The following is a 144,179-nucleotide window of genomic DNA, read 5'->3' as shown; positions in this document are numbered from 1 at the left end:
TCAGAGGTTAGGTTTGTCGAATATGACTATAGCATCAGGTCAACATGGTTTGACCGGCGAGATATGGCTAATGCACCGATCGGCAGGAAATTTGGTCACCAGGATAGCTCTATGGCGCCGACTCAGCGGGATAGTGAAACACAGTGTCATTGACTAATTTTTGTGGATTTTTGGGAGATTTTGAGTTTCTGTTCTGGTTTTTTTATGCTAGGGGGCTACTACACTAACTAGTTCACCTACACAATGACAAAAACTTGAAGAAAAATCACTTTTTGCAAGCCAAAATGCAAAATTTCTTGGAGGGTGAGTTCTAGAACAAAAAACAACTTTGAAATCCAGCAAGACTCATCATTTTTGTTGTTTTTTAATGTGTTTGGACATCACACACTCCTTAGCAATCTCACAAACTAAGATCCTATCAACTCAAAACACTAAAAAGCATCAAAAACAAGCTTCAAATGCTCCAAAATGACTTTCCAAAAAAAAAATGACAGCTTTCCTAACTTTTCTATCCAAACTCTCACTTCTTCACTCTTTCCTCTCCTACAACTCCACTAACAAAGCTCCAAGTTAAGCTTGAAGCCTTGTGCAATGGGTAGATAACGAAGGAAGACAAGTGCAATGCAAAAGTATGCCTTCATTCCCCGATAGCACCAAAAATGTGTGGGCCACGGCGGTGACTCACATGTCGTGGGGATGTTGAAGAGATGCAGATGGAGCCTCCACTCCAAGCTACTCCTCCACTCCAAGCTACTCCTTGTGAGAGCAATGCAAGGCACGAGCCATCCCCGCAAGTGTCATTCAAGCGGCCTCCATATTATTGCGATGTGTTTCCATGCGAGAAAGAGGGAAGGGGGAGAGGGGAGAAGAGAGGAGAGAAGGGAGGGAGAAGGAGAAGGGAAAAGGAGAGTGAAGGGGGATGGAGTGGCAAACATAAGGGCACTACAATGGAAACAAGAGAGCACCCAAAACACTCTCTTGGAAGAGAAGAGCGAGCTTGTATTCAAACTTGTGCAAACAACAATGAAGACCAAAGTCAACCATTTGGCCTTTTATACAAGTCACCTTTTGAAGGGAGGGCCAACTCTTTTCCTTTTAGTACTCTCCTTCTCTTTACAACCAAAGGCTCTTGGGCCCGTAGGGTGCCAAGGCATACTGCTATTCTTTCCATCTCTCCCTACTAGTGGAAATAGCGCTTGTGTTAACCATATTAGAGCACTTGGGACAAACCTGGAATTAGGAGGTGCGGTTCCCAAATAGCGCTTGTGTTAGCCTCGCGCCTCCAAGGATTAGGTGATTTACAGCTCAAACTCCCTCAGCGACCTCACCCCTTAAGTCATTTGTGGTTCAAGCCCCATGCATAAGGCTTAAAACCTAGAGTGGTGAGGCTTAACTTCCACGAGACACTTAACAATAGCTTGCAGCCTCGAACATACAATCGAACCTATAACTTGGCGGTTGGAACATAGCACCTGCAATCATTGCCTACAATCGTCGTTGGATGCAGGATATTTGGGGATCAAACTCCTTGAGTTTGAGCTATACTCCTTGGCTATTTCCATTGATGTAGACCTGAAATGTGCATGTTGTCTATAGTCTTTGGTCTTGGGGTGTTAGCTGGAACCTACAATCTGTGCATGTTGCTTGGAATCTTGGCCTTGGGATATTTGGGGACCAAACTCCCTGAGTTTGAGCTATACTCCTTCCATGTGCACATTGCCTGCAATCACTGGCCTTGGGGTATTTGGGGGTCAAACTCCTTGAACTTGTCCGTTGAAGTAGATCATGAAGCCTAATCACCTCTAATCATTGATTACCCTACATTCAGCGACTGTACTCTGTGGATGTTAACATTGTGCCTCTCTATGCCAATGATTCCAAGGGGTACATTCATCTTTGTTTCATGGGGTGGTTGAGGCTTTGCTCTGAGTGGGCAATCCATGCACACATGCCCAACTCCACAATCTCTGCACACAGGTTGGAAAGTGCTTGGGCTACCTTTGTGAGGGCACTCAGCAATCCAATGGTTTTCTCCTCATCCAAAACACTTGATGGGTGCTCGATATGTGGTTGGTTTTGCTTGATTGGGATATGATGGAATGAGTCCTTCCACACCATCTATGTAGTACATGGGGTATTCTGTGTCATACTCATATTGTGGTTCCAATTCTTTAGGTTGGAGTTGTTGCACTGGAACTATTGGAGCAAGATTGGGGGCTAGAGGATATTGAGGAGGATTGGGATTTCTCAATAGTTGAGGCACTTGTATCCTCACAGGGATGGGATTGAGCGGTGGAACATTGAGTGAACAATGATACTAAGAATCCTTCCAAGGAGGAGTGACCTGCCCCAAAAGTCATAGAATATGGGGACTTCCCTAGGCATTTCAAGGCTTACACGATGTAGGACCACAAGATACTCCCTAGACATTTCAAGGCTTAACAGTATAGGACCACAAGATACTCGTAGAGCAAGTTAAACGGTAAGCTAAACAAGCAAAGAGACCAGTACAGTTATGATGGTCTAACTAAGGTCAAGGAAGTGGACCTTGCTAATGAAGGCGAAGACCCTAAGCTAGTCTACATAGCCAATGACCTGACCCCCAAGCAAGAATAGGCCTTGCTTGCCTTGTTGCATGAGCTTCAAGATAGTTTTGCCTAGAAATATACGAACATGAAGGGCATGCCGCTAGAAGTCGTATAGCATACCATCCCTATGATGGAAGATATTAGATGGTGACCCTATTCGATGAACCCAAAGTATGTGATGATCGTCCGAGAAGAGATACAGAAGCAGATAGTGCAGTATTCATTTACAATATTGATCATATAGATTAAGTGTCCCCCATTGTCATAGTGCTGAAAAAGAATGGTAGGGTTAGAGTAAGCGTTGATCTCAAGAAACATAACACCATGGCTCACATAGACCATTACGCACTATCCTTTATCTAGCATGTCCTAGAGAGAGATAGGCAAAGAGGCTTATAGCTTCTTAGATGGGTTCTTTAGATATACCCAGGTGTCTATAGCACCATAGGATCAGCATAAAACTGCATTTACCATGGAATCTATGCATCAAGGTAATGCTCTTTGGACTCACTAACGCTCCCACGACATTCCAAAGGTTCATGATGATTACAGCTTTCAAATAATACCTGAGAGATTTTCCAGAGGTTTTTCTAGATGACTTGTGCGTCCATTCCAAATGGGATGATTATCTCAAGTATTTGAGACTCGTATTTGAGAGATGCTGTCTCTACCAATCCTCCCTCAACCCCTTGAATTGCCAATGTTGGGTGAAACATAGCGTTATACTTGGTCACATAGTGTCCAAGAATGAAATTTCCACGAATTATAATAAGATTAAACTTATCTTGGAATTATCCCCCACCACTAATGCGAAAGATGTACAAAGGTTCATAGGGCACATGGGCTATTATTGTAGATTTATTTACAAACATGCCAAGATTGCCCGCCCTTCGTACAAACTACTGATCATATTTCATTGGATGAAAGAATGCCAACTATCCTATGAGACCCTTAAGCTAGGCAACCTCGATTCCGCAAGCACCCAATTGAGACATAATCTTCCATGTCCATATTGATGCTTCGAAATTTGCGATAGGGTGCATGTTGGCCCAACCAAGTGAATTCAACTTGGACTATCTGATATACTTTGCAAATCACCAACTAAATGATGTCAAGATGAATTATACTACGGCTGAACGTGAAGGACTTGCCATGGTGTATGCAGTCAAAAAGTTGACATTACTTGTTAGCCAACAAGTATGTCTTCTTTGTGGATCACCAAGCTCTCCTTAGGTTCTTGTGGGTCTGTCCCCTTTTTAGGAATAGGTTCTTGTGCATCTACCATGTTCATTACTAATATTGAGGCCGAGGTTAAGGCTAAGTTTGATGGGGGCTACTTCGAAAATTAGCGAGCCTCACCTTTTTCTTTGGATGGAAAAAGTGGAGGTGGGGGTTGGGGGGGGGGGGAGGGAGAAAGGGGAAGGTGGAGATGGAGGGGGGAGCTTGACAAAAGAAGTGGTGGTAGAGGGGATGGAGATGGAGGAGGTGGAGGTGATGGATGATAGAAGTGATGGTGGAGGGGGGAAGTTGTACAAAAAAAGTGGTGGTGGAGGGGGGAGATTGACAGAAAATTTGGTAGTGGAGGGGAGGGAGAAGGTGGAGGAGATAGGGAAGGAGCTAGCCGGAAAAAGTGGTGGTGGATGGAAGGTGGAGGACGGAAATAGAGGTAGACAGAAAATATGGAGGCTTGACGGAACTTGGAGATGGAGGACAGATGGAAGTGGCTTGGAAAGTGAGGGGGGGGGTGCTTTTGTAGGATGTGTTGGTTTAAATTTTTGTGATTAGTATACTAATGTGCTTATGTAAGTCAACATTGTTTAGGATGTAAATCTCATCCTTTTGCACCAATTGCATTTTTTAAATCATTTGCCTTGAGGGATGTGCTTGAATGTTTTTTGAAGGGGGTTCTTTTTCAAACATGCAAACACGTGCTCTACTTTCGCTTCAGGTGCTAACCTCCCAAGTAGTGGCACCAAAATGTTATCTCTGTCTCTCCCAAGTCCAAGTTCCAAGGGTGTTGGTCACCTACAATCATGTCGTTGCTCGTCGTAGCATAGGTGTTCACAAGTGTAGCATAGGTCCTCAGGTCATATTTCGGTGAGAGGTGTAGACTGAAGTGTGGAAAGCCAATCTCATGCACGTGTGGGTGAGAAAGAGCACTTGATCACAACGATAGATGGAGGCTCTCATCTCCACAAAAGTCCAAGGGTTTACAAGGGGGTTGCATGGCTCAGAAGGGTGATAGCGTTCAGAGAGCTATCTAGGAGCTCCAAGGTTCAAAGAGGGTTTCAAGATTTAGGAGGAGTCTAGGGGTGAGGAGTGGAGAGCTAGTCTCCTTCGTGACTTTGAGGGGTAAGGGTCGAGGAGGAGGGACAAGGGAGGAGGAAGGAGGAGGGACAAGGGAGGAGGAGGAGAAGGGAGGAGGAAGGGGGGAGAAGGAGGAGAAGGAGGAGGAGGAGTCTCCTTCATGACTTTGAGGGGTAAGGGGCAAGGAGGAGGGACAAGGGAGGAGGAGGAGGAGGAGGAGGTGTGAGTAAAGGAGGGAGGAGGAAGAAGGGAGGAGGAGGAGGAAGGGAGGAGGAAGGGAGGAGGAAGAGGAGGAGGAGGGAGTAGAGGAGGGAGGAGGAGGAAGGGAGGAGAGGAAGGAGTAGGAGGAGGGAGGAGAGGAAGGAGGAGAAGGAGGAAGGAGGATGAAGGAGTACAAGGGTAAGGAGTAATGGCATGTGAGAACATGATACTGTAAGGAAGCATGGATGCAATGGAGATCAATCATATGAACACAATAGTGAGCTTGAACAGTGAACCCCAAAGAGTGGGAGCTTCATTCCATTGAGAGAGATTTATACATGTTGTTCTCTACACAATCCATAGGTAACTCCAGGGTGGGTTTTTGTAGCAATACAGCACTAACTGAATGCAAAGATACACTTGGATTAACATAAAAGTCTTGAGACCAATCAGGGGGCTTCAATATTGGGCCCTTACTCATGGCCTCCTTAAGTTGCTGAAAAGACTCTTGTTGCTCCACACCCATTGGAAAGAAACTCCTTTTCTTGTCAACAAGTTCATGGGATGCACTATCTCTGTGAAATCATCACAAAAGCGTTGCACGAAACACTGGAATCTTCACCATGATGAAACACAAAAAGGAAACACCAAGATCCAACTAATATCCCAACCAAGATCCAAATAAGATCCCACAGAGCCTTAGTATACCAAGACCGACTTATTATGCATAACCACTTGTTGAAAACCCTCCACAACCTCTTCTGTAGGGGACCTCTTGGACAAGAGTCCCTCACTTTTTGGGGGAACCTCTTGGGTCTCTACACAAAGTGGGGGAACCTCATGAGTCGCTACACAAAGTGGGGGAACCTCTTGAGTCCCTACACAATGTTGGGGGACCTTATGAGTCCCTCCACAAAGTGGGGGGACCTCGAAAAGTGTAGGCTTTTGGTCTTTCTCTCTCTCGTTTTAGTATTTCTCTCTCTAGATCTTGATTTTGCAAATATGATTGGATCTTTTCTCGAGAGGATTTTGGCTATCCTCATCCTTTAAGATTCCTCATACCATCTTTCACACTCAAGATATTACGAGTGAAGTTTTGCCGCTATTCTACACACACAATGATCTCATCGTCATTTCCCTAGACTGCACTTCTGGTCCGTCTTGCCACCACAGGGTTAACAACTACTCTCTCACCTCCTCCCTTTTCATGGCTTACCCTTGCCTCTCCTTGTGAGCTATATCCCCTTTACCTTTGCTCCATCCGCTCCCCCTTACCTCTCCTTGCACAACAGCTCTTTCAGCCCCCCTCACCTTTGCTCCACTCCGGCACTACTGCTTCCTCAACCCCTCACTTATACTCACAATCTCCTCGTCATGGGATACTCTGCCCTCTCACCTTCACTCCACCTCCCCCGCCCCCTTCCTCAAGATTGCTCCCTCAACCCCTCACCTACCTTCACCATCCTTTCCTTGTGGCTGCTCTCTCAACCCCCCTTTACCTCCCCCTCCGCTCTTCTTATGGTTGGTCCCTTGGCCCCTCACCACTCCTCCTAGAGTTTCTCTCTCAAGCCCCCACCTTTACTTTCCCTCTCCTTGTAGTTGCTCCCCCTTTCTCCTGTCCTCACTCACCCAGTCTGCCACTTTGTCCACACTCCCCCCCCACCAACCCTCCCTTGAAGATTCTCTCTTAGACCCCCTACCTTTGCTCACCACCCCTTCTTGTAGCTACTTTCTCACTACATCTCGCCTTTACTCCACCTCCACCTCCCCCTCCCCTCCCTTCGAGAGACGACTGCTAACTCCCCCTCACCTCCCCTTTCCTCGTGGCTACTTCCTCACCTCCCCACTCCTCACGTGTGCTCCCTCAACCCCTCCCCTCTGCTCACCACACCTCATGGGTACTCCCTCAACCCCTCTCCTCTACTCACCACTCCTCCTGCGACTGCCAATCAACTGTCCCACCATCGAAACCTTGCCTCCACGCTCCTTATGGACTACCACCTCTCACCTTCATTCCACCTCCCCCTCCCCTCTCCTCATAGGGCTTCTCTATCAACCTCCAAGGTCATACTAACAGTGTAGCCTCAGAAGTAACAACAGGCTCCCCTCCCCCATGCATTCATCTACTAGCTCTACATCACCTATTTTCCATAGCCATGCCTCTTGGCCATCTTCTTCTCTTCTTGTGTGAAAGGTAGATTATGGAGTGTTGGGCAAGGCACATGGAGGGAGCACCACATGGCACCGCCCTTTGAGTTGCATGTGGCACCTCATAAACAAATATAAAAGATAGATATAAAAGTCCAGTCCAACAAAGACACGCACAATGCACAACCACTAAAATGCAAAATTAGGGGGAGGCATAGATTCTTTCAATCCTTTATAAATTTTAGCAGCCCTCTAACTCTGCTTAAATTCCTTCTTTAATGCAATATGGCTATCTTACTGACTATTCCCACTCCTACTACACTTTGTCCAAAAGTGAGTTGAGAAAATGACAAAGAGACAAAGAGAGAGAGAGAGGAGCATCCAAGTCTTCTTTCATTGTCTATTAGAGTCTTTATTTCAACAACCTAGCATCCTATATTTTTCTTAGATAACACTTTCAACTCCAAAACCAACTTTTGAGCTATTGCTTGGAGTAGAGTGGCATTACTCAAAAGATCGACACACCAAGGTTTTGGACATCTTTTGAAGTCTCAAGAGTTGCACAAATGCTTGATCCTAGGTCCAAGACATTGTTTGATGTCTTAGAAGTTGAAGTAGAGTGGCAATACTCCAAAGATCTACACAGTGGGGTTTCAGCCCTTGATCCTGTGTCTAAGACATTGCTTAACGTCTCAAGAGTTGTGCAAAGCAATTCCAAGGCAACGTGAAGCCACACCTATTCCTAGTATAATATGTTGAGCATGCAAACTGATACTCTGAATTCTTAGTAATTTCTTACCCACTGCCAGGGTGTTGAGAGCTGCTTGGTGAAACCACCTTTAGAATTTTCTTTGTCATCAGGGCACTCGGGACTCGAATCATGGAGATAACGTTAACTAGTTGTCAGGCAAGGCAATACCCAAGGGGAGCACATATATCGACCATGCGGTACAAATAGAAGCCAAGATCGTACTTGTAGGAAGCAAAATCAAAGGCCTCCTTGCCGATAGATTGGAACAACCTCGACATGAAGGATGGTGTGTCACTCTTTACAGAGGCCACAACATTAAGGGAGATTCCTTCACCGAGTGAGGGCTTACGGCTAGGCTGAAAAGAGCTCAATCTATTGTGAACATTTACAACTAGAGGGTACGTTAAAAAGCTGAAAGTGGCGCCCTGGCTCTACCTTGCAAGCAGAAGGGCTTGAACGCGGGTCACCACCTTGATAACCACTGTGGCTGCAACGACTTCTGCCAAAACCTTAACTTAAATCAAATGCTCACACCAACCGGCAGCAGCTCCTGACGCAGTCTAGTGATTGGCTGTCAAGGAATCCTACAACCTCGCATTGGCCTTCGATTGGTGTTGCTGAGGGTGACTAGAGCTTGGGTTTTGGTGGACTCCTTTCCCTTCAAACGTGTTGAAGACAGAGCTTGGGTTTTGCTGGACTCAAACGTGAGACTCTTCAACGAATGGGTTCATTCCACATGGTCGTAGGACACCACGTGTTGGAAGGTGGGCCGAAAACATACTTGTGAGTAGTTAGCCTACTTAGTCATAGTGTTCACCTATGGCGTTGAAACACATGTTATCATGTCAGCTTCACCCTGCACCAGCTCCTCCATATCTTCTTCCTCTCCTCTATTTGGATGCAGGAGTACTTCTTCAGCACTTCCATTTTCTGTCTCATATCACAGCCTGCAGTATAGCTGCCGAGTTCCATCCACAAATTATTGGGCTAAACGCACTCGTGGAGCCCAGGATTCTCCGCTAGGAGTCCAGGATTGCCCTCTCTCGAGCGGGAAAATGCCAACACAGTATGACTTTGCTGAAATTATGAGCGATGGTAGTAGACTCCGTGATGATAAGGGGATAGCTGGTAATGCTTCCAGCCCAGTTCAATACACTGCCAAACGTTTGAAAATGGAATACAGTCCGGACCAGGCGTCGGCAAGGCTTGGAAAAGCACGAGTAGAACTAGAAATGTTGGATAGGGCGTGTATTCATCCGGATTCTGCAACATATGCCTCTCTCTTAGAATTGTGTGGGAATACGAAGGCACTCTCGGATGGAAGGCGGGTCCATAATCACATACGCAAAAGTGGTCACGACGGAAATACGTTTCTAGGGAACCTCTTGGTCAGCATGTATGGCAAATGTGGTAGCCCAGATGATGCAAGAAGGGTGTTTGATGACATGCATGACCGTGATGTGGTGTCTTGGAATGCCATGATTGCAGCGTACTCTCAGAATGAACGGTGTGGAGAAGCTCTCGAATTATTTTGGCAAATGAAGCATGAATGGCCAAGGATGAATAAAGTAACCTTTCTCTCTATTCTTAGCGTGTTGTCCAATCCTGCAAATCTAGGGCAGGGCCGGCTTTTGCATTCTAGAATTATCAAGAGTGGATTTGATTCTGATGTTGTCGTAGGGACTGCCCTTGTCAGCATGTATGGCAAGTGTGACTGTGTGGAAGATGCACAAAGAGTTTTTGACGACCTGAATAACAAGAATGCGGTAACTTGGAATGCGCTGATAACTGTCTATACCCAGCAAAACCGCGGTGAGGAAGCTCTTCAGAGGTTTAGGGAAATGCAGGAACAAGGAGTGAAACCTACTAAGATCACATTCATCAGTATTCTTTGTGCCTGCACGGGTGGAGCAGCTCTAGCGCAGGGTAAAGAGATCCATGCCAGCATCATTGATGCTGGATATGGGGGAGATGTTCATGTTGCGACTGCTCTTGTCACAATGTTTGGAAAATGTGGAAGTTTGGATGATGCTCAGAAGGTGTTTGATGAGACACATCAACGGAATGTGGTATTGTGGAACGCTATGATTGCAGCTACTGCTGAACTTGGGAGTTGGAAGGGGGTCTCCCTGCTGTATAAGCAAATGATAAGGGCTGGGATGTTACCAGACAAAGTTACATTTATCAACATCCTGAATGCCTGTTGTAGTCCGGCACATCTGAAAGAGGGTAAAGAGATTCACACCATTGTTGCTGATGCTGGATATCAGACGGATGTTTATGTGGGGACTGCCCTAATCACTATGTATGGCAAATGTGGAAGTCTGAATGATGCGCGGAGGGTTTTCAATGAATTGCAGCAACGAAATATTGTCTCATGGAATGCCATGATCACAGCAAATGCCCAGCTTGGAGAAGGCAATGAGGCGATGAAAGTCTTTGAACAACTGCAGCAAGAAGGGATTAGACCAGACAAAGTTACCCTGGTCACAATGCTTGGTGCATCTTTAAATCTGACTTTAGAACACGGAAGGATGATCCATGCTTGCATTGTTGACATTGGGTTGCAGTCAGATGTTATTTTGAGGACAGCTCTCATCAACATGTATGGAAAATGCGGTTCCTTGGACGATGCCAGGACAGTATTTGAAGCAATGCGCAAGCAGGACATTATCTTATGGACTGCCATCATTGCAGCCTATGCCCAGCATGGGCATGGCAAGGAAGCTCTCCAACTATACCCCCAGATGCAGCAGGAAGGGGTGAAGCCAAACAAGATGACCTTTCTTACAGTTCTCAGAGCCTGTGTCCATGCAGGATGTGTGGATGAAGGCTGTCGTTACTTTATCTCCATGATTGATGACCATGACATCCTGCCTTCTTCAGAACATTATGGTTGTATGGTTGATCTTTTTGGGCGGGCTGGATTACTTGACAAGGCAGAAGAGTTTATGAACAAAATGCCCCTCGAACATAATGCGATGGTGTGGAAGATTTTGCTCAGTGCTTGCAGAATGCATGGTGATATTGAGAGAGGACAGCGGGCTGCTAAACGTGCAATTGAGCTGGATCCACATCTCACGTCACCGTATGTACTGCTCGCTAACATGTATGCAATCAAGTGAGTGATTTTACAAAGGCAATAAAATTACTCTTGAAAAAGTAGTGAATGATGACTAAAGGTATCCAACAGGCTGCATGAATTGTTTAGATGGAATGTGCTGCACCACAAACAAAGGGACAATCAAGCAGATGAAAGATGCAGCACTTCAGTAGAGCTTGGTCACAATAGTTTGTATGTGCTGCCCATTGCGTTTGGGATTGACGGCTATCAACAGTCCTCGAGAGATGGCCATTCCAAAGAAGGGGCTGCTTGTCTGCTCTGAGCGTCACATTGCATGTCATCATGGCCTGTTCATTCTGTGCATATGGTGCACTTTACTGGTCACCATCATCATCTGCCTGCACAGAGTTGATCCAAACCCATAAAATTGCCGTGAGGGCATTGGCCCGATCAGGAGATAAACATCCAGATTCCAAAGGACAGGAGAAAAGAAGACATTGCTGCTTGGTTCATAGAGAAAGTAATGAGGCACAATGAACAAATCTTTATTCAAGAGTGGTTACATATATAGGCAACTGCCTCCATGTTGTTAGATCCCAGATCCACAATCATCTCCATGATTATCTCAATCAGTCACCCCCTATGATTACTCACACATCACACCAACCTGACATACCTAACTGCCAAGTCACTAGAACCTTCTAGCACACCTATACTCACACACTCCTTGCATAGGACTCCAAGCCCATAGGCATACACACACACACATCAATTTGCCCCTTCAGCGTACATACAGGTTGATCTTTTCCTCATCTTCTTCCCCAATGGAATTGAAAGGATCTCTTTATAGGTTTATGGAACTAATGGGCAGGCAAAGGACATATTCCTGTGTAATGGGCAAGAAGACTAGATCTCTCTCTTACTAAAACTGTGCCCGTGCTAACTAACGGGTGCGGAAGCATGGAATGCTAACTTTAACGAGAGACATCTTTTTTTAAGCTTTCAATATCTTTTTCATGGATGATTTTTTCATGTTACTTTCGTTAAGAAGTGAAACTTATATTGGCATCGATATGCCCTTTTTTTAAAAACAAACTTGAAACATTTGCCAAGATTTGAAACTTTTATGCAAAATCTTAAAAGTTTTGCTAGGATTTACATATTTTACTTAGAAATTCAAAAGAAAATACATTAAACTATACTATGTTTTGTCAATATGATAAAACTTCAAAAAATTAGCTTGATGAAATTTCACCAAGATTTTATATTAATATAAAAGTATAGCTTCAATAAAAACTTCCATGGTCTTTTTGAAGGGTTTCATTCATGTGCTTGACTAAAAGAAATTCCTCTTAATAATATGGACTTCCAGGTTTTTGCATCATGGTTGCACTCATGGTTATGCTAACTACTAAATCTTTATTCTTTATATTTGGGCCTGGCAATCACTAGACAACCTCTATCATACAGCTATTGCTTCCCGCAATTAAGGGGGCTAGGCTGTTTCATCTGGTCCCACCGAGAGGATGCATCTGGGACTTAATGGGGAAGACTGCGGCAATTGCACCATGGAAGGATCGGGTATGGAGGGGCTATGCTGACTGCATGGTTTTGACATCTGTTGAGGCAACTGTTGAGGAATGGCTGCTGGCTGATAAAGCTGATGGGGCTGCTTGACTAGGTACTGTTGCTAATAGAGGAACTGCTGCTGCTGCTGTGGAGGCTGCTCCTGGAATGCTTTAGGGAATGGCTCCTTCTATAAGCTGCTCCTCATAACCCTAACCGATCCAGTCTTTAAGGACAGCCAACTTGGCACATAAGCTGTTACAGACTGTCAACCAGCCTGTAGCTGCCCTCCCCTAGACCGGCTGTTCTTGGGTCTACAAAATGCTGTGGCAGGCCCGTATGGGTCCTATGAGTAGCCACTATTGCTGAGGACGACCGATGTGGCAGGTCTGCCCGTTGCGGAACAGTCCCAGAGCAGACTTGTTGCTCTTGGAGTCTGTATGGAGTCCACACTGCCCTGGATGAGGTCTGGGCCCTCTTGGTTTGCTTTCCCTGCCCTGTGGCTATGTCACATGGGCTTGTCTGCTGCTGTCGGCCCCATGGCTCTATCCACATGGGCTGACTGCTGCTGACTGCCAAGTAGGACCGTCTCAAAGACTTGTTGTAGATAGACCACCTACTAAATGTCTGTGGGTCAGTTTGGGCACAATCTGAAACACCCGAAACTTCCCTAAACTCTAACCCTTAGCACCTGTGACTTCCCATCAAAATCTTGGAGTGAAATGGTACGGTCTTGCCAATTGACTATTGCTGGTGATCGCAGAGCAAGCTGTGGTGCACCTAAGATGATGTCGGTGGGGCCTAACAGGGTAGCAATAAAGGTGCACTTCTCTGCCATCCCATTGATGCAGAACTCGATATCTTGTGCTATTGCTCAGGTACTGGTTGGTTGCTATTCCCAAAGGCATTGCGAAGTATAAGCACCATTGTGTACTGGCAGTAGGAAGGTTGAGCTAGGCAAACACTGTTGCATCAAGAAAACCCTTCGAGCTACCACCATAAAGAAGGATAGTAACCTTATGTCTTGCTACCTATCTATAACACATCAGAACCTTGTGGACTGGTTCCCCTGGAGGGTCTCCCTTCTGCTGAGATTCTACTACCTGTGAGATTGCGAAGATCGCTTGCTCGCATTTGCACATTTCTTTTGCTTCTTGGGATTGTTGGCAGGGCTCCACCTGTATGGAAGTCACCTCATCCTCGAGGCCAGGTTTAGAAGGTGTTTCGTTGCTCATGGTTGACTTGCTGAAGCGTGTGGTAACCATGGACCCTGATCTCCTCTTCACACTCTTTGGAAACAAATTCTGAAGATCTGATACCACACCTCTCTCTTACTAATTGTGCCCGTGCGCTAACTATAGGGTGTGGAAGAGAGTGGAGTGCTAACTTTGAAGAGAAAGAGAGGGTGATTGTGTACATGCATGGGAGCCATCACGTCATGGTTGCACTCATGGTTAGGCCAACTGCGTGAACTAACGAGGGGGCGCATCGCGCACACAAGTGCGCGCATTTCCCCCTCGTGGAACGCCCCTGGAAGCTGCACAGAGCTGTATGGCAGTCCTCACTACCCTTAATAAGGTCTGGACCCCTTTTGGTCTGCTTTCCCTGCCCCCCTAGCTATGTCCATGTGGGCTTGTCTATTGGCCCCGTGGCTCTTGCCACAAGGGCTGACTACTACTGACTAGCAGCAGCTAGGCAATCTGACTCCTTGTAACAGTTGGGGAGTTGTCCCCTTGGGAGTTCGTTAAGTAAATAGTGAGAGATGTCATTGGGAGCACAATTTAGGTGTAGTGCTCCTCCTTTGTATCTAGACCTATGTAGTGTCTTTAAACTGGTGCATTCACCCTTTATCTAGGGATAGAACTCTCTTCCCTCTCTCCCTTTTTCCTTTCCTTTCCTTTCCTTCCCCGTCTCTGAGCTAGCAGGCAATGGCTTTGTTTGACTTTGGGATTCAGATCCAAAATGCGTCACTTGGTATGGACAGAGGGCTGTCATGGCAGCATCCTCGACATCCTCATCCACCCTCTCCCTAGAGTGTAGGAAGCGATTCTCTCCCTTCATGATCGAGCAGTGGTGGGAGGCATTGTTGGCCTTCCCTACGCGATGATAGTTTTGAGATTCGGTCTAGGCAAGTCGAGCCCTGGAAGGCGACACGACATTTAGGACATCACCATCTATGCTTCCTACTCCAGCTTATCTTCTTGGATGCCACTCAGGTCCTAGCGGAGGACAGCCCAATTTACCTTGAACCTAACTTGGTTTTTTTCATCCCTTAGTACCATGGTTTCACAGTGAATGACATTGAGACAACACATCATGTATGGAGGTCTCTCATTATGCTATGCCTCCTAGGCCTACCTAAGGAATACAAACCCATCTTGTCTTTTATTGGGGCCTATTCCAGCATATGGTACTCTAGACATTGACCACAATAGTCTTGGTACTCTCAAATGGCAGAGTCCACTGAGTTGTAGATGACCCCGATATCCTACCAAGGGAGATAGCGTCAAGGGTTTAGGTCTACTAGGGGAGTGCCTACATTGTAGACAAATAGCCACCTAGCCAAGCTTGCCCATGGTTTGCAAGTTGTCAGTCCTCTCACCCCAGGTTCCTTGCAGACCATTAGCATGAGGGAAGGAGGGGGGAAGACCCGACCCCCCCCCCCCCCCCCAATCAGAGAGCCACCTCCAGACCATCGACATGAGGGCAAGACCTAAACCCCCTAGCCAAAAGCCACCCACAAACCGATGGGTCGCCCTTCAGGACTAGATTGGACACAAGAAAGTCGATATGTCTCCTTCAAATCCTTGTTGCACGGTAGGTAGCAAGCGAGGAGGGAACAACTAGAGGCCTCTCCATAGGGATTGCATTTGGAGGTGCCCCATCTCAAGCGTCTAGTTTCCCTAGAGAGGGAGTAGCTCTTTAGTTTTTCTCTAAAGGTGGTATAGAGAGCAGGTACCATTGGCACAGGCTTAGAAAGCTGTAGGGCCAACGCTAGATATACCTTCCTCTTTCGTGCATCCCTCCCTGACTTCGCTTGTGCTCATGCCCCTGCCACATTCACCCCCCTCTCTGCCTGACCTTTTGCCTTCCCCTGCTCTCCATGTCCTCGATTGCTTACTCTTCCCCCCTCCCCTCCTACCAAAAAAAAGGCCTACCTCCCCACCCTCTCAGCCCTCTTACCCATCTAAGTTGGCATAGGCCTTGTCCAAATCAGTACAAACATCACCAAAGTTTGACTCTAATCTTATGGATATGCTTGCCTATCAAGGGAAGGTCCTGCATAAGCATGCTATTCCAAGTGTAATCATTTGCCATAGAGACATTAAAAATATTTCCAAAAGGTCATACTCCTTCCAAATACAAACCATGTTCCTCCTTTCCAATTATTGTGGGATTTAATACTTGCATCCTGAATATGCACAATCATAGAATCTAAAATACTGATAGACAGCCAGTACATAACTTTTCTGGCTCTCTCATGCCATCCTTTAAATGCCTGCATTTCCTGTTGATTGGGAACATTAGGAAGAACTGATTCTTCTTCATTTCCTGTAATGAACTCCCAATAGCCTTTTCCCATAAGGAAATTTGTCATTCTAAACTTCCATGCTTGGAAGTTGTTCTTGTCAAGCTTTTCAGTGACAATCTGTGAAAGAGAATCAGACGCCATTACAGAACACTGCAAAATATTCTATCACTATAAAAAACACAGCTTCTACCTCACAAGGGCAAATCTGCAAAACTGACGAAAGTGGTATTTGACCACACAGTCACTTCCTAGTGACGATTTTGCATGAACAGGCAATAAGGATGATTCTGTAACTCCCAATATCTCTGCGCACAGGCATACGATGCAATTTCTGTGGTAACTTTTCACCGACTCACAGAGCAGTGGTCGCACAGCAAAAACAGGGCCTTTTTCTCAGTGCTTGCAGAGAACTTCCACCTCCAAAACGGACCCCGAAATGCCCTCGAATCAAAAAAATAAAGTCACCCAGGGCTTTGTCCTGTCCTGCAGCATACATTGCCCTCTCGCCATACCACGAAGGGCGTCTCAATCTGAGACAATGCACTCTTGCACTTTCCGGCTGTGCTACCTGCAAAGACTTGCTCCCAAACTCGAACAAGGAAAGCAACACTTACTAGGACACCGCGAACTTGGTTTGCTTTCTTGAGCTCCTTACCACGAACTAGGCTCTGATACCATGTGAAGATAGTGGGAGAGAAGGAAGGAGTCTCACTTGCGGCTTTCTCACATACACAATGGGAGAATACACACAAAGGTGGAGGCTGAAAACAGTTTTCCTCTTCTTAGTTGTGAAAGCCAAAAGAACTCTAGTACAAAGAAATAGAAGAACCCTATATGTGGGTCTCAAACCAAACTCAGCTAACTAAGGTGGCATACTAACTGAGCCACGAACTAGAGTACATAAGGATAGCTATCATCCAGCTATTATTCATGGGCGGTGTACCAACCGCATCTGCAGCTAACAAGTCGGTGACATAAATGCACAACGGTCACCCTGGCATATCACGAGTGGAGCTCGATATCTCAACATGCTATGGATGAGAGTGTGTCCATTACTAGGGATGAGTATAGAAGATGGCCAATTTGAGGTGGAATATGAGTTAGGGTCCAACACAAGAAAATATGTGTCCAACCATGAAAATGATATGTGAATAGTAAATTTTTTTGCAAGAATATGAATCGTACTCACACTAAGAATTCTGAGAAAGTATCTTATCATTAGACACACACATGGTAGAAACCACTAATGTATATTTCTTTACACTTGTATGATGCATAGCCAAAAAACAAGGAAATCAGCATGCCCAACCATGAAAATGATTTCTAACCACATCAAAGGCTTTAAGTACATGAATCTTACTCACATTAAGGCCTTTGTAAAGTACCATACTCATCGGACACACACACATGGTAGAATCTCGACGATGCATATTTTTTTACACTTATGCATGTTGCATGTTAAAAAACAAGGAAATATGCATGCGCAATCATGCAAATGATATATGGCATACATCAAACTTTGTGAATAATTAAAGCCTATGAAAAATATCATAGCCATCCAACAAGCACACATATGGTAGAATCCCACCAATGGCTATTTCTTCACAGGTATGTATGATGCATGGTCAAAAACAAGAAAATACGCATGAGAAATCATGCAATGATATCTGATGCACGCCAAAATTTGTGAGAACATGAATCTCACATTAAAGACTCTACATAGTATCATACCTATCTACACACGCATTCGTAGAAGCCCACCAATGCATACTTTTTACACTTATGGATGATGCATGATCCAAAATAAGGAAATATGCATGCCCCACCATGCAAATGGAATCCAAACCACATTAAAGTAACATAGGGGAATAGAAGGTAATATGGAAGAGGAGGAGGAGGCAAATTACCTCTTCCTTGCATTGTTTATTACTTGTGAGCTTCCTCTTCTCTTCCTCTTTTCTTTGCTTGCTTGCTAGCTAGCTAACTTCCACTTCTTTTCACATTCCTTACTTGTTTCAATAGACTAAATTGCACCTTGCCTATTTTTATAGCCTACTCTTTTGTAGCCTATCCTTCTCCATTCTTTAGATAAGGTACTCTAGTAAATTTTTCATGTTTATTTATATTTCTTTGATTACTTTTTGCACTAGTTGAGAATCTAATTGATAATGTGTCTTATATTTTAATTTTGTGAATTTGTAGTTATGAAATCTCGTAAGTCCTCAAGAGTCTTCACTGAGCTATGAGGGTGAGAAATTGGGCTTTGGCCATGAGAAGGGCTTCTTGTAGGATACTATCATATATATTATAGTCTCCTTCTTAATGGTAGTGCATATATCTACATTGTCAAATCTCCCATTTTTAAGGAGATTTTTGTTTTATATTTCCTTTGAAAGGGGGTTTGGTATTAGCTTATACAATTATGTGAGAGCATTATTATGTATCCATCTTTGAGGGGCTTTTTGTAATACATGATGGCTTATACTTTTATATACATGTATATATTGTAGCATCCTATTTGGGTGTACTCCATATCATTATTTTGATGACTTATAGTGGGGTAGAATGGGGCTTTTGCCCCATAATTTTTATGTATTATGCATAGTGTCAGTATATATTATATGTATATAAATTTTTTATATTATGCATAGTGTCAATATTTGATGCAAGAATGGATAAGAAGGAGAGATAGTGAATCCCTATCTACTCTCTAGTGAGAATGATTGGATAAAGGATCCATTTACTTGTTTGAGCATAGTCACAGCATTTGCCTGTGAAAGGGCTGAAATTAAATTGTACTAGAGACAGGTGAGGTCCCATGTAATTATATCAAAAGGAGAGTGGCCTCCCTTCTTCAATTGTTGGAGGAGCACCAAGAGCTTGGATTCAAAGGTGAAGTGTCTAATGTGGACTCTAGTGCTAGCCACCTCATGTGATCCATAACCTCCTAAGATATTAAAAAAAGGATTTATGGAGTTAGGGCATTAAATTTTTATAGCAATTTTAGTTGAAACCATTTTTAAGAGCCCACTCTAAAACAATTTGATTGACTTTAATAGTCCACGCAATACCTTAAACTCTAAGCTAGTACATGGAATCCATAACTTAAGCATCTTATTTTCTTTGAAATTTATGATAGAGCAATCCCTTTTTACATTTAGTTTCAAAATGGCTACAGTCAATCATGCTTTCGACCAGCTAGTTGACACTTAGGAGAAGGAGGTGGAAAAAGAGGAAGCACCAATAGAAGAAGATCAAATAGATGAGGTTCCCATGAAATCATATGGTAGAGTAGAGTAGTTAGTTTTTTTTTTAACTTCTACAATTTATTTTGTGAATATGGATGCTTTGAATAGGGATTTTAGAGACATGACTTGGACCCCAATAGTTTCAAAAAATGAAGCATTGAGTTCAGTTAATTGTTTTCCATTCCTTTTCTATTCTTTCTTTATTATTAAAACAATAGTAATACTTATGTGCCTTATGCAAATAGGATGTACCATGCGATTTTGATGAGTGTGCAAGAGTCGATCCTACTATATGCAACAACTACGGGCGATGATGATGTGTTAGGTCAGCTTGATGACATGGCACGTCACATGTACTACATGGATGGACCTATGAAGGATGATGTGGCAAGTAGGGCCTTGCATGGAATGATGTAGAACTAGGTGAGTTGATGATGTGTCAGTTTACATGAAAGGATAATGTGAGGTGGCACATAGGGCCTTGCATGGAATGATGTGGTAATAACCATCTAGATGACATGTATTTTTGATGATGTTTCAACATGTATAAGATGGCATATGACATGTCCCTAATGAGGTGGAAAATGACACGTGCTTCATGATGTGTCAATTTTTGAGGTGGTAATATAAGGTGGCAGCCATGTTAACCATGTAAGATGATATAGCATGTCAATGAGGTTGCCATTAGTAATTTGGTATGATCAAATGGAAATGTGAAGTGTCATGAAGGTTGCCTATTGATGATGTGGTAATTCACGCCACTTGTGTCAACCTAGATGGACAACTTATGTCAACCTAGATGTGTCACACCTGATGATGTGTCACTTGTGTCAACCTAGATGAGGAACTTGCCCCACCCAAAAGTTACCACCAGCCTTGATGATCCCCTAAACTTGTCCTTCCAAGCCCAGTACCAAGCTTGTATAGCCTTGGTATGTGGCTAATGTGGCCTTTTTTCCTTTTATGGTGCATTTTTGACATGGGAAGGCAAAGTTGACCCATCCTTGATCAAAATTTGCCTTTTTTTATATGGCTTCATCACATATAAAGGATTGATATCCTTATGAATTTGTTTATGTTTGGAGATGCTAACAGATTAATATATTTATTTTCATTATTTTAAGTAGATCACGTAGATCTAATGCTGGATTATAGATTTAACACTTGGGCCACATAACCTTATGTGTATACAAACTCCGTATCAAATAAAATGTCTATAATTAATCATTTTATTGCTCTTCATTAGGCATTTAATAAAAGTAAACTTTTTTATAACCCTTAGAGCACTACAATGAGGGAGTTTCTGTCTCATTCCCTATTCTGCTTCCCCTTTCTTTTCCCATCCCTGGGTTTTCCTGTAGACATGGAGGTTGCCTTTCTCTCCCATCAAATACGGTTGTGGATATTTTGGGGAGCTAGTGAGACACTCATGAGGTGTTTCTAGGCCTTCTTGATGCTTTCTACCATCTTCTTTGCCTAGTTGAGCTTCTGTTAGTGATGCCATTTGTTCCGCTTGCTCAACAGGTTTATTTGAGGCTGTTGCCTTTCCTTATTTGTGTCACTTGGTTTGAGCACGGTGCATTATTAGTAGCTTGCTTCCTTGACTAGTGCAAGTAGGAGGACCAAATGACTGACTCGAAGATTTTTTTGGCTCACATTGGAGAAAGCATCATCATTGCTAGAGCTTTTGGAGAAGCATGGCAGGGCAACTAGCATCAAATAGCTAGAGCTGACATGTTTTTGGTCTTTATTTTTTTGTTGCGAGGGTAGGGATTGAGTTACTCTCCACCTTAAGGTTTATTTACAACGTTGGCATACAATGGTTTTTTCAAAGGTTTGGTATCAACCTATATCTCTCCCCCTCTTTGATCTTTTGGTTGTGCATGGAGGATTGGCCTGCCCTCTCCCCCTACTATAAGATTAGGTTTTTTTGAATGGGTTAAGTTACATTTCAATGTTAAAGTATATTTTTTTCTAAATTTTTAACATTTAAAATTCAATTTCTATTAAAAAGTAATCCAAAACCAAGGTAATCCTTACACTATATGAGGTGTCTTTTTATAAATTAATACTGAACAACTAAAAAAGGAGAGGAACATGACTAAATATGTCCCTAAAACATAAACTAGCACAATGTAACAGTAGAGAGAGTTCTTATGAGGGCCATAAATATATCTAGCTCAAACCAATGCAAACATATGCTTCTGAAGAAGGACAAGACCCAAGATCACCAACCCAGATGTTAACACCAAAATGACCATGGCTGGTGGTCCTGGACAGTGACAATGATGAGCAAAATAATGCAACATGCCAAAGAGATATGCTTCAGAACTTAAGGACCCTAGACTCAAGAGAACTAGAGGCAAAGCCATCGACTATGCAAGGGAGTCAAATAGCTTGATGCCCAAGCCAACAAGTAGCTAACAACGGAGGGAACAATACAACTTGTATGGCCACATGTCTCAACGTTCACCATGTCAGCCGATGCATGCAACTTCTTGCATACAATGGATCTAGGGAATCTGGAGAAGGTTAAGTATGGCACAATAGCGTATAATGAAAAGCCTTTACAGATCTACCTCAGTAGATCAAGAATGCAAGAAGCTTTCTCATTCCCAAAGGCACGAGAAGAATATCTAATGAAACATTTGGATGCAAGATTCATTGAGATTCAGGATTGGTTCCCACCTAACACAAAGTCACAAAGCAAGGGAATATGCCATGAGATGACCCCAATATGCAAAGAGGCACCAAGTTTCTAGCTGAAATTTTCAATCATACAGGAGTCAGAAAAAATAACATGTCAGTAAAAACTCTTACACTCCTTGGTAGTGAAAAATTACAAGATTGGGATCAACTCATATCCTTGGTGAGCTGTTAACATATTATGTATCCATTACCCATAATGGCAAAAGCTACATTGCCCATCTATCGACCCTTATAATTGGCTTTGTAATACAGCAAGAGGAAAACTCTACACCCCTCTCAACACATGAAATAGAAGACATCGAAACATTGATATTATCTCTAGAATGGGACCTAGAGCCCCCATCAACTCTCAATATGGATGACATGGATAAACAACCATCCGAGCAAACTCCAAAGAATGACAATGTGGATCTCTGCCAATGAATTCTGCAACTCAGTTGAAAATTTCTACTGCAACAAATTGACTCAAAGGAAGAAATCAAAGAGGGAGCCTCGCCACACAATGACTTTACAAGTGAGCCAGATAGTGTACCTGTTCAAGAATCACAACTCAACAATGTTCACGACTCCATAGTTCTAGGGCCACAGCCCCACATCATCTCTAGTGACCCTCTAAATAGGCTACCATTAGGAGAAAGATCAAGATTCCACATGGCACATGGGAGGCAACTATATTATCAATAAAAACAAGGCTATTGCACATTCTAGATCATACATCATCACAATCAGCAATTGCAACAATGGTCAGAATTATTTGCTAGCATGGCATCAGATAAGCAACAATGAGAAATAGAAAGACAGATGATCCCATTGCTCCAAACCAAGCTGCAAAGTGCCAAGACTAAAATTCATAAGCTCAAGGAAATCATAGCAGAGCAAATGCAACAATAGCTCTTTGTACAAGATTCTCTAGTAGAAAGTAGGAAGGATGCTTCACTAGCTATAATTTTTCTCCAAGAAAAACACCTACAGCTATCTGATGTCTTGAGCAGAAAGGAAAAGGTCGAGCTATCCCTATCCCAAATGCAAGTCCCTTATGAGGATCTGAAAAAAGAAATGGTGCATTTAAACAAAAGCTTGCTACTTAAAGATGATCAGATCCATGCCACAATAAACATAAACAATGAGTTGCAGCAAAGCCTCAAATAAGGTAAACATCAAATTCAAGCACTAGAGAAGGAATGCATAGCATCAAGGGAAACACTTCTGAATGCCAAAGCAGAACTGGATACTCAAGAATAAGAGATTCCATGTTAATACTGACGTCGCTAGTGTCATTGGTGTTGTGCTTGATTATTGTGCTTTGAGCGCGGTTATGTTGGGATCGGTTGATTCGGTGATTCGTTCAATCAATTGTTAATAACTAATGTAATTGGCAGCTTGAGTACAGGTGATGGAACTCATAGCGAGGATTGGAGTTAGTGCGAGGGTACCGATCGAGGTGTCGCACAGTGCATTATATGTGGCCATGGGCCAATTTTGTATTTGTTTAATTATTGCAAGTTTGAGCAATATATTTTGTTGAGGACATAAATCATTTTGGGCCCTAAGATGGCTATGTAAAGCAAATCCCTCATTTTTAGATGAGAGGGATAATTTTGGTTCCTTGGTGCTTTTATGAAAAATCATAAATACTCTAGATGAGGAAGCGTGAGCCACTCATCTAGAGGGGGGAGATTGTACCGAGTCTGTTGTCGCTTTGTGGTGTGATGGTGTTCTTCTTCTCCAATTGATTAAGTGGTGACTTTGTGTGTGAAAGAATTACCTTTTTGGTTTCAGTGGTATCAGAGCAATGGTGACGCTCTTGTGAAAGAAGAAGGCTACCTTGTGGCTCATGTGAAAGTTAATAAGAAGTTTCTCTCGAGAAGGACGAAGAAGAGAAAGCCCACGGGAAGAAAGAAAGGGAAAATTTTGAGGTTATGACCGTGGTCATTTTGTTGCACGAGAGGGAGCGGGCGCAGTGATAGAGAAGTTTAAAAAAGAAATAACAATTCAGCGCCATCGTTTTGTGCAAGCAACCTTGACCATTGCGCCTTGATAGCCGACGCAAAATTATGCAACCCAAAACTCCACCATCTCTGAATTTTGGAGTTAGGCTCACATCAAAGCTCTGCACAATTGCGATAATCCGTAGTACATCATGACAGCACCCCGCTTGCAGATGTCGCACTCCCGATAACTGTGCGCGCCTCAGCTTCTGAGGATCTCCATCGGGTCTGGACTCTGCCAGCCTACTTAGCGTGCGGCCCGCCTACCCAGCCTACTGTACCTCGATCGCCTGTGCAGAAATTCGGCCACGTGATTTTTTCTTGTGTCGTCGCGGACAGCAACGCGCATCGGTCTCGCAGTCTCCATAGCACCGCCCTTGGGAAAGAGGCCTTTACAAAGGTCTGGAAATTCGTCGCCGCCAATTATCTCTGTAGTTCCACAGTTACTGCTCACGTTGAGTCACGCATCTTCGAATCACGGACCTACGAAGAACTCTGCCATCGAAGATAGCAGCCACTGCAGTCCTGCAAATTCATCATCCTTTGTCTGTGCCATCGTGCGACGCAGACGCTTTAGCATTTTCAAGTGAAAGTTCCTTTTGATTACTTACAAAGCAAAGGACCCCAAAGGTTCAAAGGCTCTCTAAAGAATTTATTACTTTTTTAAAGAGAGAGCTCTAAAGTTCAAAAAAAGAAGCTTTCTTCTTGGCGATCTGCAACAAATACATGAGACTTTCTAGTGGCACCCCTACAGGGAGTGGACATTATCTTAGGAATGCCATGGAGGCATCAATACAATCCTAAGATAGATTACGATTCACATCAGATGTGGATAGAGAAGGACAGACAAGAAATATGTTTGAAAAGCTCAATGAAATCTGAGGTCAGTCCTTTACTCAACCACACACAAGCCAAAAGAGCAATTAGAAAATGTAAGAAGACATATCTTATTTTGGTGAATACGCTTACGGCTATTCAGCCAAACACTAAGCCTATGCACCAAAAATTTCTCTCTCAATTTTCTGTCTTAGAGGATTTACCACCTAGACTTCGACCAGAAGATCATAGGATAGAAATCCTACCGGGCAACACTCCACCTTGCAAAGCTCCTTATAGAGTCAACCAGCTAGAGTAAAAGGAAATACAGAAGCAAGTGGAGGAACTGATAGAGAGAGGATTGATAAGACCCAGCAGTTCTCCTTATGGAGCACCTGCCTTATTAGTCAAAAAGAAAAATGGAACCTACCAAATGTGCATAGACTATCGTGCACTAAACAAAATCACAGTGAAGAACAGATATCCAATCCCTAGGATTGATGATCTTTTGGACAAATTGAAAGGGGCCAAGATCTTCAGTAAGATAGATCTCAAATCCGACTATCATCAAGTTCATATGATAGAAGAAGATATATACAAGACTGCTTTTAGAACTCAAACGGGACATTATGAGTTCTTAGTTATGTCTTTTGGACTAACTAATGCTCCAGCTACTTTTAGTAGGATGATGAACCGAATCTTTCTTAAACACCAAGATTGTGTGGTATTATTTTTCGATGATATTCTGATGTTTAGCAAAGATGTTGAGGAGCATAAAGAACATCTGAAGCTAGTCTTTTCACTCTTGAAAGAAAATCAATTGTACATAAATCCTGAAAAGAGTAGTTTCTTTCAAAATCAAATAGAGTATTTGGGTCACATTGTATCCGTCGATGGGATTCAAGTAGATCCAAAGAAGATTGAGTGCATAATCACATGGCCTAAACCCCGAGATATACATGAATTAATATCATATTTGGAATTGTGTAGCTTTTATAGAAAGTTTGTCAAGAATTTTGCATACATTGCACATCCATTGACAGACCTTCTTAGAAAAGCTAAGCATTTCTTATGGACTGAGCGTCAAGATAAATCTTTTACAGCTTTGAAAGAAGCTCTCACTCAAGCTCCTGTGTTGCAATTACCCGATTTCTCTAGACCATTCTTTGTAGTTGTAATCGATGCTAGTGGATATGGAATTGGAGCCGTACTTATGCAAGATGGACATCCAATAGCATATGAGAGCCGAAAATTAAAACCAGCAGAATCCAATTATAGCACATATGATAAAGAATTAACCGATGTTGTCCATGCCTTATAAATGTGGAAACATTATTTGATGGGATCTGAGTTTCTTATCAAAACTGATCAGCAAAGTATCAAGCATTTGTTGACTCAGCCACTTATATCTCATAGGCACATCAAGTGGGCATCATTTATACAGAGTTTTCAGCCCATGATTTAGTATCAACCTGGAAAGGAGAATGTAGTTGCTGATGCTCTTAGCAGAAAGCCAAGTATTAATCACATCACTGCTGTAGAGACCCAGCCTTTTGAAGGTATGAAAAATTCTTATCAAGGGGATCCGGACTTTTTTGATATATAAAACAAATTAGAAAATAACAATTGGAATCCTATGTTGTATTATTCATGCAATGATGGATACCTCTTTTATCAAAAGAAATTATGCATCACTCGACCCTTTAGACTAATTATAATGGAGGAAATGCACCAACCACCATATATGGGACATAGGGGAGTGGCTGCCACTTTACAAGTGATAGCAAGAGAATTCCATTGGCCTACTATTAGAAAAGATGTGGCTAAGTTTGTAGCCGAATGCATCACTTGACAGAAGATCAAGAGTTACAAAGGCAAGACCCTAGGATTGCTTATGCCTTTGCCTATTCCTACACAACCTTGGGAACAAATATCTATGGATTTCATAACAGGTTTTCCTACTACCGCGAATCAAAATGATATGATTTGGACGATAATAGATCGCTTTAGTAAGCAAGTTTATTTCATCCCATGCAAGAAGACTTTAACAACTCAGCAAGCTGCACATTTATTCATCAAGCATATCTTTGTTCATCATGGCTTGCCAAAGATTATAGTGTCTGATCAAGATTCAAAGTTTTGCAGTAACTTCTGGACTGCATTATTTCATAATCTAGGCACTAAATTAGACTTCTCATCAACTTTTCATCCAGAATCAAATGGACAAATTGAAGTTACAAACAGTACTATTCTGGATGATAAGAGCTTATGCAGGAAGTCAACCAAAGACTTGGAACAAATACATTCATCTATTACAGTTTGCTTATAATAATAATCCTCATTCTACAACTAGAAGAGCACCCTTTGAGATTATCTATGGGAAGGTTTTACCTATTCCTATCACACGATTAACCCATAGAGTGAAAGAAGCAGATGCATTTACCCATGATTATCAAAATATTCTCAAAGAAGTTCAAGAAGCGATTGCAATAGCTCAAGAGAAGTACACAAAACAAGCTAATAAGAAACGGAAACACATGCTCTTTAAAGAAGGTGATTCTGTACTTCTTCGGATTGAGAAAAGAAGATTGAAGAGTGTTGAGAAATGGCCAGTAATCAAGATGTCACCACGTTTTTATGGACCATTCAAGGTGATTCAGAAAATCAATGATCTAGCTTATAGGCTTAAATTACTTGATAATTGGAAAATACATAATGCTTTCCATATCAGCCTCTTAAAGCCCTTCAAAGGACCTTTACCTATTCATCCTATCTATGAAGAGGCCCCATTGATTGTTGATGAAGAAGAAATTCTAGAACCCGAATGCATTGTTGATCATCAACAGACCTCGACCTAAAAAGGAAATGTCTATACTAAATACTTGCTCAAATTTAAGAACCATCCAAGAGAAGATGCTCAGTGGATGCCTAAGCGGTTCTTTCGAACTTTTCCAGACCTCCTTAGTTCCTATAATCAAACACGCAACTGAGGTCAGTTGCAATCCAAGCAAGAGGGATGTTACAAAAATTATATTTATGATTTATCTTGCTTTGGACATTATTATTTTTAGTCAAGTGTGACTATGGCAAAGAACTCCATAGGAGCGCACCGGACGCCGCAGGGGTCCTAGTGGAGTACTTTGTGTGGTTAGTTGGGGACGCCTGACTAGCTTGTGTTTTGCCATGCTAGATGTTCGGTATTGTGGGTGATTCCATGTTAATACTGATGTCGCTAGTGTCATTGGTGTTGTGCTTGATTATTGTGCTTTGAGCGTGGTTATATTGGGATCTGTTGATTCGGTGATTCGTTCAATCGATTGTTAATAACTAATGTAATTGGCGGCTTGAGTACAGGTGATAGAACTCATAGCGAGGATTGGAGTTAGTGCGAGGGTACCGATCGAGGTGTCGCACAGTGCATTATATATGGCCATGGGCCAATTTTGTATTTGTTTAATTATTGCAAGTTTGAGCAATATATTTTGTTGAGGACATAAATCATTTTGGGCCCTAAGATGGCTATGTAAAGCAAATCTCTCATTTTTGGATAAGAGGGATAATTTTGGCTCCTTGGTGCTTTTATGAAAAATCATAAATACTCTAGATGAGGAAGCGTGAGCCACTCATCTAGGGGGGGAGATTGTACCCAGTCTGCTGTCGCTTTATGGTGTGATGGTGTTCTTCTTCTCCAATTGATTAAGTGGTGACTTTGTGTGTGAAAGAATTATCTTTTTGGTTTCAAGTCAGCACAAAATCTATTGCTATAGGGCATCATTGCATTATACCAAGATCTTGTTGCAGTCCTCAAGCAAGAGGATCACATCGAAGGAAGAGTATGCATTCAGTGAAAACACTTGCAACTCAAGATGCTACATGCAACATCTAGTCTTCATTAGACTAGGCCAGTGAGCACAAAGACTCTCCGCGATCTATTCCAGAAGATGGAATCTATGCCAGAAGATGGATGAGGATGAGAGAAATGTGAGAGAAATGTGCTTTGTCTCTCAGTGCATGCAAATCTCCTATAGTTAATGCCTGATGCGATACTTCTATATGAGTGCTTGATGGGAAATCCTCTTCGGGTAGTAGCTGGACTCCTACCCTTACTACAACAATCACCATCCACTTCCCTTGGATATAATTCCAAGAAAAATCCTACATTGAAGCTGACAATGCCTACCAAAAGCGACAAATATCTACCCAAGGAATATGTGGTCTACCTTCAATCTAATCTCCCCTATATTGCCACTCTCTTTTTTCACCTTCTCACATCCCTCCCTAACTCCAATAACATCCTCCATACCTTTCTAGAAATCCATGCTAACCCATATTCCTTGTCATGCCTCTCAACACTACCTACTAATCCAAGAATCTAACTCCTACCATCTAGTAACACCTGACTTTTTCCCACTACTTGAAAACCCCTCCCTTGAAGACTATCAAGTCGCTAAATCCATTTGCCCTACTCTCCCTCCACTTTCCACCAACATGCCCCTACTTCCCCCTTCTCTAATTCACTACTTGCTTCCACCTCATGTTTGTTACCTATTACCTCTTCCTCTCCCCCAAGACCACATATTCCTCATATCTCAGTTGAATTTCCAATGATTCCTTCAATGAGCTCCACGAATTGGATAATCCAAATCACACACCCATGCGAGAGTTGAATTTGGATACAGACAGGATTCCCATGCATGGTAATCCCATAGGTGATTTTTGGAAGCATTATCTAGATATGCAGTTAAGAGGAGGATGGGATCTCTCTGGGATTTCCATGCACATTTGCCAAGCGCAAATCACTCCAACTTAAGCAGCAATTGGAACCACAACCTGCTTGTTGGTGTAGATTCAAACTACTCAAAGAAAAGTACCTCCTTGAGTATTTACAAGCTCCATCTTCCTTTCGAACGCATCTCATATTTGATGTGGTACCCATATAAAGAAGATGCTCCTCGCATTTTGTCACTAATCAATAGATACTCCAAGGTCAAATGGACAAGCCAAGAAACACTCATCATAGCCTTGGCTAAACATGCAACATAGATGCGAGGTAGTTATAACAAAACACTCAAGGAGAGCACCAAATATAGTGAAGCTTTAACAGTAATCCTGGAGGTGTCCTTCACCACCATTGATGACCATTTACCCAAGCTCAGTTTCAACCCAAATCAACAAATACATGCTCAAACAACCAGTCGCCTCTTTCAAAGAGTTGTATCTCTTCAAGGCGGTATGTGTGTTTGTTTGATGAAATGGTTGGCACTGGCTTCTTAAAAACTAAGCAAACAATTTATAGTGTTCGTGGGGGGCTAATGAGAGGAAAAGATCAACAACAAGCTCGATCCGTCTATCACTGATGCCATCTTTACCATACTCATTGGGTAAAAACCACCACAGCACAACATCATCTGCACACCCAACCATAACCCGAGGATGGGTAATCAAATCCGTCTAGGGGAGTTGTTAACCCTGTGGCAACAAGGACCAGAAGTGCAGTCTAGAGCAATGACAATGAGATCATTGTGTGTGTAGAGTAGCAGCAAATCTATGCTTGTAATAACTTGAGCGTGAAAGATGGTATGATGAATCTTAAAGGATGAGGATAGCAAAAATCCTTTCTAGAAAAGATCCAATCATCTTTGCAAAATCAGGATCTAGAGAGAGAAATGCTAAAATGAGAGAGAGAAAGACTAAAAGCCTACACAAGGTCCCCCTACTTTGTGGAGGGACTCACAAGGTCCCCCAACATTGTGTAGGAACTCAAGAGGTTTCCCCACTTTGTGTAGGGACTCATGAGGTTCCCCCACTTTGTGTAGAGACTCAAGAGGTCCCCCCAAAAAGTGGAGGGACTCTTGTCCAAGAGGTCCCCTACAAAAGAGGTCCCACCCTAGAGGTACCTACGGATTGTGTACAGGCCAACATGTATTAATATCTCTCAATGGAATGCAACTCCCACTCTTTGGGGTTTAGTGTTCAAGCTCACGATTGTGATTCATGTGATTGATCTCCATTGCATCCATGCTTCCTTACACTATCATGTTCTAGCATGTCCTTACCCTTGCACTCCCTACCCTTGTACTCCTTCCTCCTCCCCCCTCCTCCTTCCTCCTCCTTCTCCCTTCTTCCTCCTCCCTCCTCCTCCTCCTTCCTTCTCCTCCTTCTCCTCTTCCCTTCTTCCTCCTCCCTCCTCTACTCCCTCCTCCTCCTCCTCCTCCCTTTTTCCTCCTCCTACTCCTCCTCCTCCTCCTCCCTTCCTCCTCCTCCCTCCTCCCTCCACCTCCTCCTTCCTCCTTCCTTATCCCCCCTCCTCAACCCTTACCTCTCAAAGTCACAAAGGAGACTAGCTCTCCACTCCTCAACGCTGGACTCCTTCTAAACCCTGTAACCCTCTTTGAACCCTGGAACACTAGATAGCTCTCTCAACCCAACCTCCCTTATGAACCTTGCAACCCCCTTCTAAACCCTTAAACTCCCATGGAGGCAAGAGCCTCCATCTATCGTCGTGATCAAGCCTTCTTTCTCACCCATGCGCGCATGAGAGCTACTTTCCATGCTTTAGCCTACACCTTTCACCAGAATACGACCCGAGGACCTATGCTACAACAAGCAACAACATGATTGTAGGTGACCAATACCCTCAAAACCTAGACTTGGGAGAGATAGAGACAACAATAGCCACGAGGAGAGGAGAGGTGAGGGGCTAAGGGAGAAACCATGGAGATAGGATGTGTGAGGAGGTGTGAGGTTGAGGGAGTACCTGCAAAGAGAGGGGAGGACAAGGTGGAGGAAAGGGCGAGGAGACAGCTAGAAAGAGAGGAGAGTGCCTAAGCACCATTGTGACAAGGGAAAACAAGAGAAGTTAGAGGTGGTGATGAGCTTTAAGGCCATCAAAAATAGCTATCAAGACTACAAGACGAAGTTGTGATGAGCTTTAAGGCCATCAAAAATAGATATCAAGACTACAAGATGAAGTGTTTGAGAAAATAGTTGATGGTTGTTTTATGTATGAGGTCATAGCTTGAGACGCAAAAGGTGATAACAAACCTTTATCCATATTTATAAATCTAAGGTCGCTAACCCGTCGGAGACGGGTCATGCTACTCTACGAGTGGGTGTAGCAACTTAGTCTAGACAAACCTAGCAATAAACGTTGTTTGTTGTGACTACCAAAACCTACTAATGCCTGCACAAGTATTTGGTGAACAATCTACACATTAGGAGGACTCTTTAACTTGAAATTTAGTGATGTTCAAGCTCTCTATGCCTTGAAATTGGGTGATAGATTGAGCTATCTTTATATCGATCTTTTTGAAATGTTATAAACATATATAGCTACTTCTTTCTCATTTGCATTGCAAAGGTCATTATATGCATACAAGATATTCCCACTTCCCTTGTCACTCATTAAAAATAATATTCTCCTATTAGAATAATTTTCATTGTTTTATGACGATCTTCATTTTAGCCATCATGTCTTCAAAGCACTCTCGATTGCAACTAGTGCAATTATCATTGATTAGGCAAAAGAATGCCTTTAGAGGGTGGGTGTTGCCTTTTCAAGTGTTTAAAACAATTTGTAAGAGCATAAAAGCATGTTTATAAAGTTGAGGGACTTAAATCTGATTGATTCAGGGGGTGGGAGGGTGTATACACAAGGCTCTTAACAAAGTGGGGAAGTGATGGCTCTAGTCCAAGCTTTGGAGTAAGGGGCGGCACCATTGTGAGTAGAGTGGTGGTTTGGCTATTGAGGTTGTGGGCTGGCGAAGGTTTCAATGTCTGAGACCTTTGATGAGAAGGAGAGGGGGTAGCTAGGGAAGAGGAAAGAAGGGGTCTATTGAGTCAATTCTGTCATCATACGCAAATATTGTGAACCATCTCTTTTAGTGGTGGCTTCTCATAACTATTGTACTAGGAAGCCTAAATCATTTTGCATGTAGACATTTCGGATCATAAAGTGTGGAATGAATCAAGTCACAAGAATTCTTTCGGCTATGAAGTTCCTATGGAAAAGTTCGAACCTAAGCTAGAGAAACTTGTGAGAGGGAGTGGGTGGGGGGGCGAGGGGTATATATTTTCTTAACTCGAAGGGTTTGTTCATTCAAGGAGCTTGAGAGGTTACTGGTTTACAAATGTGAGTTACCATCTAATACATGCAAAGCACATTTTTTGGGTAAAGAGTGCTTCCTTTTGGGCATTCCTTTTTGTTCATTGGTGTGAGGAACCATTGTCTGCCTTTTGGTATCCATTGCACATCAGGAGTTTAAAAACACCTTCATTCTTGAATTTGGCATCATTTTGTTGGATTTCTGACTCCCTATCTCTGCTTCAACGTTTTTCCTGCCAATGTGTTGGAACTCGAGTTTAAAGCAACCATTCATAGATCTGTCAGTTTCGGTAGACTCAGGAGGTCCTAAAACTTCTCTGTTGCTCATCATTCACACTCCAGTGGTGTTTACAAACATGTTTATTTGCAAAAATATTTTTTGGTCCGTGTGTTGGACCTAGTGATTGGGACCACGATTTCAAAAACCGTCTATTCCATTGCATTCCGGAGGCCCAAAAACCTCTACCCGTCATCCCTTGCACAATTTTGTAGAGATTTGGAGAAGTTCCGTCTCTCTAAGGCACTGAACCATATGTTTCTTTGTCAAAAATCCATTCAAAGGTTCAAACCTTTGATTTTTGGATTATAGGTCAATTGTAAGGGTTGACTCCCCGTTTCCCATTCATCGGTTGGGATTTTGGAGTTCCAGTAGAAGAGAGATATTTGCAGATTGTCTTGCTGAGTCCGATTATGCAATGACGCCCATGTTTTGAAGCATCTCAAGTTCTATTTTCACTAGCGATCATTGCCGTAGGGCCGTGATTTTGGATATATCTTATGCAAGTCACTCTAGTCATAGTCCGTGTGTGCTCATTCGTGGTTCGCATTGGGTTGCAATGGATGCTTTACAGGCCATTTGGATGGATTACGATCCTTGTTGGATGCATTGATAGGCCCAAATTGCCTTGTGGGATGCTTTATTGATGGATGTTTAGCACACAAATGCTATTTTATGCTGAGAGACAGCTTTGACATATTGTAGTGGATGCACAGGTTGTGCTATGATCTCTTGGATGAGATTTTGTTGATGCATATGCTCATGGACAACATTTATGCTTGAGGCATTTTGGCACTTATTGGCATTGGGATTACCATTGTTTTGCCATTGCAATTGGCATTTTCTTTTGGGCCAGATTTACTCTATGGATTTCTAGTATATGCACATGAGTCAGATGCGTTTTGATGCTTTGAGCCTTGAGTTTTGGTGACACTATCCTTCATTAAGGAAAACATATTTGGATGCACCTGGTATTTGGTGTGATTTCTCTCTTGCAAGTACTAGCATTTGGGATTTTGTTTCATTTGCATCATGGCATCCTCTTCCATGTCTGAAAAGGAGTTTTTCAGCATTAAAAAGTTTGATGGGACAAACTTTTCTTTATGGAAATGTGCTTCTTGTATCCTGCTTGTTGCCATACATAGACTTCCGTCTAATCTCCTCAGCCAACAAGCTACCCACAACATCATCAAACAGCATTCCACCAAGTGCAGAGTTTTTGACAATTGTACGAAAGGTATCCCACGAGGGTGACAATGAACACAAGAGAAATATTGCCTTACTCTCCGTATCAAAATTCATCTTCTGAGCTTGAAGCTGGCTAAAAATAATATTGAATTCATTCAAGTGAGAAGCAATGGAGACCCCTTCCTTCATCTACAGCTCAAACAACCTCTTCATAAGGTAAACTTTATTAGAGGCAGTTTCCTTCTCATAAGTGGCACATAATTCAAATCTTCCGTAGTCTGCTCATTTACTGCTACTGTGAAATAAACTGACTCTGCAAGATGAAGTCTAACAGTAGACTTTGATAATGCATCCAACTCATTCCAATCATCCTCAGACATATCTGCAGGCTTAGCTCCAGTCCCTACCAAGGGTGCAAGGGGCAGATCACAGTTCAGAGAGAAGTCCCAAGTCTTGTAGCAAATCCAAGGCACAGAACATTGAGTGTTACCATTGTGGCAAGAAGGGCCACATGAAAAAGGATTGCTACAAGCTGAAAAAAGAGCAAAAGGATAAGAAAAAGAATGCAAATTGGGGTGAAAATAAGAAGGAAGAGATTCCAAGGGAGGACAAAGGAAAAATGAAGATCCACTGATAATAATGCTAATAACATTCTCTTCGTGTTTAGTCTACCTGCAGACTTGCTTACCACTTCAGATGATGCATATTCCCAGGATTGGATTTTAGATTCTGGTGCTTCATTCCATGTTACTCCATAGGGAATGGTTCTCCACTTATCAGAGTGGAAAGACAGGTTGTGTGCATCTTGGAAATAACTATGCATGTGACATAGTGGGAGCAAGTGACAAAGTTTTCTTTTGCAAATGGGTCCCACCTTATTTGTTAGGTGTTCATGCCTATGGTCCTCTTTGGCCACTCCTCAAGATTCTCAATTCTGCACCACTGAAGAATCAGATATTTTATGCAATCCATAAAAAACTCCTTTCATGCACCATCATATATTTTATGCGATCCATAAAAAACTCCTTTCATCATGCACCAAAGCTTTACAGTTTGCATTTTTTTATAAAAGCAAGGGGGGCAACTCGATCTTATCGAGTACTAGTGCATTAGTCACACATCGTTGAGGAATTCTAGAAGTTTGAGACACTTACACCTCCCCACCTCTTTTTGTTGAGATTACCAAGAGGAACTTGCTTAGGGAGTGAGAGAAAAGACATCCAATATGAGAGCGAGGACATCCCTGCTGTGACCAACCATGTCCAAGAGTTGTCGTGAAACCATGTCCAAGACATTGCTCTCACTCAACACAACCAACGCCTGGTCTCGACGTAGTAGTGCTCCGTCAAGTCATGGTTGTCCCTCCTCACCCACACGTGGCAACTCCTATTCCTCCTCCACCACCACCGTCGCTCCCAAACCCACCTCCGTGGCGCCACCTCCTTCTTACCAATGGTGTGTCGTAGGCGCTGGCCCTGCGGGCATCGCCGCCGTCGGCCTTCTGCTCGACTCCTCCATCCCCCCCTTCTCCCTCCTCTGGATCGACCGCTCCTTCTCTGTCGGCGACTTCGGCACCAATTGGAAATACGTCTCCTCCAATACCACCGTCGGCCTCTTCCTCCGCTTCTATCGTCAGTGTCAATCCTTCGAATTCAGCAGCCGCAGCAGGAGATATGCCATCGAGGACATGGGCGAGCAGGAGACTTGCTTGTTGGATGTGGCCGCAGAGCCTCTGCGCGACATCACGCAGACGCTCAGGAAGAAGGTGGTGAGTGTGGAAGGAGAGGTCGAGCAACTGAGAGAGAAGGATGCTAAGTGGGAATGCATCGTCTCCTCCTCTTCCTCCTCCTCCTCCTCCTTCGTCGCCTCCAACGTGATCCTCGCCACCGGTGCTCTCCCTCGTTCCCTCCCCTTCCACCGTTCCCTCCCCTACGTTCAAGTCATCCCTATCACCACCGCCCTCAACTTCTCCCTCCTCTCCTCCTCCATTAATTCCTCCGACACCGTCGCCATCTTTGGCTCCTCTCACACTGCCGTCATCCTTATAAGGAGCCTGCTAGAGAGCACCCCTGTGAAGAAGGTGATCAACCTATATAAACAGCCTCTTCGGTATGCTTTGTATATGGACGATTGGATATTGTTTGATGATACCGGGTTGAAGGGTGATACAGCGAGGTGGAGTCGAGAGAATCTGCACGGAGAATTACCTGACCGTCTCGTGCGCGCCTTCTCTGATGACAAGTCCATCGCCCACTATCTCCCCTTCTGCACTAAGGTCGTCTATGCAACAGGGTTTGACAGGAGAGAGATCGCACGGGGGATAGAGGGACTGCCCCCTCATCATCCCTACAACGCTCACTGTGGTATTATCGCCCCAGGTCTGTTCGGATGCGGGATCGGGTACCCAGAGCAGAAGATGGATAGGTATGGGAATGTGGAGATGAGGGTTGGGTTGTGGAAGTTTATGCAGTATTTGCAAGGGGTGATACCACTGTGGAAGCAGTACAGCGTGCTGGAAGGGATTGGGCAGCCGAAAGGGGCTCCCAGGACGAGCAAGAATGGAGTATTCAGATCAAAGTTGTAAGTTGGGGTCGGTCGGGAATAGCATGGAGACGGCTTGCCTGTGTATGCACAATGGCGCTGTGACTGGAATACAGTGCAAACACGAGTAATAAGATAAACAGAAACTCATAATTGATTCTCCTCAGACCTTATGCTGAAGGTTTATATTTCCTTCCGGATGGTTTCAGGTTAGTTGTTAGGTGTAACCGTGTTTTGTTTGCCAGGGTCAGGTCTACTTTAGCTCTTCCTTTCTGGTCTTCTTTTGGACGTTGCCTCCGTGTTCCTTCGCATGCTGCTTCATCAGCTTGCATGCCGTCTACCTTCTTTGCTCATGTTCCTTCTGCATTCGAGGGATTGCACTTGCTTTGCAACGGCCTCTCACGACTAGAGTCTTTCAAGAGACATCGTCATCTTTGGGGCTTTGTACACGTGGTTGGTGACCTGTTCTTACGACTGTTGTCTTTTTAGAGAGATCTTTATGCAAGAGATGGCAATTGTGATCTGCCGCAACTGGTTAGCGACCTGTTCTACTTCACCCTTCCAGAGAGATAAAGATTGTCATTTTCAGGGCTTGCTACAGCTACTTGGCCACCTATCCTTACGCCTGCTGTCTTTCCAAAAGAATGTTTACAATTTGCCATTGCAGATGGATATGGCATTAACTTTAATCCTCTTCCTTGCTTTTTACGTCTAGTTTGCTTTTCTGCATAAGGGTTGATTTCTTAGACAGAATTTAGATCAAAACTAAGTTTGAAAACTATGGAAAATCCCAGAAGTACGTGGACATTTTTGTGTAGCCATGTCTTCTTGATTGTGTGCGGAGTTTGCTCAGGGTCTATTTGCCTACTGCACATGGTATTATTTGTTTCACCATCAAATGATTTTTGTATTGAGGTGTATAGCTCTATTCTAGATTTCTAGCAAGAGTGTAGACAATACCTTTGATTTAGAAATCAAGTGGTAAGACCTATAGTGATGCCTTCTTCTTAGGAGTCCTCCAATTCAAGCCACGTTAAGAGTTTAGGACAAGAAGACTAAACAAAAAAGGACACCTAAGCCTTGGTACTATGACTCTGCCAAAGAGTTGGGTTTTTTTTGAATTTTTGTGCACACAAATGCGATGGTATGATTGACACTTTATTGTGCTTACAGATTAGAATTTCAGTGATTGTTACGTTAATAATGAGAATTGGAAATCTGCTGATTCAAGAGTCTTTCTTTTTTTTAAACAATATGTTTCAACTCATTTGATTGCATGGTACTGCACATTAGTTCATTTGATCTCCAAGTATGATGGGCACTTTACTAGAAAATTGACAAAATTTACAGAATTTGAAGCTGATTATAATTGTATTCAAAAGGTAACTATCAAGTTGTATCTTACTCTAGAAATTGAATTTTCAGTTTTCATGTAAATTTGATTTGTATCTTATTGTAGATTGAACTTCAAGTTGTCAAGAATTTGAAAGATGAGAAAAAGGTAAGAGTAGTAACTCCAAAAGAAGAAGGCTCCCTAAGTAATTAGTTTTTGGTTTAGAGAGCTAAAAGTCATCCTAGCAATTTAATAGCGAGGGTCAATGTTTTATAAGTTAGAATGTTTAGTTACAGATGCCCTTTTTACCCAAAAGAAACTACTATTTAGTGTCATAGATTATGAACATGCAAACTTATGAGAATCAAATCATAACATTGTCCAGGATCTCAATCTAATAAATGTGGCAATGTACAAACATAAACTAGATCCTCAATGTTACATAGATATGTATTAAAGACATACAAAATCTTTGACCTTTGCTCTCCCCACCAATAAACCATGGCCCCTTTTACCCAAAAGAAACTACTATTTAGTGTCATAGATTATGAACATAAAACCTTATGAGAATCAAATTATAACATTGTCTAGGATCTCAATGTAATGGATATAAAAAATGTGGCAATGCACAACATAAACTAGATCCACAATGTTACATGGATATGTATTAAAGACATAAAAAATCTTTCTCGTGGTCCAAGATTTGTGGGGATGCACAACATAAAGTAGATCCACAATGTTACATGGATATGTATTAACTAAAGACATAAAATAACTTACAGTCTAGGATTTGTACTAATCCATCCTCGTACCCACGGCAACATCCCTATACTCATAGCAATGTAATGATATCTCGATTCTTCACTGTTAATAGTACCCTTATCAATTCATAACCTCTTTATCTCAATGATAGATAATTGGAAAAAACAATAGGAAATGTATATACCAAATCCTTTAAACAACGAATTATGCATTTTTATGTAAGCAACCCAAAAACCACTTTCATTGAAGAAAGGGATCTTTGGGCCTCTTTGTTTTTCATGGACTGCTTTTCTTCGGCGAAAGGGGTTTTCGGGCTGCTTTTTAACAAATGAAAGCAGCTCAAAACCGGTCTTTGGGCCTCTTTGTTTTCCATGGATTGCAGTCGCAAAAACGTTTGTCTTTGGGCCTCTTTGTTTTCCATGGTCCATGGAAAACAAAGAGGCCCAAAGATTGGCCTTTCTTCAACGAAAGGGGTTTTTGAGCTGCTTTCATTTGAAAAAAAGTAGCCGAAAAACCCTTTTGTCGAAGAAAGAGCTCTTTGGGCCTTCTCTTTACATGGACCATGTGAAAAACAGAGGCCCAAATATCCCTTTCTTCCACGAAAGGGGCTTTTGGGCCACATGGGCCCTATAAATAAAATAGGCCCAAAGGACCCTTCCTTTGAAGAAAGGGACATTTGGGCTTCTTTTTTTCAAATGTTACTTCTAGGAAGCATGCATTATGGATGTTTAATTGAGAGCATGCTAGCTAAAATTAAGTAAACATGTAGGGTAGTATTGTGAATAAAGGGCTGAGCTCATAAACCATATGTTTAATTGGAATGTCAACAAAACATTACATATTTGCAAGCTGAATTGGTAAGATGTTTAATGTGGTCAAATGGTCATTAAAATATAGCATCTGTGTGGGGTGGTTTTGTGACTAAAGGGGTCTACAATGCTGCAACAAAATTATCTATCTAAAGACAATGTACACCATGCTCAAAAAATATTGCTCACACCAAATGCTCAAAGAAAAGACACACCCCCTCAAGCCCATGCACCATCTTGAAAGGGATGATCTTGGTCATGACCTTGTATGCTGTCCTAAAGGTCCACAAGGTGGAATGTAGCTCTTGGACCCAATCGATCCGATTCTCATTAACTACCTTCCTTATGACTGTCTGCATTATTTTGTTGGATGACTCTTGCTTGGCCATTGGCTTGAGCTTAGTAGATGGTGGACTTCTTTTGCATGATCATGTGCCATTTGACGAGCACTTTGAAACATCGTCTTGCGTAGCTACCTTAACCTTGAATAGGCTAGCATCCAAGAATTCATCAATGAACAAGTCGGGCCTCTCTCTACTCTTTAGCCAAGATAGATAATCAATAAACACATGCATGGAAAGGGGAGCATGAACAATAGAGAAGTCAAATCCTTGCAACCATAACATTTAATGAGCTAACTTCCCTATGATATTTTGTCTGCTGATGAGGTACAATAGCATTGAATGGTTCACATGAAAAGTGAGCTTGCTACCACTGAGGAGGTAATACCCCAACTTCTTCATAACATAGATCATGCTATGTGCCTCTCTTTCCATGGTACAGTAGTTCTTCTTAGCTTTAGATAACCTTCAACTTCCATAATAGAGTGGTTAGTAACACCCCTTCATCTTCTGATCCATCAACACTATGCCAATAGCCATATAGGACGCATCGACAAATACATGGAATGATAATGTCTAGCCTAGGGGCTGGACAATCAAGGCTTTAGCAACATGAGATTCAAATACTAGAAGGCATGGTCGCGCTCCAGGTTCCATATAAAAAACATCACCTGTTGAGCTGTGCATTGAGAGGCACGGCTACATCCGCAAGGTGTCAGAGCATTTTGCTATGCCAATAAAGGGATCTAGCCAACTGCTTGCCTTTAATCAAACATGCGTCTTTGCAAATTTGCTCCACCTTGTCTCACTCCATTACTATCCCATACTCTGATATGATAAGCCCCATGTTACGGAATTGTATTTCTAATTTTTCTTGCTATGGAAATTATTTTATTTTAGTCAAGTGTGACTATGGCAAAGTATTCCATAGGAGCGCACCGGACGCGGCAGGGATCCTTGTGGATGCTTTGTGGGATTTAGTTGGGGACGCCTAACTACTTGTGTTTTGCCAGGCTAGATGGTTAGTATTATGGGTGATTCCATGTTAATACTAATGTCGCTAGTGTTACTGGTGTTATTGCAATTAGTCACAAGGTGTGTATTTTGATGTCTGTATATCAAGTGTACAATTGTGTTAGGATTAGTTGGTGGGATGATTCATCAATTGATTGTAACAACTAACACAATTGGTTGCTTGAGTACAGATGATGAGTTGGATAACGAGGAACGGAGATGGTAAAGGTGATTTGGATTGATCGAAGTATCTAATGGTTGTCAAAGGCCATGGGCCATATATAAAGTTATGAATTTTAAGCCATGGGCTAATTTATTTTATAAATTTTGGATGTGGGCATTTTAAGCCTCGTGATATTTTAAGCTCGTGGAGCTATGTTGAGCAATCCCTCTAATTATGGACAAGGGATGCTTTTGGATATACTATTATTGGCTCTTTGCTTTTTGGAATTATATATTATAAATACTCTAGATGGGAAGCAAGAGCCACCATCTAGGGGGGGCAAATGGGACCCCATACAGTGTCACTCTCTCTTTCTTTTCTCTCTCCCACTTTTTTCCTGGTACTTGGTTTCTATGGTTTTGGTAAATCTTGAATTTGTGAGCATGTTTGAGTTCAGTTTTCGTAACACCCCAGTCTTCTACTATGAACTATAAATGCACATTTGGTCGGTTAGTGATATTTGTGACTCTTAGCACCTAGTTAGGCATAACATGAGGTGGTGGAGGTGCTGGTCTTGACTCTTGAAGAAACCCAATTCATTTAAAAAGATTAAGGCTAACACACAGCCGTGAGACACACAGGCAGAAACTATGTGACACAAGCAGCTGGACCGAAAGATGAAGCACAACACAAGCTCATATAGACTCAGCAAAAAGACTGACACACACAGCAACCACACATACCCACTAACTAACCAAAGACCCATAACAATTTACAATAGCTCCATTGTCACAAGATAGCTATTGCTTGAAGTTAAAAGCCAATTGTTGCTGATCCACTATCAAGAGATGAAGAGAACCTGCTCCATCGTCACAAGATAGCTATTGCTTGAAGTTAGAAACCAGTTGTTGCTGATCCACTGTCAAGAGATGAAGAGAACCTACAAACCAATGTAACTCGAGTTATCTTCATGAAGCACGTTGTCCTTCTGATTCTCATGGAGACATCTCATGAAGCACGTTGTCCTTCTGATTCTCATGGAGACATCTCATGAAGCATTCTATCCTTTTGACTCTCATGGAGACGTCTCTAGGAATAATGGAGAGGAATAATCTAAACTTGAGTAGGATAAGCCAACCCTATGTCCACGTTGATAGCATGGCAGCTTTCCATGTGGCTGAATGCTTTCCACCTCTTTAGACCTTCCTTTCGTTGAGTAAGGGCGAGAAACTGAAAACACTGCCATCCCAAACTTGCGAAATGATCTAAAGAGCAAGAAAAGAGAAACTAAGCTAAAAAGGCATAATCATTTTTTTCCTCGAGGTCAACTGCAAAACTTTCTCTGTATTCTTCTTCCTCAACGGAGGCCTTTCTCTACTGCTCCGACAGTCAAGTCCTTGTTCTCGATGTTGAATGCATTTTCGTCCCTTTCTTTTGTAATGCTCATAGGTCAGTGCCTTCTTACGAATGTTACTCCTCGGCTTCTTGAGTTGCCGTGACACAAACTCCTTGACGATGGTTTAATATCCTTGACCTGATTTGTGAGTCAAATGGTTCATCACTGAATCTCTGATATTCAAACCGTCATGACAACCTCTGATGAGAATCATGAACACCCTCACGGCAAGATAAACGCTCACAAGCCCTTAGAGTCAAATTGCTTTGATACCAATTATTGGATTTCAGAGATGCAAATGATCGATTTCACATAAAATGTAAAGCCAAGTATAGACGAATCGTGAGGGAAGCTTACACTAAAGACCAAACTATATTATGGTAATGACACAGAAACCTCCACGCATCCCTCTGGGACTTGTTGTGGAGGTATACAATGATGACAACTATGAACGACTCAAGCCACAAAGGCTTATAACAAAGATATTGCATCCAAGCTGCATAAAATGATAAAGGCCAAAACACAACCGTGAGATACATCGCCATACAAGCCGAAATCATTCTGCTGACACAAGCAACATGTCTTCACATAGGTCCAAAAGATAAAGTGCCACACAGGACCATCATAGACTCAACAGAAAGATCGACACATCCACGTACTAGCTAATTGAAGACACATGACCATTTAGAGCGAACTGCATTATCGACACATACACGTACTAGATAACTGAAGACACATGACAATTTAGAGCGAACTCCATTATCACAAGATAGCTGTTGCTTGAAGCTAAAATTCAGTTGCCACTCCACCATCAAGTGATGTAGAGAACCTGCCAGCACCACGAGCCAACAATCAACTTGGGTTGTCTTCATGAAGCATGCTCTACTTCTGACTATCATGGAGACGTCTCCACAAGTGATGGAGAGGAATAATAAGGTGGAACCGACTACGCTAAGCCGCCCTTATGTCCATGTTGATAGCTTTATGATAGATTGCCATGTGGCTGAATGCTTTTCACCTCTTTAGACCTTAGAGTTGCAACATGAATTACCAAGAACAAGGTTCACCCAAAGCACCAAGAAATCCCAACAACACTTGCTCGACCCGTTGTGCACACTCAACAATATGCTCCAGGATAAGAGTCGTGATATATATAAAAACCACAGTGTGTTTTAGTTTCTTGTTAAGATTGTGAACAATAGGATTTCAATACTTCCACAGCAAGTGGATTGGCTTGTGGTACCATCACTTGTGGTACTTCAACAGCAAGTGGATTGGCTTGTGGTACCCATCAAAACTTGGCCACGTATTCATCCAGCGTCATGTCTTTTTGGTTCATACAACCAAGCTTGGTGAGGACATGTACTATGGTCCTTTGTTCATGATACCAAGCTAGGAAGGAAGCACTGAGCTTTGTGAACATGTTGAAATGAGTGTTGCCATACTGGGCACCCTACATCATCACCAAGCACTCTCAAACAATAAAATATGGGCATGGACGTCCTTGGAAGAGCGGCCTGAGAACTCGAAGTAGTTGAAGTCATGGCTAAACAAATGCCCAAGAGGATTTTGCCCCTTTCTCTCCAATTGTTATAGCAGCTCCAAAATCTGCAACTCCTCCTACTGAGCAAGGATCTTTGGGATGCACCACTCTCTCTTCAAGCTAGAGGCTGCACGAGGCTGCTCACGCTATAGCCAGGCTCTACTGCCAAGCTCTGATACGAGTTGTGAGGACACAACGGAAGCTGAGAGGGAGAGAGGGAGCTTGAGGGACACAAGTTTTGGTGGGTGCAAAACACCCTAATCTTCTATTTCATCCATATATATACATGTGTTTGAGTATTGTACATAACCAAGGTTAAGGTACGGTGGTCTTTAACCCCCACACATGTTGTATGGGCTATTCCCCAAATGACGTGAGTGGGATAGTTGGAAACTTCTCTCCTCTTCATTATGTAGCTTTTGTAGATCCCCAAAGTCTACCAATAAGTAAACATGACCTGCATCTACCAATTATGACAAAATGAGCTGGATACTTTTTTATATTTTTATGAGGTGCATATCCTGGGTGAGCTTAAGGGGGAAAGTATGAAAATTTTCTTGAGTTCTACAAGAATTACAAACAACCACAACCAAGTAATCAATGTAAAGAATTCCTCTTGTAGTTCATTGCAATCATTACATGTGCATGGATTATTAAGATGGTGGGAATGTCTTATCTTTAAAATGGTGCTAAGAAATTGACAAAAGGTACCAAATACACATAGCAACTGATCAAATATACATAACAAATGATCAAAAGGTACCAAATATACATAGCAAATTATCAAAAATTATAACATTAAATTACAGAATTAAGTGATCACAATTACAGCTTCTCCTACATTTAGCAATGACATAGTCCAATATGTATATACATGTAATGTCCCTTTTGTCTCTGAAAATCCATCATAATCAAAGAGCCTCACTTGTTTATCTTGTTATATTTTTGTAATGGGAAGATATATGGTTGTATATACTATAACTATCCTCTATTAGTGTTGTCAAACTGATGCCTATTAGTTCTTGTAACAAAGGTTTCAAAGTCTTGATTTGTTGCATGGTAAACTAGGATGCATCTAACAATAAAGCATGGTTATTGGTTGCTCAATTTATTGGATATAACTTTACAAGCCATGTGCTTCACAAGACTTGTTTTGTGAAAGTGTTTTTTAATGTGGATTGCGTTAATGGGTGATTACATCACAATAAGCCCCATGGTTGAGGGGCATGGCTTCTCCATAAAAGGTGAGGCTTTTAAGAGATTTTCCACTTCCATGATCAGGTCTGCATTAGGCTCTATCTGATGGAGATGCGCCAACCAAGGAGACACTACTACGATAGATCAAAGAGCGTCATGAGTTGCTAGGCCACAAGATATAGAGGCTGACCAAGCACAACGACGCGTCACAGACTTCTATGCATTTCAGTTAGCTTTAGTACGTAGCGGAGTAGAGTAGGAGGAGCTAGCTAAAATGAGAAAAGCCTAGATTACTAGAGAGAGCCGACACGGTGCTGTTGAGAGAGGGACACATAGACCACGCGTGACACAGAGCCAGATTCATTAGGAAAAAAGGGAGCTCATTTTGGGGCCCTGTAAGAAATTCACTATTTTCTCTTTTCTCTCTCTACAAAAGCAAGAAAATATGGATACTTGCGTGAGAAATGTCAGTGTGAAAAGGAATAAATATATTCTTTCACATGCTTTACATTCAATGTTCATATAAGAGCAACACTTTTCTGTGCAGAATTTGGTGATTCTGACAACTGCAGACGCGTCCGGAACGGCCCAAAACCCCAAGAACGGCACTGGAAACGCTGGAATCGGACATCCGGAGGCCCGGAAACGGCCAAAAAAGGCCGAAAAGTGGGATTTGCAGCAAAATGCGATCTGGCACCTTTGCAAATCCCACTTTTCGGCCTTTTCAAAAGGTGCCAGATCGCATTTTGCTGCAAATCCCACTTTTCAGCCTTTTTTGGCCGTTTCCGGGCCTCCGGATGTCCGATTCCAGCGTTTCTAGTGCCGTTCTTGGGGTTTTGGGCCGTTCCGGACGCGTCTGCGGTGTCAGAATCATCAAATTCTGCACAGAAAATAGATTTTTAAAGATTCAAATCAGATCACTTCATGAATGTGACATGCTTCTATGAACATATAGTACTATTTCTTTTTCTTATTTTCATCTTCTTTTGTTGAATTTTCAACATTACGTTGGCCCACTCCTAATTGGTTGAGAGCCTATTTTCTCTCTCTTCTAAAAGGCCCCAAAATGAGCTCCCTTTTTTCCTAATGGCATTCTGTTGAGGTCAAACCTAACACAGCTTTCCTCAAGGGCGATCGACAAAGATGAAGGATCACTCTGGACATTGCTCAACGAGTTCAAAGATCAAGGAGACCGCATCCCCCACCACCACAGCATGAGATAGCTCGACAGATGCAGATCCAAGATATCTTGCATCAATTAGTACTCAACAAGGGCACTAGTGCGCCCTTTGCTCCAGCCCATTGAGGCTTGGATGAGTCTTCTTTTTGTGCACATTGTCCCATAGGCTCACGAGGCCTCCCATGGACGTTAATAGATCTCTCTCTCTCTCTCTCTCTCTCTCTCTCTCTCTCTCTCTACCCATCTCTACTCGTAGTAGCTCTCAGGCCGTCTTCCCTCGTAGCAGCTTTTAGCTCCAACTGCCCCTCCCATCTCTCAATCGCTCCCTCCCGTCTCTCTCTCAGCTACCCCCTCCCATCATTCTCACAACAGCGCCTCAGCTCCTTCACTCGATGCATCACGGGTTCTACTTGTGGCCACAGTTCGTTATTTGACGCCGCGCCAAAGCTCCAAAGCTCCTGCCAAGGTCCAAAGTACAAAGCTCGAAGGGCAGTCAACGAACTTTGATTCGCTTAGTTCACCCAGCTAAACAGCCACCAGGCTCTCAATTAAGTTCAGTTTAATTCAGTTAGCCTCTCTTAGTTTAATCCGATTAGTTAACTTCAGTCAGTTAAACCAGTCTAGGTTGGGTTGGACCCCTAGCCCAACATAGAGGCTAGTTCCAGCATAGGGGCATTCAAATATATGTAGGCCACTATGGAGCTCCTAAGGCTCACTAAGATGAAATCCTTTGCCTTTTCAACACCTACGAGTAAGCCCTCGTATCTGGCCATTGCAACCTCATCGACACCCATCCCCTATGCAAAGAAATACATACAGAGAATCATCTCAAACTGCAAGAGCAAATCTATTATTTGCAACAAGAAATCAGAGAGCTCAAACCTCAGGTTACAACGCTTGGGAGGAAAGTGCAAGATATGGAGAGTAACGAAAAACATGCAGAGGTCATAGATAAATGTAACACATCTCCCCAGGCACCGACACTTGTCTCAACAGTGAAGGATATGATCACCAATCAATTGAGCTCAATCAAGCAAAAAATGGTTGCCAGCAACAAAATCAATAGAGAGGATCTCTATGTGGAAGTGAAAGAGCAGGAAGCTAGACCAAGAAATAAGACGATCTTACGCGTTGGGGGATTGAAAGAGGGTTGCTTGCATGATGATGAGGAGAAAGACCTTGATGACGTAATGATATGTCTTAAAGGAAGTACCAGAAGTTGAATGGGATGAAAATGACATGCAATATATGACATCAGTCAAACTGGCACACAAGTACACGTCTACTTCAAAGGGAGGGTAGCAAGAGTTAAGATTCTCCGGCAAACACATAAGAAGTGTACAAAGATTTGGATATCAGAGAAGCTGACTCAAATCCAACTCAAACAAAGAAATAATGAGCTCACCAAAGTAAAGGAAGCACGCAAAGGCAAGCAAATGGGCGGTTTATCGAGATGGGCAAGTATCGATTCACAATTTCAAATCCAAACCCAAAGACTCTCAATATTAAACTAATGTTATAAAGGCCACCTTATAACAATATTAGGATGTAGCTATATTCTTTAATAATTTGGGAGGAGCTAGCCTTGTGCACTCCCCTGAGTCTCTGGCTATCCAAATGTAATAAGTCGCTTTTTGGTATTTGTAATGTGTCTCATAGACCCATGAGGTCGTCTGTAGACATTAATAGATCTCTCTCTCTCTCTCTCTCTCTCTCTCTCTCTCTCTCTCTCTCTCTCTCTCTCTCTCACACACACATGGGTAAGACTAGCCCTAAAGGAGACCTAGGTTTTGCTTGGTGATCAATCCCTTATGGAAGATATTTCCTTGGAATTTGCAAAGGGTGTGCATTATATAGGAATTTGAAGTAGAGAGAATGTCCTTGAGGGGTAGATCTCTCTCTCTCTCTCTCTCTCTCTGTAAAACTTCTTGATGATAGGCACCTATGTGTGTGTGTGTGTGTGTGTGTGTGTGTGAAACTTCTTGATGATGGGCACCTAGCTTCAATTTGGTGGGCAATCCCTCATGAAATGTATATTATAAGCATTTGCCAAGGGTTCCTTATGAAGCAAAGAGCAAGGGACTAAATTAGAAATTTGTCTAATAAGCAATGAAAAGTTCCTTTAGGGATGTTGCAAGTATCCTAACAAACATGCAACCAAGGGGAACCAAACTTTAATGGATGGAAATGGTAGAGTTTTATTGGACGTTTGTATGTAATCTTCCCTTTTAATTCCGGGGAGTTTGTGCACAAGTTGAATCCAACTACATAGCTAGTTTGTGAGGGTTATCGATGCACTCGATGAGGTTTGTATGGTCATGTCTGGCCTATCTCAATCAAACCTCAACAAGGATCACAATAAAATGGAGATCAATTGATAAATTGGAGATGAGAGCCCAAAATATAGTCTAGGGAGATTGATCATGATGGTTCCCTCAATTATCTTGCATGGAAGAACAAGTAATTTCTTGTCACAGGCCTGATCATCATAATGCATCAATGGGTGGTTCGTTAATAGCAACCCCTGTTGTATAAGATCACCATAGCATATCACAAATAAATTGTGATTCAACCTTGTTAGGGGATCTCCTTCAAAGTAACATCTCAAGGAGTTTGGCATCATGGTTGGGGATGCCTGGATAAAGAAAAGGGACACAGCTATCAAAATTGTAACCATCTTCACAAGCAAATATGACAGGAAATTTTCCTTTATAAGGAGCATCAACAAAGCTTTTGATTAGCATAAGGGATCCCATCATGCATGTCTTAACAATGCCAAAAGATTTAAGTTCGTACAAATGTTCCATAAGGTAGCTAAAGATATGAAATAACTCGACACATAGTATATTATTTAAAAAGTAAAAGATTAGGGGTAACCTATTTACAAATCTTGTCGACAATGTTACTTAGTGGGATTGCTACTCAATAAGACACATGAAAGAAGTGTAGATTCAACAAAGTACTTAGCTACATCCCCTTAATCCAAATCCTTGGTTGCCCTTCCCCAAAGATGAAATTTCTAATGCCACTCAATTTATGGCCAAAGAAAAAAACTTACACATGGTTGCCCTTCTAATGGATTCTACTCACACTAGGTCTACTCAAATCCAATCCACATGCTTCTTAAGAGTTAATGATAAAATTAATCATTGCCCATCCTAATCTCGAGACTTGCATCTAATAGCCACCTCACAAAAATAGATGTCTAGTATGCACCCAAATATATTCTTGTGAAATGTTTGTCAACTCATCTTCTGTATTGCCTCCAAAGCACTTGTACTAAACTACATCCTTTTGCTATTATTGTGTGACTTCACGGACCACACTGAAAGGACCGCAAAGGATGAGACCGTCCATAAAAGTTTCATACTACCTAGTCTCTTGGAGAGCTTTTGTGCATGACCATTGCCTCCTCTTCACCCTAAGGGCTTGTTGAGCATATAGAAACATTATTCAATGACCTACAATTTGCTTTGAATTTATGCCTTCGGTTCTCTTCCTCTTATGTGCCCTCCCTCCCTCATGTACTTCCTTTGGTAGGGTTCCAAAGGTGTTTTGTCTACTCAATTCCTGTCTATGCTTGAAAATGTGTCTTTATGATCCTCTTCCACAACATAAGAGAACCTTTTGGAGCCTTAAAGCTAAAAACTATAGCTCTTTGGGCACATCGAGATATCTTCAATGGTTGAGGCAACACCTTGTTGAACTATGACCAAACCAAATCATCTTCCACTGTGGATTTGTCAAAAAAATCCTCCAAGCGACGAGATTTGCAACTGCAAATCCTCTTTCTAGTCCTTTGATGGATCATCTTTGGGTGAGAGTGGAAAAGCATCCTCTTTCTTTTCTGCAGTTTTTTGACAGCAAAGTGACTTTCCCTCTCTAAATATCACATCAAACAAAGTGACCACAAAGTGACTTTCCGTAAAGCCCCATCTCTACACACAATGGAGGCCATACTTTTCTCATGACAACCAATGAATATGTGTTTGTTTACCTTGCTGTCCTAGCTTTTTCAAAACATTAGCATAATAGATATAACCGAAGACTTCCAAATGCATTACACTTAAGCCTCTTCTGTGTCCAAAATTATTGGGGTCTTGTGCACGTCAAATTTGTACTATTGTTCCCGTCGAAGCTAAGACATGTATGACCAAGCCTATGACATGCGTGATCGAAGAGTTCAAGCCATAAGACCAACTAAATAGCTTTAATGATATACCTAGATGAATCCAAGAACATTCCCAAACTCATCCTTTAAAAACACAACATAGTGCAGTTTCAATCTCATGACAGTCACTCACAAGGTCGAAAACCATAAACTCCATCATGCATAGCAAGGACTAGCTATGACATCCCGGACATCCCCACTGACGTCATCAACACCCAACAGTGGGTGTAGACCATAGTATAAAAATATGCTCACACATACAAATCCACACCCCCACACATACTTGAGCATCCATTTATACAAAGTCTTCGTCTTGAGATTTTGTCGGCACTCCAGAGGTGAAGGGCAAACTCAGCCATGACGAAAGCTAGCACTAAAGGAGAAGGCTAATCAAAAGGTAGTCCAAAATCTCTTCAATCAAGCTACAACTGCTTGTGAAGTCTAAACGTTTTCATTTAGTCTCTCCCCAACGAGCGTCTAAATCTAAATCTAGCTGCTAGGGCAACGCACCATTTAAGATAGAAAGCTTTAATGATAATTGATTTTTTTTCAAAAGGCTTACACAATAGCATCTCCATCCTCTTTAGTTTTTGGATCTTGCTTTTTCTATTTTGTAGATTATTTCACATTAGGATCACCCATTTACATTACTCTGTTCATTTGCACAGCTTGAGCTAGCTTGCCTCAAACAGAGGGCATGAAAAAGAGATTGCACTCTCCCCCTATGAAAATTTGTTCCCATTCTACAACAAAACAGCTTAAAGTAGGCATAGTATCACACAAATCAATACAATGCTAATACTCTTGTGAGCAGTCAAAGGTACTTGTACTCTACTACTTGCTCTTGGGTATCACAATTTATTTTCCTCTTTGTATACATGGGCTCTCATGTCTATCCAGTACTTATAAACATTCCTTTATATAAGCAAAGGGAAGAAGGCTAGTGTCTCAATAGTTTAGTCTCACTATGTCACATTTACAGCACTCGTCGTAGATCTCAGCCATTGAAAGCCAATACACTCCCCACTACTTACTACTGAGAACCGATATTTGCCATCCACTTGGGGAAGCCAGTAAGGGTGTCCCATACAAACATAATGCTCTCAAAGCATAACACAATTCTTCTGCCCGTTTACAGAGAATGTACATTATACAGTGACTCCTGTCTAGCTCCTTGCGGCACAGATAAACCACGTGTTGTCTTAGATGAACAGATGTGACAGACATGCCTTATGACTTAAATAATGGTATACAGCATCAGTAACTATGTCTAGAGGCATGCAGTACAAATGGATCTTTTATTCTTCTCTTCTACGCTTGCCAGGCTTAGAAGCGCTACTTGTTTCCTTAAGTGCAGGTTTCTTTTCTGTATTTGTCTGCCGAGGTTGCCTTCCTTTTCCTCTCTGCTTGCTGCCCCCTGCAAGACCATGTCAAAATGCAAACCTGTCAGATATGATTTGACTAGTCCACAATCAATTGCCTGTATCCATTCTTGCAATCAGTGCTTTAAAAACCAATCCATAAGGCCTTAACAAGTTGGTTTCGCTCCATGCTGCCATTGCTCTATGTCATAGGTTGATAGGGCCAAGACAATATGCAGAAACCATATATCGTGAAATAATCATCCGTTTGAAATGTATGATAGGAGAGTTTCATACTTGTATCGACATTAGGACAGCTAGCATTGTAAGATGAAGGCATTAAAAGGAGAGATTTCTAAGATATTAACACCAAGCACAGAAACAAAATGAGCCATCTGCAAGCCATGAACGAAGCCTCTTAGCAAAATAAAAGCAGCAGTAGATGCAAAGAAATCCTGAATACATTATCCAAGATTTCCATACTGACGAATTGCGTTACAGACAGACAAACTAGTAAGCATAATATGCACATGATACTCATAACAGATTATACTTCTCATTGCAATATTTAAAACATACATACAACACTTTGTCTCATAGGGTTGGGATGCATGGTTGTCAACACAGGATCTTTGCCGACATTGAATAAAACAGATCTCACCAAATACTGTCTCTATTGCAGGACTACAAATGGCCACTAATGCAATGATGGACGCAAATGTCTGTCAATACACGCTCCTATGTTTTCCCAAGTTTCTGATTTGAGTTTCCAGACTTGGGTAGGAGTTTCCTGCATTTTAGCTTTCCAAGTATTATTACGGAGAATCTTGCTACTATCTTTGAGTTTCATGCATGCCCCCTGATTACTTCGTTTTTGGATGACAAGATTCACCAATCGTTGCACTGATTAGTCTTTAGTGCTCTCAGCAGCCATAGCAATAGTTGCCTTGCAAACAAGGTCCTCATATCAGAAACCATTTAACTTATCTTCTGGCTAGCACATCATCACCTGCACTGTTAACCCTTCTACGTCTTGGTTGGGTTGGCTGTTCTATGAAGAGGTTTAGAATCGATGACTACGGGAAAATCAGAAAAGGCACTGATTAAAAAACAGTATCACTTCACCACAAATGAAACTAGAGAGTTGGGGTATTTCAAATTCCCCTTCATTACGAGAAAATCAGAACACTCCACAACACAAACCTTAGAGTTGGGGTATTTCAAATTCCCCTTCATTGGTATTCTTGTTATCCACGTTTGCTTCAGGATATTCCGTTTAAAGGATGAAAACCTCTAATGACTTAAAAACACTCACACACACATGTACACAGATAACTAATAGAGCATAGACACTTAAAAGGGACAGCCCACACCAACCTGCTTTTGAGCTGTCCTCACCTAAGCTCAAATGGATATTTCCATTTGCCTCCTTGAGTGCAGCTGCAATTTGCAAACCAAACAAAAGCAAATAAGTAGGCCCTCAGCAAATATATACATCGCCCAAGACCAGATATCTTTGATGACAATTGTATCAAGACAACGATATAAGGTATTCATTTTGTTCTGGTTGTCTTATTCATGTGCACATAAGCATATAGACAATCAGCCGTGCATCAAGTCACATGTAAGCTCAAAATTGCAACCGGTTGATAAATCAATGTGCAAGCATCTCATTAAAGATCAAGTTCACCTAGTTTATTGACATTGTTGTCATCTTCTTCGTCCTCTGAACCTGCAGCCAATGACACTACTAGTGAGTCTCAATAATCACACGATTGGAAATAGCATACAAAACTTGCGAATATAACATCATAAATTTATTTCTAGAGATCAAAGAGATCTGCAATTTTTTTTACATTACTAGCTGCCTGAAAGATGCATGTCAGCCAAACATTACCATCCAATTTCTCTTCCTCCTGATCCTCATCCCCATATGACTCTACAGGCAAAAGCTCAGGCACAGCACGCTTCTTTGGGGCCTTCTTTTGACCCGACGGACTAAACACAGGAAGCAGATCAGAAGATTTCACTCGCCGCTCATGTTCCCTTTGTTTGTATGCCTTGGTCAAAGCTGTTTTCACTGCAGGTTGAACGCCCTCCATCAAATCAAGTTGTCCCTGTGCATACATGAAAGATAAGGACTTCATAGAGTCAAAACTACTCGTCAACCAAAAAAGGTAAATTTTATTTATTTCAGTTTTTAAAAGAACCTCCTGGGAGGCTTCTTAAATAATTTAGTCACCTGAAATTTTGAAAGATCAAGGATAGAATCAAAATCGTCCTGTGTAAGAGAGTAATCTTCCATGAAGTCAATTACATTTTGCACAGCTTTCTCCTGCAAAACACAAAATGCTTGATTTTTAACGAGATACTTGCAGAAGGAACAAAATGCAAGCTCATATGTATAAACCAAGGATTAAAGTACCAGTATCATAACCAAAAACCTGTGTCAAATGCGTCCAAAACCAGATGATTAAGGTGCCTTTCATAAATCTAAATGTTACAAACTTCAAGTAGCAGAACCATCTTGCAAGAATGGCTTGATGCTATTTCCTTACGATTTTAAAATCATAACAGCAAAACTGATGACAGAAAAAGTCAAACAATGTGCCTGTTTCATCAAATACCATGTCTTACCTCCTTACCCAAGAAAATATGTTGTCCAAAAATGTCAAGCTTGTAGGGAACATCCATTAGAACAGAGAATTATGAAATTCAGTCATTCACATGTTCCAGCGCAAAAGACTGTCCAAAGGCTTCAAAGGACAAAGACCTAGGTAGACACCCAAGAAAGCTACGTGACATGCTAGTCACTCACTCTAGCAGTACAGGGTTACAGGATTACAGAGGTTCTTTGCATCAGCTCTTAAATGGCTCCTACACCCTACCTGTAATTGTAGTTTCTCTCTATGGAAAAATTACCAAGGGGACAGCTCAAAGGAGAAATTGAAGAAATTAGGTTGATTTGCTTAGCCACCCCTTACTGTTCTGCATTTTCCTAGTGCAATATGTTTCCTTCATCTCCAAGCATACACAACGAGTAATCATCTTAAGCATGTGCCTTTATTTTTTCACATGTGGTCTTAAATCGCATCCATTTCCATTTTGACTGCTCACTTTGAATTATATACAACACTTGTTCTAGAAAATTTATGATACTCCAGAAAAATTCCTCTCAATCATTCATTGGAGGCATATATAAATGATACCATACAAAGCACAGTATTAAATGAGCACACGCGGAAACACAAGTATCATCCCCCTCCAAAAGAAGCACCTACTTTTCTCTTTTCCCTCCTTTGAGTCACCATGAAAGGATCTTCAAATTAGCATTTCACTAACTAATATTTGCAAGCATGAAGTTCATTCAAATAATTTTACCACACAAGTTGAGAAGGCTCTGATGAAACATGAACTAATCTTTGCCTTCCCTGTAGGGGGCTCCTATTTTCATTTGTGTTCTAATGTGAGGCTCCAAGAAGAAGCATTTCCCTTGTCTTTCTCTATTCATCAAAATTGCTCATCTCGCTCCATTGTTCTTCCTACTTGTAATAAAGTAGGTGTCCACTTTACACAAGCAAAGGACCTTTGTATTCAAGGGTTACATTGACGTAAAAGATAAAACGAAAAATGAGAATGTAGCCAAAGTGTACGTGGCTCTTCCAAAATCTTCACAGATGCCCACATCATGTGAGTGAGTGCCTCATAGGTCATGAGTGATAGATAGCTTGTCACTCAGGCAAGGCAACTCTCTGAACACTCTCCAAGCGTCCACAGTGGAGAAGGGTCCCCCCTCCCATCTAGATCATCGCACGTATCTTGAGTAGCCAAGTGGACATCCTAAATCATAAACAAAGAGCTCATTCTGTCCCTCTCATCCTGAGCTTGGGGAGGAACCCGTGTAAGGGATACTTTGAGCTGTTTCCCAGCACTGATGATCGCTGCCTAGAGAGGGGAGGGGGTTGGTCTGTCTATGTAACGTCACCCTGAAACTGTTGTACCATGTTTTCCATTGTGTGGGACTGTAAGATGGCAAATCAATCAAAATACTGATCAACTGTATATTTACATCAAAGAGATAGGGGGTGTCTCATATTGTCTGTTTAGATATTTACCTTTGGCATGCTTTTGAGAGGAGCAGTCAAGTGCAAAGCTAAGACTTGAAGGTAATCCCTGCGAACTGCCTGCCTGAAATTTTAATAAAAAACATACGGCTTCTTAGCAAGACTGCATTTGCTAAACAGAGCCCTCTCCCAAACTAATAATTTTCAATATCCTAAAAGAAATGTAAAACTTTTCCATCATCTCGCTGATAAACACTTAAAAGAATAACAGAATTTGATGCTTTAGCTGACATTTTCAGTTTATCCTTCTACACCTTGGTCAACTGGAAATACATTGGTTTAGTACAAATTGTCACAAATTTTAACCATAGACGAGCTTTTCAGAAAATCACTTGTCAAAAGACAGGCTCTTTGCAAGCATTTTAAACATTGTCCAGAGCTTTTCAGTGCATAAAACTATACTCAAGACGTGCTACACTGCATGGTACTGCAATTTAAATATCAACCCTTCTCCATGGATTGCACTTTCACTTGATTAACACAAACCAAAGAGGTGCCTGGGAGCTTCTTCATGAGTTTATTTTCTTTACAACAGAAAATACACCTTAGAACCTTAAAGACGCTCAGGAACAGCAGTTTTTAAAGAGCTTTTTAGTGTATGAACGAGTATTGACATACCGTGTAGGTTCACATGCTCGAGATGACATCAAATGTACATGGATATCATCCAATAGTCGCATTTTCTTTCCAAAAGATGAATTCTTGCCAAGCCATCCACCAAATCGATTGAAATTCCGCTCCCCCTATGTTATTTATAAATCAATAAACTCAGAAATGTAATCAAGTGACTTCAAAGCAAGCCACTTTTGCCAACAAGTGCATTAGACCTTACAGTGAGCATACTTGATTATAATTTCTAACTCAAAAATATAAAACCTATTTTCGCATTGTATCTTGAATTTTGCCTGCTTGGATCAAGAATCCCATCCTTATCAGCCTTCACCATTGACCTATTAATGGTTTTGGTCTTAGAGTTTGCAAGAGAAAAGTATCTACCATGCAAGAATAATTACAAAAATCCTTGAGATAAATCACAATCATAAGCACTGATCACATATCCTTCTAAATTCCAGTGTGTTTACAATCATCATTACATATTTAAAGCGCAACTTAGATTGAAAGTTTACCAAAACAAATACCCGGAGATTAAACATTAAAGAAATGACACGGCTTAAGTGTAGGCCATTCTATAGGCTATCCATAGGTGCCACTCATTCCTTGGTATGTGGCTTGTGGGCCTAGTTATAGGCAGTTAGGACAGTTGGTGCAATTAGTACATGTTACAGTTACGTCACTTAGTCAAGTTAGGACGCCTTGTCCTAGGGTTTTGTTATATTGGCTGTCTCTTGTACTCTCTCATTAAGATTGCAGCAATTCATTACAGCAGCTCATTTTTTACTCCATTCCTTGTTTCCTTGAGCCTCCACTGCTTGCCCTAGCCTACAGTGGTATCAGAGCACGTCAGGGTTTCATCCTCCAAGCATTTCCAGCCACCCAAACTACCTTGGGAGCCATTGGAAGCTGTTAGACAGCTCATTCTTTTGCTGGTCGGCTCTCTTCTAGGCATTTCCACACATGTGAGCATTCAGAGCTTCTCCAAGCAATTCGGAAAAACGTGCATTTTGGGCCTGTTCCAGCAAAGGCAGCTGCTCAGCTGAGCATTTCGGTTGCCATTCAACCTGCTTTCAGCATTTTCGAGCTGTTTTCCCTGCATCTACCTCACACGTGACTGTACAGACAGCCATTGAAACCAGCCTTAACCACGTAAAGGGTGGTAGGATCCACTTAATTACAGCATACACAGTAAATTGAGAAATAATTATGCACCATAAATCACAAGGGAGCTAGAGCGCTCCTAGGACACTGATTGGCCCCAAACGTTGTCGCCCCTTGCGGTATTTATTTCACATTCATTTGAAGCCAAGCGGCTGATTACAAAGGTCTCTAGAAAGCTGCACCCCAGGCAAACCAACGCCCGCAGACTCCTCGCCTAGCCCACCCTATAATTCCCTGCTCAACTCCATATGGTGAAATGGCATCCAATTACTGGACAACCCTGTGTCCTCAGCCAACCAAAGCATGCAACAGGGACCCCAAAAGTATCCACTGTCTATGCCACACCTGCAATTGCACAACCAAGTGTCAAACCAGCCAGACAAGGCCACACAACCGCAAGACAACTCCCACACAGCTAGACTCTGATGCAATCAAACCAAATCGCTATCCCAAAACAGGTCGAATACAACTTGGAGCCTTCTTGGCCACAAACCATTGCATAAATTCACCTTCCTCGCGAGGAATCAATTCCAAACGCAATAACCAACCAGCAACAAGTCCAGGAACAACAAAAGCAAGCAAAGACAAGCCTACCTTTACCAAGAATCCTTTGAAAACAGGTCACCGGGCTGGAAAACCCTAAATCCAACAAGAAACAGTAGATCCAACTCTGGCCTAGAAATAGCTTAGGAGAAGTCTTCCAAGCCTAGAGAACAGCAAAACCAGCAACAGCAGCCCAAAAAGCAAGCAGAAAACAGGTCGAAATCCTTGTAAAGAGCTCCTGTTCAGCCAGAAACAATATGCAGCATCTGGTAGAAGCTCCTGGACATCCCAGAAACCAATGACAACTCCTAGAACAGCCCTTGATCAATTGTGAATTTCCCAGATAGGCCCCGGGGCAAATTGCAATTTCTCCTACAGCTCTTGGCAACCTCCTGGCAGATTGTGAATTCTCCTGGCAGCTCCTGGGACCTCTTGACAATTGGCGATTTGGATCTGGTAGCACTTGGCAGCTCCAACAGGTCACGACTGAAGATTTGGCTCCTTTTGGGCTGATTCTGGACTCCTATCCCCAAAAACAAGGCTCTCTTCTCTTTTTGGAATCCTGTACTAAAATTAGCAATTTTTAATTGCACTACTCTTTTAGGCCCCTATTGCACACTTTGGCCCTCACAATTAATTGCCTAGTAACTAGGCACACATTCACAATTTCCAAGGGCCCACAGGAAATTTTAATTCCCCAAGTCCCGCACACATGGCCGGACCCTCGCACCCTAGAGGCTCAAGATAGTCGCGCGCAAATTACGGAAGTCGCAAATCAAAAGTCGCATAATTTCACATCCTCGTGACAGACCCCCCTCTTGAAAGAAGGCAAACGTCCTCGAGCGCCTGCACACCAAACAAAAAGAAATAATAGCAATGGAAAAATCAAAAGCAAGTGAAATAACCAAATAACCAAATCTGAAAGACAACCAACAATGCCACCAACAAATCAACCAAGTCTGAAATTGGAGCGACCCAACAAACCAACCAAACTTGAAAGGACATTGTACCAATGCCACTAACAAGTCAACCACCAATGAATATGTATCTGTAGAGCCATGGTAACAAATACAAAATACATTGCACATAAGATGCATCATAACCAAGTGACTAGTACACCAATCATAGAGACTGTCACGACGAAGATACTATCAGCTACCAATACCTCGGGTGAAACAAAATGCAACACCAAGTGTCTTCTAGATACATGAGCAGGTCTGTACAAAAGAAATAGAAGTGCTAACTCCCCCCCTATGCATTAGGTAATGCTACAGACACCTGGCGCTCTATTGAACATGAATGAGTGTCACGCAAAGTGGGCTCCAACTCGAAAGCCTCAAGGTAAAGCTGTAACACCCGAGGAGTATCTGCTAACTCATTCTCGTCCAACCACTTCGCATGCAATGATGAATAATTACTAATTTTCACCAAGTAGCGTCATGCAACTTTACCTCTTACCTTCTTTTCCCTATGTGCTAGAATCTACTCAGATACAAGAATCTCATCCATGTATTCCACCTCTAGCTGCATATATCAAGGCAAATCCGTAGGCACATCACCTTAAAAAGACTTAAGGACACTCACATCAAAAGCATTGTGAATCCTCCAATGGTCAAGCAGCTATAAAGCGAAATGCTACATCATTAATCGACTCAATTACCTTGAAAGGCCCATAGTATCTCATACTCAGCTTAGGAAATAGCCGGAGTACTTTTCAGCCTTGCTTTCTGAAAACGCAGCAAGACATAATCACATTCCTTGATGACAACGTCACACCCGTGCTTGTCTGCTGCATTTTTTTGCTTCTCCTGTGACTTCTGCAATGCTTGTTTCACCCTCTGATAAGCTATATCTAAGCTCTCCACATACTTATCAATCTCAAAAATTTTATCTTTCGTCTGCAAAATGGGTGAAATCTTACATCGGCCTTCCACTATCTCAAATGAAGCATTACCTATGAAAGAATGTACCGTGTTATTGTATGCATACTCCACCAATGGTAAAGACTTCTCCCACTGTGATTGGTGCTTTGAAACATAGCATTTCAGCAAATCTAGAATATGCTGTCTTATTCGCCTAGTCTGCTGGACTTGCACCAAGCCAACCACAGGCTCCCCTCTTGAAAAAGTTAGGTGGATCCCGACAATGGAACCACGGAAACCAACCTTAACCACGTAAAGGGTGGTAAGATCCACTTAAGTACAGCATACACAGTAAATTGACAATAATTATGCACCACAGATTAAATCACAGGGAGCTAGAGCGCTCCTTCTCAGATACAAGGACACCAATTGGCCCCAAACGTTGGCGCCCCTAGCGGTATTTATTTCACATTCATTTGAAGCCAAGCGGCTGATTACAAAGGTCTCTAGGAAGCTGCACCCCAGGCAAACCAACGCCCGCAAACTCCCCATCCAGCCCACCTTGTAATTCCCTGCTCAACTCCAAATGGTGAAATGGCAACCAATTACTAGACAACCCTGTGTCCTCAGCCAACCAAAGCACGAAAAAGTTAGGTGGATCCCAACAATGGAACCACGGAAACCAGCCTTAACCACGTAAAGGGTGGTAAGATCCACTTAAGTACAGCATACACAGTAAATTGACAATAATTATGCACCACAGATTAAATCACAGGGAGCTAGAGCGCTCTTCTCAGATACAAGGACACCAATTGGCCCCAAACGTTGGCGCCCCTAGCGGTATTTATTTCACATTCATTTGAAGCCAAGCGGCTGATTACAAAGGTCTCTAGGAAGCTGCACCCCAGGCAAACCAACGCCCGCAGACTCCCCATCCAACCCACCCTGTAATTCCCTGCTCAACTCCAAATGGTGAAATGGCAACCAATTACTAGACAACCCTGTGTCCTCAGCCAACCAAAGCACACAACAGAGACCGTCACCCCAAAAGCATCCACTGCATGTGCCACACCTGCAATTGCACAACCAAGTGCCCAACCAGCCAGACACGGCTGCACAACTGCAAGATAGCTCCCACACAGCTAGATTCTAGTGCAATCAAACCAAATCGCTATCCCAAAACAGGTCGAAATCAACTTGGAGCCTTCCTGGCCACAAACCATTGCATAAATCCACCTTCCCTGCAAGGCATCAATTCCAAACGCAATAACCAACCAGCAAGAAGTCCAAGAATGGAAAAAGCTAGCAAAGAGAAGCCTTCCTTCGCCAAGAATCCTTTGGAAACACGTCACCGGGCTGGAAAACCCTAAATCCAGCGAGAAACAATAGATCCAACTCTAGTCTAGTCTAGAAACAGCTTAGGAGAAGTCTTCCAAGCCTGGAGAACAATAAAACCAGCAACAACAGCCCAAAAAGCAAGCAGAAAACAGGTCCAAATCCCCGCAGACAGCTCCTGTTCAGCCAGAAACAATTTGCAGCACCTAGTAGAAGCTCCTGGACAGCCCAAAAACCAATCGCAACTCCTAGGACAGCCCCTGATCAATTGCAAATTTCCTAGATAGGCCCCTAGGTAAATTGTGATTTCTCCTGCAGCTCCCTGGCAGTCTCCTGGCAGATTGCGAATTCTCCTGGCAGCTCCTGGGACCTCCTGGTAGTTGACGATTTGGATCTGGCCGCACCTGGCAGCTCCAACAGGTCACGACTGAAGATTTGGCTCCTTTTGGGCTGATTCTGGCCTCCTGTCCCCAAAAACAAGTCTCTCTGCTCTTTCTGTAATCTTGTGCTAAAATTAGCAATTTTTAATTGCACCACTCTTTTGGGCCCCTGTTGCACACTTTGGCCCTAGGAATAATTGGCACACAATTTCCAAGGGCCCACTAGGGAATTTTAATTCCCCAAGTCCCGCACACTTTGGCCTTAGGAATTAACTGCCTAGTAAATGGACGCACATTCACAATTTCCAAGGACCCACTAGGAAATTTTAATTCCCCAAGTCCCGCACACATGGCCGGACCCTCGCGCCCCAAAGGCTTAAGGCAGTCACGAGCAAATTACGGGAGTCGTAAATCAAAAGTCCCATAATTTCACGTCCTCGTGGCAGCCATACAACTTGTATAGACTGTACAGACAGCAGGCTGCAGCATTTATTGCAGATTTTGACCTAATAGACTGTTTCAGCATTTGTACAGAGCATTTAATGCTGTACGAAACTATTTTTGAGCATATAAGGCAGCTGTACTGCGCATTCATTGCAACCGCTTGTTGTAAGGACCTACCTTGGGGTTTGTGTCTGCATTTGAAGACTTTTTCCAGCCGATTTGTTCACTTGGTGGTTCATGCTTGGGTTTTGGAGATTGTTGCTGCCATCCGAAGACCTCTGCTTGACCCCATTTGCCACCCCTTGCCTCAAGCTGCGAGATTATCTCCGTTGGATCCTTCGCCACTCATTTTGAGCTGCTCTCCTCCTTGTAGGAGCACATTCTCATTTCCAGCTTTCTCTTGGCACCCTTCATTGCCATTTGCTGTCCATTTCATCTCTCCTCCAAGGGTGATTACCTGTGCTCGCATTTGAAGCATTTTCCTTTCATTGCGTTGATTGCTTTTATTTTCTGCAAAAAAGTCCTTTCTTTGCTTCATTGGCATTGTGGAAAGGCCCTTTGTTGCCTTGGAAGGCCTCATGTTGTCTTTTGGGAATCTTTTTGTAGCAAATACACCTTGTGACAGCCACGCATTTGCAGTGAAAAGCTTTGAAGCTTGAGCAGTAATTTGACTTTTGGTTTTGGGAGATTGCCCTCCTCTCATTTGCATTGGCAGTTGGTGCCTTTGCCTTAAATTTCTGCGCTATGGCTGACAGTAAGGATCATTTGTTTGGGATGCTTGGGACTAAGGACAAACGTGATGGCACAAATTACCCCATGTGGGCCTATATGATGGGGCATGTTTTGATTGCCAAGAATCTTTGGAATATTGTTTCAAGCACCGAGGTGAGACCTACTAGACCTGCTGCTTCTCGTAATGCCTCTAGTACATCTGGCACTGCCTCAGGCTCATCTAGTGATGGGTCTAATGCTACTTCTAGTGCAACTGCATCTTCCACTACAAGTACTTTGCCTCCTACTCGGGAGCAGATTCAGTGGGATGGAAGTGATGTCAAAGCACATTTCTTGAATGCTCTTTCATGAAAAGGGTTATTATCCCTTATATCCGGTCATGCAAGACAGCTAAGCAAACATGGGATCAGCTTGCATCCTTATATTAGGTGCAGAATGAGACAAGGGTTGCCTATCTCTGCAAGCAGTTTAAGGATTTAAAGCTTGAAGAGGGTCGTAATATGGATGCCTATCTTACCAGTGTAAAGGATATGAAAGAGCAGTTGGAACATTTATGAGGTGGTTCCTGATTCTCATCTTGTTTCTAACACCCTTGATGGGTTGCCTAACTCCTACCAGGGCTTTGCTACCACTTTGAGGTTGGTTGCAGGTGGCAATGCCAACCATTATTCCTTTGACCAGCTGGTTGCCTCTTATTAAAAGAGGAACAAAGCCGTGCAAACTGAAATGCTTCTATGGCTAGTGATCAAGCCTTTGCTACACATCATAAAAACAAGGACAAAGAGTTGGTAAGCCCCCTCATACACATGCTGGTCACTCCCATGATGCCTCTTCTTCTAGGGAGAAGAAGAAGAAAAAGAGATGCAACTATCACGGGAAACCTGGGCTTCATATTTCTTAGTACAAGAAGAGAATTGCATCTGAAAAGAAGAAAGAGTCTGGTCTTGCAGTTTCTAGTACTCCTGCTCCAGATGATCTACATGAGTTAGCTAATTTTACACATGACTAGCATTGGGCTTTTCTTGTTACTTGTCAGTATAATCCTGATATTCATGATGCTTCAATGACATTTTCTGATGCCTGGTTCTTTGATAGTGGTACTAGCAAGCACATCACTTCTTGTCGGAAGTTATTCAGCTCACTTGAGCATACATGTGCCAACAATGCATCATATACAGCGAAAGGCATTGGGCAAGTTGCCATTACTTCAGTTTATGGTGATCTAGTCACTCTAGACCACGTACTTTATGTACCAAGCATACGTAAAAACCTCTTTCATTTCAGCCATAGCTACGTGTGGATATTAGGTTCTCTTTGATGGTGTTCAGTGTGCGGCCTATGATACTACACATGCCTTTACCATGGTGTTGATTGTCACATTGACTAGAGGGCTCTACAGACTTGATGCATATGATAGATGCTTGGATGAAGCTAGACTTGTAGATGCAAATGCCTATGCTGTTGATACTTCTACCATGACAGATACTCATTTGTGGCATGAGATGTTTGGACACCTCAACGAAGTTACATAAGGATGGTATGGTTGTTGTTCAAAGCATATCTGTGAAGCATGCTTGCTTGGAAAAATGCACCGTTCTACATTTCCCAAGGATAGGAGAATCGGTGGATCTCGCAAACTGTATTTGATTCATAGTGATGTTTATGGACCCATGCGGGTTGCAGCTCTAGGGGGATTTTATTGCCTTCAAATCCAAACCTGAAGTTTTTGCATGTTTCAAACATTTCATTGCCTTGGTAGAGAATGAAATCGAACTGGAAATTGCCCACATTAATACAAATAGGAGGGTGAATATATGTCAAAGGAATTTGCTGATTTTTTCACCTCACGTGACATACATCATCAATGCATTGTGCCATACACTCCTCAGCTGAATCCCGTGGCTAAAAGAAAGAAGAGATCACTCATGGAGATGGCCAAGTGTATGTTAAAAGGAAAGCATTTACCTAACAACTTGTGGTTCGATGTCGTTATGTGTGCAAATTATATTTTGAATAGATGTCCCACAAAGGCATTAAAAATCGTCACACCTTATGAGGCTTGTATAGGTCATACGCCTAGGATTTCTCACATGAGGACTTTTGGATGCTTGGCATATGCAACATGTGCCTTTTGATGCTTGGCATATGCACATGTGCCTTCTCAGACACGCACAAAGTTGGATGATAAAGCTGTCAAATGCATTTTTATTGGGTATAGCTCAGAGAGCAAGGGCTACAAGCTCTACTAGGTCCGCACAGGCAAGGTTTTTGTCAATAGGGACGGTCTTTGATGAATCTTCCTCTATGCCTTTAATGGACTGTCAAAAACAGCCCATTGTTGATGCCTCAGATCTCTTTGACAGCTTGATGCCTTTGTTTCCGTTAAACTCCCATGATGATGTCACATCTGAGGTTTCTCCTCCTTCCTCTATTGGTCATTTGCAGCCACATGTGCAGTCTGAAAATCAGCATGATTTACAGCCTGATATGCCTCCGATTGATCAGGATGTTGTGCACACGGCTACACGATAGAGCTGAAATACAAGAGCCCAAATGGATTCCCTAGTGGCTCCTTGACACTCTAAAAGACAGCAAACAAGATGTTCCTCCGCCAGCTCGTATTAGAGCAGCTGTCCAAAAAGAACATGCTAATTTGGTTGCTTCTGCCTTGGTTGCTACAGCATGCAAAGAGCCATAATGCCATAGGATGCCTTTCAAAATGAATGTTGGATGCAGGTTATCGAAGCTTAATTGGATTCTATCCATCAAAATAACACTTGGGAGTTATGTGACTTGCCCCCTGGCACGAATGCCATTGGGACTAAGTGGGTCTATAAAATTAAACGGAAAGCTAATGGTTCAGTGGACTGTTACAAAGCCCGTCTTATTGCTAAGGGCTATGCACAGTAGCAAGGCATTGACTTTGAGGAGACTTGTGCCCCCACTCCCAGGATCACTACTATAAGAATTGTTATTGACTTTACTGCCCACTTTCATTGGGAGGTACATCAGCTTCATATTTAGACGCTTTTCTTCATGGGCACTTGCAGGAAGAAGTCTATGTTACCCAACCTCTGGCTTTGAGGTTGAAGGTTCTGAAAGGAAGGTATGCCACTTAAAGAAAGCCCTATATGGATTGAAGCACGCACCCCAAGCTTGGTATTCCAATTTGAAGAAGGTGAGAGAGTTTATTTAAGAATACCCACGTGCTCCAAAGCCCTAAAGATGGTGGATGTTCTAAGTTGCCTCCGAGGTATTGTGGTCCATTCACAATATTTATGTGCTTGCTTAAAAGTTAGCTTTACCACCACAAGGATGCATAGTGCATCCAATATTTCATATTGGTCGTTAAAGAACCGACTGCTTAAAGGTGATAGTCTATACAAATAGAACTTCTCAAAGATTTAATTTAAACCCTAACGCTTCCACATGAAACAAAAAGAATTCTTGATATTAAAGAGAGGCATGCGCACCATACAATTATAATAGAATATTTTTAATTAATTTTGTCAAGAGGCCGGGATCATCCAATTATTCACTATGCATTATTTTCCTCAACAAAATATTGTTGTTGATCACAAACATCGTACTATTATGAATGGTACTCAATGCATGCCAATCCATGTAGGATTAGAAAATGAATTTTGGGTAGAGGCTATGACCACAGCAGTTTATGTGCAAAATTATCTTGTTACGTTTTCACTTTCTCATAAAACACCCATTAAAGTTTGGACAGGCATCAAGCCAAATGTCGAGCATCTTCATGTATTTGATTGTTGTGCATATGCTCAATTCCAAAAGAACGTCGTACAAAGATCGATCCTGTTGCTACAAAGGCTTTTTTTCTTGGATATGTCACTAATGCTAAAGGATATGGATTCTTGGATATTTCTTCTCAAAAGATTATTATCAGTCGGAGATGCGGTTTTTGATGAAGCACAAATGTCAAAATCCTTTCACAATACTCATATTGCTGAAACTGTTCTACAAGATTTTCACACTAATACAGATGAAATTTCTCCAATTGATCATGAGGGAAATACTGAACAAAATGATATAAAAATGACTATATGGATGACGGTCTTCACTCTGATGTGATGATAATTTTGAAGCCATAACACAAAACATTGATAATTTGGATGCATCATGTCTAGCGTCCTAGCTACTGCAAAAGGACTCTCTAGATCTTGGAATCCTACAAAGAATATTCTTGAATATTTATGCTACCTTATTGACAACATATGATCCCATGGTGTATGAAGAGGCTCGCATCAAATCACGCTATTAATAGGCAGCTAGCTATGGAGGCCGAATATGCATCTTTGATTGAAAAAGGGGACTCAGGAGTTGGTTGATCTTCCACAAGACTACAGACCATCAAGTGCAAATGGGTTTATCGTACTAAATTAAAAGCTGATGGTTCATTTGATAACTTCAAAGCAAGATTGGTTGTGCAAAGGGTTTTTCACAGAAACTTGGAATTAATTATATAGAGATCTTTTCACCAATGGTCTAACTTACAAGTATTCGTGTATTGGCAAATCACTTCATCTTGAAATGCATCAGATGGATATTAAAACAACATTCTTAAATGAAGATCTAAAAAAAGAGATCTATATGGAACAACCACTATAAAAGGTAAAGAGTTAAGGGTTTGCCACTTAAGGAAAGCCTTGTATGAATTAAAGCAGGCATCACGATCTTGGCACAAGAAGATTGATGATTTCTTGATTTCACAAAGCTTTCTTCCAAGCATGGCTGATTCTTTGATGTACATAAAACAAATTGGGGGATCTTTTGTCATTATTACACTTTATATGAATGATATCATATTTATCTCCAACAGTTTGAAATTCCTTGGTGAGAAGAAAGGAGAAATATCTTTTCAATTTTTTAGATGCAAGGTTTAGGATAAATCAAATCAATTCTTTTTTGGGTTTACAAATCAAAAGAGATCACAAGAATGGTTGGTTGCATCTTTGACAATCAAATTATATTGCTGAAGGATGGTTCAGAAGAAAATGCAAGGACATCCACAGTTTTAAGTAGAAAGGAAATGTTACATCAATGATAATATGGTGTAATATTACCCCCAAGGGGAAGCCTTTAATTAAGAATATAGGAATAAAACAGTAGTTATTAGTGGTTAGGGGTCAGTAGCCTAACAAAGGGCTTAAGTGCCTAAAAGGTGTTAGAGCCTAGGTAGGACAGGGGACAGTTGGTACTTATCCTAGACCGTTTTGATGTTGGTGTCCTAATTGGACTAACATACAAATTAGCAAGTGACCATTGGGTGTAAGGGTAGCGGTGGGTGCCTTTGGATGGCTGAGTGGCAAAGACTCCTATGACATTGTAAGAGTATTGCGTTTCTACAGGTCTTCTAGCAGTGCACTTCTCATATCTAAGCTTGTGATTTATGCTATTGTGTACACACACTGAGTGTGATCTGGAGCAAGTCTTTCACTGCTGCAGGGGGGTAGCTGTACAAGCAAGATCTCTATTACCTAACATGGTATCAGGACCATTTAATAAAATATTATTCACTCAATAAGGTAGGCAGCTTGCAGCTGCATTTTGATTGATCTTTAAACTTTTCAAACTTTTCTTGCAATTCAAAAGGTATCTCATGTTGGTAAACACTTTGTTAATAGCCAATCCTTCTTCAAGGATATCAGATTTTAAAGTTCTAATGTATTTCAAAACATGAACTTAAACAATACTGCAGAAAACATTTTCTGCAGGAATATTCCCTCTAGCCATTCAGGAGGCGTATTTCTAAAAATCTTTACCTGGAGAAGTGTTTCCCTTCTTCCATGCATAAGCGCAGCGCTGCATGCACCACAAAAGAGCATTTTGGGTTGGCAAAGCCAATAATATGGTGATTATCCAAACACACAACGCCCCGCTCGACACTCTAAAATTCAAAGCCTTCCACAAACAACAGCTGAAACTGCACATTTGAAATATACAAAAATCGCAATGAGCCTGACTGGAAAAAAAGAACACCATATTCCAGCAATCAGTCACAAAAGAGAGTTTGTCCCTGGGGGCAGGGAAAGGAAGCAAATGACAGGTGGCACATGTATAAAGCTATGTTTCCCATGCCCAACAAACTAGACCAATAAGCACATAAGGATTGGTATTATCCTGTCCCTTTCCCCCCAAAATGATGAAAATAACAAACATAACTCCTGAGTCCTGCCCATCACTCCCGTAATTGCACCAATGACCTGAAATCCTATTAGCATTAAAATTCCTTATCATTTGCATTAGAAACTAAAAACAATACCTTTTAAACATATGCCATACAAAACAACAAAAGAAACTGTGCCACAGCTTGAGTTCAAGGCAAGAAATATTCCATCGATACAAGCTACAACAACGGAAGGGGGATATACAATACGAGCAGCCGAGGGGCAACTGCTTGAGCATCCAAGCTACAACAACGGAAGGGGTATACGATACGAGCAGCCGAGGGGTGACTGCTTGAGCATCCAGTAGATGTCACAATATCCACAGCACTGATGTCACAGGTTGTGTAAAATGCTTCCAAAAAAAAGCTAGTATCATAAGCAATGCCTCTTAAGTTTATAAATCCATGCAAAGCTTGTGCTTTTCCTATTTGCGTTGCTGCTGAACTTTTATGAAAAGATGTACATCAACATCAACTGAGCCAGGATTAGACAAGGGTAACTGAGTTCCGGATGACCTATAAGTCTTGAGAGCTCATTGCTAGGCTTAAAGGCTAACCGATACGAGCAGCCGAGGGGCAACTGCTTGAGCATCCAAGCTACAACAATGGAACGGATATACGATACGAGCAGCCGAGGGGTAACTGCTTGAGCATCCAGTAGATGTCACAATATCCACAGCACTGATGTCAAGGGTTCTGTAAAATGCTTACCAAAAGCTAGTACCATAAGCAATGCCTCATAAGTTTATAAATCCATGCAAAGCTTGTGCTTTTCCTATTTGCGTTGCTGCTGAACTTTTATGAAAAGGTGTACATCAACATCAACTGAGCCAGGATTAGAAAAGGGTAACAGAGTTCAGGATGACCTATAAGTCTTGAGAGCTCATTGCTAGGCTTAAACACTAACCTTGCAAGGTTCTAAAGATGGATGGTGAGGTCTAATGTCTTAATGGTGCATTGCATCACAGGAGAAAATTAACAGGAGATTACACTCCTACACATTCCCAGTACACCAAACTTATATTTCAATGATCAATTAAAATTAATGCCATGAGCAAATTCCTAAAAGTCATAATCCCATTGACTTCCTCCCTTTACACAATATAATGACAATATGAACAAGAAATCAGCCCCAAAGGAAGGCCACAAAGGTTTATGGAAAAGAGAGGATACTGACGGTACAATTGATGACATGAATGCACCCATCTGTGAATGTTGCCACTGTCTATGTCGGCGAATCTGAACATTCACAATATCACCATTAGCAATAGAGGCAGCTGTCTGTGCAACCAAGTCCATTCGGGCAGTTCCATTTTCATCGCAGCCTGCTAATGAGGGACAATAGTTCAAATAATTCTCCTGCATACCGATATGGAAATCAGTGAAACTTAATTAACACTCCTCTTAAAAAAGTATGTGTGACACTATACAACGCAATCATTGCAAGTACCAAGCAAATAACCATGCTTCTTTTCTAATTACATTGAGCCCACAATGCTTTAAAATTTTAGAACATTTTTCCAAGCCACAACTTTTCAAACAAGGATTTTAGATTTGTGTATTGCTTCCTAGTTTCATACATACCCAATTTATGTCGAACATTAATATGATAAATACTAGCAAAATACAAGCTGTTCTCATTTCACGACAGCTCATTGTCAACACTTGCCCATGTATTGCATGGGTTACATGCTCTAAGGCACATATCATATTAGGACAACCTTGCGTCCACACTCACCTAGACTGGGGACACTACCCACAAGGGAGACAGTGGCGCTTGTTCACCGCAAGGCCATTCCCAAGAGACCACCGCGGGCCACGCATGACGTTAACCGCCAACATCCCATCACAGGTTGCGCCACCATAACAGCCTCACATGGCAACGCCCCCTTCTCAAGATTGACGCCTCGCCTCGAAGAGCTATTCTCTTTATGTATTGGTGCCATTATGATCATGATTATGGACTTCCGTTCCAAAGACTTTTAATTATCTTTCTTTATTTCTTTCTACAACATGACAAAGCACTCAATGAATATAGAATATCGTCAAAATCATCACATGAAAGAAATATCAAAAGAACCCCTTAAACCTTGTGGATAATAATCCACAAGATAACAATCTCATCAAGATTAAATAAGGATCAACTACATTACGTGTGATAACTTGGGTTTATGTACTGCTAAGGAAAGCTAAGTTGTAGATGAACACTCTGCGAGTGCCAATGGACCTAAGAGGTCTACTAGGGTTAGAAGGGCCTTGATGAGCTCAATGTCAATTCTTCTCAATGTCAATTCTTCTTTACATAGAACCATTAAAGACATAAATGAGCCTGAGAAATACAAAGAAGCCAAAAATAATGTTGCACGAAGCCACTCCCTCATAAAAATATTTTGCCACAAGAAGACAATATGGGCTGCATGATGCATGACACTTAATACTTAATACATGAGTTATTTGAACATGAGAGTCAACAAAAAAAACTTTAATTTTAGAGTTTACGAGTGTACTTTGGCCTTGGCATCAATCAAAAGGTTTTGGGATTTCACTCCCTTGAGGGACAATAACATGATGTGCATGAATTGTGAGTAAATTTTGCAATGCTACACAATTTCACACATATTCATGATTCTTTTTCTTTCTCCACACTAGTTTTTAAGTTTATCTACAATCACTTGTAGACTTGCCACCAATATATTCTTCAAGGTTTGCATAAGAATCTTCCATTTCACGAAGGTTATTCTTGTTCAATAGTATCATATATAGTGCACGATAGTCTCATACGATATATGACTTGGAAACTAGAAGACTTGTTTCATTGACAATACATGGGTCTACCGAATGAAAGCAAAGAGTCATGGAGTACCATACATTTTACAACATGTTTCCTAGGGTATAGCAGACTTTATGGGAGAAAAGTATGGGTACATTTGGTGGGCTCCCTTTGTATATTACTATTATTTTTTCCAAGGGGGATGGAGAGGCACAAAGAGGGAGACAAAGACGAGGAGGATATACTACTGAATACAATTAACAAACTAGTATAAGAAAGTTCAACATTGAAACTCAGAAGTTATGACTAGTTATTAGCTTTTATATCATGAAGCGGATCCGATTTCTATGACTATATGGATGGCAATAAGAGCCAGTGGCAGCAAGAATGAGTAGCAAGCAGATGAAAGATATGGTGGCAAAGCAAGCACAGGCAGCATGTGCTGCAATATGTAGGATCGGATAGAAAGGAGAGAGTGCAGGTAGCAAAGGGTCGCAGAAGAACACCCGTCACGTCAAACTTGGATTATCCAACACTAAAGAATACAAGGTGCAAGTACCTACACCTAGGACTAAGTGTCCTATGTGGCCTAAAAGACACTAACACTATAAGTGTCTTTATTTATGCCTACAAGGCACATACCATGGCCTATAGGGCATCACTAGAACCACCAGAGGATGGCCTACAAACCCCCCTCCATGGGATGGGCTGAAGTACTCTGGAAACGTCTCAAAATACCTGGTATTTTCTAGTCATGGTGGCACATGTTCATCCAAAAGGATATAGCCACCTATGAATGTACAAGGGATGTCAGATCATGTAACAAAGGGAACCAAGTATAAAGCCTGTCAAAAGACTTTGAACTTGGGACGAGGAAGTGCCTTTGTAAACATATCTGCTATGTTGTCCTCTGTGGGAAGATAGGACAAATCTATGTCTCCTGCTGACAACCGCTCCCAAACATAATGATAGCGAACTTCAATATGCTTGGTACGCGCATGAAACACTGGGTTACGCGCAATGGCCAAAGCACTCTGACTGTCAGTGTAGACAATAGTGGAGGATGTCTGGCGAATACCAAGATCTGTAAGTAACTGTCGAAGCCAAACACACTCTACTGTAGCGGTGAAAGCTGCCCTGTACTCAGCCTCACAGCTAGACGTGGCAACTGTTGGTTGCTTCTTGCTGAGCCAAGAGATACATGAATTGCCAAGCAAAAAACAATTGCCCATATGTGACACTCTGGTGTCAGAACATCCTGCCCAGTTACTATCCGTGTAAGCATGCATGGTAAGTGAACCCTGATCACCATAGAAGAGGGCTAAATCCTGAGTGCCTCTGAGATATCTGAAGACTCTCTTCACTGCCTGCCAATGCTATGAGCTGAGCATGTGCATGAATCTGTTGAGCTGAGATACTGCATACTGCAAGTCAGGTCTGGTGTGACATAAATAAATAAGGCATCCAACAACCTGCTGATAAAGAGTGATATCACATGGTGGGCTCCCATCATGAGCTGAGAATTTGAAGCCAGGGTCCACTGGAGTAGAGATTGGCTTGCAATCCTCAAACTGAAAACGATCAAGGAGCTGTCCAATATACTTGGACTGAGACATCATGATACCCCCCTCAACATGAGCAAACTGAATGCCCAAATAATAATGGAGCCGTCCCATGTCTGACATGTCAAAAATCTGCTGCAAATCAGCCTTGAAAGCTGCAATTTGCTGAGTATCTGGGCCCATGATAAGCATATCATCCACATAAAATCAGCACTAAAAAATCAGATCCACTCCCACGGACATAAAGAGTGGGTTCTGTGGGACTATTCTGAAAACCAAGGGATAGTAAGTGTGCATGAATTTTGGCATACCATGCCCTGGGTGCCTGCTTCAAACCATAAAGGGCTTTTCTAAGCCGGCATACCTTATTTTCAGAATTAACAACCTCAAAGCCAGAAGGTTTTGTGACATAGACTTCTTCCTGCAGATCCCCATGAAGAAAAGCGGTCTTGATGTCAAGTTGGTGCACTTGCCAATGATGATAGGCTGCAATGGCAATGACACATCAAATGGTAGTAATCCTGGATGTGGGAGCAAATGTCTCCTCAAAGTCAACGCCTTGTTATTGGGCATACCCTTTTGCAACAAGACGGGCTTTGTATCGATCTATGCTGCCATCAGATTTCCTTTTTAATTTGTAGACCCACCGCGTTCCAATGGCATGTTTGCCAGGTGGGAGATCTACTAATTCCCATGTGTCATTTTTGGCAATAGATTGTAACTCAGCTTTCATTGCATCCATCCACTCTTTGCTGTCAAAAGCATCTTTATGGCACAAAGGCTCTTCATTGCAAGCTGTAGCAAGGAGTGCAAACTCAAGAAAGTGACCATGCTGTCTATTCCCTGATCTTGTCCGGGCAGCAAAAGGCTGATCTTGTTTGCTGTCCCTCAATGTATCAAGAAGCCATCTGGGAACTTGCCTTTGCTGTCTATTGACAGCTCTTTCTTCAATGACTGCATCATGAGTAATGGGATCATTTTGTGCCGGAAGAGAAACCTGCAAATCAGCATGAGGTTGTGGCTGATTATTGCTTAGTGGAGGGCCTGCAGGAGGCTCATGTTGCTGCTGAAAATCCTCCTCTGATGATGGCAGAGCTAACCAAGATTCAAAGGCATCAAACATGTCAACATCTGGCTTTGCTTTGCAGTCCACAAGAGGAGAAGCTGAATGTTCAGCAAAGATCACATCTCTACTGACAATAATCTTCCCAGTATTTGGTTGATATAACCGATACCCTCTGCTCTCCTGGCTGTAACCAATGAATATGCATTTGATTGCCTTGTCATCAAGCTTATGTCTCAGCTGAGATGGTACATGAACATATGCAAGAGACCTAAAAACTCTCATGTGTGAAAGTGAGGGCTTCCTGCCTTTCCATGCTTCATAAGGGGTAACAGTCTTCACCACCCGTGTAGGTGATCTATTAAGCACATAGTTGGCACACATTACTGCATCAATCCAAAATTTATTGGGCAAAGACTTGGCCTTAAGCATGCATCTGGCAATCTCCATTGTGGACCTGTTTTTCCTTTCTGCTGAGGAGTGTAAGGAGTAGTGCATGAGTGAATAATGCCCCGTGAAGACAGAAATGCATCAAACTCCTTTGACATATACTCTCCCCCCCTATCTGTGTTGAGGGTGACAAGCTTGCTTCCTAATTCATTCTCAACCACATTCAGCCACCTCTCAAAGCATAAGAAAACTTCAGATTTGGCTTTTAAAGGATATATCCAGCAATATCTTGTGAAATCATCAATGAGACTAATGAAATATTTGTACCCCCCAATGGCATTTGTCCTCATTGGGCCACAGACATCACTGTGTACTAGCTGCAATTTCCTTTGTGAGAGTTTTGGACAATTCTTTTGAAAAGGAAATCGAAGCATCTTACCCAAAAGACAACCCTCACACACATGTTTGGAAACTGTGTGAGTCCGAGGTACATCATTTGCCATCTGCTGTGAATGTAGCTTTGCAAGAGCTCTATAATTGAGATGGCCCATTCTCTCATGCCAAAGATGAGTTTCAGCAAGCTGTGAATCTGAAATAGCCAATGCTTCAATAGAAAGTGAAGCTGAATGATGATCAAGGTGATAAAACCCTTTTTGCAAAGTGCCAGTGAGAACTATGGCATTATCATCACGAAGATCATAAACTAGACATCTGTAGCCATCAAAAATCACTCTGAAACCTGAAGTAGCAATTGCTAGGCACGAAAAGAACATTGGTCAAAGTGACAGGATGGCTTGAAATGGATGTGAGCTGCACATCTCCAACTCCTTTTACAGCATATGAAGCATTATTAGCACTGTAACAGTCCTCCCTCGAGGTGCATCAGCTAAAGAATGAAACAACTATCTGCAAGATGTGACATGCTTGGAAGCACCACTATCAAAGTACCAGAACTGAGCATCATTAGCAGTAAAGAATGCATCAGCTTTGGAGGGATCAAATGAGCAATGGACAGCCCATGCCCAATCATCCTGAAGAGCATGTGCATGTGAAGCATCTTCTGGCTCATGGGATTCAATAGCATGTGAGGCATTAATTGTCAATCCTGCTTTCTTTTTCTCCGAAGCAATGCGCTTTCTACATTCTGAAATGTCATGTCCAGGCTTGCGACAATAGTTGCATCTTTTCTTCTTTGACTTATCTGCTGTATTTTTAGATGCATGGGAGGAATTGCAGCTGCTATGCACAGATTTTGGCTTGCCCATAGGCTTGGAAGCCTTGCATCTTCCTGTCTACTGTGAAGCGAATGCATGATCAGGAATAATGGCTTGTCTATTAGCTCTACTTTGCTCTTCCTGCAAAAGCAAAGTAACTAGCTGATCAAAAGAATAGTGGTTTGGATTACCCATGGCCACTAATCGAAGGGTTATAGCAAACCCTTGATATGTATCTGACAGTCCATTCAATGTGGTACTAACAAGCTGTGAATTTGGCACCACCTCATCAATGTTGGCAAGCTGTTCCATGAGGTCCTTGACCTTTGTCAGGTATGCATCCATAGACTCACCTTCATTCATACTGACTTCCTGTAATTGCCTTCTCAAATATGCAACACGAGCTTCATTGCGAATCTGATAGAGAGAAGCCAATTTATCCCAAGCATCCTTAGCTGTCCTGCAAGACCGGATATGTGGAATAATGATTCTCTTGCATGATAAAGCAATGCATGAATGTGCATTTGCATCTCTTGCATCCCATCTTGACTGTTCTTGAGTTGGAAGAGCAACAACAGGAGTGCTAGAGGAAGAGGCATCAGGAGGAGTACCCCTTGCAGAAGGACCAGCAGTAGAGGCAACCATTGTAGCATTGGCTGGCCTCATATCAGCCCCAGAAACAATATTCCACAAATGCTTTGCAACAAGAATATGTTTCATGAGATAAGACCACATCGGACAATTGGTGCCATCCAACTTATCATCTTCACGAAGAACTCCAAATAAATCTTGATTGTTCCCAGCCATAGCAAATGTGATACCCTGAAAAGACCTGAAAACCCAAAAGCCTCAAGGCTATCACTGCAAAAAGCTGACTGTCCAAAAAGACAGCAAATATCTGCAAATTTCTGACCCAAATCAAAGGGCAAATGCTGATCTAACCCAAATGTGACTGTGACAGGCAATGTTCACTGCAAAAACAGCAAATCTGGCAAAAGCCCCAAATTTAATGAAGGCAAATAGGCCAAAAAGAGAGCAAATGCAGAAAAGCCGCAAATTTTGCTGAAATTTTTGCAAATGTGACCCAATGAAGGATAATCTAACTCAATGTCCTGCAAAAGTGACTCAATGTCTGATAATCTGACCCAATGTATAGCCTCAAGGCTTTAACTGAAAAAGTATGATTTACTGTCCCAAACACCAGCTGAAATTTAGGTGAAAGACTGCAAATATTGATTGTGTATTAGCTTATGGTCCCCTAAGCATAAAGCTGAGACTGAAAAGACCTCAGTAGATAGAGTATAACGGGCCACAAAGCTGATGCAGCAGATTGAAGTGCAAAAACGACTGGAGCGTAACTGGAACTGCCCTTAGGCACCTCGAAATAAGTGCGTAACTGCAGGTGTCTTGTGTGGGGATCTGAACAGGTAGCGATAGCAAAACGACTCCTGCAGACGACTGTGAAGAGGTCACTGAAGGTTCACGGAAGCTAGGCGCCTGGATCCACTGAAGCGTCGCTTGAACTAGGCGTCTACTGAAGGGAAGTACAAAAGTGACAACTGATGGCCACAGTACTGTATAGAACCTCAAAAATGCTGCAGCTGGAGCCTACGAGGAGTCGCCTCAGTCTGGGAACAGCAAAGAGACGCTTGGTGGCGACGAAAGAGCTCAAGAAGCCTTGGACAGCAAACAGAGGAAACGTACGGTGATCCGTACGTATCTATACAAAAGTCCGTACAGTTGTACGGACAGTACGAAAAAAAAAAGAGGCACAGGAAGCAAATCTCGCTCTGATACCAATGTAGGATCGGATAGAAAGGAGAGAGTGCAAGTAGCAAAGGGTCGCAAAAGAACACCCGTCACATCAAACTTGGATTATCCAACACTAAAGAATACAAGGTACAAGTACCTACACTTAGGACTAAGTGTCCTAGGTGTCACATAGGAACACTATAAGTGTCTTTATTTATGCCTACAAGGCACATACCATGGCCTATAGGGCATCACTAGAACCACCAGAGGATGGCCTACACAATAGCCCACAACAGGGCTGTGTGAGCTGAAGTACGGGGTGGAGCAGCCCCTTGGAAACTTGTAATTACCACAGATGAGATAATGTCACAGCATGGTCCACCTAGGACCCAAACCTAACTACCGCTCTTACACCTATTAGTAATCCTTATCAGCAATCACCGCAAGGGAGAATTAATTAACTGATCCATAACTCATCATTATTTTCTCACCCCTCTCCAACAAAAGAAAACTTCTCAAGCTTACCTCCTACAAGGCTTTGGTTAGGATATCCACCAATGGTAAGTTTCTCATGTGTTCAACTCCTATGTGCTTAGAATAAATAGTAAGTTTCTTGCGGGTTGAACTCCTGTGCCTAGTACAAGGATGAAATAGTAAATTCTTGGCCATCATGATAGAGATCTGCTCGTCACCTAGCAAAGCATTCAAATCTTTTTGTTTAAAAGAGCCGAATAGCTTTCAAGGTTCCTCTGTTTATCAGCTTCCAAAGATGACAAAGGAACCATGCTTGCTAAGAATCCTTATCATTATGCCTTGACAATTTCATATTATTGCTTCTCTTGTATTCAATTCCATGAGTCAACGTTCCTTCACAAATCTAAAAATCCTCTTAGCAAGTTTTCAATGGCATAGGATTTGCCACATGTTGGAGATCTTGCACTAATTGGAAGAGCTATGTCTGGTCTATTTGGGGTCATATATAACAAACTTTCTACAAATTTTTATAAAAGGTTTTTATCCAATCCGAGAACAAACTGTCTCCTAAAAGAGCTTACCACAATCTTCATCTCTGAATAGTACAGTCAATAAGCTTAGACTCATCTTTGTACCGAATAAAGACATACTTCTGATCTGCTCACTCCTATCTAGCCACCTGCACAGAAGCTTCAGAACTGAGTTCTTTCAAATGAAGACAAAACACGCTCTCTACACGAGTACAGCTCATATGACGCCTTTCGTTTGATCGGGTTGGTCATCGTCTAGTTCACAATGTAAATGGGTATGTTGACTACTTTCGCTTGAAAGGACCATGAATGTTTCTTCCTGCCCTTAGCATATGCTCAAACCCATCTAACAAATCATCATTCTTGCCATCGGATATATGTGCTTAAAGGTGATATTATTTAAACCTCGATAATCGATACACAATCGAAAAGTATCATCTTTCGTTTTCTTCAATATCATCAAGTGAGAAACCATGTTGAATCTACACTAGCTTGAGGTATTCTTCCATTTGTCTTCACCGCTCGAGTTCTTTAGTAAAAACTAGCCTATAAAGCTGTCTATTTATATGTTCTGCTACAACAACAAGTTCAATCTTATATTGAACATTTCTTTTCGAAGATAATCCATATAATCATTCATCTCTAAAACATTAATGTGACCGGCTAATAAGGCCATCTCCTCATCTTAAGTAGCTGAAGAATCTGTTGGTGCATCTATGCACAATTCAGCAGATATACTTACAAAAAAATATACAGCAAACTGATAGATATCTTTTTGCCAATCCCCAACAAGATTTCTCTTAGAATACCACACTATTCCAAGAGCTATATTTGCACAAGAAAGCTTGGTAATTTCATAATCCGGCTTCTCCACCTAGTCTTGGATATGTAATTCTAACCCTGCAACGCTTTGGTCCACATGTCTATGGACTTCCATCTACCATCCTAACCATATAAGCATAGTCGGATGGATTAGTTTTAAGTTTCAATCTTTTCACAAGCTTGGATTTAATATCATTGTGTGATGACGTTGAGTCAAACAACACAATGACATATGTTTGACCACTTGCCCTTCGTCTTTTTAGTTCCATTCCGCAAAGTTACATTGTTTGTCTTGATAGGATATTATCAAGTGCATTATAAAGTTGTTTTAAAAGTTGTTTTAAAACAAAAACACACAATAAAGCAGTTTCTAACCTATGAGAGGATAACCCTCCTTGAATAATTAGCTTGCATAACCACACATTTGTGCCCTTGACAATGTCTAGGGTATGTACAAATTATTTCTTAGCCTAAGTCACCATTCTACTTTGCACGTAAGTGGCTGTAACACCATTCCACTCACAGCTGAATCACCACCATAAAAATTAGAAAGAAAAGATATGTTAGGCTAATTACAAAAGTAGAATAGATGTTGAATTGACTTGCTGTGATGATTAAAAGTCTTTACAACAGTCTATGCCTTAAGAACCCCCCCAAACGCAGAGTAAAAGACTTACTGCAATTACTAAACAATTTTCGTTCCATACCTGCATAAGCAGAGGAACAAGATCAGGATCTGACATGCTTGCATCAAGACGCTCATCCATACGTAGCCGGCCCCCATCATATGACATCAATCTGCATTGGAAACAAAAGTTATGACTAGCAGAGAAAGGAACTTCATGGCAATTGCACCCGAACCCTTTGTTTATTTATTTACATGCCCGCATTTACTGTTCATATTAAGCAGGATAAGCCCAAGCGCAAAAATTAAAAAAAATGTATGTTCTGGGAAGATCTTTGTAGTTAGCTTTATTTGACACTAGATAACATGTCATTTACCATCCTCTAATCAAATACAAGTAGGGACATCAGTAATTCCAGAACTGCTTAAAGACTTACTCATAAGACAAAACAGAGATCTGAAAGACTAGCAGGAATTGCTTCTTCATTTCTGCACAATAATTTGAATTGCTGGTAAGCACTTTTCTTTACAAATAATATTATTTTGTTAAATGTTGTTAATCGCTCTGGATACATCTGCCACATTATTTATAGCTGAAGTGGTTCACCTGAAGAATGAGATTTATGACAGCAGCTTATCTTCGATCCCTATACTATGCATTAAGTACTCCATTCATAAAAAGCTGGGGTTAAAAGCGTCCATCTGCCTCCTTACTATTTGTACACGTGTCCTCTGTTATTTCATTTCTGGCAGGTAAAGAACTGTGCAACCTCCTTTACCATGGTATGAACTGAGTCCAACATCAATTTAGTGAGGTCGATTGATAGCCTAATTGGGTCCATCCTTAGCCGTGGTGTCACCTCCACTTCCCTTTTGCTGTCTTCCAAAGGAACTACGCTTTTTGAAATCTGTCCTCCCTTGCTCATGCATATTAAGATGATGTTTTCCAATACTTTCCCGCTGATCCAAGGTAGTATACGTATGACATCTTGCATCTTATGAGGTGATTTTGTTTTGAAATTCTGTGTAATTGTCCCTGGCACATTTCATACTCACCTCTACCCATATGATTGGCCTCTACTGATGTCACTAGAACGAACAAAAGTATTATTTGAGTTTTCGAAGACCGAAGGGTCTACGAGACTTTAAAAACCCAGATCGAACAAAAGCTAAGGGGTTGGAGTACACAAATGCAAAGGGCAAAAGGGAGAGAGATCCCTGTCAACGTCCGATCAGCTGACTATCCGAGTGATGAGACCTGTGTATGCTGTCTGTGGGACCATCTCCGGCAGTCGGCTGAGGATAGAAGAGATGATCTCCGCCCGAAGTGGCTCTGGATCTGGTGAGGGCTGGTGCCATCGAGGAAGGAATCAGTAATAGAGCACTGCTGGTGCCATCAAGGAAGGAATCAGTAATAGAGCACTGCAGGTGCTCATACCGGTCAGTCTGTCTGGGCCCATCTTCTCCACAGTAACCTCCAGAGGTAGTGCCTCGTCTGACAAGCGCTACCATCACTCCAATGGTCTGTCACCCCAAGTCAAATCATCAGCAATAGAGCACTGCTGGTGCTCATACTGATCAGTCTGTCTGGGCCGGCCCCTCTCTCCTCCTCTGTAACCTCCGGAGGTAGAGCGTCATCTGACAAGCACTACCCATCACTCCAATGTCTGTAACCCAAGTCAAATCATCACTCTCGCAGTCCATAGGCCTTTTACCTTTGACATTTTGATCTCGCTTGACCTTATGAAACTCCCACTCTACTCCCCTCATCTCATTCCTATCTCAGCCTCAAATCCACAAACAGCAACATCCATTATCCTCACCTCATGAATCAGCAAATCAAGGGCACCTTTCAGGTCATGATTAGGAGTGGTTGGAGCTGGAGCTGTGGGTGCAAATCTATCCTGGTAAGGGTGACCTTCAGATAAGACAGTACCAAATATGGCCAAGGGCTCTAGAACACTCCCTATGAGCAAAAAGCGAGTGCTATGAGATCTAGGTAGTGAGCGGCAGCTATGAGCTGCAGAAGGGGGTAAAGGTAATGATAAAGTCGGATAGGCAACTTCAGGTAATGAAATCAAATGCAATGCATTAGACCCAAAGTACAGTTGCATATGAGTGACGCGATGTAGGGATCTCAGGAACACACTGCACATTGGTCCACAAGCAAGACGAGATACTGATATGGCATCTGTTGCTCTAAATGAGCTTCAAATACACATCTAAATGAATAGAGCCTTCCATAAAATCAAGATTCTGGGTACCTTCATGAAAAGCCCCTTTTCAAGGGTGCCATGTGGCAACTGCCAATTGAAGATAATTCTGCACAAATTTTACATGGCCAGAACATCTCATGCTCCAACTTTCAGGTAAAAATCTGCAATATAATGGGAAATATTGCAAAGAAATGAAATGAAGCATTTCTGAATCAAACTACAGGAAAAACTGAGTAGAACTGAAATGAATGGAAAGGCATCTAGACCCTATCAAAGTGTAAATCTCTACTATGTTGGGGTTAAGGCCCTGTGCCACCTCATATACACTCTTTATTACAGGTTACAGTGTGAACACGGTTCACTCTGAACCGGTTCCACCCTAATGCCTATCCTAATATACTCTTGAGGGTTGTGGTGTGCCCTTGCTTCTGGATTCACACCCACCACTCTTGTGGTTAGTCTCACTCTCCTCCACGTGTTTACGCTTCAACTGGTATCAGAGCTAATTCGGAGAGTGTGGTCTTTGTTGAGAGAGTGTCTACAGTCTTTGCCTACCTCAAAACGTAGAGCTTCGGCATGCGTTGCTTTGGAGCATAGCCTTTGCTGCCAGGCTCGTAATAGCAGCTGCAGTAGCGAAGTCTGTATAGTATTCCATCGTGCTTGGAAGAGCATTTGCAAGCTTAGACTGTGGAAAAAGTCAGAGAGTCTCTCGTCCTATAGCTTGAAGCAAGCTTTGCGCACTCTCATGAAGCAAGCGGATTCTGGAGAAAGTCAGAGAGAGTCTTTCGTCTTCGCCTATAGCCCCATGAAGCAAGCTTTGCGCACGCTTTGCCTCAGTTGCTCCTACCCTCTTGCTCCTTGCAAGTTACCACACTGCCGCTTCCTGTGATGCCCTGCAACGGCTTAGACCGAAGAAGCTCGATGATTTGAACTCCTCGTTCGTGAGGTCCGCAAAGCGGGTGAGGCCCAGCGCTTTGAAGATTTCGAAGCGTCTTTCCTTCTTCGGAGCCCTATCAGCCACGTAGTGCTTGCCATGCTTTCCGTTCCAGGCGTCAAATAGCGCAGAGAGCCTGCTATCTGACTCGAGGTCTTCAGGGGAATAGGCAAGTGATCGGCTGCCGCAAGTGCTGCTGCGCAGCAGAGCAACACACAGAGAAAGAGCGCTGAAGCCGGTCTGGTCTTCACTTTCTACGCTACAGTAGTGGATCCCCGGTCTAAAGAGAACGTCTACAGCTTTGCTCCTCTCGCTTCAACTATGGAGCAAACCATCTCATGGCTGGCCCATTCGACGGAGGTTCGATAAACCCCACGCTTTCTTTTGGCCCGGCATTGGTCAGCTGGAATTGGGAGCACCGCTGGATATTCTGGGCAGAAACTTGAGGATTGGGTGCACATCGTGGTGCATTCTCCGAATTTGGAGAAATTGCATGCAAAAAATTTGGGGCTTTTGACGCTACAGTGCTTGTACGCACTTGTGGGTGCCTATTTGACGAAATTTCTCTTCAATAGATGCCAAAACAAAGGGCTTTTGCTCAAATTAATGTTATTGGCCATTGTAAACAGTTTTGGAAGGGGATTTGCATGTCTATGTGTCAAATGCAGTGACAAAAGATGAGATTTTGCAATTAGTTTTGGAGAGTGGACAACATTGCATTAAGTCACAGCACATGACTTTGAGGCTCTCTGTGCCTTAGGTGTATTTATTTGCTTCTACTTCAGCTTATCATTATGTCTTCAAGCAACGAAGGCAACTATTGGAACATCGAGAAGTTGGAGGGGAATGCAAATTTCTCTTATTGGAAGAACCAAATATATAATGTGTTGGCCCAGAAAGATCAAAATATGCCTATCAAGTATAAAGGGATCAAGCCCGATGAAGTTAGTGACCTTCAGTGGGAAACCATGAATGAGAAGGCCAAAAGTACCATTCTTTTGACCATCTCAAAGAAGATCTACTTCAATGTAGAGAATGAAGCCACCGCTTCCAGCATATGGAAAAAACTTGAGTCCCTTTTCGAGAGTCAGAGTGCAGCTAGTAAAGTGTTTTGGTTGAAAAGGCTTATGAAACTAAGCATGAAAGAGGGGACAGTCCTCTCACTTCACCTCAATGAGTTTCACTCTATATTCAGCCAACTCACAAATCAGAAAATGAATTTTGATGATGAGGTGAAGGCCATTTTTCTCTTGAGTACCCTCCCTGACAGTTGGGATACTTTTGCTACAGCCATAAGCAATTCAGCCCCTGCTTTCACAGGATTGTCATGCCAAGATGTGGAAAGCGCTCTTCTGCAGGAAGAGGTGAGGCGTAAGAATAGCAGTGAAAATAAGAATGCAAGTGCATTGGCTGTGGGCAGAGGTAGGCAGCAAAATAGAGGGGAAAACCAAAATAAAGGGAAATCTCGCAGTCAGTCCCGTCCTCGGAAGGACCTTGAATGCCACTACTGCCATAAGAAGGGGCATATTAAAAGGGACTGTTTTCAGCTGAAAAACAAAGGCAAGGATAAGGAAAGAAAAGAAGAGGACAAAGATGCGAAAAGAGATGCCAAAGACACCAAGGGCAAGGCTAAACTTGAGGAGCTCAATGCAGTGATTAGCAGTGATAGAGATAATGACGATGTCATACTTGTTGCCTCCTCTGGTGATAGTTCTTTTCTTGTGGCCAATGATGGCTCATATGCACAGGATTGGCTATTAGACTCAGGTGCATCCTATCATGTTACTCCTCATGAGCAGTGGTTTGCTTCGTATGATGCAGGGAAGAAAGGATGCGTGAAACTTGAGAATGATTATGCCTGTGACATTGTTGGTATTGGGGATGTGCATCTAAAATTCCCAAATGGTTCTGAATTTGTTCTGCACAATGTGAGACATGTGCCACAGCTCAGGAAGAGCTTGATATCCACTGGGCAGCTTGATGATGCAGGGTATCTCACCCAATTTGGTCATTCTATGTGGAAGGTGCTTAAGGGAAATATGGTTGTGGCCAAGGGCTGCAAATCAGGCACCTTGTATCCACTGTATGTTGAGGGTGTTGATGCTAATGTAATCCATGTGACCGAGCAGCCACACACTTCATTGTGGCATAGCCGGTTGGGCCATATAAGCCAGAAAGGAATGAAAGTATTGTCTTCTTTGGGTTACTTGCCAAGACTTAATTTTTCTGATTTTTCAGCATGTGATCATTGTATTTATGGCAAACATAAGCAATCAGCCCATAAAAAGGCTGGAAATGTTAAGCAAGAAGTCCTAACTTTGGTACATATAGATGTATGTGAAATGCCCAATCTTTCTTTGGGCGGTGCCAAGTATTTTGTCACCTTTATTGATGATGCATCAAGGAAGATATTAGTCTATCCCATTAAGCATAAGAGTGATGTGTTCAAAGTCTTCAAGACTTGGTTGGCACTTGTTGAGAATCAGACAGGAAAGAAGCTCAAATGCCTCAGGTCTGATAATGGAGGGGAATACTTCTCAAGGGAATTTACTACATTTTGTGATGAGAAGGGGATAAAGAGGGAGTTGCCCGCTCCCTACAATCCTCCACAAAATGGCGTGGCTGAAAGGGCAAATAGGACCATTCAAGAGAGGACTCTTAGCATGCTCTCACAAGCAGCATTGACCCATGGTTTTTGGGCAGAAGCTGTTAAGACAGCAGTACATCTCATCAATAGGTCACCCAACCGGGCCTTGGATTTGAAGGTACCTGAGGAGGTGTGGTCCAGAAAGCCACCCTCTTACAAACATCTCAGGGTGTTTGGCTGCCAGGCCTTTATGCATATCAGAAGGGAAATACACAGCAAATTAGACCCAAAGTCACGCAAGTGTATCTTTCTTGGGTATGGTGACAATGGAGAGATGGGTTACAGGTTGTGGGACCCTGAATCTCACAAGATTGTGAGGAGCAATGATGTGACTTTTTGAGAAGATAGGATGCAAAAACAGCCTATCAATACCATTGGAGTGAGAAGAGTCATTTTTGAGGAGGAAGGACCTTCAGCACAACCACAAAATGCCAATCAAAATGCTGTCCAAAATGGTCAAAATCAGCAGCCACCTCCGGCTTTTAATGCTCCATATTATCCTCCACAGGAAGAACCACAAATGCAGCCTGAGATTCAGCAAGATGTGCTTCCAGAGCAGGCTGTACAGCCCCAAAATATGCAGGAACAGCAAGTAAATCAGCCACCTAATCAAGATGGTTGGGTTAGGCGGAGCACCAGGGTGTCCCGGATGCCTGACAGGTTTGTTCCAGGGGTGAATGCACTTGATGATTACATCATGGTGACAGATTGTGGTGAGCCCTCGTGCTTTAAAGAAGCCATGAAGAGGGAAGACGCAAAGAATTGGCAGAAAGCCATGGTTTCAGAAATGCAATCTCTTGAGAAGAATCAGACATGGAATCTAGTGCAACTGCCTGCAGGCCAGAAAGTCCTACCATGCAAGTGGGTTTATAGGTTGAAGATCACTCCAGGGGATGCTAAGCCCAAGTAGAAACAAAGATTAGTTGCTAAGGGGTTCAAGCAGGAAAAGGGAGTTGATTTTGATGAAATCTTTTCTCCTGTAGTCAAGATGACTACATTGAGGACTGTTTTAGCTTTGGTTGCTTGTCAGGACATGGATCTTGTCCAAATGGACGTGAAGACGGCCTTCCTTCATGGAGACCTTCACGTGAATATTTATATGCAGCAACCAGAGGGATATCAAGTCAAGGGAAAAGAAGGGCTTGTATGCAAATTGCAGAAGAGTCTCTATGGGCTCAAGCAGGCACCCAGAGAGTGGTATCACAAGTTTGATGCTTTCATGAAAGCACAAGGATTCAGACGGTCTGATCATGATCATTGTCTCTACACTAAGAAGGCAAGAGATGGTAGTCTTCTTATACTCATTCTTTATGTGGATGATATGCTTATTGCTGGGAAGTCATCTATTGATATCAATGCTATGAAGGCAAAACTGCACAAAACCTTCGACATGAAGGATCTTGGTGATGCAAATCACATTCTTGGTATGCGGATTGTGAGGAACAGGTCAAAGGGTTTACTCTATCTTTCTCAAAAAGAGTACATTGGCAAAGTCCTGGAGAGGTTCAATATGGATAAGGGGAAGGCTTTGAGCACACCCTTGCCACCATATTTGAAACTCAGCCAAAAGGACAGCCCTCAGTCAAATGATGAAAGGGCTCAGATGGCCAAGGTTCCTTATGCTTCTGCATGTGGCAGTCTGATGTATGCCATGGTTGCTACTAGACCAGATATTGCTTTTGCAGTGGGAGTGGTCAGTAGATATATGGCTAACCCCGGTAAGAGGCATTAGGAGGCAATTAAGGGTATATTGAGATACCTTAAGGGGTCTCAAGATGTGTGCATATGTTTTGGCAAGCAAGATGCAGAAGTGCATGGATACATAGATTCAGATTATGCAGGGCATGCAGACAACCGTAAGTCCACCACGGGCTACGTGTTTACTTTCACAGGTGGTGCTATTTCATGGATATCCAGGTTACAGAGATGCACAGCATTGTCTACCACGGAGGCAGAGTATATTGCAGCCACTAAGGCTTGCAAGGAGGCCATATGGCTTTCACGTCTGGTGGGAGACTTGGGTTTTTCAAGGGATATTCCTTCTTTGCATTGTGATAGCCAGAGTGCTATTATGTTGGCAAAGAATCCGGTCTTTCATTAGAAAACCAAGCACATTGATGTTAAGTACCACTTTATTCGTGAGGTATTGCATGACAAGTTGTTAAAACTTGTCAAAATCCATACTGATGATAACCCTGCGGATCTTTTCACTAAGACCTTGCCAGCAGAGCGGTTTGCACATTGCAGGACACTGATGGGTGTTGGTTAGGCCCTATATCACGTTCTAGCCTTGTACATTCTATATGTACTTGCTGTAATTTCTTTTTTTTTGTTTTGAGGCACATTGCCTTCAGGTGGGAGGTTGTTGGGGTTAAGGCCCTGTGCCACCTCATATACACTCTTTATTATAGGTTACAGTGTGAACACGGTTCACTCTGAACCGGTTCCACCCTAATGCCTATCCTAATATACTCTTGAGGGTTGTGGTGTGCCCTTGCTTCTGGATTCACACCCACCACTCTTGTGGTTAGTCTCACTCTCCTCCACGTGTTTACGCTTCATACTAGCCTTGACAAAAAGTAAAGAGCAGCAACTTAAATAGAGAGCAGGCCACTCACCTTTCACCATGCCCAAGGGCTCACAAGCTTTGACCAATCTAGATGCCAGATTTGATTCGGTCTCTTTGAATCATTATCAATTGGTCGAACACATCAAGGCACTACAAAGTTCGGTTACTCTCATGATCATTTCCATTCAGGCTCTCAACTTACATGGAAGCTTAGCTTCGGTACTAAGTCCTAATATTACTCCAGATCCCTATTCTGGGGAGCAAAAGTCACGTACGAAGGAGGTTGTGGACACTTGGTTACACAAGTAGCAAGTCCACTTTGCCTATGACAACCGCATTCAGCTTGCAGTTGGATACATGTCAGACAAAGCACTCCTTTGGTGGAAGGAGTTAAAAAGCCCAAACCCACCACTTGGGCAGCTTTTGAAGAGACTTTCCGGAAAGACTTCTTGAAGAAGGAAGAAGAATATGATAACGCCAGCAAGCTCAAAGCAATAGATATGACGAAGCAAAATCTCACCTTTAAGACTTACCTATTTCACAACTTGCAGACACGAGCAACAAAAATGGATCCCATCACTTTGTTGAGTTTTTTTTTAATGGATAACCTGACTCATATCAACTTCAGACAAAAAACAACAAGACTACCACTTTGCAAGAGGCCATTAATTATGTGCGCATCTGATGACACGATCATCTCAGCAAAGAGGCCATCCACTTAAAATACAGCTGGGAAGAACAAACGTAAGTTCTTCGAGCCAGCTTCTTGCACCAGGGAGGGCAAGTCTCAGGATAGCTCTTCCAAGAAGAAACTCACTTCGACAAAGGATAGTAAAGATCCATTTTTGTGCACTTTGCATCTCAAGAAAGAGGGACATTGTTTTATTTGCGTAGAACGAGGTCAAACCAAGTTTGATTGTCCAAGGTTCCCCGCAAGGACAAGTCCTAAACCGAAACCGGCACCAAGAGGGAAGCCTAAGACTACTTATCAGGCTTCTTTGACATTATTTTTGTTAATGTTATGACCTGCACTCTATTTTGTAATTGCACTTTTAATAATAAATTGTTTGGTCCTCATGACCTTTTCCTAGCTTATGGAGAGTTAAGGAATCAATAAGTCCACATTCTCTTTGATCCGGGCAGCTCTCACGATTTTGTGAATCAGAAACTTGTCCAAAAGTTGGGGCTGACCATGACACCTAGCGATCACACCTACAAGGTGCAGCTTCCAGCTAGGAACTTCCAGCTAGGAAGCAGTTTTGGGATTGCAAGATTGATGACCTTCCAATCAAGATTCAAGCCTATGATAATCTTTTGAGGTGCTACATTATGCACTCGGATCATGTAGACTTGTTATTGGGCATCAAGTAGTTTAAAACCCACAATGTCCAAATTGATTGGGAGTCTCATTCTCTTTCTTTTTCTTTTTCTTTTCATTTTTGCTTTCTTTTTTGTATAGAGGCCCAACATATCTATCCACTGTGATGATGTTCATCCCTCCCAGGGACCTACTGTATCTGCAATGCAGCTTCGAAATATATTGGAAACTTCTACTTATGATGTGTGTCAATGTGCTTTGATTCCGCTTTCCCCATTTGTTGTTTCAATAATTGACAAGAATGATTCAAGCATGTATGAACACCAAGAATTAAAGAAGTTGTTGAACGAATCCTCCGATGTATTTCCAGCCCAACTACCGAAAGATTTACCTCTAGAAAAGGCAGCGGACCATCGCATTGACTTAGTTCCTGGCGCTCAAGCTATCGGTATTCCATCTTATTAGGATGAGTCAGTTAGCGGAGGACGAGTTAGCTACACAACAAGTTTACCTAAAGATGGGCTACATACGCTCAAGTAAATCACCTTGGCGTGCCCTTGAAACCAGCCTCAAGGCCAACAAGAGGGCGATAAAAACAACAAACCAACCAAAGCCTAGAATATTCAACAAGTAATTCAAACACATGGTAACTCCTCAAGAGCTTATAGAGATTGATCGTACTGCATGAACCTGAAAGTATTATTGGATTTCATGAACGTCAAGTTAGAAATAGGATGATCATTGAATACAAGATTAAGTGGAAGGATCGTGTCGAGGAGGATTCTACATAGGAGACATAGACCAATCTCCAAAGAGAGTTTCAAGAGAGTTTTAGAGGAGGGGGAGTATGTCAAGTGCATGGACCATATCTAACATGTGCTTTAGGGACACAGGACTAGCTCAAGAAGCGTGGGAAGGCTTGGGGCTAGGCAGGCAATTCTCGGGTTGAGTGGCAAGGGCACTAATGGATTAGAGTTTGAATTAGGGTTTCTCCTATTTTTAGCTGCACTGGGCTCGAGCCTGTATAAGGAACCCATGGGTTTAATTTTCAGTGCGCAAGTCAAAGCAAGCTTAGCTCTTCCTTGCTAGTCTGGATCCTAGATCGTGTTGCAGACCCACACCTACTTCCTAGCGTAGCGCAAGACCCACCAGATGATCCAAGGCCCTTCGACATCACCTAGTAGTATTAGACGTGTCACGGGCATCCACAAGCCCGTGGCCATGCTAGCTGGTGCCAACACAGGCAAACAGGTTAACTGTCACGCAGGCATCCATACAGCCATGCAGGCAACCTTGTGCAATCAACAATCAACAGACAGTCAACACCACGTCTTCGCAGGTCAAAAAACACGGTTGATTTTTTGGTCGAAAGTCAACGTGACATAGTCACTGATCGACGTTGACCAGCCGACCAAGGTCAACGGTCGGCGTTGACCACGTCAGCCAAGCTGACCTAACAGCCTATAAAAGACCAGCCTTTGGCCCTTATTCTTCAACCCTCGGAATAGCAATAGCAAAGTCTCCTCGCAGCACACCAACAGGTTAGCCTCAACCTCTTTAGGGATCTAGTGAGGATTCACCTCCTTTGGGTAGTCTAGTCTTTCCAATTTTATAGTGAGGGTTTCAGCCCATTCATACAGTTGTATTCAGCCCTTTGGGCATTCATTATTCAGTTATCTATTTTCCTCTTCGGAGGTCCACTACATTCTCTCCCTCTGATTCTCTCACAGCATCACTTTGTGTATAGAGTGCACCATCTTGCAGTTGCAAGTAGAAGAGAGCACGAGGATAGTCTATCTCCCGCTACAAGACGCCAGGCTGGTTGGGATCTAGTTGGGGGACATGCCAACAGCTCAACTCGTGGCTCGAAGGCAACGTCCCAATTCTCGAGTTTTATCCGTGCGTACGTCATGGTTGGGTGGTGAGCTAACCTGCACCCATTTTTGTTGTTTATATGGTTGCTTCTTTTTTGTTTACACGTCCGAAATTTGGGAGATCAACATACAATGACATCCCCGCAGACATCAACAGCGCACACAACGATAAAATGTAATATATACCTAGATGAGTCCAGGCACATGCCCAAACTCATCCTCTAAAAACACAACATAGTGCAGTTTCGATCCCATGATAGTCAATCATAAGGTTGAAAACCATAATCTCCATCACGCATAGCAGGGACTAGCTACTATGACATCCCCATTGACATCATCAGCGCCCAACAGTGGGTGCAGACCATAGTGTAAACATATGCCCTCACACATACAAAACCACACCCACACATACTTGAGCACCCATTTATACAAAGTCTTCGTACTGAGTTTCTGTCGGCACTCCGTAGGTGAAAAGAAGACTCAGCCATGACGAAGGCTAGCACTAAAGGAGAATCCAAAATCTCTTCATTCAAACTACAACTGCTTGTGAAGACTAAACAATTTCATTTTAGTCTCTCCCATACAAGCATCTGAATCTAGCTAATAGGGCAACGCACCACTTAAGATAAAAAGAATATCGCAAAACCAATAGGCTGCAACATGGACGAAAACTTCAAAAGGTGAAATTTGCATGTCCGCTAATACAGTAGGAGCATATACCTAGATGAGTCCAGGCACATGCCCAAATTCATCCTCTAAAAACAAAACATAGTGCAGTTTCAATCTCATGATAGTCAATCATAAGGTTGGAAACCATAAACTCCATCACGCATAGCAAGTACTAGCTACTATGACATCCCCACTGATGTCATCAGCGCCCAACTGTAGGTGTAGACCATAGAATAAACATATTCTCTCACACATACAAATCCACACACCCACACATAGTATAAACATATGCTTTCACACATACAAATCCACACGCCCACAATGGTAAAATATAAACATACATATATACCTTTGTAAGACTAGAATATATTTAATCAAACAAATTCAGATTTTTGTTGATGCTCTCGTATACATATAACAGGCACTACATATAAAGACATCCCCACAGACATCAGCAGCACACACCAACGGTAAAATATAAACACATGCTCTCAAACATACATATGCACACACACCAGAGCATATATTTAAAGATCAGGAAATGCAGATATTATCATCTATTTTGATTTTGGTCTCCAAGTTGCAAATCTCAGAATACGAGATCTGTAGAAGACAGTTTTGTTAGCCTATTGTCCATAGCTTCTGTTGATTTCATACATACAGGTGTTACAAATAAGGACTCTTATTATTTTTCGTCTTACTTCCATTTCCAGTTCAGGTCCAGATTTTTTTTTTTTTGGGGGGGGGGGGATTGTGTTCTCCCCATCTTAAACCTTCTATCTTGTAACATGTGTGATTATTGTGTGTGAACGTCCTTCATTGTAGGAGAAGTCGGTCCCTTTGCTTTAATTAGGCATTGCCTGTAATGGATTACAATTTTAGTTTCAACAGGGTGTTCAAGTTAACAGAGGGAATTTACAATCCCTGATGCCAGTTACCCTCATTTGGTGCTGGTATGAAGTTGCAATCCTTTAACCTAGCCATGCTGTCATCTTGCTTGCTTCAACTTGCCTATCATCACAACGCTCTGGCTGTCTATACAGGCACCCAGCCCCAACATGTGCACACATGTTGAGAGAAATTCTTGATCTCCATTTTCAAGAAGCACACACAATTTGAAACAGAGCCAACCACAAATAATTACAGACAAAGTCAGTGAGCTAGAACAACAAGCCAGTCAACCAGAGGGCTCTCGCGTACTTGTCAACGGCATTGAAAGGGCTTATGTCTTCGTCCTTGCCACTTGAAAGAAGCCGAGCCTTTACATCAGCAAATTTGACGATTCGAGTCCGCAAATTCATGTATTGCAACTCATTTAGAGCCATTCTCATGTCCCCATTTACTCGTTCTGCAAGCTCTTCAAGAGCGATCTACAAATAATTGATGGGAAAAAAGTTAAGAAATTTAATTGTTTCCCACCCTTCCCTCTCTCCCAAAATGAACAGAAAGGTGGAAGAATGCAATACTTTCACAGCTTGCCTTCTTCCATCCAGCTCCACAAAATACTGCTAATTATAAAAGGATGCTATGAAAAAATCAAGAAATCCAAAAGCATCTCAATGAATGAATAACCTCATCAACTTGCATGCCCTCAGCTTGAGCCACTTGATGAAGCCGTTTTGCCATCTAAGTTTTAAATCACAAGACACAATGATCAGGCAAAAATTTAAAGAGCTATCTTCTGTTTGCCAAAACAAGTATATGAAAGCTTGATGATGATGTTAACTTATTCATCTTAATGCATTTCCACGATTATTTTCTATGTCAACAGAAGACCAACATGTATTTAGTATATCCAAAGATGCACATGGCTTGGTGAATATAAACCCATGCCTGTTGCTTGGTAGGTTTTCTGAAGTTCAGGGGTAGACAATAGTTCACAAGGCTCTTCAATTTCTGACTGTACCGATCATTACAAATACAAATGATGGGTATTTTGCTAATTTTGATGCTAGCTATGAGGTCTGCAACTCCGCCTCTGTCTCCCCCAGACATCCCATCAACCTCATCCATGATCAAAACCGCCTTTTTGTGCTTTGCGCTCCTGAAACAGGCACCAATTTATAAATATGCAAGACACTTGGAAACCACCTCTCCTTAAAGCACGTGATGTTCTGAGCAACAAGGAAATATACCAAAGAAAACCATTAATAATTATATGAAGCAAATTACTTGTTCCTGTCACCAATAGCAATAGATTCATTGCTAACCATCTCCTTAATTGCATTAGCTGTACTTCCACCTATACCCTTTCCAACCTTCACATCTGCCTTACCCCTGTTGTCGCTGGCATTCACCTGCAACACGATTGGAGAGTTATAACCTTGACACATTGAACAAACTTTAAAAAGTCCACATTGCCGATATGCTTCAAAGCACCCAAAAAGTAAGAGATTGATGGAAACAAAACAAATGCACATAGAAGAGCAATCACAATAGGTACCTTGAATTAATTTCTTCAGAAAACAAGTATAATCTTCAAGAACCTCAAAAGATGTAGAGAGAAAGAGACGAGAGAGAGAGAGAGAGAGAGAGAGAGAGAGAGAGAGAGAGAGAACAAAAATGTTGAGTGGATGTCCACAAGCTACAATCAATGCTTGTTATTTGGGATTTTACAGTTTTAACATAGATCCAAATCTCATTAGAAATTTCATTTGACACATGGAAAAACTGAAATTGTACAGATAATTTGATTCAGCCAGCATGATGTGTAGGAGACCCTAGCATCTACATCTGGCTGCTTATTTTTTACATGCAGCTTAACAAGACAAAAGTGCATGCAAGAGGTACACAATTTGTTGGGTCACAGGTGTGGCTCCACATCCCAATGGTCTGTTTCTCAAGGCTGCCAAGAGCCATCTGAACTGCATGTAAATCGATGAACAGCGTGTAAAACAGGTCTACTTAAAACTTGGGGACTATTGATTGTTTGCCCCCCATCTCCACACAATTACCACATCCTACCTCTGACCCAACAAGTCCCTTAACCTCATTGCTCCTCGTCATAAACAAGCCTAGTGAACATACTTGTTTTAATTAACAATAAGAACCATCCAAATCCCAAGATCAACTCAGACATGGTGTAAGGGTATTGACGTACACCATGGACGCAAACTATATCAGTCCACCTGTCAAATAGCAAATTTGTGCCATGCACAATCCATTTTGTCTAACAGAGGTTACATTATGCATTTAGCCATATTCTTTAGATCCATTAAGGTATATCTATGCTACATGCAAACCCCGACATGCATTAGCATGACTCATGCAAAACTCATCTGCATATGGAATACCTTTATTGTATACTACTACGCGTGTAGTAACGTGCAGTTCCTGCATGTCAAACATTTTAGGATTACCTAGTTGTCCAATCACTAGTTTTGCATGCAAGCTCTGCAGACTAAGTATCATTAACTAAAGATTCTTTAAAAAGGACTAATTTCGTGCTCAAAAACCACTACATGAAAATGTTGGCATGTGTTCCAATAAGTATTCCTAAACTATGTTTGTAAGAAATCTGGCTTTACATTATAGAATCACAGATTATGAAATGTCATGTGCTACTTCATCATAGATCCATTGAGGAAGTCATGATGAAATTTGGATTATTCACTCCCTCTAATAACCTTGCAAGTTCATGTAAGTCTCCCTATTTCAGTGGTCAATGCATATTTGACAAGCCACTTTCAAGTAATTCGTGTTACAAGCATTATGTAGAACAAAGACGCAATTCACGCACATCACCGGCACATATATCTGGGTGAACGTGGCCATAAACATTCTCTAAAACCTGAACGTTGCAATGTCAACCTCATAGCAGTCACATACGAGGTTAAAATCCATACTCTTAGCAGGGACTAACATCATCAGCAGCCAATGGTGGGCGTAGAATAGAGTTTAAACATATGCTCTCACACACATATCCAGGAACCATGCACTTAAGATGTGAAGGTCTTCATAATAAGTTTCTGTGAGCATCCCGAAGGTGAAGGGCAAACATAGCCATGACACAGGTGAGCAGTAAAGGAGAAAGCTAATCAAAAAGTAGTCCACATTCAGCTATTTTTCACTTGGATAAGCTGTTGCACATAAAATCTGTCAAGTCACTACTAACCTACCCTCATACTTGGTTATCGTTCAGGTTCGTTAGCTACGAGTTACTACTTCAACGAGTGAGCGGGCTTTGTGTCAGGGTGCAAGTTTTAGCACTCACATCTACACACCCAAACATGCATCTCATCAGTATCCAAGCATAAGCTGCCATGGAATGCCCTCTGCCTGTATGTAATCACTGAGAGGATACTCGGAATTGGCCAATGTAAGCTGCCATGGAATGCCCTCTGCCCTCCCTTTTCCAATAAGCAGTCAGTGTGAGGATATTTGGAACTGCCCAATTGAGATCCTCAGCACATATGGGAGAAATTAAAAATGGGCTTTGACTACTTTCTGCACTATGATCGGACATGCTCTTCTGCTTGTTCATTTAGTAGAAATTGACTCCATTCTCACACAGCATTTGTTGATCTTCTCGTATAATAAGAATAAATTTTGATTTCTTTTCTCTTTTGGATTATCCCCTCTTTATTAATGTCTGAAAAGACAAGAGCACCTGTACTAGCCCCAATCTTCAAGTTGACCTCCTCAAGGCTGCTGGAGATAAACGTTCATGTAGGTGCCCAAATGCTGTCTCAGATCCACACCGGCATATTAACCGCTGCAGCATGCTTGCCCTGTATAAACTTCAGCATGGCACTCAAAACTTAACCAATCGATCGCTGATGATTGATTAAATTAAAAGAATTAGCTAGAATTCTTATTGGAAATGTTGATCTCAAGATCTTCCAAAGGTTCAAAATGATATTTGGCATACAATATCAACTAAAGCAAATGGTGAAAAAATATGAAAGTCTGATTGACCCTTAATGTATAGCTTCTCAATAGTTCCACCTCGTGGGGAAATCAACCAGATCTTTCTCCCTAGGATGAAAAAGATTGAGATCAAATGTATTCGCTTACCTATAAGCCTGTAACAGGTGTCCACTAGGCTGGACTCGTTACTGTTCCATTACTCAACTGCCCTAATGTCGCAAAATCCCAGTTATTATGAGAACTAGATATCCCTCAAAAATGCATATCCTTTTAAGGTTGTGTGTTGGGATGATTGCCCCACAAATAAGATTATGACAACCAGATATTCCTCAAGGATTACTATCACATGCATCTACCATGAGGTAGGCCACCGATGACAAAGCCAAAGTCATTCTTCAAGTGTCCCCTTGGTAGGGATGGGGGTCTTGACTGTTGAGCTTCATCTGTTTCAGAGCTCCATCATAAGGATGAGAGGTGTTAGCAGGGACTAACATCATCAGCAGCCAATGGTGGGTGTAGAATAGAGTTTAAACATATGCTCTCACACACATATCCAGGAACCACGCACTTAAGATGTGAAGGTCTTCATAATAAGTTTCTGTGAGCATCCCGAAGGTGAAGGGCAAACATAGCCATGACACAGGTGAGCAGTAAAGGAGAAAGCTAATCAAAAAGTAGTCCAAATTCAGCTATTTTTCACTTGGATAAGCTGTTGCACATAAAATCTGTCAAGTCACTACTAACCTACCCTCATACTTGGTTATCGTTCAGGTTCGTTAGCTACGAGTTACTACTTCAACGAGTGAGCGGGCTTTGTGTCAGGGTGCAAGTTTTAGCACTCACATCTACACACCCAAACATGCATCTCATCAGTATCCAAGCATAAGCTGCCATGGAATGCCCTCTGCCTGTATGTAATCACTGAGAGGATACTCGGAATTGGCCAATGTAAGCTGCCATGGAATGCCAGAGTCAAAGTCAAAAATCAACCAGATCTTTCTCCCTAGGATGAAAAAGATTGAGATCAAATGTATTCGCTTACCTATAAGCCTGTAACAGGTGTCCACTAGGCTGGACTCGTTACTGTTCCATTACTCAACTGCCCTAATGTCGCAAAATCCCAGTTATTATGAGAACTAGATATCCCTCAAAAATGCATATCCTTTTAAGGTTGTGTGTTGAGATGATTGCCCCACAATTAAGATTATGACAACCAGATATTCCTCAAGGATTACTATCACATGCATCTACCATGAGGTAGGCCACCGATGACAAAGCCAAAGTCATTCTTCAAGTGTCCCCTTGGTAGGGATGGGGGTCTTGACTGTTGAGCTTCATCTGTTTCAGAGCTCCATCATAAGGATGAGAGGTGTTAAACATTCACTTGAAATACGAGCTACAGAAATTGACTGTAACTGGGATAATTGATTTCCCTTGAATCTTTTTCGTCAGTTTCACAAAATTCACCACATGAAAAAAATCATCCTTCAGCTTCTAAATAATGGAAGTCTCATTAAAGGCAATACTCATTGACAAGAAAGGAGCAAGGTCAATCGACCATTCTTAGCAAATCAACTACCAAATACCTTACGAAAGCTCTTCGTGTCTAGTTTATTGTTCCACCACAGCAAAAGCGCATGACCTTTATCCTTTCTGGTTTGTGCAGCAAACAGCATATAACGATGCACTCAACAAAAACTTCCGAGCTTGTTTTGGTAGCAATGAAGGCTTTAAGAATTCGCATGGACTACACTTAAATAGTTGACAAGAATCCATATAGGAAAACTGAAAAAGTAACCTGCCAATGACCTTGGCCATATTGCATGATGTCTAGATGCTGTTAGATTTAAAAATTTGCATCATCTTAAATAGCACTTCAAGAAGTCCACAACCACTCAACGCACCTCAAAGGCTTCAAAGCCAAGTTCTTTGCTTATAAGCCTTGCTGAGGTGGTTTTCCCAATCCCTGGTGGCCCACTGAGCAACACTGCCTTTTTCCCTGCAGTGCCACTACCACTTCCTCCAGCACGTTTTTTCCCTTTCTGCTGCCCTCCCTGCAGATTCTGCTCATCCCAGTGCTGCAACCAGTCGTGTAGCTGCTTAACCTGCAATGACAAGAAGCATGCCCAACAAGATATAGAGAATACAGAGAATATCCACTCAAACGCCTGAACCTTATTAGCTTGAAATCAAAGTCAAATGATTCTGAATCTAAAAATACATAGCCAGAGTCAAAGTCAAAAAGCATGTAGATTTAAGGAAAAAGGCCCGAATAGAAGTCTGGCCAAACTCTCACACCCATGGCAAGGGGTGGTGCTATACTTGTTTGCAACGTCAATAATGTCCTGATAGGTGACTCATCAAGTGGAACGAGTAGAAGTAATCCTCTTAAGGAATTGCAGATGACCTTTAGCGAAATGATAGAAAATTATGCTTGCTATCACAGAGACTACATTAAAGGTGAGAAAGAAAGAAAGAAAGAAATTTTATTAGAATCTTCGGAAGACTGATGGGTCTATGAGATTGAAAGAAAACCTGATACAAATCACAGTAGGGGTGGAGCTACTAAAACGAGCATCATCACCCGTGCTGAATCCTAAGTCAGATCATACATAATCAAATACATCTGGGTGTGACAATGAAAAGAAAAAAGACTGGAGCGGAGCAGAATCCTCCGTATGTCATGTCGCCCTGGCTGGTGCATACCCGATGATGGGACGCTGGCGTCCGTCAAGGTATGCCGTGCGTCTCGGTCTCCTAAAGGAGGCTCAATGCAAGACACGAGCCACCATGACTACCGTGGGACGTATCCCGGGTCTAAACAATGACGAGAGGTCCCCCAGAGTAATCTGTGTGTCCCCTCGATGTCTTGTGTGTCGTGCTACAGTCATCAGGTCGGAGTCTGTCACGTCTGCGGCTAGAGAGTGGACAATCAATGTCACTCGATGGGAAAAACTATGTGATCCTGCTCTGAGAGGTGTCTGATGGTGTGGCCAAGCCCCGTCGCCTTAGTAAGTACTCCCAGTGTTGGACCCCCTTGTGAATGAAGGCCGCGAGGCATCTCTGATCTGGGTAGGCGAGGAATCTAGAAAGCAGTCCGGAGCCGTCTCTGAAGAGACAGTGGTAGCGACCTCGGATCTCGTAGTACACTGGGCACCTGAAAATAAAATGCTCCTCCGACTCAACCTCCAAACAGTTGCACAATATGCATAAGCGATGCTCCCTAGGGATCCCCTCTGCTCTACCGCTCTCTATGCGAAGGCGGTGTGATGATACCCGAAACTATCCAATGGAGATCCGTAGTGAGTGAGGCATATGAAGCTCAATATACCCGGAGGTGTGATGAATTCCTCCTCCGAAATACGAAGACAGTAATCTCTGTAGAAACTCAACTTCACTGGAAGCTCCCTCGGCTCCAACCAGGTCCTAAAGGTGTGTAACTGCAGGAGATCCTCTCGAATGACCTAGTTGGTGGCCCGATCAGGATGGTGGGTGGGAGTACCGGAGGGGCATCTAAACTGTACTAAAAAGGAGGTATCCTATCAATGTGAAACCCTAGTCTCACAAACCATCTGTGAGTCCGTGCATATCAGCATCGCTCGTCTCCCTCTGCTGCCAACCTCATGGAGGAATCGAGAGCCAACCATGGCAACCTCTGTCTCCTTAATGTGCAGTCCCCATATGATCTAACCCGGTGTAGATATGTGATGGTATGAAAGGCTGCATCTAGCTGGAGTGGAGAAGCACCAAACTCGGCATGAATGATGTGATGTGGTACAGATGGTTTCCCCCGGATCATCCATGAGAGCATGAGGATCTGCAGGCGCTCCACCCGTGTCCACTCTATCTCTGACATGTCAGGTCCCCAACAAGGGCTGCCATACATACCGGCTGGTCAGACCAAGGAGTCGGAGAGAAGAGCCTTGGTCCGAGGATCCTGGAAGTGGGAGTGGAAGCACTGTCTCTCTAGCCGAGCCAGTGAGGTGTATCCCCTACTCAGTCTGGCCTACATCGCTGCTCTCATCGTGAAGATCGGGCCGGAGAAGATGACCCCCAAGTAAGTGTATAAGGATACGATCTCAACTGGTGACCCACCGAAAGTGAAATGCTTCCGTTGCATGTTTGCTCGAGAGGTGTTAAAGATCATGTCCTTGGTCATGCCAAGGTTGACCTCCAAATCGTGGGATAAACAAAAAGCCTGCAGTGCATCCAGGTGTCGCTGGAGCCCCTCAGGTGTGGACAACAAGAGTGCCACATCATCCGCATCATGATGATGATCCCGGCAAGTGAGCAACCGGTCCCTTTGGAAGCCCCTATGAAAGTCTCAAACTCATCGATGTACAGGCCAAATAGGGTTAGTGATAAGGGACAACCCAATTTGACCCCTATGGTACTCAAGATCTCCTCTGTCCAACCTATGCCTGTCTGAACTCGGCCTGAGACTCTCATAAAGTGCCATGACTGCCCACATGATCTCCTAATCAAATCCCAGTTTCTGTAGACGTGTGATGAGACGAGCTCGAGGTACTGTATCAAAGGCTTTGCGGAAATCCACAAAGCAGCAATATACCCTCTCCTTCCGTGATCTGGCCTCCTCAATGACACTCCTGAGTGTGAGTATGTGATCCATAGTCCCATGGTCTCGCCTGAAACCAGCCTGACCCTCTGCTCTGAGCCCTCTCATCTCTGCGAACAAGCTGACCGACGCATCCAATACTGCTGCATAGATATTGGATATCACACGTCCAATCATGATAGTCCTGTAGTTACTCGGGTCCATGGGATCCCCTGCCTTGTGGATGGGGGTGATGGTGTTGACTGTCCAAGTGCGGAGGAAGCCAAGGCAAACAGCATCATTGACCGGTGTGTCTCCGTGTAAAAGACGATGTCTCGTCTTGTGCAAGATTCCGAGAAGTTCCCTGGGCCTGACCATAAGGTACCATTACAGTTCCAAATGGTGCAGGCTAGGGTCTCGGAAACCTGAGCCTCATAGGCCCCCTCCCCCTAGAAGGTATGGGTGGGAGCCCGACGGGTGCCGGTCAACAACAGGGAAGAGAAAGGAAGGTGAAGATGATCCAGCATTTTTGGATGCTAGGGGAATGCACAAAACCGCAAGCAGTCAGAGACAAAAGTATTATTTTCAACCAACAAGGACTCAAAGGCTGACTACCTGACTACCTCGTACAAATATGTGCAAAGTTCAAATGCCCCACTCCTGCGCCCAAGGGAGGGGGGAGAAGCATTTTGAACAATTAAATTTTGCCTATCAAAGATAGGCCTAAATAGAAATGTGACACACAACTCCTCAAAAGGAGATTTTCATTGACTCAATTTTTTAAGACCAAGAACCAGGCAGTAAACACATCAACTTAACATCTAGCATGGCCACGTCTACCTCGACAAGTGCACTAAGGAAAACAAAAGAGAAAGAAAAGGGGGGAGGGGGAATTTTTAAATTCTTTTTTTTTGTGGGGGGGGGGGGGGGAGACGTGCACAGAAATAAGCTGGCTATGGGTTTTCTGAAGCTTGCCCTGGGATGCAGGAGACTGTCTGCCCTCAACTTCTGCAGAAGACAAAGATGCATGTTTTTCTCCATCAACAGAAGAATTACATTGGTACAAGCAACCCCATACACCCAACACACAGATGGGAGCAAAAGAAATCGCTCCTGACAAGCCATGTGCCATGAGCAGATGATGCCCATGGCCATGCTGGCTGTGCAGCCTGCCGGCTATCACAACAGCCACCACATGGCAGACAGCCACGTGGCAATCACCTGCCAGGTTGGCTGCCACTCAATCCCTGGGAGCCTGGTCAGCCAAGACCCAACTCAGGGGTTGGCCAGTCGGCTGGCCTGGCCGGGACAGTTCAAGGCCCTGGGGGCCTATAAAAGGCACCATCCACAGCCAGCAGTACAGACACACGGGATCTGGTCCAGGCAAACCAGCAGCAGACCAGCTCCTCTTCAGCGGCATCTACAGGACTTCCATCAGGTCCAGGCATCAGCGCCTGACAGCAGCAGCAGGATGCCTTCATCGCAGCACCCTTTCTCCATAAGTTCGTAGTCTTATATATTAGGGATCAGTTCCCTCCATACAGTACTTTTCCCTTATTTACTACAGTTAAATAAAGATTTATTCCCCTCTTCGGAGGACCCCACTTCCCCCTCAGTTCTTGCACTCACCTCACCGCTTCCACTTGTGTTTATGAGTGCATCTTCTCTCAGTTTCTATCTCTATTTCTGTCAGCAGTTAGTAGGAGAGAGTGTGACATAACTTCTCCCTGCTACACCATGTACAGGGGATGAAGATACAGGAGGTTCAAACACATGCTAGGTCCTTGCAAGCAGCGCAGTTTCTTGCTAGCATCCATCCTTGCACTAAAGTCTTTGGTGAACAGTCTCCAGGTGGAGAAGTTAATCAGATATGTAATGGCTCATGACCAGAAGGAATGGCATCACCCAGCAAGGACCCATGTTACATGCACAGCTTACCAAAAAGGAGAGTAGATAAGATACTTGCTGATTTGTATTCAAATGTGTCAATTATCCTCATGTTCATTGCTGCCACCTCACATATATGGACAAATGATCACATGGAACCATTCTTTTGACAATGTATTATGAATGATAATAGAAATGATACACTTATGAAGTGACTTGCCCTTTTTATGAGAAGGATCTCATCCTAACCGGACCAACCCCAGGAGGGGTGCATCACCTATCTTGGCTGATCACTAGCTTGGTTATGCAATACAAGCCATAAAGGCGCCTGTCTTGCCTGATCACTAGCTTGGTTATGCAATACAAGCCATAAAGGGGCCCAAATGGACCTTTACATCCCCACACCCCAAAGCCAATGTCAGATAGTATAGAAATACAATTGCACACATGATTGGCTTGATAGAATCACGCATGTCATTCAGAAACCATGCCCATACTTATGCTGACTCCCTCCCCATATGTTTAAATTTACTTGCACCTATACTTGGCTCTCCCATAGACTTATGCTGACTCCCTCCCCATATGTCTAAATTTACTTGCACCTATACTTGGCTCTCCCATAGACTAAGTTATGGCCTCGCCCTCTTTAACACTCATGACTCAGCATCCTTGGCATACCTTAAAAATAATCCAGTAACAGGGCCGTAAAACCGTGCAAAAGCTTTTGTGTTAGGCCTCAAACTTTCCTTCTAGATTGCCAGTTCACTGGCAGAATGGCCTCTAGCAATCTTTTTCGTCCTCTTATAGCTTCTATACGTTTCAGGACTCCAGAGAACAATTCCCCAACCCCCCTAACCTTGTTCCATAAAACTAAGGTTACCAGTGGCAAGAAGAGGATATACACCTTTGTAAGACTAGAATAAGTCCAATCATACAAATTTAGATTTTTTGAAGTTCTAAAGACCAAAAATCTACACGGAAAATAAAAGAGAAAATGAAAGAGGAGGTAAACAAAAACTTTTATGAAAAACAAAATGACAATAAAAAAGTTAACTAAAAAAGAAAATAAATTTTTAAAAAATTAAAAAATTAACAGAGAGAGAAATTTTAATAATAATAATAATCATAAAATATTAAACAAAAAGAAAAGAATTAAAATAATAATAAGAAGAATTGAGAAGAATTTAGCTGTTGGGGCTTTTGCACCCGCGTAAGATAAATCAATGTAGTTGAACAGCTGATCACCACTTGGACAAAAATTCAAAGAATTTGCATGTCTGCTAAGGTGATAGAAAAATATACCTTTGTAACACTAGAATAAGTCCAATCATACACATTCAGATTTTTTGTTGTTCTAAAGACCAAAAATCTACACAGAAAATGAAAGAGAAAATGAAATAGAAGAATGTTTCATCCAATGCCTCCTCCTTGGGGACCATGCCTACATTACCCCTACGGCGCAGCTGAAATCTCCTGGCATTACTAACCGTGAAACGAAAGAAGGGAATCCTCCTCTCTCGGTGCCCATGATCTATCCATTCCCACACTCCTGGGTCCCACTGCAAGCACCTGATAGGTGCACCCTCCATATAACCACAACCTCCAGGATCCCAGGGCCAAGAGCAAGACATGTATGCTACCAGCATCCAAATACTGGCAAGAAGAGGACATCAAACAGTTTTTCCTTGCCACTTGATGATAGCAAACATTGTGGGAACTTTGGTGGCCTGCTGCCATGCAGTGGAATTTCTGCTACTCGTGAATGGCTAGACAAGAACAAGCTTGTGCCATAGGTCAGCTGAAATTTCGCTTAATTAAAAGCTCAATTAAAATCTGTTGTGATCTCTCTGGTCTCTCATACATAGCCCACTTCAGGGGGTGGTTCAGTTATGTAACAACTCTCAGACCAGAAGGAATGACATTACTTAACATGGCACAGCTTACCAAAAAGGAGAGTGGATACTGTAATTGCTGCTTTGTATAACAAAAGCTCTTGCTGACCCCTAACCTATATGATCAACACCCTTCTTGTTCTAAACCACTGTGGCTTGGCACTGAAAGGGACAGAGTTAGCTAATCAAAACTGTCACATTGGCAAAAACAAAACCACCCAAGACACAAAACTCACCCAGTTTGTCTTTCTTTTCACTATTATCTGAGGTCTCTTTAGCTTGTTTGCATCTCTCGGTCAATTTTCTATTTGCTCGCCTATTAAGTCGATGTTCGTTTATATGTTCATTACTCATGTTCCCTTTCACTCTGCCTCAAGGATATTCAAGAAGGGAAATTCATACAATGGACTGATTCCCCATTATATCATTAGCAGTCCTCGGTTGATGCTTCTGTGGCCATGCTTCTGTCTCCACAATCCCTGCCTTTGGTTTCAATTCGGTTGAAAAGGAGGCAGGCGATTTCGCCTTCACGTCCGGCAGAGAACCTGCTGATTTACCATAGGCTGCCTTTGAATCAATCACCTTTACACTTTGACGTTGACACTTGTGTGCCTCCACCTCTGAAAAGAAATGGTACATTCAGAAGCAGTGCTCAACTGCATTTGCAAAATGTATACAGGACTAGCATAATTCTTCTTGTACTGCCACAGTTACCTCGTTTTCCAGCTGTTGTGGTCTCTACTTGCTTGGGAGTGGGCTTCTGGTGCTTTGAAGAGCGGATTATATCAAATAGTCCATCTTCAGTAAGGAATGATACTCTGTCCACGTCACACATTACATGCAACACGATTTACCTTAGAAGCCTTGCTCAACTTTGCATGTAAGTATAAATGATGGGCACCAATCAATCTCTGCACGAGTCACAACCCAACACTTTTACAACATCGGGAAAAAAGAGAGTGCAAACCCTAGCTCTTTGGCTTTCTGTGATTTGCGGCCTCCGATGTCCTCATCAGCAAGCAAATAACTCTGAAAAATGCCCAAAATAAGCAGGGGCAAAGCTGCCACCTTTCACAACATCTAGAGCTAGAGCATTTGAGAGGAAAGCGTTGTTTGCAATGATACTAACTGTTTTTTTGCTGACACTGGTTGTCACACGACCCCCGTGTCTCTTTATAAGGTCTTCCACCTCTTCTCGTTCCAAACTGTAAAATAAAATAAACACTCGGCATAATAGCGAGTGACCAACATCATAACCGACTAATCTCTGAATTACAATTTTAGCCCGACCTGTCGAGAGTTCCACTGATGACGAACGTTGAACCTGCCAAGCAATTTTCGGCACCTTCAGGTACGTCCTGTCCAAAATTTCAGCAAAAAATGAAGTTCATCATAAACTTTGTCAAGAAAACATTAAGTACAGGGGAATGGCTTAGGTAAAACCTTTTGTCCTTTGTGAGGTGGTTCCCCTCTCGACTGAAAGAAGGCAGCTCCGCCTCTGCCCGATCCTCCACGGCCCCGACCAGTAGTGACCGGTCTGCTCTCCTCAGACGGCGATGCAGACACGCCCCGTCCCCTTCCCCTTCCTCTTCCCCTTCCGCGCCCAGGAGAAGGAGTTGCCGTTGCAGGTTCATCAGCGTGGCTAAAATCATCTTCGCGAAATGCCACTTTGTTCGCTCCCTCGTTCTCAATACGTGTTTTTTTGGGCGAAGGTTCGCTCTTCGTTTCCACCTGAATACCAGCATTTTGTTGCTTCCTTTTGGCAGGCGACTTCTCTGGTTTCAGCTTGTTATCATCGCTAACAAGATTGTTGGCAGGCGACTTCTCTTGTTTCAGCTTGTTATCATTCGCCTTACCACCATGTGCAGCGCCCGAGAAATATTTGCTTGCTTTCTTCAGGTCCGAGCGCGAATCCTGTAGCGGAAAATGAATATTCTTCACATACAGGCATTGCAAGAAGGGCAATGATCTCCTGTGACAGACAACATATTGAATACCTTGATCGGAGGCTCTGGTTCGCCAGAATCTTTCTTGTGAGGCTGCTTCAGAAACCAGCGACGAATATCCGACTGCGTAAAGTGAGCAAACAGGGAGGCAATCAGAAACATGAGATGATGGAAAAATCCTGAAAACAGCGATCGATGAAGGCTAAAAAAGACTCGCCATAGGATAAATGAAGAGGACGACAAAGCTAGACAAGTTTGGTAAGGCAGAGTAGAGCAGGGCTCTAAAGTTCCCGCCAAAATCTACGAAGCGGACTCAGGAGAAAAGGTGATCGAAGCTTGAACAAGACGGCAAAAATCCTATTCCAAATCGGAAAAGGAAAGCCCAAAACGGAAACAATGCATTTCAGAGCAAGATTTGGAGCTTGATCAATGCTGCTGCTGCCTCGATCAAAAACCCAAAAGAGTTGTTGGAGTGGACATGTGCATGCAATGGAAACAGAGGACAAAAACCCAAATCCAGAAAGGAGTTCCAAAACCCAAAATCGAGAGAGGAGGAGGAGAAGAAGGAGAGTTGCAAAATCATGTACAAGCTTTGAGAGCAACACTTACATCTGCAGGCATGATGTTCTGCAGAAAACCTGATTGAAGAACAATGCCTTGCAAAGTAGCAAATTGTAACCAGTCTGCAACAGAGGAGAAATAGAGTTGCAAAATCATATATAAACTTTGAGAGCAACACTAACATCTGCAGGCATGATGAAGAATGGCTTGCAACCTCTCAATGGAAGCTTTCAAGGGAAGGGGCTCCCCTTTGCTTTGAGAAAGAGGCAGGGTGCATCCACCCATTAGGCCCGGCACAACGCCCAAGCCGGATGGCCATCGTCGTGCCCTGTTGAGACAATGCAGCCAGAGATACTGCCACAGGATGATCATTCATCCTTGTGGGTCGAATGAGTTTGCTACAAATCACTCCCCGCCCCTTTTGCAACAATAAGTGCCCATGCGTGGGCAACAAGAGCGTCTCAATATGTGGCCGCCAGGCAACTAGCTCTTGGGCAAATGGGCAGTCTCAATCCCCTATCCAACCCTCGCCCACCCAAATTTTGCGTTGGCGATTGCATTTGTACCATATTCTAGTGGGCCATTCTTATTTGCTTGGTGCTATTTAGTTCATTTTATATTTTTGTACCCACCCACACATGGGCACTTAGACCACACCATATTGTGCTTTGTTGGTGTTTAGGTTGCACAAACTTAGGCTGTTTACACACCGCCAAAGGGTGCCCAAAGAGTGGGCACCCAAAAACAATCATGGGCGGGCTAGAATGGGCACACCCCATTACACATGACCTGCCCATCATGAAGTTTTTAAAAAACTGAGTGCCCACCCATGGGCACCCCCTTTACACACCGCCAAAGCACACACCGCTCGGACATGAAGCTCTGATTGGAGCTGAGGGACCTAGAGGATTTCAACCATTGGCTATCATCAGCCTGCCCATCGTTGGGCAGCCAAGCTTGGCTGCCCATGGAAGGGCTTGGAGAGGGCAAGACGTGGACTCCACGTCAGATTATTTGGTTTAGGGATGGGCAGTGTATGTGTAAAGAGGTGCACGCCCAAAGCCAAAACTCAAGCTTCCTATTGGTCCAAAAGGGTGCCCAGCCTTGGGCACTTCAGTGTGTAAACACCCTTAGACTTGCTTCTATCCACCTCACTTGCCTCAATGCCGTATTGTCTCCAGTGCATGTAGAGTGTGTCATGGGATTGTGTGTTGTAGCGAGGGGTGGGAGTCCCTCCATCTTCGTTTCCAAATTGTCCTTTGTATGGTAACATCAAATATTATCTTACCTGGGATAGATCCTATGGAACGAGATCAACATGAAAAGTGGATTACAAACAATATTACGTGTCAAAAGGCTATTATGGCTCAATGACACCTCATTAGTAGTGTAAAAGGAGCTAAACAATGACACCTCATTAGTAGTGTAAAAGGAGCTAAACAAAAGGGATGAATAGGATGGGTTGTTCTCTCTATGTTTATCCTGCTTTGATACTAGTGTGAAGTTTCCAACAATTGAGGACTTAATCCGCTCTCGAGTGTTGATAGATAAATGCAGCTTTACTAGGGCTTTAGCTGCAAAGTTCAAGCTGCAGCAACAAATGACATAACTGCAAACAGAAAGTAACAACCAAACTACTAGCTTTGAAGGAGATCTTACATAACACATGACTCATGATACAAACCTCAGGAGTACTGTGTTTATGAAGGACTAGCTAAGCTGCACACCACATCAAAGAAGATGGAATTCTACATAATCAAAGGTATAAAAATTATAGCAAGCATTTCCCTCGGGCATCTCTCAAATGTTCGTGGGATGGTTGTTGGATCAAAGGCTTCATGGGATAATGGTTTGCTAAGAGACCTTTCTTTGAAACTTTTTTGATTCGGATAGAATCCTCCAAGGGCACAGGGCTAGAAGAAATAACGTTCTATAGGATTTGTGTCGTCGTGCTACTATCGATCTACACAAACAAGGCAAGACTAAACTTTTAAAAACCCAATTATACCAAAGGTCATAGACCTTAACAAAAGAAAATCCATGCCATAAGCCCCTTTTTACCCCCCTCCCTTCCTTTGCAAAAACAAATATTTGTTTTGTCCCAACCTCTTCTGTTCCAAAGCAGAGATCCATCATGATCAAAAGGATCGACTTTAATGATCAGGGTCGAGAGGATTGACTTCGGAAAGCGGGATCAAGAGACAAGTTCCCATATTGAAAGGGAACGATTCGACACCAAAATTGAATTCCAACATTATGAATAAATAATAGGGAACTAGATAATGCATCTTCCTTTCTAAAAGAACTCATGCCATTACAAGTCCAAAGTGAGAAAGGTCGACTCTATTGCAAAGGGTCCAAAGCAGAGATCCATCAAGATCAAAAGGATTGACTTTGGAGATCAGGGTCGAGAGAATTGACTTTGGAAAGCGGAATCAAGAGACAAGTTTCCATATTAAAAGGGAACGATTCGACACCAAATTTGAATTCCAACACTGTGGACAAATAATAGGGAACTAGATAATGCATCTTCCTTTCTAAAAGAACTCATACCATGACAAATCTAAAGTGAGAAAGGTCAATTCTATTGCAAAGGGTGGTGATAAAAAAGTTAATGGTGCAGAGGGGCCATTCAATGCTATGAGGATGATTTGAATTTCCATGCATCTTGAGAGAATAGACGTGGCCATAGGTCAAAAATGGCTCTATTGTCTCAAGGAAATCTTACAGGCGAGTTATTTCAATAATTCCATCATATTAAAAAAGCATGGTAGGACATTGAGCTTCAAGGGAAACATGGTATACATAATTCTCTACTTATTTGTTTGATGAGATTGGAACGACTCCTGCACTGACAAGAATTTGGCGTATACATTTGTGATTTTATGTTTGTTGATAATTTAATTTCTTCTTCACTTTTAAATACTTGATGTTGTTGAAAAGCATAACATTTCTTTTAATGAATGATATAGTGGTTGAAGGAAAGGATGTTTTGTGCTTGACTTTCCTAGTTGTTTACCCCCTCAGAGAGAAGTAGATCATAAAATTAAATACATTTCCTGAATCTACCCCTATTTGTAAACCTCCTTTATAGGCTTAGTCAAACAAAGGTATGTGAGGTAGAAACATAGCTATTTCAATATCTTACAAAAGGTCAAATTCAACCTAGAAGCTTAGCTTAGTCTTCATTGATTTTACTAGTAAAGAAAAAGGATGGTACTATGTGCTTATGCATGGATTACCACACTTTTGAAAAAATGACAATAAAAAACAAACATCCTATGCCTTGCATTGATAAACTCTTTTACCAATTGCAAGGGATTAAATATTTTTACTAAAATTGATTAAAATCTAGATAGCATCAAGTACGATTTAGATAAGAAGAAAAACCAAAACATCTTTTCATACTGGGGTAAGGTAATTATCAATTTAAAGTAATGCCATTTTGTTTAAGTAATGCTCCAGCAACATTTATGACACAAAATGAATTGTGTCTTAAGGCCAAATTTAGGAAATCCACTATACTATTTTTAGATGACATCCTCATTTATAAATAAACAAAAAAGAAGCATATGGAAGATTTAAGAAACATGTTCCAATTGCTTAGAGATAGCCCCCTTTTTGTTAAAGAATCTCAAGGTGAATTCTTTTCAAGAGAAGTATGGACAAAAAGTTTGTGTTATATTAGAACATCATCATCATCATTAAAGCCATATTTAGGAAGATGTGTTGTAATATTCTTAGATGATATCCTCATCTATAGTTTTTTAAAAAAGAAGCCTATGAAACATGTAAGAGAATTGTTCCAAATTCTTAGAGATAGCTCTCTTTTTGCTAAAGAATGCAAGCTTGAATTCTTTTCAAAAGAAGTATGATACTTGAAACATATCATATCCAAAGAAGGGGTCTTGGAAACCCAAGGCCATATTACCTTAGAAGAATTACAAATAGTCTTAGATTTGTCTAGATTTTATAGAGGATTCATCCAATAATATGTTGTCATGCTAGTTTACCTTAAGGGAAAGGGGACTAGGATGATCCTTGAAGGAGCAATTTTTACAAACTAAAAATAGCTATAGCTATAACCCTTATCTTAGAGGTAGTGGATCCCAATGAATCATTTATGGTTGAAACAAATGCTAGCAATGTTGCTGTTGTATGGTGCTTCTACAAAGGGATTGACCAATAGCTTTTGAAAGTAATAATTAGATTGTGCTCAATGGAATTACTCGACATGTGATCACCTCAGGATGTGTATGCTATAGTTTATGCATTAACGAAATGGAGGCACTATCTTATGGTTCTAAGTTTGAGATCATAATTGATCAAAAAAGTATAAAATGACTTGTAGTGAATTATAACTTAAAGGAAGAAAGGTTAGATAGGCTTACTTATTGCGAGAAAATTGTTTTGGTTGGGAATAAGGAATAAGTAAGGATGTCTAAGATTATGTCTTGAATTGGCAAAAATGCAAAGTCAATAAAGATAAATGTCTTAATGTAGGTGGTTGCTAGTCCTTTAAAGATCCCATATGGAAAATGGGATCTTAAAGGTGTATTTTCATGAGGTTGAAGACTACGTTGAATATCAACACTATCCACCACTAAGGGTCAATCAACTCATTGAGGATACGCTTCAAGCATATGTGAGTAAAAGGAAAATTAATTGGTAATATTATTTACCCACACTTTGCATATAATAGTGCCGAACATTCAACAACAACTCTCGTCATAATGAGGTATGGATTTCAACCCCACACATCTATGCTAGTGAGAATGGGTGGGGAATTGAGAATGAGGGGGAAGCGGTGGATAGTAATGTGTGAGTAGTGCAAGGGCAAATAGATAAATGAGAGCGCTTTTGTAGAGGTGGGTACAATATAAATAGAATAACGTAGATCGATGGCTACAAACATGGAATTCACCACAACAATAAGTTCATCCACTAGTAGACAGAGGAAATCCCTATTATGCTTTGTGTCAGCCAAAGGGTCCTTTGCATCCACCTCTTGAGATCTTTTACGAAGTAAGGACGCTCTAATGATGACACCCCACGTGCACTATTAGGAGATGATGGGCTCATAGCCAGTAGAGGACGTGCTATAAGCAAAGCATCCACTATCAAAGAAAGACTCCAATGGTAAATAGAAAAGAAAACTTGCCACTAATGCATCTAGATAGTTGGAAAATTCTTAAGACAAGTCCATATGGAACAATGTTGCCCATGTCCCTCGAATGGGATCACCTAGGAAGCTATCAGATAATACTTGCATCCATGTAGCATAGATACAACGTAGCCAAGCAAACTAATCATCATTTGTCTGCATGTTGAACTGGTGGTACATGTACCACCTCTCAACAACTACAGAGAGACACCTTGTTTTTAAGGTCATGAACCCATAGAGAGTGTACAACTCAACTCCATGATTGATTTCTTATTTGTGAAGTTGTGGTCGACCATTTAGTAATGTGAAAGCATGAAATCTTTGGTGAGATAGCCTAGTATACCATAAAGAATATGCATTTTGACTTGCTTTAAATTCTTGTCAACCAAAATGTTAAAACCTTGTGTAGAACAATGGAAAGGATTCACAAAATGCATGCTCATAATCATACCCATTTTTTGTAAAGAAAGAGGGAGAGAGATAGGAGACTCAAGTTCAGCTTTATTCACAACACACAAAAGAGAGAGGACACAAGGTTGGAGGGTGAAGCCTTTCTTCACTTTTGCACACAACAACTATACAAACAACTATACAATAGAAGAGGGAAATACCCTATATGTCAAAACCTAGAATACGTGGTTCATATGTGAACCCAAACCAAAAACATACGTGGTAGTCTAACTACACCACGAGTACAACTAACATAGGCGGTGACATAAATGATAGTCATCCAGGAGATATGTCGGGGATAGAGCTTGATATCTCAACACTCCCCCTCAAGCTCAAATCCATCTCACGTACACCAAGCAAGCTCCTAAATCTGCGAAGCTTCTCGGTACCCAATGCCTTCGTAAAGATATCAGCCACATGCTCCTCAGTGCTGACATAGACAAGATCAATCTCACCAGCTAGAACCTTCTCTCTCACAAAGTGATAATGCACCTCAATGTGCTTCGTTCTAGCATGATAAACTGGGTTATTAGCAAGCATGATGCTGCTAATGTTGTCACAATGAATGACAACTGCTGCATGAACTGACTGTCCCATATCTGCAAGTAGCTTTCGTAACCAAGCTACCTCACATGCAGCCATTGCTGCACCCCTGTACTCAGCCTCTGTGCTCGACAAGGCAACTGTTGGCTGCTTCTTGCTGCTCCAACTGATGGCACCACTCCCAAGGGAAAACATAAAACCACTAGTAGATCTCCTGTCTGAGACACTACCAGCCCAGTCAGCATCTGTGTATCCATGTACCTGTAATGCACACCCAGCTTCATAAAACAGTCCATAATGCAATGTGGACTTCACATACCGCAGTATGCGCCTAGCCGCATCCAAATGTGGCTTCCTCGGTGCCTGCATAAACTGACTCACCAGCCCCACAGCATAGCTCAAATCTGGTCTGGTTATAGTCATGTAAATCAAGCTACCTACTATGCGCCTGTACATAGTAATATCTTCAAGAAGCTCACCTGACTCTGCATTGAGCTTCACATTCTGCTCCAATGGAACAGAGATAGGCTTACAGCCTGTCATCCCATATTTGGACAGCATGTCCAAACCGTATTGCCTTTGCAACAGCCATATCCCACTCGGGGATCTAATAACCTCAATGCCCAAGAAGTAACGCAGCTCTCCCAAATCCTTCATCTCAAATTTCTGCTTCAACAGCAGCTTCACTTCATTAATGTCTGCATCACTATCACCTGTAATAATCAAGTCATCAACATAGATGACTATAAGCACAATCCCTCTGTTTGTCCTTTTCACATAAAGTGAAAAATCTGAATCGGAAATCTGAAATCCAATAGTGACAAGATATTGCCCTATCTTGTCTGACCATGCCCTCGGCGCCTGTTTTAAGCCATACAAGGCTTTGCGCAACCTGCATACAAAATCGGGGTGTGCTTTATCCTCATAACCTTCTGGCTGCATCATATAAACCTCTTCCTGCAAGTTACCATGCAAGAAGGCATTTTTCACATCCATCTGATGCAAAGACCATCCCTTTGCAGCAGCCATAGCAATTACTGCTCTCACGGTTGCCATCCTTGCAACTGGGCTGAAAGTTTCCTCATAGTCAATTCCATATGTCTGTGCAAAACCTTTGGCAACCAATCTTGCCTTGTACTTGCTAACAGACCCATCAGCATTGTGCTTTACTTTGTAAACCCACTTGCAGCCAATAGCCTTCTTATCATGAGGCAAAGGCATCAAATCCCAAGTGTGGTTTGCATCCAAGGCAGCCATCTCTTCATCCATAGTGCTTCCTAATTTTTATGCCCTGCTGCATCCTCAAAACATGTGGGCTCTGGCTCCTCTAGAACCTTGACCATATAAGCATAGTGATGTGCTGTATACCCATCATATCTCAGCCTGTCAACTGGATACTTAATACGAGTGGACCTCCGTACAACTGGATCAGTTGCAGGCATCTTTAAATCATGCATGCTTTTCCTTGCACCAGGTGTAACAACAGAAGGAATCCCAAGTTCCTCATCAAGGCTCATTTCAGAGCCGCTTGACTCTCCATCAACATGAGAACTACCAGCAGACACATCAAATACTGGAGCATGGTCCACTTTTTCTTTTCCCTTATGTGATACCTGCACAACACTATCAGGACTGCCATGTGACGATTCACTAGATCTCAATCTCCCTGTCCATGCATTAGATCCACTAGTAGAGGACTCTCTAGGTCCACTCAAGGCTTGAGATTGCTGCTCTGCATTTATTGCAGCATTCCCATTTCCTGCATCTACATCTCCTACCATAACAGTTGGTGCATACCAGCTGCTCATTTCATCAAAAACAACATCTCTGCTCACTTGCATTTTGCGGGTGGAAGGGTTATAACAGCGATACCCTTTCTGGTGCTGAGCATATCCAATAAAGATGCATTTTTCTGCCTTTGGATCCAGCTTTGTTCTCTTCTCATCAGGAACATGAACATAAGCTATGCAACCAAATACCTTCAAGTGAGAAATATCTGGTTTTTGGCCTGTATACATTTCTTCAGGCGTCATGCCATGGACAGCTGCAGTGGGGGTTCTGTTCATAATATAAACAGCAGTTGCTACTGCTTCAGCCCAAAAATAATCAGGCATGTTTTTCTCATTTAGGATCGCCCGTCCTACTTCTGCAATATGCATGTTCTTCCTTTCTGCAACCCCATTCTGCTGAGGGGTAGACCTGCATGAGTACTTCCTTTGAATTCCCTGTTCTTTCAGATATTCACAAAATTCTTCTGAAAAGTACTCTCCCCCTCCATCAGATCTTAGCACTTTAATATGCACACCTTTCTCTTTTTCAACCATGGCCTTAAAAGCCTTGAAATGGCTGAACACTTCACTTTTGTGCTTCATAAAATAAATCCACACCTTCCTTGTGTAGTCATCAATAAACGTCACATAATAATGGCATCCACCAATAGAAGCAGCTTTGGTTGTCCAAACATCTGAATGGATCACTTCCAAAGGTCTTCTGCTCACCTTAGCATTTTTAGGAAATGCATGTCTGGCCTGCTTCACATAACTTTTGCATTCCCTCAACTCTGAATTTAGGCAAACCTGCAACAATGTTTTTCGTTTGCATAGATTTCAGCCTTTGTATATTCACGTGCCCAATGCGCTTGTGCCATATCTCAATATCTGCAATGACACCTCTCCCATGCGCAAACATAGCAGCTTTCACCTCAGGCATATCAACATCCAAGGTGAACATTCTACCATTTTTGTTGCCTTTTGCAACCAAGCGGCACTTATTTTTCAGGTCCTCAACAAAGCATCCATCAGGATTAAATCTAACCTGCAGACCTTGCTCAACCATCTGGCCAACTGAAACCAGGTTCTTAGTGATTTTTGGAACATGAAGTACATCTGCCAAGTACTTGTTTTGCCATCCTGCATAGCCAATGGCACTTTACCAACCTGCGTAATTGGGTGCGCAGTATCATCACCTGTTTCAACATAACCTGGCTTATCCAAATTTCTGACATCATGAAACCACTCACCATGACTGGTCATGTGGTTAGAGGCACCTGAATCAACATACCAAACATCATTGCAAGCTGCAGCATCTCCTGACATGGAGTTAACCATATGCTGCATCACAAAAAGGTGCTCATTTCTGTCGTCACCATGCCCACTTGATGATGCATAGTTGCTTTGCTGCAACTTTCCACTTTTGATGTCATTCTGCTTTTTATAGCATGTATTCTCCTTGTGTCCAGGCTTTCCACAATAATAGCATTCTATGCTGCTATTTACTTGCTGGTTCCTTTGCCATGAACCACGGCCTCTTTGGCTCCCCCTGCCTCTAGAACTACCACGTCCTCCTCCATAGGACTGGTTTTCCTGTTGTTGCTGTTGGTTTTGATTTCCTGCACGGCCACCAGAACGGCCTCTTCCTCTACCCCTGCCTCTACCTGTATTCGAGTAGAAAGCAGTCTCTTGAGAAGTTGAGGTGGCTGAACCACCATTCCTTTGCTCTTCACTCAGCAAGAGAGCAATAAGTTCCTGAAAATCAGGAAATGTTTCACGGACTCCAATGGATGTCCGAAATTGTGCATAATCTTTCCCAAGACCATTCAAGGTCACAGACACTAAGTCCTCATCATCAACAGGTGCTCCAATGGAGGCAAGAGAATCTGCAAGGCCTTTCACCTTCAAGGAATACTCATTTATATTCAGATTTTTCCTTTGCACATTGTGCAACTCCTGCTTTAGCTGCATCTTTCGTGCTTTGGTATTTGTGCTATACAGCTTCACCAATGTATCCCATGCCTTCTTAGGCGTCTCTAGATCCTGTATATGCACAATCATAGAATCTGAAATGCTAACGGACAGCCAATACAGGCATTTTCTGGCTTTTTCATGCCATTCTTTAAAGGCCTTCAATTCAGCAGGAGTAGGAGCAGCACCCAAAACTGGTTCTGTAGTTTCACCACTGATGTAATCCCAAACTCCCTTTCCCATAAGGAAGTTTGTCATCCTGAACTTCCATGCTTGGAAGTTGTTCTTGTCAAGCTTCTCACTGACAATGGTAGACAGATTCTCAGACATTTTACAGCAACCTGTAAACACAGCAAATGCCTCACAAGGGCAAATAGCAAAACTTTTGCGAAAAGCCTCACAGGGGCAGATCTGCAACACTGACGAAAGTGGTATTTCACCACACAGTCACTTCCTCGTGACGATTTTGCATCAACAGGCAACAGGCATGAATCTGCAACTCCCAATATCTCTGCACATAGGCATACGATGCAATTTCGGTGGCACCTTTCCACCGACTAGCCGCGCGGTGGTCGCACAGCAAAAACAGGGCCTTTTTCTGAGTGCCTGCGAAGAACTTCCGCCTTCAAAACGGGCCCCGAAACGGCCTCAAATCAGAAAAATAAAGTCACCGAGGGCTTCGCCTTTTTCCCGCAGCATATACTGCGCTCTCGCCGCACCGCGAAGGGCCTCTCAATCTGAAGCAGTGCACTCCTGCACTTCTGGCTGTGCTACCTGCAGAGATTTGCTCCCAAACTCGAAGTAGGAAAGCAACACTGGTCCTCTTACCAGGACACCACAAACTTGGCTTTCTGTCTTGAGCTCCTTACCACGAACAAGGCTCTGATACCATGTAAAGAAAGAGGGAGAGAGATAGGAGACTCAAGTTCAGCTTTATTCACAACACACAAAAGAGAGAGGACACAAGGTTGGAGGGTGAAGCCTTTCTTCACTTTTGCACACAACAACTATACAATAGAAGAGGGAAATACCCTATATGTCAAAACCTAGAATACGTGGTTCATATGTGAACCCAAACCAAAAACATACGTGGTAGTCTAACTACACCACGAGTACAACTAACATAGGCGGTGACATAAATGATAGTCATCCAGGAGATATGTCGGGGATAGAGCTTGATATCTCAACATTTTTATTGTTATTAGCAACATAAATAAGCTAAATAAAAAAGACTATACATATCATTGTATCTCTTCCTCCAATTTTGCAATAGGAGACATGGTGAAGAAACACGCCAAGATGTGTGTAAATGTTAAAACCTTGCATAGGAAAATGGAAAGGATTCATAAAAAAGCTATAATGTAAACACCAAAACATATGGTTTGGCAAGCCCCATGTAGCCAAGATAAATAATCCCACATATACAATGGTGACATGGAAGTAACCATATAATGGCTAAAAGTAGAGGAGGCCCATACCCTAGAACCATTTTGGGGGATTGCACCCAATCTATGAGTGTGTCTCTTTTTTTTAATCAATGCTACCATTATCTTTTCTCTAGGACCATGTAGAAATGAGGGCAATCGATGACCAATGCATGTCACTAGCATGTAGAGTCCTAATTCCACCACCTAGCCACCTATAGATAGTGCTACTTATCACGTTGCAAATAGCAAGATTCTCACATATAAAAGTCATGTATATAATGGCAAGTTTGGCGAGTGCATAGCTATAGCTAGCAATACATACAAACACCAACGACTAGAAGGAACCATAAGCCCACATGTGTAATAAGTATAGCACTCATAGGAAAGCTATTGTGGAACACTACAATAGCTCCACTCTAAAGCTGCATGCTATATGGCAAAGGTATAACGTGCACAAATCATGATAGCTTGACTATGAACTAAATACCAAAGGACACACAACGACTTAGTAGTAGCAAAGATGACCCGTGTAAAAATTACAAGGGCATTGACTACATGAAATGACCCAAAAAAAGGTGGAGCAAGTGATGCATAGGAGGCTGGATGAGATTGATTGAATGGGTAGAGGTCCATAAAATGCACTACAATAGGCGGTAATTAGGCATGCCATGCAACAAACCTTTGTGCATGCGAAAGTGCATAAATGGATGTGAATGATGACATCAAGGTGATGATAAAAGAAGCCCCCCCTTGTGACATGTAGCATACTCTGCCACAAGTAAGAGGGCTAGATTACCTCCCTCATTAGACACATGTAAGTGAGAGGCCACATATGGCTTGAGGGGTGTAACATATGGTTTGGCAAGCTATGTGTGAGATTGCCATGTGGAAATAACCAAGTAGGGTGAACATGGAAGAAGAAATATAATGTCTATAATTAAAGGAGACCCATATCCTTAGATTCATTAGAGAGGATTGGAAACTCCCATGGGTGGGCTTAGAAATTGGATTGGAACCCTACACACAATCCATTAGCACATGTTGGTCACCAATTGGCACCATTTATACAATAAAGTGTTAAAATTTGTTGAAACCCATAGATGACACCTTTACTACAAGGCATAAAAACAAAACTAGAATTTGGATGGGAAGCATCCCTTAGCCATTTAGACATTCACACGACACAATTGTTATTTCCTCGTAGATTGTAGTGTCTAATCTTATGATCCTACCTTACCATCCATATGTTTGGATCTTTTAATTTCCGTAAGTTGGGTGAGACCTCACAAAAACTTATCTTGCAACTATAGTGCCTACCCAATGAGTCTAGGGGAGAAACACATGCGAGGGGTGTCGCTGATGGACACTTCCCATATAAGATAATGCTCCAAGTATCATTATGGCTTTTGCTACATGGCCAATTTTTCTTTAGAAATTCCTTTAAATATAACAGACATTTTTGTTGGAATGAACATACTTGTTTTAACTAGTATATGAACATGACCATCATCCTAACAAAAATGCAATTGTAGATCTAAAAAGTAACATAGATGTAGATCCAAAAAGAGAGAATATGTACATCATAGAGGTATCTAATAATATACCCAAGTGAAAATGCGAGTAAAGACAAGCAAAATATAAACTAGGATGCTATTTTTTGCATACAAAGATCTCTTCCTACTCTTTCCATTTATTGGAATGATTTGGTTGAACTGTTAGATTTGGTCCTTCTTATGCCACTCTTGCAATTTATCTAGGGTCCTCCTACCATTGTGTAGGCATAGTGTTTTGGTTTTCTCTAGGTCTAATGATATTTCCTATTGTTGATACATTACAATGTGTAATTTACTTTTTTTAATAAAGATTACAAAGTGTAATTCACTATATTTGTTTCTACTATAATATAATAGCTTGGAATTATATTCTTCTTTTCTTATCCACCAACATTTCCACACTTCTAATGTGTCAACAATATTTTTATTGGATTAGCATTGATTTAGCTTAATCCATCAAAGTGAAAGTGCATGTGCTTAGATGAGAGAGTGCCATTGTGAATTTTGTATACCCACATACTTCCGCGCGAGAAGAATACCTTCCATCTAATATATCAAAATTAGAGTACCAAAAGCACACCCTTTTTTGGGTATTATAGTACTTTACATATGCTAGAATCAAAAAGATCATAAATCTCATTGTCTATATTCCTCTAATTTTGTCAAGGGTACTTATTATTGCTTTCAAATTTGAAACATAGTGGAGATTGTCTTTTTTTTGGAGGTGATAGTTTTTATATATCAAAGAAAGATTTTTACATAATTTCTTCTATATTATTTTTGGACGTGCCAACAAATATACGAGACTTTGATGCTAATACCCATAAGTGTAGAAGTACTTAGTAACTATGTAGAGCCCATGTGACAAGCAATTAGTAGGTTCGAATAGGTAGCCAAAACTTATTCCATATAAACATAGCCAAGGAAGTGCTAAACATCCAAAAACTCTATATGTGATGACTCGTAGACAATGCCAACAACAATAGTAGATGCTCCAAAGAGAACTGTAGTAGTAGCATCAACTCTAGTAATAATATTTGGAATAATAGCCACAAAAAATGCCATCTCAATAGTAGCTCCAAGAATAGTAATAGAGATAGTAATAGCTCTCATTCTTTTAGTTTCAATTGCATATACTACAAGTTGGTGTCTTTTGTATAACTTTTCTAGTCCTCTTGCTAAACCACAATAGGAAATATATTTTGGGATCAACACTAGCATCTTAAGATAGAACTCATTTATGGAAATCCATATCGACCATAATCCATGTGCTTTGACTTTTGGCCCTCATTGTCTCCTAATTTTGCAAGCATCACCTAGCAAATTGCACTATAGGTAATTGGATTTCCCATAAGCAAATTATTTTCTTCCATACTCTCCTTTCAAGTGGGCATATAACAAAAGGGTGGAAGACATCTTCTATTGACCATTAGCATGCTCTTAAACCTTCCATCCGACTTACCTATCCTCAGAATCCTAGAGTTTGGCCACACAACTTTGTGTAAATCCTCAGGCTCCTAGAGTTTGGCCACATAGCTTTGTGTAAGGATAACCACATATGGAAAGGCATTTGCTCTGGTATGATTTTAAGCCATATGCCTTTAAATTTTTTGTACTAAGAGAAAGTGTAGTCTGGTTTGGACCATCTCATAGCAAGGGTTCCAATCAACTCATTAGTGTCCTCTTTGGGTCTAGGTATAAGGGGATTGGAGTTGCTACCTACCTAGCTAAACTCTTTGCTAAAAATTAGTTATGAGAATCCCCTCCATAAGACTCAACATTTGATATACTAGCTTCTTGTCTCTATCATTGAGACCAAACCCCTTCCTTATTATTGGCCATTTCTTCCACTTTAACTCGACTCTGCCCTACAACTGACCCACAATTGTAGCCCCTTTCTAATTAATTACAACCTCTTTCTAAAATTGACCAAGAATGAGGTACATTCTAGTTAGTAAGTTGGTAATTCTTGATAATAGAAAAAAACTTGCAACACCTTTTCTAGAAGTGACCAAGCTTGAGGTATATTCTAATTACTAATTCATTGTTGAAAATATTTAAAAAACACATGGAGTCTATTAGCATGAAGTCATTCTTCCTTAATCACAGTATCCATGCCTTAATTTCTTCAACTCTCTTAGAGCTAGATCATCCCTACAGAAAGGACGTACAAATATGACAAACTGATACAGATCTTTGTTGGAGGGAGGCTAGATGGTTATAGGACAGATGTTGTCATTGAGGACCATCATATTCCTAGCCAAGCTAGCTTAAAAGACTTTCAACTTCTCCACCTTTTTCTACCATTTCTCTAAGACCAATACCATATTTGTTTTATAGACATTCCAAAACCCATAAAAATGCTAGCAATATAAATGATGTTTCCTTCTTAATCATGTAAAATCTCTTGGTCTCTAGAGAAGGTTGGCCGTTTATTAGAAGAGTAAGCTACCTTTGTGTGATTGATAAGGGATCTAGAGACTGGACAAAACATGTTAAGGCAAGCTATAACACCTGACACATCCTTTTTAGTGTATCTAGGTGTAAGCATGGTGCCATCTACAAATTGTTGGTTAACCAATTGTGATCCATCAGAAAGCCTATGACTTTGGTGTCTCCATTCTTTATCTCATGAGATATGAGCCATCCTAGAGCAATTGTAGCTATGGCAAAAAGTAGAGGAACTTATTGAGTTCTTCAATTGGAAAGAATTTGAAAGTTCACCACTGTTGTCCACTTTGGCTAAAGCATTGGTGAGTAGGATCCTAATGAAACTTGTAAATTCTCTCCCCATCCCCATGTCCATTAGGGATTGAAGAAGAAAATGAGAATCTAGCCCATCATATGCCTTGTAAAGTCTACCTTTTGAAGCATATATCCTACCTTATATCTTTGCTTGCCCAAGAGGACTCTACTTTGCATCTCTGGATCAATAATGCCAAGTCCTAATGCCAAGTCCACCCTATGGCTAGGGCAAGATCATTATTTGCCAAGCCACCCTAGCCCTGGTGTTGCGCTTGCCATCTGATCCCAATCAGAGAAAATTTCAAACTAAGCATCATAGCTACCCCATGCAGCCTTGGTGAAAGCACCAGTAAGAAGCGACGTGGCATGATGTGGCAAGGAGGACCTGGTTCATCACTAGTGCTTGACCTACTAGCAAGAGCTTGGTGGAGCTCCAGTATAAGAGCTTTCACCGATCACTCTCCAGAACTGGGCTGAACTATTGCTCTGCCGAGATGTCAATGCCTACCTGACAGCCCAAGTACCTGGCCATCTCTCCATTTGGGATCCATTGAAAAGCCAAAATTTGCTCCACAACCTTGGACCTCCTGGGTCACCTCTATACCTATGAAGAAACCAACATATTTGGTCCACTTTATGTGAACTTCGGAGGCATCACAATAAATGGACAATGCTCCTCTAACCCTCTCTAGGCTAACTGTGGAGCCTTCAACATAGAGCACAATATCATTTGCAAACTCTAAATCTAGGACTCCTCCTGCCAAATCAGTAGCCTTATCCTTGTAAAGCCAAGTGCTTGCGAACGCATAAAATAGCCCAAGGCTTCTGCCACAAAAAGAAAGAGATAAGGGGCAAATGGGCAGCCTTGTCTCATTGAACGGGAAAGTGGAAAGACATGTCCTGTATGCCCCCAATGATCCCTTGGCTAGAAGTGCCTGCATAAAGAGCCGAGACTCCGTATAGTCCCCTACTCCATCTCTCTGAAAAGTCGAGTCTTTGCATAGTCTCCTCCAAGAAGGACCACTCAATTCTACCATATGCCTTCTCAAAGTCGAGAAGTAGGATTACGAGAGGATGCACCTCCTCCCTGGCCCAATCCATTGCCTTCCAGAAGGTGACTATCTAGGATGCTGCGCTCCTGGTACAAAGCTAGTATGCATTTTGTGGATGATGTCTGGAAGATGGGGTCTCAGGCGCAAACTCAAGACCTTGGCCAAGATCTGGTAAGCTGTGTCGAGGAGGGTAATCGGCCTCCATTTGCAAATATCAGATCTATCTCCTCCCTTCAGAATCAAGCATCTCCTCCCTTCAAAATCAGGCATATCCAACCCCTGCTCAAGGAATGTGAGGAAGGGATCCTGAATCAAAGATCTCTTGGCAAACTAATCGGAATGAAAGGAGATGTGCTCCCAAAAACAACAAAAAAAGCGGGGTCAAGCCATCCTCCCTTGGCCACATCTGAGCTGGAAGTGCCTGTAAGGCCTCCCATATCTCCTCATCTGTGAAGGGCATCTCTAGGCATCTGCTAAGACCCTCTGAAACAATAGTGTGGGGACTTGCTCCCAAATTGCCTTTCTAGTCAGAAGCCAGGTGGGTGAGGTCTCATCCGACTAAAAAAGCTGGTGATAAGTGGTTGTGGTCATTTCAAGGATCTCATGGGGGGTCTTAGTGCATCTGCCCCTAGAGAACTATGCTCTGTGGACCTCCAAGTCTTGTAGCTCTGAGCGTGCACTCTCTGGATGATCCCTGAGCCATTGGGACCCCAGGTCCTAGTCCTTAAGTCTCTCGATGATGCAAGGTCTCTACATAAATTTTGCTCTTGCTTATGAATGGCAGCACTCTATCCCATGGCCTGGCCCTATAGTTCCTTGCTACTCCGCTAAATCTGCTCTGCCACCCATGTCACCCATCCCTCAATACGAGTATCCTCGATGTGTCTCTTATCCTCAATAACTATCCTCGATAGGACTATCCTCGAGGTGTCTCCATATCTTTGCCATTAGTTGTTGGACATCCTCATCCTGTAAGAGACCATCTGGTATATGGACCCCCTTCTGGGGGAGTCCACGATGGGGCTGCTCTAAGTGAAGGACTACTCCACGACGGGGCTGCTCTAAGTAAAGGACTACTGGCGAGTGGTCTATGCCTGCTAGAATGCCTATGAAGCCGCCGTGTAGAAGAGCTCAATCAACAATGTAGAATCTCTCTAAATGCTCTAAGAGTTCATCGTGCCAATGTTGGCCAAAGGAAAAGTGCAGACCGCATCTCTATCAGTATGTACATTTGCTACAGAGACACCAGCATCCCAAAGGTATCATTTTTGGCTATTCAAGTTGCTTGTATTCCTCCAACTATGAACCCTGGATTGCTGCCCACATGACTGCCATGATGTTGTCTATGTGGCAGCCCCTTTCTGTGAGGTGCTGCCCATGTGGCAGCCCCCTCTCTCTGTTCTTTCCTTTGGGCATGCTGCTCACATGGCATCCAAACAGATGCCCATGTGGCAGCTCTTGCCCTAGGTCTCCCTCCCCCATGCCCTCCTCATATGGGGGCTTATAGATGGGGAGTTGATCATCTAAACAATTGCTTCATTTAGAAAGTTGTACAGGTTATGTGATGTGACAGAATTTCCTTTGCAGCTAGTTGTTACTAAAAATAAATCCTTAAATTTTTTTGCAAGGACCTAGAGATGTAGAGGTATCAAAATAGTTAGGTTTAGGTAGTCCTCATCTCTGTGAATGAGGCACCTCTTTGCTTATCCTCCATGAACTTAAGTTTATTGAAGTCCCCCCCAACAATCCATGAGTTCACCTCTAGGAGGTGATCCATGAGCAGCTGCCCTGAAAGCTGGATGGTGCTGCCTGCAAGCAGGTGTGGATAGGTTCAAGATACTGATCTAGGCCTCTCCTACCTGAAGGCCCACCCAAATTGCACAGACTGGGAAGAGCTCACCCTATGTAAAAACCTATGAGGTCATCGCTTGAGAAACCAAAATGCATACTCCGCCACTCCTACCAACAGATGGGGACCAAATCCCCGGGGCCCTCCCGAGGAGAAGATGGTGGTGGTGTGATATGTCTGCTATTGAGAATACATGCTTTTGAATCAAGAGAAGATCAACTGGTCTACCCACTAGAGCTCGTTGCAATTCTTGGCATGGAATCACAAATACTATGGCGGTTGGCTACATGCATGGTCATGGAGCTCACACACATTTCAACTCACCACTGTCAAGCTCATGAGGAAGGGACAGAAGGGAACAAGGCTCGCTTGTGTGTGGGAGCCTATTCTAGAAATTTGGATTTAAGCAACTTTGCCGGGGGTTTTGATGCGAGCAATCTATGTTCATTCGCTGATGAATCAGGGTCGCAACTGGGTCAATCCCAACCTTCCAAGCCCAATATTGCATAAAAGAAACATCTACACCAAAGATGTCGGTGCAATTTGCAACGTCTAGTAGTGGAGCTGTGAGCAAACTACCTATGAGGGCAAACGGATCATAGCTTATCACCAAACATGACGGGCTTTATTGGAGAAAAGCCAAGCTAAAAGTGTGCAAAACTGCCATGGGCCTACTTGAGATCCATACCCTGTGGTCCCAGCCAACAATCATCCATCATTTGATATCCATGGTGCTCCATCATCTTGTCAAAAAGCTTAGGGGTCCAATTCTCCACCCCGTGGAGGCAAAATGGAGGATTGCCAAGTTGGGTAGGTACGAGATCCCACCCCTGTGGAGGCAAAATGGAGGATCCGAATGCGATTCAAACTCAGTGGGTATGAGATCCCATGCCTCGAGGCTAGAGGATCAGGATGGTCAACTCCAAGGGCATCAAGTACGCATTCGTGATCTCCAAGTAGTTCAACAGTCCTAGCTGCACCAAAACTCCCTCAACAAGGGTCGACCCGTATGCATGTGGAGGCTTGAGGACTCTGTCATGGGTTCCCTCTCCCCAAAGGTATGAGAAGAACCTATACCATGTATGACCAAAGCACTGCCCTGCTATTGTGGAGAGGACAGCGTAGAGGCCACACGTTTCCCTTACTCACATGCCCCCTATCAGGCCTAGTGGGCTACCCAAGGAAGAGGCCTCTGGCTACTACTAACTGAGAAGGAGGGGAGGGGGCTGGCGAAGGGAGGCAAGTGATGAGGGTAATCACTATAGGAGAAACAATTGGCCGAGGAAGGTGTAGTGGGGGGTTGCGGAGAGTGGGTAGGTGGATTTGGGGGTGATGGGGAAGGTGGTAGGGCGGGGTCTATCATTGTCTCAATCGATTGGTCCTGCGATGGTGGAGCCTATTGTTCCTATGGCTCCTTTCCAATTCCTGAGGAGGGGTTGGGGGTACTGGTGCTCTAAGAGTCTCTGATGTTTGCTCCTAATGCTACGGGGGGGTGATGGCAAGCGGGAAGTTGCTCCTCTAAAGGGACCTAAAGAATGTCTTGAAATCGAAGGCTCTCTCTCTAGGTTCTGTGTTACTCATGTCAGTGGACCCATGGTACTACTGTCAGTGGGCCCTGTGTCCCTATGCCTACGTTGTTGCCTATGCTCACCTCTTGTCATTGTTGGCATGATGCCGTTGATTCTTTTTGGCCCATTTGCTCCACTTTTTTCCCCCTACCTTGGCCCACCTTCCATATGAAGGCTCAACTCAAGGGGTCTGGGACTCTACTTGTTGACACTGGGAGTGTTGTGTTTGCTTAGATGGTCTCGGAGTCCCACCCTCTCTTGTGTCACTATGCTGTTGTAGTGACTCCTATGAGGAAGGGTGCACTCTACTCAAATCTCTCATGCAATCTCTGGCTTCTTCTTGCATCTCCACCAAGGACCCTGACATTCCAATCCAACCAAAGCGACTTCTTAAAAAGAAAGCACAAGTGCCTCCACCTCCGCCAAGCAATGAGCAGCCAAGTTCATCCACATCAACTCCAGAGCCTCAAATAAAAGAAGCTCCATACCCAAATGCAGAGGTGGAGAAGGCTCGTTTTCAGGTACTTCAACAATGGGTCCAAAATGAACAAGCTCAATTTGAGGCTGAGAAACAAGCTCAAGACTCAATCCATGACTTGGCCCCACAAAGTATTGATACTGTAATCGAGCCTTTGTTCCAACAACAGACTCCACAACAGAATGTGCCACCACGTTAACTTGAAGGAGCTGCACTCTCTAGCATCCTGAGTTGCCCTATGTCAATTCCCATCAGAATCCTCTTACGAAATTGTCCCAATCTTTGGGAGAGTTTTAAAGGATGGGTTGAATTCAAAAATCCCCCTCCACCTATGAACGACATTGAAGATATCCCTGTGCGGATGGGTGAGAGAGATGACACATGCAACATTACTGTGCCTTTCATCCATAAGGCATATAATGAAGTCCAAGCCATAGTGGATGGTGGAGCAGGTGTAAATGTCCTATCCAAGGAGCTGTACGAAGAATGGGGTCTCCCACAAATGCAAAAGGCTAATTTTAACATACGCCTTACCGATGATTCACGGGCTAAACCCTTGGGGATAGTGAATGGCGTGTCCATAAAGATCGTAGGAGTCCGCTTTTCCCTTCAATTCACAATCTTGGATCTCCCCAAAAAATTCTATCAAATCTTACTGGGACGTCCTTGGTTACCGAAAGCATCAGTCCTCCATGACTAGGGAACTGATAGACTGACAATCCAGAATCGAGACACTGTAGTCAGGGTGAATGTGGGGACAGGAGCTATTAAACCAATTGTGCCTACAGCATTGGATGACACATCTTCCATGACAATCTCAAGCAAATCAGCTCCCCTACAACAGCATGCCATAGTGGGTGACTCACAAAGCAATGTCAAAAACTGGATACAAACATTGGCAACCATCGACAACTGCCATTCATTAGACCCCATCTTATCACAGATCGATGCTAAGGTGCTACAGGTAGATCCTCCACTCCAACATGAAGAACCAATCGATCTAGAGATGCCATTCTTTATGGCTGACCTCGAGTGGGATAATGAACCTGAAGAAGGTACCCATACCAATGATGACTCAGATTTTCCTTGGGACCTTGAAATAGAGGCTGCGAATGCTAAAATTGAAGATCAAATCTTTGATAATGACTTAGCCATTCTGCATGCCCTAATGGCAGTCAAGCTCCCAAAAGTTGAACCTCCGTAATTGAATAACAGTAGAAGATCCCATAAGAAAGCTGAAGGAGGAAATCGTAGAAAAGCCAAGGCCGAGCACTTCAATGAATTCGAATGAGTCCAAACAAGGATTGTTGAATTGTACCTTACAAAGTCAGCTCCCTCAAAATCAAAACCACCACCTCTTGAATGGTCCCCTGAGGGACTGGAAAGAATATGTGCATCACATGAACCCTTACTTGGAAACACCTTACTAGTGGAAAAGTTACCCCATAGTTCCCAACGTAAGAAGTTTCGGAAATATAAGCCACATGTGCGGATAAAGCTCGATCAAGCGACATCAGAAAAAGAAAGAAAAGAAGAGCCTACTCACACACTTTAGCAATCACCCACACTAGCTATTCCTACAATGTGATAGCAAAAAACACTAAAAAACAAGATCAAATGCATGAAAAACACCCTATGGTCAGAAATGAGAGTTTCTAATTTTCCTACTCTGAACTCGCACTTTCCTCCTTCAATCCCATCCTATACTCCACTAAAAACACTCCCAGTTGAGCTACAAGCATTGTGCAATGTGTGGGTAATGGTAGAGAGCTTGTGCAATGTGAAAGTATACCTCGAATTAGCCAGCGGCACCAAAAATGTGTAGTCTGGCCGTGACTCATGTGTCATGGGGCCTCAGGAAACAAGAAGACTCAAAGCAAGAGAATGTAGAGAAAGAGAGAGCTTCTATTTCCAAAGTTAAAGACCAAAGTCAAACTTTTGGTCTTAAATACATTCCACCTTTTGAAGGGAGGGCTAACCCTTGTACTCTCATGTACCTCTCTCATTCTCATATTACAACCAATTGGGCCACAGTGGCTCCAAGGCAAATGGCATATGCTAAACCTCATGCTCTCTCCTACATCTAAACTTGTTAACTATTGTGGTAGTTAATATGTAAATTGGAAATGCCAAAGTATAATGGATGAAGGAATCCTGTTAGATTCCTTCAACTCTCTAATGCAACATGTTGTGCTAGATGTGACCAATCAAAATGAAACCAAAGCCACCTGGTTTCCCATGGCCTTAACCAATGAGGCAGCAAAATGGTACCTAGACCTTCTTGTAGAAAACAGAGCCACATGGTCACTACTACTCGAGCAATTCAAATATTTGTAATGATGGAAGATCCACCAATAGATACAATTTTAGTTTTGGCTTTGTAACTTTGTCATGGAAAATTAAAAAGCAACCAATTGTGACCTTGTCTTCCACTGAAGTAGACCATACAGGATCCACCAATAGTACTTGTGAAGACCCTATAGTGCTCTATTCAAATTATTCGAAAAGCTCCAAGTGGAAGAGATTGGCTTGGTTTACAATCCGATACAAGACAAGGTTGCAAATATCTTCACCAAGCCACTTTGAACAATTTGCACACATTCAACCTCAGCTTGGTCTTCACCCATTCCAACTTAAGAGGGGGAAGTGAAAGATAGGTTGAATTGTAAAGGCTTTTGCTATTATGCCCATCATATACTAGGTTGACCTTTCCAGCTCTTTTCTTTTTCAATCTTGGATGCTAGCATATGCACCTAGCAAAATTTAAAAAAAATATCTTGTACATGCTCTCTTGTAACAGGTAGAGATTAGATCCCAAAATCTACCTATTAGTAGAAATACGGTATCTTCATGAATGCATTCAGAACTTCCGAAAGAGAACACATCAACTCAAGATTGAGTGCAATAGAGATACTAGATTAAAGTAAACAACTGCATATTTCTTGTATTGCAAATGCTTCTGTAACGATAGCATATAAAGTAGGCATAGAAGTAGACAAAATAGATTTTGATCAACAACATCATATCTGCATTCGGAATACTACATGATAGGTCCATGAGTCGAGCAACTAACTAACTACATATGGTAGTTGCTTGCTAACTTGCAGATGTGCCTCATCAACGATTGCACAACTAACTCCCATTAAGGTCTTCCATACATCCTATATCATTGTTAAAGATAAATAGTTCTTAAATGTGTTTGAGCTACACTCACCCACACTGGTACACCCAGTGGAACAATCAGTTTTGTGCCACAAAATTATTGAGACTCGAACCCACTCATTTATCTGCTAAAGTAGATCCAGTATAATGGTCTACTGAAATTGAACTAGTTTGAATTAATTCATGATCAACATCATGATCTTCCTGCTGAACTCCTACAAACTGCTCTTCATACTGATCTTCCACTTGATCTTTAAACTGTTCCTATTCATCTTGTACCTATTTCTTTGGATCAATAGTGGTTATATCCTCATCTTTCTTTTGCACTACATTGAATATATCCTCCAAATGGTGATTGAACATCAATGTATCTAGGTTAAGTCAACTCATGAACAACTTTAAAAGCTTGAAGTATTTCTTTTAGTTGTACCGACTCCTCTTGAAAGTCTTCCTTCAGCTCGACATGACCGCTACTTTGATTTCTTGGCCCTGGTGCTATATCTTTGGGTACTTGCACAGACAAAAGCTTAGAAATTTTTTTTGCTGACTTAGTACCATGAAGTGTTGCTGATGTCACCTGGGACTATTGTTGGAACTACATAAGTTGTTGCTATAATTCTTGAATCTACTTCTCCTATTCTTAAACCTTACCCTTCAAGATATTTGTTGTATATTCCTCGAAAGCAAAAGCTTCATAAGGCCTCTGAGCCAAAATAAACAACCTCTGTTTTAAATTATCCCACACTCCTTGAGATATAATTACCAACTCATTTTTAAAATTTTCCATAGCATCCGCTACCACAAATACCACATCCAACTTTGTCTCTTCTAAAATGTCTTTCAGCTGCTACTCCAAATTCTGCAATGCATCTAGTCTTGCTTGCAACCATAAGTTATTGGTTTGTAGCTCTGTATTGCATTTAGACACTACCTCCAAAACATTAAAAAGCTGATCTTGCATCTCTTTTAGCCATTTAGTAAACAATAGGAAGACATGCTTGCTGTTTTTCTATCTGTTACATGAGCTTCTATTGGTCACTTATGGCAAGGGATCACTTTGGATCCATTGGGAGTGTCAGAACTACAAATGGTGGCCTAGATATGGAGATCCAACACACGAAATCCTCGCAGGAAATGAATTTCGTCACTTTTTTGCAGGACCTATATCTTTTCATTGAGAACTCAGATGACAGAGATGTTAAAAGCGAAAATGTAGCTCTCAATCTGACCAACAAATTCCTTGAAGACTTCAAGTCAAAATTCTATCTCTAACTTTGGATATTTGCATCACTACATATGTGTGTCTAAGAAGATTTGCTTATATCCTGTGCCTTCAACTTTATAACCCAACAAAACAAATGCCCAAGAGGATTTTGCCCCTTTCTCTCCAACTGCTATAGCAGCTCTAAAATTTGCAACTCCTCCTACTGAGCAAGGATCTTTGGGATGCACTACTCTCTCTTTAGGCTAGAGGCTGCACAGGGCTACTCATGCTACGGCCAGGCTCTACTGCCAAGCTCTAATACTAGTTGTGAGGACACAACAAAAGCTGAGAGGGAGAGAAGGAGCTTGAGAGACACAAGTTTTAGTGGGTGCAAAACACCCTAATCTTCTATTTCATCCATATATATGTGTTTGAGTATCGTACATAACTAGGGTTAAGGCACAATGGTCTTTAACCCCCACACATGTTGTATGGGCTATTCCCCAAATGACGTGAGTGGGATAGTTGGAAACTTCTCTCCTCTTCATTATGTAGCTTTTGTAGATCCCCAAAGTCTACCAATAAGTAAACATGGCCTGCATCTACCAATATGACAAAATGAGCTAGATGCTTTTTTATATTTTTATGAGGTACATATCCTAGGTGAGCTTAAGGGGGAAAGTATGAAAATTTTCTTGAGTTCTACAAGAATTACAAACAACCACAACCAAGTAATCAATGTAAAGAATTCCTCTTGTAGTTCATTACAATCATTACATGTGCATGGATTATTAAGATGGTGGGAATGTCTTATCTTTAAAATGGTGCTAAGAAATTGACAAAAGGTACCAAATACACATAGCAACTGATCAAATATACATAACAAATGATCAAAAGTACCAAATATACATAGTATAGGGGTGAAATCCACCATCAAAGATTAGATATAAGAAGGGTAGTTTGAATAATAATATTGATGCTTGAGTCACACTGATGAGGAAAAACCTTTCAGTTTCATCCAGTTAGGGGCTAACCTTTATGATTCCCTATGAGGGCTATGTAGGACCAATCCTCATTTTGGTCAATGACTAGCATCTGAGGTGCTAAGTGTTCCTCTGTGCTTTGTAGGATTTGAAACTATTCTTCTACTTCATATTCATGGACTAGGTCCACCATAAGATTTTGCAAAACTCATGCAGTTGCATGATTTGAAGCCAAAGTGCATTCTTCGTAATACTGTGGTTCAGATTATGTAGAAATCTTGAAGATACAAAGTTGATTTTGTTGCTAGTTTCTTACTAACATTTTGAAGAGATTCCACTATTTGCTATCTCTTGTTCTCTACTGTCTTGCTACATAGCAACTGGTGTGTTGCCCAGGAAACCTTTCGCTTCTTCATGGTGGCAAGGTTGAACCATGTTGCAACAACCTATAAACTTGATGAACTATATCTTGCTTGCTCTTCCTCTACCAAATATTTAGCAGTTAGCTAGAGTGCACCTCGCATGCTGAGCTCTTGCCCAAATCTGCTCACAGAATTTTGCACAGAGTTTGTGGTTGCAAGGACAATGAATTTCCCTTTGAAGAAATTAGTGATAGTAAATTGAAAGTGCTAGATCTAAAATAATGACTGCCACCTACATGTGGGGTTCGCACGTGCACAAGGGGGGATGAGGGGTAGGTGCACACATGCACAAGGGGGATTGGGGGGGGTGCCCACATGCATAAGGTGGGATAACGGGGTGGGTTGTGCACATGCACAAGGGGGGATGAGGGAACCAGGGGGGGTGCGCATGTGCACAAGGGGGGGGTGTTGGTGGCAGGGGGTGCACAAGCACACTAGGGGGGGATGAGGGAAGGGGGGGGTGCGCACGTGCACAAGGGGGGATGAGGGAAGGGGGGGGTGCACATGCACACCAATTCTGACTGTGGAACTTTAACAAGAAAATCACATAAGACCATGTCTTGCCAAGGAGCAATCACTCCTTGTAGTCCATTGAGATATATCCAATGCATGGCTAACATAGCCCATGGTTGATCATAGTTCAACCTCAATAGCCATTTTGAATAGAGTCTCTTACATTTAATGCTCATTCCCTCCAGTCCCAAACCTCCATGCATTTTATCTATAGTTACTAGACTCCAGTTAAATGCATGCCATTGACCCTTCAAGAAAAAATCCCTTACAATCTTGTCAATTTGTTTAAGACAATTATTCAAAAAGGAAAATTCTTGGAGCACATAAACCATATAATTAGCTTGGCCAGCACTAATCTTGCCACAAAAGAGAGCTTTGCACCTTCCCAAGTGCTAAAATCTCCTTTATATTCTTGAAATGCCCATTCAAATTTGTCACTCATTGGATATTTAAAACCCAATAGGACAACCCAAATATCTATAGCATGCAAAGTTCCACATCTTTTTCTATGTGTTGTATAGCACACACAATTTTGCATATAGCATACCTGGTGTGCCACGACTATGTCTACTCAAACTATGTGCTATATAGATGATTCTATGGTTTGAATAGCACAAACAATGAGCTATATAGCATGCAAAGTTCCACATCTTTGTCTATGTTCTACTGAGCATATTTTGTGGGTTGTATAGCACAAAGAATAAGCTATATAGCATGCAATGTTCCACATCTTTGTCTATGTTCTATTGAGCATATTTTGTGGGTTGTATAGCACACACAATGTGCTATACATTATACATGGTGTGCCATGACTATGTATACTCAAACTATGTGTTATATATCTAATTCTGTGGTTTGAACAGCAGAAACAGTGAGCTATATAGCATGCAAAGTTCCACATCTTTGTTTGTGTGCTACATAGCATATTTGGTGGGCTGTATAGCACACAAAATGTGCTATATAGCATACCTGGTGTGCCATGACTATGTATACTCATTCTATGTGCTATAAGCTGATTTTGTGGTTTGAATAGCACAAACAGTGAGCTATATAGCATGCATAGTTCCACATCTATGTCTATGTGCTACATAGCATATTCTATGGGGTACATGTATATCACACACAATGTGCTATATATCGTTCATGGTGTGCCACGACTATATATACTAAAACTCTATGCTATATAGTTGATCCCATGCTTGGAATAGCACAAACAATGAGCTCTATAGCATGCATAGTTCCACATCTATGTCTGTGTGCTACATAGCATATTCTGTTGGTTGTATAGCACACACAATGTGCTATATAACATTCATGGTGTGCCATGACTATATATACTGAAACTGTGTGCTATATAGTTGATTCCATGCTTGGAATATTACAAAAATTTGAGTTACATAGCATGCATAGTTCCACATTTCTGTCTATGTGCTACATAGCATATTCCATTACCCAGTGTCCTAAAATCTTTGTGTACTCTTTACTATGTTGGGCATCTTCATCTTTGTGTCCTCATTTGCCCTATTGTCTAGAGTCCCAATCCTCATGGCACATGAAAAGAAACCCCCAATCTAGCCACAATGGCAAATTTCCTATGTTGTGTGCTAGCTTTTAATGAAATTACAGATCTTTCCCAGTACACTTTGGCAGCTAATGGAACAAGATCAAGAGAAAGAGAGGATTACAAAGAATATTACTATCTCCTAAGTGTATGGGAGATCTATAATTTCATGGAAGCTTGTGTTGTGTGCTAGCCTTTGATGAAATTACAGATCTTTCCAAGTACACTTTGGCAGCCAGTGGAAAAGATCAAGAGGAAGAGAGGAATATTACTATCTCCTAAGTGTATGGGAGATATCTATAATTTCATGGAAGGATATATAGTGGGTTTCTTTTCATGTGCTAAAGATGTGGACTGTCATATGCTAGTTAATGTTAGTTAGAACCCTGTTAGAACCTGAAGTATAATTCTAGGGACTTGCTTTTGAAGTCCTTGAAAACAATCATCATATCAAAAACTTTTTGCCCAAGTCCTACCCTCTCCAAGTTAATTACTCTACATCATTCAAAGTCACAACTAGGAAAGGTTGTTCTATTAGTTTGACTAAGTAGTTGACAGTGGGAACGATGAAAGCTCAAGCCTTATGAGGTAGGACTTGTGGGTTGAATAGCACAAATATTGTGCTATATAGCATACATGGTGTGACACATCTATGTATATTGAAATTGTATGCTATATAGGTCTGAGTAGCACAAACAATGAGCTATATAATATACAAAGCTCCACATTTATGTGTGCACTCAAATTGTGTGCTATGTAGCAGATTTGGTGGGGTGTATAGGCTTGTATAGCACAAATAACATGTTGTATAGTGCATAGGTGTTGTGCCCCATCTCTTTGTATTGAAATTGTTCGCTATGTTGCTGTGGTGTGCCACATAACATATGTAGTTTTCTCTTTTCTTGTCCATGCAGACAAACTTCTTCAAGGCATTCAAAGTTGCATATCCAAGTATTTGTATGGGGCTGATATCCTTTGAGAAGCTGAAACCTTACTTTGTATGCAAGATTAAGGATAGAAACACATGCTGCTACATATATCACATACAAATGATATACTTAAAGGAAGCTCTTAACCATGTTTGCACGGCTACATTTGGTTTACATGGAGTGTCATTGCTCTTGTCTTTGCAGTATATGCCTTTCATCAACACGAATAGACAAATGTGGTGCAAAGGAGCATGCCTTGAGTGGCATCACACAATTGTGGGAATTGAAGGGGCAAATTGATGTGTGTGTGTGTGTGCCTATGCACTTGGAGTCCTATGAAAGGAGTGTGTGAGTGTAGGTGTGCTAGAGGGTTCTAGTGACTCATCAGTTAGGTATGTCAGGTTGGTGTGATGAGTGAGTGATCATAGGAGGTGACTGATTGAGATAATCATGGAGATGATTGTGGATCTGGGATCTACCTACATGGAGGCAGTTGCCTATATAATAAAGCTTTACATTGTGTGCCTCATTGCTTTCTCATGAATTCACATGTGGTATCAGAGCTTGGTTAGAATCTGCGTGCCTAGAATGAGATTCCTAGTAGATTCCAACTAGATTCTATCTTCTTCCCAAATGCTTCCTATCTCTCCCTCTTCTACCTTGAACTTGGGAAGCTTAGTTTTCTCCATCCACGCAATGATTTGAGAAAAATCTTCAGCCACACCTTCCTCACTCATGGGCGACCTATCTAACCAGTGGGATTGAAGAAATTTGTCGCCATGTCTGTGCACCACCTGTTTGTCTGTTCTACGCCATTTTTGCAATACTGCTCACCTCAGTCATATCTTGCAATTCATCTGAGCCAAGCTTTCTCTACAACTAGAGCTACCCTCTGTAGAGATTTGGAGTGATTTGGTCAAGAGATGAGAGAGTACTCAGCAAAAAACTAGTCGACTTTTTGAGAAGATAGAGTTTCCTCAAGTGAAGAAGATGCTGCTACCCCGGGAGTTATAATGCACCATTTCAGCTATGGTTTGTTTTGAGCCTTCCTTGCATATAGATCTATGATTGTGTAGTAAAAGCCCCTAGCTTGGTGATGCTTGAAGTGAGGTATCAAGCCTCCAAAGTTTCCATGTTCTCTGTTGCAAGCATTTCTAGTGTATTTTTTGGAAATTTTGATGCTACACTAAATGCTTGAGGAGTAAAATTTCAGTTCAGACATTGTTCTTCCAAGTTTCAGTTCAAAGTGTGCTCTTTCAGCTCAAAGAATGTTATCCCAAGTTTAGTTGATGTCATTGTCTTGACAACATGCCAACTTCAAGCTCTCAAAGCTCTTCAAATGTCAAGAAGACTACAAAGACAAAGTGTAAGGTGAAGAAGACCCCAGTTAAGACGTTGTGGGAGAAGCCAACTGGTTATGAATATGCCAAACAATTAGGATTTTCTGAATTCTTATCTTGCAATTTGCATCTATATGGTGAAGGTGATTTCTTTGTTAAGAAAGATTGATCTTTTGTAAAGGGATTAGACACTGCCATTAATTTGGTAAGACCTTTCCAAAATGGCTTCCAAACTAAAAATAGATAAGTTTGAAGGAGGTTCCACATTGGCAAACAAAACTGAAGTTTATTCTCATTAAAAAGGGGATATGGAAGGTAGCAAATGGAAAAGAAACTAAACCTACAACTAGAGAAGGAGAAGCTTCATGACTTTCAAAAGATGAAAAAGCACTTGCTATATTTGCTCTTGGTTTGAGTGATTCCTTTATTCATTACATTGATGGATGTGAGATTGCTCATACTACATGGACTCATCTTGAGCATGTTTTTGGAGCACAGGGAAGTTGCTCTCTAAGTCTAGCTTGCTTATCAAGTTCTTTGACTTAAAATTGGATAGAGGGGAGTCCATCTCTTCACGTATAAATTCAATGAAGAGCATTTTGATATAGTTATCTGGCATCAAGTTTAATCTTGATGAAGATATTGTAATTGCCATCTTACTTAGAAGTCTCACTGAAGAATATGGCACTATTGTAACCACACTCGCCGATATTTCAGAGATAAGTATGGTAGAAATTGGAGCATCACTCTTGGAAGAGGAGAGAAAGATCAAACAAAGAAGTGATTACAAAGAAGGGGCATATTTGGCCAAAAGCAACTTCAAGGGAAGGAGCAAAATGAAATGTAACTTTTGTGGCAAACCTGGACACTTTGAAAAGGAATGTTATGCCAAGAAGAGATGTTCAGCCAATCTTGTTGAGGAAGTAGAAACTAAAGAAGAAGAAGAACCAAAGAATGTCAAAGCTCTCACTGCTTACAACACCCAAGTCAATTGTGACAAGGGTGAGGATCCATATGTTTTCTAAGTTATGTGTGTGTGATGTCAATAATGGTTCTCTGCCATAGATAGTCCATCCTTAGATGATTGTTAGTCTTTTGAGATTTTTCCTTGTTGGACCCATTGGGCTTTACATACATAGCCATTGTCTATCTCCTAGTTGTAAACCAAGAATTCTAAGAGTGAGTCACAGGTTGGGGTCATGAGTGTTGTCAGATGATGGTGGGCAAGCCATGGAGCATCCCATGTACTACTACTAAGGGATGACATCAATTTGTGGGGGGGAATGAAGGGGCAAATTGATGTGTGTGTGTGTGTGCCTATGGGCTTGGAGTCCTATGAAAGGAGTGTGTGAGTGTAGGTGTGCTAGAAGGTTCTAGTGACTCATTAGTTAGGTGTGTCAGGTTCTCATGAACTCACAAGAATCCTATGTTTGTGCTAAGGGAAAAGACTCAACATTCCATGATTATGAGTGCCTCATGGGAGAGTGTGAAAGGTGTGGTGTACAAAAACTCGCAATTTGCCCAAACGAAGTAGCACATAAGCGAAAAAATGTGATGGTTTAGGTTTTTGAGGAGGTCGAACAAAAAAGGGGGGTAGGGGAGTGTAAACTTTTATCGGTCAAGGAGATGCTAGCCAATTGCATGTTAACCATGTTAAAGAAACATACAACCACTTTCATCACGCACAACTTCATATATGAATGGAAGGTAGACTAGTTTAGGGAGTGTTTGAAGAATTTGCCTTTAGATGTCATTGTGCCTGCTATATATTTTACAGAGAATTACTCGTTCAAAGTCCAAAATGAAATTCAATCTATGCATTGGCATTCCGATCAGTGTACAATCCTTGTTCATATTATTTATCGCCGCAACTTTATGGATGATGAAATTATCAAGGAGTTTCATTTCTACATTTTTGACGATAAAACACATGACACTCTTGTTGTATAGCAGTGCCTTTTGCGTCACTACAAGTGGCTTGAAGAACAAGGGTACAATTCAAAAGGCACTGGGTGTGGACCAATGGAGCAACATCGCAATTTAAGGTAGCAAGACCCATTTACTTTGTTGCCAGATTCTTTGCACTGACCAACGGTAACTCTTTAGTCAAGGTCTCTAGATGTAGAGCTAGAGCATCCAACTTGTTGGGAGCTCAAGCATTAAACTTGTTAGGCTTGTTATTTTCTAAATTAAATAAGGGGAGGGCAATTCGATAGATTAGTATGTTACTTCACATCATGATCATAATCTTCTAAGTCATAAATCCTTTGCTTACTACGATCCACATCCTTCTTTGGATCATACTTGGCACATATTTTGATGCCTACTTGTCCTTGCAAGGAGAAAGAATGCTCAACAATGAAGCACTTTGAATCTTGAAGAGCTACAACTTGGTTGAGCAATATTGTGGGCTACTTTGAGACTACCAATTTTCAAATAAATTGCTGAACATATTACATTCTTGGAAACTTTAGTATGTTTCTTCTCCAACCTCAACAAACAAGTCCATGTTGCCATACAGAATCCATATATTCTCCATAACGTTGTTCACGGGATATGGGTGAGAATGAATGAAGGAGGTGATGGCCTGCTCGCTCCCTAGTACACCCCCCCTCTCATCTTCTTGACTCCCCCTACCTTCGCCCTTGTTCTCCTCTCCCCCCACCTTAACTCGCATTTCTTCCTTCTCTTAGCCTCGTCTCTCCTCATTTTAGCTTCACGGTTTTTTATGGTGCCTACATTTTATGGTGCCTACATGTGGAATTGTTGATACTGTCGGGTGTCTTGGAGTAGCCCGTGGTGCTCGTAACTAGATTGCAAGGCACCTCATAGCATGTAGTAGCTAGCTTGCTTTTCGCAAAGATGCCCTCAATTGAGGGGCTTTCCATTCCATTTGGTTGACCTTGGCACTTCTATACAAATTCCACTTGGAGCGGCCAGCCCTCTATGTCCCTTGCATGTTGCGGAGCCCTCGGAGTGCCAATTGCAGTAGCTTGCAACTTTTATTGGGGCTTCTTGGATTGGGGTGCTATGTGGCTTGTGGCACCCATATAGAAGAGCTTTGCTACTCTTTTAGCTCCCTAAGATCTGCTTGGGAGGAGGCTTTGTACTTCAGCCCTCCCTCCAAGGGCTCCTATCCTTCACTGCCTCTGCATTGGGAAAAGAGTTTAGCAATCCATTTTTTGAATCTACAATCAGTCATGTCGTTTAAGATCGAGCCTCGAATCAACTCTTGTACTTCCCTCTCTCATCCTTGCTTTGAGACCTTGAGCTTGCTTGTTCAAGCAACTCTGAGAGGCTCCTTCTCAACCTTATGAACCACCTCCAAGTTCCCTCCTATCCCAAGTCACAGACGTGTTTGTGGTGTTCTTGGTGGACCTTTTCCTTTCTCAAAAACATTTCTTCTTCTTCTTCCCAACTCCTAGTTCCCGCTCTTCAACAGGAGGTGCAATTTATTGCTTATTTCGATGTTTTGACTCTTTGAGGGGACCTTTGGTTTAGCGAGAGGGGATCCATGGTAGCACCCTCGATCCCCACAGCTATCAAAGTTCTTCTTTCACCATCGGATAGGCAATAGGTACAACAGGCAATGAATCTTCTTCAGGACATGGTAGTCTTAGGAAGGATAGTTGGCCTCACTCCCTCAAGGAGATAGATCAACAAATAGGATTAGATCCAAGCCAGCCTAGCACCTAGCACTAGATGGTGACAACACTAGACGAGTCCCTTGCCTCAAGCTAGTGCTAGAGAGCCTGGACACCCTGCTCGAGGTAATCCTCCTGGAAACCTTGGAAGGAGGTACTTGACAATGCCAGTGTGTAGAGGTCTCCGGTTTGCCAAGACATCTTTTTGTTGGCATGTAATTACATTTATAGTTTGTGATTTTACACTTGCCGGACCCAGACTTTGATCGTCCACCCCAATGATGTCGATTGGGATGTGAGGCTTAACCTTTGTTTGTTTTGGGACCTTATTTTTCATGGGACAATCCATACAGGCATGTCCTATGCCACAATCTTGACAAAGTGGTTGGACAGTAGCTGGGCTACCACAATGAGGACACTCTGCAATCCGGTGATTTTTGCCACAACCGTAGCACTTAATTGGTGCTTGAAATGTGTCGGTTCATACTTGATTTGCATAAACTTGTATCACACCCTCTGCACCTTCTACATAGTACACTGGGTACTCTGCTTCATACTCAAATAACGAGTCTACTTCCTCGACTTGTAATTGATGTATTGGAACTACATGAGGAGCGGGGTTTGGTGCTCTTGGATATGGTCGTGGATTCGGATTCCTGAGTAGTTGTGGGACTTGTGTCCGAACGGGAACAGGATTTAGCCTCGGAGCTGGGGGCGCTTGTGCAAGTGCCGGTTGCCTATGTACTGGCATGGGTGCTGCTTGGTATTGTTGAGGTCGAGGCCGGTTGTTGCGCATGTTAAAGATGCAACTGTTCTCATCATGACCGCTGATGATGCAAATATGGCACCACAACCTTGGCGGTGGATTTGCTTGTGCAGTGATCCTGGCTCTAAGGACCGGACACTCATTTGCTGTATGATTTGCCATGCAGTGTGGACACCAGACATTTTCTCACCGTGGATATGTTTGAGTTGGTGGCTGAGACAAGTGAAGTTTTTATTCCATGGCCTGCATCATATCTTCTT

At 42.2% G+C, this 144,179-nt stretch overlaps 3 protein-coding genes across 3 annotated transcripts; 2 read left to right on the top strand and 1 right to left on the bottom strand.

The window, feature by feature from the left end:
- The first annotated feature begins 9,050 nt into the window (after positions 1–9,050).
- On the top strand, positions 9,051–11,120 carry LOC147905670 (pentatricopeptide repeat-containing protein At3g53360, mitochondrial-like). The gene has a single exon (XM_087373487.1). The coding sequence runs from the start codon at positions 9,051–9,053 to the stop codon at positions 11,118–11,120; it is 2,070 nt and encodes a 689-aa protein (XP_087229613.1).
- Positions 11,121–35,769: 24,649 nt separating this feature from the next.
- Positions 35,770–37,188, top strand: LOC147905669 (monooxygenase AgnR1-like). The gene has a single exon (XM_087373369.1). It carries the CDS (start codon positions 35,770–35,772, stop codon positions 37,069–37,071), a length of 1,302 nt encoding a protein of 433 aa, XP_087229495.1. The 3' UTR covers positions 37,072–37,188.
- Positions 37,189–51,710: 14,522 nt separating this feature from the next.
- On the bottom strand, positions 51,711–109,002 carry RFC1 (replication factor C1). Its single transcript, XM_087373965.1, has 23 exons — positions 108,875–109,002; positions 108,317–108,388; positions 107,763–108,233; positions 107,610–107,677; positions 107,449–107,524; positions 107,287–107,348; positions 107,034–107,137; positions 106,722–106,939; positions 99,890–100,090; positions 95,289–95,413; positions 94,950–95,160; positions 94,689–94,742; positions 94,317–94,486; positions 80,972–81,062; positions 70,865–71,046; positions 69,284–69,323; positions 57,041–57,165; positions 56,414–56,486; positions 54,541–54,633; positions 54,196–54,415; positions 53,989–54,030; positions 53,676–53,738; positions 51,711–52,354 (listed from the first exon to the last, which is right to left on the bottom strand). Exons 1-23 carry the CDS (start codon positions 108,980–108,982, stop codon positions 52,236–52,238), a joined length of 2,988 nt encoding a protein of 995 aa, XP_087230091.1. The 5' UTR covers positions 108,983–109,002; the 3' UTR covers positions 51,711–52,235.
- Positions 109,003–144,179: the final 35,177 nt, after the last annotated feature.

Source organism: Dipteris shenzhenensis, chromosome 1 (genome assembly GCF_047967505.1).
Source record: "Dipteris shenzhenensis isolate YYH24624 ecotype China chromosome 1, Dip_SZ_1.0, whole genome shotgun sequence".
NCBI classification, from domain to species: Eukaryota; Viridiplantae; Streptophyta; class Polypodiopsida; order Gleicheniales; family Dipteridaceae; genus Dipteris; species Dipteris shenzhenensis.
This window is presented reverse-complemented; position numbering and strand designations above follow the sequence as displayed.

Excerpts from the sequence above, each read along its gene's own strand:
- LOC147905670 (XM_087373487.1), top strand. The coding sequence starts at position 9,051 with ATGCCAACACAGTATGACTTTGCTGAAATTATGAGCGATGGTAGTAGA.
- LOC147905669 (XM_087373369.1), top strand. The coding sequence starts at position 35,770 with ATGTCCAAGACATTGCTCTCACTCAACACAACCAACGCCTGGTCTCGA.
- RFC1 (XM_087373965.1), bottom strand. The coding sequence starts at position 108,982 with ATGATTTTGCAACTCTATTTCTCCTCTGTTGCAGACTGGTTACAATTT. Across the intron at positions 106,940-107,033 it reads CACAACAGCTGGAAAACGAG|AGGTGGAGGCACACAAGTGT; the intron begins GTAACTGTGGCA and ends ATTTCTTTTCAG. Across the intron at positions 53,739-53,988 it reads CAACAATGTCAATAAACTAG|CTGCACTCAAGGAGGCAAAT; the intron begins GTGAACTTGATC and ends TGCAAATTGCAG.